General features: G+C 42.1%; 2 protein-coding genes across 3 annotated transcripts; one reads left to right on the plus strand and one right to left on the minus strand.

The window, feature by feature from the left end:
* The first annotated feature begins 6626 nt into the window (after positions 1–6626).
* Positions 6627–58352, plus strand: LOC131105088 (semaphorin-3F-like). 2 transcript variants are annotated; one of them, XM_058052884.2, is made up of 19 exons: positions 6627–7000; positions 8188–8351; positions 39112–39272; positions 39599–39661; positions 39930–40049; positions 41523–41612; positions 42931–43024; positions 44740–44859; positions 44947–45086; positions 46866–46980; positions 49578–49647; positions 49741–49885; positions 50079–50301; positions 52513–52601; positions 52725–52766; positions 53010–53166; positions 54153–54236; positions 54464–54597; positions 56347–58352. In XM_058052884.2, the coding sequence occupies exons 2-19, from the start codon at positions 8234–8236 to the stop codon at positions 56794–56796; spliced, it is 2415 nt and encodes an 804-aa protein (XP_057908867.2). In that variant the 5' UTR covers positions 6627–7000; positions 8188–8233; the 3' UTR covers positions 56797–58352. The 2 variants fall into 2 exon arrangements, with proteins under 2 accessions (XP_057908867.2, XP_057908957.2); XM_058052974.2 differs by lacking the exon at positions 41523–41612.
* A 3434-nt stretch (positions 58353–61786) lies between these two features.
* camkvb (CaM kinase-like vesicle-associated b) lies at positions 61787–86882 on the minus strand. The gene is made up of 11 exons (XM_058054779.2): positions 86528–86882; positions 67173–67280; positions 66485–66616; positions 65646–65720; positions 65181–65319; positions 63989–64109; positions 63842–63917; positions 63623–63759; positions 63440–63518; positions 63280–63367; positions 61787–63048 (listed from the first exon to the last, which is right to left on the minus strand). Exons 1-11 carry the CDS (start codon positions 86812–86814, stop codon positions 62737–62739), a joined length of 1554 nt encoding a protein of 517 aa, XP_057910762.2. The 5' UTR covers positions 86815–86882; the 3' UTR covers positions 61787–62736.
* Between the last annotated feature and the right edge of the window lie 27445 nt (positions 86883–114327).

Genomic DNA, 114327 nt, shown 5'->3' on the forward strand with positions numbered 1-114327 from the left:
CACTCGGCACAAAAACAACAATAGAAAACTACCTGGTACAAGCAGGGGGTGCGTTAACAAGCGGATAGTACTTAGCAGGTAACAGTCTGCCAACAGGGTGTCGAAGAAGACTAGGAGGTCGGGTGTAGCGTCCTCAAGGGAATAACCCATCACTCAAAGAAGGCCCACGTTTGCAAATACAAACAAAGAGCAGTAAGGGTCCATAAGGGTCAGTCAGTCACACAGGTAGAAGAATTGGCAAATCCGTTTAGTTTCCAACATTGGAACACCATCCAATACAGTATGTATCGGGCACACCTTTAAATATTGAAACGGTAACCATGGCATCCGTATCCTATCATCTCGTGAAGAGGAAAGAGGCGGACGTCAGCATGCAAGGAAAACACTTCAGCTTATTTCCTCACTGGCTCCACTGGCGCCGAACCTCTGTACTGGATAAGGGACGCCCATAACGGGGTGATGTCAGTTGACATGTCGTCACTCTTGGTTCCCGGGCTTGGTTCTTCATGGGAGGCGTGGGTGTGTCTGTTGGAGAGGAAGGGCGCATTCTGTCCTACAGGATACAAAAGCTGTAGTTGGTAGTGTTGTTCTGCTGTTTTGACCGATCCCCATGGAGACATCAAGATAACTTCCAACATATCAACAACTCTCAAATACTTTGTTTACACTGCAAACTGATTTTGAATTTGTCAACTCATTTTTCTAGTCTAATTGGTCAGATGTCAGAGATTTGATGACACTTTCAGACACCAATGAGTGAGTTTCTCAATCAACCAATAACCTATTAGCCTTGAGTTTGGATTGTCTGGATTGATCTTTGCCAATGAGATCAGTGCAAAGTCCATAAAGCATCTATTACCAAATGACGGACCTCGATCCGTACCCAGGACCCAGTGACGGCCCTTTACAGACCCGTGCCCAATTAAAGTGAACGATCACAGTTTGCAGTAAAATCACGTCACTTGTTACGGTTACGGGACAGCAAACGTGGTGACATCGATGAAAATGAGCCAATGAAATCGTTGGTTTACTTGCCAACAAGTGAATGGGACGACCATGGCTTGCTTAAAACTAGTAGAAGTTGAACAAGATGAACAATGAATGGACCAGAATCCAGTGCCAAAGTACCGTGTCTCATATGCACTGAAACTGTAGCGCTGGTCAAAACCGCAAACGTGACGCGACATTACCTCCCCAAACATGAATCATTTGAGGGGATTATCCACCTGATGTGAGTAAATAACTTTACTTAGAGTCCAGTATGGAAAATCTACAACACATCTATAACACATTACCTTATAGCACAGCAAGATGCAAATGAATATTCGTTATGGATTGTATGGATAAAAATCTTTCATGGGAAAGTTGTGAAGGACTGCTACTGCTGTAGATTTTTTCATCAGTTTTCTTGGCTTTTGGGTACATATGTACCAAGGCACAAATGACAAGGGGAGTACTTTTGCTTGTAGCATTCACATCCCGTGTCCACAGACAACAGAAAAGGTATTCTTCATATACCAACACAACTTGAGCAACAGCCCAAGGATTGAGTGCAAAGAGTCAAGTCAAAATATGCAGTCGCTTGATAATCTAAACACTGACCTTGTATGTATATTTGCAGATCTATATGGGCAAATCTGACCTGTAACGAGAGTTCAACAGTTTTTCCCAATGCAAACACTGAAGGTCAAATTGGGCGGAGAGCTGTGACCTCTTTGTCTCACTGAAAGGAAGGAAGTGAGCGGAAAACCAAAGGAAGTATCTTAGCCATCAGGAGTCCCATGACATCCTCAGGAAGGATCCGTGGAGCTAACAGTGACTAAGTCAACTCCATGATGGATCACCCAGGGGTGGAAATGATATAACATACTATTTGTTACTGCCACTGATCTCCATCTGAGTGAAGGTTCACTGTTGGAAAGCCACATGTTCACCTTGTGACACAATCATCTCTGTCGTCACATCATCTCTGGAAGGTCAGAGAGGAATACTCGGGATAATCGTTACTCTCGTGGATGTCTGATTCACTGGACATTCCACTCAATGGTTAAGAACGTGGGTGTGAATGGCTGATTGACATTACTTAGAAGTAAAGAAGTATTATTTGTCACTCCAAAAGATTTGTGAAATGTGTGTATTTATTATACCAGAATTTTAAAAATGAAAAATTCCGGACTCCATAAAAAAAAACACACTGGGCCTCAAATCAGAATTTAGATGCATATTTTAGTGTAATATGAATCCAAGGGGAACAAATTGATCAATAAATGATTTTCAAACACACACCCTCTGCCGTAAAATGAAGCAGTCTGTATCATTAAATATCAGGGTAAATTCCTCAGTTATTCTTCTGCGTGCTGTCAATCATTGCGACAATGAGCAGGCTGTTTTTCTCACTCCTGCCTCGGGCTGCCGTGATGCTCTATACCTCACACAACAGCGAAGCGCATCCTCGTGCATTTGCCGAAAATGGCCCCCCCTGCACTTCTGCTTATAGTAAAAATCGAATGTACATATTGCATATGTATATGAAACTGAAATTAACCATGAATTTAGGTCCATTTTCATTATTCCACTCCAAACGCTAACCTTGGCACTTTTTTCATATTGTTTATCATCTATTTGTACAAACTTAAATAACTACATTAAATTCCAGACTTCTAATAAGAGATGTAGGACATCACAATTTCTCCATCACATTAAAACTTCCCTAAAACAAATATCGCACTGCACCTGTACGTGGAAGAACCACTGATGATGCATGCTTACAGTACATGGCAATATTCCAGTGATGTAATCCAGTTTGAAACTCTTCTGTGGTTTGGAGAACAAGTCGCTGTGCAGCACCGCTCAGAAAGTTGGCGTAAAGAGGAAACATGTCGTACGCTGTGCGTGACTCGTACACGACTTGCATGGTCAAGCCTGAACAAATCTGAAAGCTCCACAGCAATTACCGGTCAAACTTTGGTGGATGGTTTATTTGTTCAAATTTTACCACTCAACTACATGATGACAGTAAAAAAAGAAAAATAGTGGAGAACAGAGGTGTATTGAGAATCTAAAATTGGGTTAGCAACTTCCTCCGGGGCTGATGCAGCGGGAATATTTATCTTTCATGGAATGTCAACACATACGTAAGGTCCAAATGAACTCACCTGCTTCTCAAAATACTCATTATATTGTATCCAGTACAGTCGTAATTTAAAGTGACACGGTGCATATACAGTATTTATACACACACACATCCGTATATAGTGTATATGTAGTATATATACACACACTGTGAGTTTGTTTACTCAGCTTGTACAAGACCAGTCCTACTACGTCCCTCATTGATTTGATGTGTGAAAAGTGGAAGGAAATCAAAGCCATTTCCTTCATTTTTCCCGTTGTGGCTTGTGGTTCCCCAAGGGGGGGGGGTGGCAGTCAGCCTGCAAAAGTGTATGAGGCACCACAAGTTGCCAAGAACAACAGAGGAAACTGTTGCTGGAAGGCACCAAACACGCTGAAAAAGTAAGCGAAGGTGGTCCGAACCCCCAGTCCAGCAGCGACTCTTCTGTTCTATTCTGTTCCTGTGATTGAGAAACACAATTTTTTTTTCTTTTCTCATTTAAATGCTGATAAGTTTGAGCACAAGCGCTGCAGAGTGTCGCCAGGAAATTGTTTCCCATTGACGAAAAGTCTTTCTCAGATAAAAGTATTTTTAATTTTGTGCTGCAATTACCGCCAGAACTTGTGTGCTCATGTTTGTGTGACAGACACAGCGAAGTTTATTACATAATTCTTGCAGGAATCAGTATTATGTTCATATAGTAGCTACGGGTACATTTACAAAACCTGGGAAAAAATATGTTTTTTTTGTATTTGTGTAGTGGTGTTTAAAGTAACTCTTACACAACAAACTGAAAAGTATTTTCAAGTCAGACTAAAGTCCGAGTCTTTGACGTCAAAGTCCACAGCAACTTTCAAGTCCTTGTCCTTGAATACTGCAAATCGATCCCACAGTCATCAAAATTGACTTGAGTCCACACTTATGATTTTTGCCACTCTGTCAGAAATCAATTTAAAGACATCAAACTTCTGGTTGCTTAGTGACGCATGGACCCTAAAAGATCCTGATGTCAACGATCAGATATGGGATGTAATTCCTTGATAACTTTCACCCAACAACAGTTCAAATAAAAATATTGGTTATATTGTTGATTAATTGAATATGTTTTTTTTATTTTACAGGAAAAAACATTAGACAGCAAAATAGCTTGGAAATGATGGATGGTTCAGAGCAACTTGAATCTTTTGGTGTTTCTTCTTTCCTGCTTATACAGTATTAAAAATGGGATTCTGTTCCATAGGATCTCCTGAGCTATGTAAGAATTGTGAATGCTGATTTAGCAGCTGTCATCTCTTCATGTCCTGCAGGCAGACCCCCTCAGAAATCACCGTTCACATCTCCGCAGGAATGCACCTTTCTCTGCGCAACATTAAAACAATTTCATTCGCCGCGTAGAAAGATGTCAGCTGCAGCGGTGAATCGAGATTTTTATCACAAGAAAGACCATTTAAGCGCAAGGAGCATTTTGGGCTAATGTACACAACTCAGCTTGGATTTCCATCAAGCAGAAAGTTCAGTCTGGCAGTCCATAGTTGGGGTCCTTTCAGGAGGTCTTGAATGGATCGGGAATGTGGGACGACACGGCTTTAGGGAAGCTGAATCCCTCGCCACTGAAGACATCTACCATTTATTCCGAGTAGAAAAGTTGTCCCGAGGCGGAAGATGTCTACTCACGGCCATTTGACTGATTCCTTTCTCAGCCGAGTCACTTGTTAAACGATTCATTATGGTGGGTCCGTTTGGAGATTGAGGACTTTGGAGCCAAGATGCTGCCTTCATAAGGAAGAAAAGATGAACAGGACCGAGTCTTTTGACCCCATTGAGCTGACGGCTCAACACCTGACAAACTTTTGCACCTCAAATGGGCTTGATGGTGAATGGGACGCTTAATAAGGAAGCAGGTTGAATAAGGTGCGGATAATGGGAATTTCAAAAGACACTGAATGGTCCGTGATTAAAAGTGGGACAATCTTATTCTAAATGAGCTTCAGGCTTCTGGTTTTGTGACTTTTAAGTATCCAATCATGGTTTGAATAAAAGAAAAAATGGTCCATTTTTATTGTTCAATTCAGTCTTTGGTCAAATGAATGACACGTCTCGCCCCCCCCTCTATTCAACAAGTACCAACTGCAGATAAGACTTTTCATTCCTGATAAGTTGGAGCAACATTCGCTTTAATTGTCAGTCAAATTGACTTGCTAGGTCACACTTAATAATCATAAAGCATAATACAATGGCTGCAACACGCTGATGACCTTTATGCTTCATCCGGTCCATGTAATTGCTACAATACACACTCGACAACTTTTCATACTTCGGTTTTCATTCCAAATCGGTTCCAGAAGGTCAGCTGATAACTGACTGGTATGAATACATTTTCCCCATAAAAACTCATGAAAGCCCAATTAATATTAGCGATGCTCCGATCGGGGTTTGATGCTGATGATTCAGATGCCAATCATCCACGAGTGAAATTGGCCAATACCAATCACAAAGATTAATTATTCATTTTTCAATTTATTTTGGCCAAGGGTGCCGCATAAGGGGGGAAAGTCGGGACGATTCTGAAGGCCCCTAACTGCCCCCCTAAAATATTCGTAAGCCCCCTAAATTATTTGATATTTTTTATTGATTTTGTTATTGATTTTTTTTTACGAAAAAAATCCCTGACAAATTTTATATAATAGGGCAAAAGCAGGTTAATAAGCAAGTCAATAAGCAGGCTAATACTAGCCTACTACTACTACTACTACTACTACTACTACGAAAGTAGTAGTAGTAGACTAGTATCATTCTTCTTCTTCTGATTATTATTACTACTACTACTACCAGTAGTAGTAGTAATAATCAGAAGAATAATAATGATGATAGTAATAATAATAGGCTAATTAATAATATAATGATGATTATTATATCATTGATCACTGTCCACTGGACAGACAGTTTTGCAGTGTAGATTGTGTGTACTTTTGTAAATTTAATGGTGGTCTAAAACAATTGAGTATCTCTACTAAATCTGTCCAAAATTGGGAAAGTTATATCCTGGTTCTTGTTCATTATTTAAAAAAATTTTTTTTTTTGAATGTCTACTACATTTATTCATATCCTGTGCATCTCCAGGGGGCTAAGATCCCCCGTCCTCAAAACCTAGTGACACCCCTGGGTCCGGTCCTTTTGGCTCTGGACTGCATTCACACTTGACCAAAGAAACCATACCAACAGATTTGAGTTTGTTTTAACCGAGCCAAAAATGACACGTGAAGGCAATCTGATATACAGTCCAATAAAATATACGCAATGATAAACCCAATGATATATTTAAATATGTAACAATATATCTGAGGTAATTATAAGTGCAACGTTGTAGTCTGCGCCCCCAGACACAAGTGAGGGGCAGAGACAAAGCCGGAGGAAAGCGTGTTTCCCGGGGCTGGCGGAGGGGCGGCTCGCCTGAGTGTTGCCCGCCCCGTGGGTGTGTTCACGACGCCTCGGCCTCGGCATCCACCTGCTCCCGCCCAAGCTCGCTCCAGTCAGGAGTGGCCAACTTTAGTGAGAGACACCCACGCCGCGTGCCCGGACCTCTTTTCCACCACGGGGACTTTGTTTCACGCTGTTTTTTTTCCCACGACATGTGGATTGTGGCCGCTCGCCTCTGGTGCTCTGTCAAGAAGAGGAACATTTCCGATTAAAATGAATGCCTCCCAGTAATAACCAAGCGGCGAAGACGCACAGGTACCGCGGACCGTTCAGAAGACGCACCGGGATTTTAATAATATTATTGATTTCAACTTGGACACGGACGTGATCGATATATTGGATTTTTTTTTCAATGACTGAACCAGACTGGCTGTGAAGTTTGGCCCATAATCGGAAAGCTTTAACAAGCAGGTAGGTGTTATTTGTTGTCATCTCATTACCGTATTTTACCGTAATGTTCTTGTGACTGCTTGGAGCTGCCTGCATTTTTTAAAAAATCTTTTATTACAAAACTAGTCCACAACAAAAAAAATACATCCAGTCAAATAAAGTAGCACTTGAATAATGTACTAAACAGAGTATTCCATTTGAGTTTGAAGTTGAATACCTCACCAGACTGTTTACTGTTCTCATGTGGAGCCAAGACTACCAGGCTGCCACATACAGATCAGCCTAGGTCTTATTTCAACATTTTTACTTTTACTGTCATTCATATTTCATCCTCATAAAAAGTTGTTGAGAAATTTTAACAACAAAAATTAAATCAACCTGTAAGTTGGAATATTATTTTTATTTGTACATCATCATGTGGCTGGTCAGATATGCAGTAAATAAATAAATCTTATATCTTTATATATCTAGAATTTGGTTCCGGTATATTTCATTTTGACTGGCAATGTTAAATTCCCTTGAATGTTTTTTCATGGTTGTGTTGCTGAGTCTCTCCTTGGTGTAATTTGCCCTCAGTGCCTTGTTTGATTTCATCTTGTGGTGTGAAGGACTTGGCTTCTGTCTCAGAATAAACAGCTGCTGGGTTTACAAATTGTCAATAAAAAGCTAAGGTTTAAACAGCTGGTTATGGTCATAAATGCCCTCGGGCCAAGCACTTTGCTAGACCTTTGTCTCTACTGACGTTTGAGAAGTGGACACTCCAAATGTAAAGAGTGTGTGGCAGAAGAAGCTTTGTATGGCCAGGTTCCCTCCGTGGGGCACAGCTTGGGGATTTTTGTGTTTTTTCCACAGTTACTAAAGATTGATTATTGTCATTGCTCTCTGGGGGCCGTCATTCATTAACCCAAGATCATTACTGGCCACTGTTTGCTATGCTAATGTCATGATGGGACTCCCAATGAAATATTTACCGAGTGAATTGTGGCATCCATTTTTTACCAAATGGACAAAATCTCCAAAAGCTTGGCTTCAGCGGCGCTCAACATCTGCGGGACGGATCTAGTTAAGTTGAGGGCAGCGTCTCCAAAACATGCTGGCATGAGTCCCCTGGGGGCCGCTGAGTTGACACGACATAAATGAATAAACAAAGGTTAAACAAAGTTCTCTTGTCCTTATATTTTCTCATTGGCTCAATTTTGTTCCAACAGATTTGTTTTGTTAAATCACTGATTGTGTGCTACTGGTTGGTCGACTATGCAGTTGGACGGTCTGTGGACGGTCCACACCCTCCTGGCTCTGTGCAGCTTTGCTCTGGGTAACCCACTGAGCAATGAACCACTTGCTGCGCCTCGCGTCTTCATCTCCTTCAAAGGTAAGATTTCATCATGTTCAATTTCACATTTGCTTTCACTGTGTTTTCATTTATTGTTTACAATTTTTACAATTTCCCTGCCATGGACTGGCCGGTCCGGAGTTTGTTTAATTGAATGGTTTGTGGTTTGGATAATTGGGGATTTTTTTGAAGCGCAGGACCATCATCATCAGGAGCAGACTCTCGTGTTTCAGACGTACACATTTTAATAATTTGTTGACCTTGCTTATAAGGGTGGAGCGCCAACTCTACTAGGTCTTGTGGAGGAGTTCAAGTACCTCAGGGTTCACGAGTGAGGCAAGGATGTAGGTCGACTGGAGGATTGCTGCGCCGTCTGCAGTGATACAGACTCTGTATCGGTTTGTTGTGGTAAAGAGGGGGTGGAGCCGAATGGCAGAGCTCTCAATTTACTGGTCGATTTACGTTCCTACTCTCACCTACAGGCATGAGCTTTGGGGAGTAACTGAAAGGACAAGATGGCGGTACAGGTGGCTTTTCTCCTTAGGGTGGTTGGTAGGGTTGGCCTTTGGTTGAATTTGAGCGATTCCGGTTCTTAATGATTCTCGATTACGATTCTTAGCCCTGTAGCTCCGTTTGATGCCATAGTGGTTGGGCTCTCTCTTTGAGATAAGGTGAGAAGCATTGTCACCTGGAGTGGAACTGCTGAGAGGAACCAGATTTGGTGGCTCAGGATGCCTCTTGGATGCTCTCCTCGGGATTTGTTCAGGGCATGTCCGACCAGTAGGAGGCCTCTGGGAAGACCCAGAACACGTTGGAGAGACTATGTCTCTCAACTGACCAGGGAATGACTTGGGATCCATCGGGAGGAGCTGGATGAAGTAGCCAGGGAGACGGGAAGACTGGATGTATGGATGGACGGATGGATGGATGGATGGACGTATGGATGGATGGACGGACGGATGGATGGATGGATGGACGGACAGATGAATGGACGGACGGATGGGCAAATTGATGGATGGATGGATGGATGGACGGACAGACGGACGGACGAATTGATGGATGGATGGACTTACACCTTAAATGGACTGTATGCAACTCGCTTCAAATGGCATTTTTTCCAACCAAAAATATAAGAACACCCCCTAGCATATGTTATCAATAATGGTTTATAAAAAGAACTTGTTACTTTCAATACCTAAAGTTAGTAGATAAACTTTGCCAAATTGCTATCATAACAAACATAGTTAGTACATAAAAACCACCAGTGTCTCAGTAGGATAGACACAAATAAATAAGGAAAAGGAAATTGACCGCAGGGCACACATTTTGAAAAGATTTACACATTTCAGCTAATTAAAAGCAGATTTTATCACCCGTTTGTTACACATTTCATATACAAAGTGGGGGGCACGTAATAACTCTTGGGCCATTCTGCGATCATTCCCTGGTGATGTGTTTCACGGTCTGTGTTTGTGTGCTTTACCGGCCATACAGATTAGGTGAGATGGATTCAGTAGGGGTCCGAGTCGGAGACCATATTATCGAGAACAAATTGCCAGGCTCAGCCAAGCACAACGACGTCCCTGAGGCTCGTCCAGTTCGGAGATCAAGCCTTTGATTAGCATCCATGGAAAAGCAGAAGCAGCGAGCTGCAGCACTCTGTTTGCTTTGCTTCCCATTCCCAATGCTCCCTGGAACAAGTTGACTTAATGAAGTGGCCCGGTGGCACGGTTCATTGTTCAACTTGCTTTGCTGCTTTAATCAAGTAGGATTTAACACATCAGTGAGCACGTCCACAGCTCAGCCTTCGCAATTTTATGTTCCAAATATCATTTCAGAGTATTTTTTTTAAACGCATGTAGTTGCATGTCTTGAACAGAAACAGGATGGTAGCGAGGCTACTGACTGGATGCTTTAGAATTGGCACATCTCCGAGGTATGAACCCCGCTAAGTTAATTCACAGTCTCGTCTTTGCTTTGGGTGGAAAACGCTGAAGTGTCTTGCCTACCTGTGTGTGTTTGGCCCTGCAGTCAATATGAATTTCACAGTCTGCTGCAACTGCCTCTCTCGGAGGAATGCACCCCCCTGCATTCAATATCATGACGCTCCAGCTCCTTTAATTGCTTTTTGAGAGGCCTGGGTTGTCCTCACATTGGCGAGCTGGCTGCACATCCCCTGATGCATCATGATAGGCGGCTTTGGCCCGAGCGCTTTGTTGGGAAGTTGCTGCAACTTGACTACAAAGAGGGTGTTTGAAAGCATCGGATAATTGGTGGTTTAATTGCCACATTCTTATTTCGGAGTATTTATCGTTATTGTAAACCTTTACTGTCTGTGTAACACTATGCAAAAGGAAAGATGTGGAAAATTGCCTTGTTCAAGAACAGGAAGTAAGTTTAGAAGCAGAACTTTGTCCAGGCTTATCACGTCTTTTGCGCCAGTAAAGCGAGGAGAAAGGGCAGCGTTAGCAAGACGCCTGCCAGTTTAGGCAAGAAAGGTGTAATCAATGTCAGATGAGAAACCTGTTTTCAATGAAGGAGGTGCAGCAGTGAAACAAATCTCCCTCCAGGTAATCATTTGACATTTTAAGATTAGTTGAGACAAGACTGCTGTCGCCTGCAAAACCCCGAGAGACAAATTCTATGTGCAACTTTGGAAAATCTGCCGGTTTGAGTTATCGCTCACTGTCTTGTTAGTCTTGATTACTAACGGTCGCTTGTAATGGTGAAGCCACCTAAGTCAGGAATGAAGTTTGGACACAAACTAAAAGCACGTCTAAAAACCTCAAGGTAGGGCTTAACAAGAAGAAACTGATGTTTGGGTTGGTCACCTGTCCAGACAAGGTCTTGTTTTTTTAATGCACATGATTAGACACATGCGATCCAGAAAATGATATGCAAATGTTACACTTAGGGGGGGAAAGGGCTAATAAAAAATGGGCTAATATATTGACAATAAAAGCACAAACACTGTGGATTTCAGAAAACAACAAATGGAATGATACAGCACTCTACAAGAAACGATGAAGTCTGTAAAATTAAATAATTAAAAAAAATAATAAAAAAATTGTTACAACAATAATGGTGAAAATGGTAATATTAATGATGATTAGAAGAATGGTGATACTAATAACAATAATAATGGTAACAATGATAAAGATTATAACAATAATGATAATGATAATCACAATAATAATATTACAATGATAATAATAACAGGGGAAAACAAGACTGTGGCATGAACATGATTATATTTTGCAAAAAGGGGTAGGCATTTATAAGCTTTTGCTTCAGCCTACTCCTTTTGGGCTTGTGATCAGATAGTTGAATACAAATGTAAATAATGTAAAGTCATATTTTGATTGATGTAAGAAATGCTCTGTAATGTTTCATATATTTGCCCAAATAAAACAAACAAAAAAAAGATACCTTTTACTATTGTCAGATACAGTTTTTCTGGAAAAGTGCTATCGGGACAGGCATAAACGCACCTTGAAAATACTTGCACTACCAACTTTTTGGGCTCCACTGTAGCTAATTTTGAGAGTGTAACCGTGTTGGTGCATTTCAGCCATCAATAGAAGCACTATACATCACTCTGCTGAAACACGGCATTAACATGTGAAAGGATGGTGTGAGAGCGCTGGACCTACGTGAGACTCCCAAGTCATGCAAGTGCTTTTGTAACTTAAACCCTTTAAGAGGTCAACCAATATGCCCAGTATTTCCTCTTGTGCTACAGGACACTGCGAGGCACTAAGCAGAACCCTCTCTGAATGGACCAGCACGCGGGGCATTCATGCTTGGCCATGTTTAACAAAGACTATAACATTATTGCTTTTGGCCCACGTGGGAGATTTGAGTTCATCCATCAGGTAGATATAAATCTAAATCCACGCTTACGGCTCTACTTCATAAACGTCTGCCCCATCTGGCCTGCTGCAGCGTTCTTTATTCCGAGTGACAGACTGACAGGCTCCTGTGCAAAATCGGATTGTTTACCTGGAAGTGTAATTGGCCCCTAAAAGCTTTCAGTTACATTACTGCCCTTTAAAGGTGGTCCTTCCTTGGGCCCCGTCCACACTCAAATGTCCCTGGGATTAGTTTTGCGTCGTGGGAGCGAATCACGGGGTGAAAATGACGTAGGCACAAATACGTGTAGATGGGTAAGCAGGTGGAACCACGAGAAAACTACAGAAGAGGAAAGAACGCCTGCACATATCTTCTTCGACGTGGAATTAATAATAATAATAATACATTTTAATTGTATAGCACTGTTCAAAATACTCAAAGACGCTTTACAGTGAAGAAAAATTGAGTAAAAAACAGAGTAAAAGATGCATTAAAATACACCATTCATACATTCATTCAGAGCTAAAAACAAGGCTAAAAGCAGTCAGGTATAAATAGTTAGACATTAAAAACGGATTTAAACAGGTGGGAAGGAATTACTTCAGAAGAATATCGACAGGCGTCCGAGTCACGCCTGTCACAATATTCAGATATTATGTTGGCTCACTTCTGGTCATGTGACGGCCATTGTTTTCATAAAGCTGACATTTTCATATTTTCAAAAAAACTGGAAGCCGTTTTCAAAAAATACCGGAAATGATAAAATATTTAGCGGGCTGCACGGTGTTCGAGTGGTTAGCGCGTAGACCTCACAGCTAGGAGACGAGGGTTCAATTCCACCTTCGGCCATCTCTGTGTGGAGTTCCCACATTCCAAAAACATGCTAGGTTAATTGGCGACTCCAAATTGTCCATAGGTATGAATGTGAGTGTGAATGGTTGTTTGCCTCTCGCCCGAAGACAGCTGGGATAGGCTCCAGCACCCCAGCGACCCTCGTGAGGATAAGCGATGAAAATGAAAATGAATGAATGAATAAAATACTTAGCAGTTTTGACCTAAAAATGCTTTCATGCCGATAGCATGATAGCTCATAGAGCATGTAGACAAAAACACTGGGTCCACATAAACTCTCTAAATATTGGCTTGGACATGTAGACTTAATCCACAATTAAAGCCGTGATGAGATTTGCGATGTCAGCACTTTGTGAGAATAGACTGCAGCTTTGGTCTCAATACAATTTGCAATTCCAGCCATTTAAATATGTATGACATACTACATATGTAAATACTGCATTATAATAACATTACAGTACTCAACCACCACCGCCCTCAGTCAAGACCAAATCCACTGGGATGGCATCAGAATGTGGGTCAACTTAGCGCACCGACGGCGGTGCAGGTGGCGGTGCTGAGGCTCCTTGTTAGTCCAAATACTACTCATCTGCACGCGCTCTCCGGTGAATGGCGGACGGCAGACTCCTATTTTTACTGCAGGGGCTTCACTTTCTAACGGGTGTGAGTGCCCCCCCCCCCCCTTAGGGTTAAATGCCTCTTGTTCTGCAGTAGTAATATTTCCATTGTATGTATTTTGGTCGTAATAACTGGAAATGAACACATGAAGACGGCTTAAAACAGGGGTCTCAAACTCAATTTACCTGGGGGCCACTGGAGCGAGGGTCTGGGCAAGGCTGGGCCGCATCAGGTTTCCCCCTCCCAAAAAAACACATTTATTAAAAACAGAAAAATATACAAACTTTTTCAGTGCTTTGGTTCCGATTTTCTACAATAAAAGCTCTGATAAAACATTCACTGTTCTCAAATATCTTCATTTTTATTTTTCTGCACAAAATGAGATGAAAAATAAACAAATCAAGAATAAAGAAAATCAATCAATCAGTAATAATAATAATAATAATAATAATAATAATAATAATAATAATAATAATAATAAAAACTTAAGAAACCACAGACAAATGATTTTTTTCAGATTAAAATGAACAAAGCATTATTAGAGCCCTGTAGACATGACAAAACACGACTATAGTCACATTTATACTCTTTTTATTTACAACATATTGCGCAACTGCAGGGTCTTGAGACACATGCTAACTCGCAAACTAGAGAGCTAGCCACCTAAACGGTAGCCTTCAAGTTATTTCCTTTAAACTTAAATAGCCAAATACTTACCACTTCCACACGGATAGGGAGGATAACTATTAACAGTTATTTAACCTTTAACATGAACATGAATCAAACGTAATAATTTTTTTTCTGGGTACATGATACCATACAGCATCCATATCAAACTAACATTAAACTGTCATATCAAGACGGGGGCCTCAAACTAGTCTCCTGCGGACCACATCTGGCCCGCGGGCCGCTTGTTTGAGACCCCTGGCTTAAAATGAAGTCGCTGTCAGCAGTTCACCGTCAGTTCATTTCTGGGCTTGTCCTTTTACTACTGCTGTGTCACTTGAACTAGTCAATGTTTAAAAGGTTATTCCCGTTGTTCACACAATACGAGCGGTCACTTTCTTCTATTCACTACAGTGAGTCGTTAGCTTGCTTTTTATGACCGCTAACCGATGTTAAGTCCATATTAACGCAGAGATCAAGTCAATGAGTCAATGAGTCGCTCCTGTGCTAAATGTGGATCTAGGTCCGCTGCAGTGTGACATAAATGCAACATGACTGTTCACTCGAGGTGGCTGTCTCTCCTCTTTGTCCTCTCGGCGGCCCTAATAGCCCCAGTACTCCGATAAAACAGTTCTTTCAGACCACATGCAAAAACTGAATAAACCCGCTCCTGTTGTGTGTTGCTGTTTGCGAGACTATGGCGTCAAAGTAACGACTTTAAAAGCATCTTTTCTGCGTCAACAGACTGGAATACAACATTTAAGCAACGTGATTAAATCCAGGTGGCAACATGGCGACGTCAGATGAATGGCAAACGTAGCCCCACTTTGCTGTGACCCAGCTGTAAAGGCCACCTCTTTACGGTTTCTGCTTGTTGGCGAGAAAATGTTGGCAAAGTAAAACAATGAGTGTATCTGTGATGTTGGGTCTGTTGTTAATCTTCCATTATTAGCCCTGTCTAACTTGTGTGTGGGTGTGGTGAGAGAGTGTCACCCCTGTGCTGTAATCCAGACCGCACTTTGAAACAATATTCAATGTATGCATGCACGTATGCGTTGAAAGAATCTAAAGTGAACATTATTATGCTGAACATTACCAGCACGGCAGTGACAATTTCCCCTGGCATTTATGTATTCAGTCATCCTGAAAGGATACGCTGGATAGTCGCTGGTCAGCTCGTCTGCTGTCTAACAGGAGTCACGGATGAGCAAGTTGTCAGGTATCTTTTAATGGTTTGTGGGTCGGGAGAAGGTAGGATGGCAGGTGAGGAATCAGAGATCAATGAGCTGCCTGTCTGTGACCACCTCCAACCCTCACCTTTGACCCTACTTGCTAGATGATTGATGGGACTGCAGTTTATCACGGGACCAACAGCAGCATTACAGTACAATTTATTTCTGGGTATCTTTCACAGTTACTGACGATTCATGCCCAATTCTGATCATAACTTAGACAAAATAGAATTTAAACTCAATAAATCATGGAAATTGTTGGTACTCTCGTGCCAAAGAAGGAAAAATCCACAAAATTGGATAAAAAATTAACAAATGGAAAATCAGACATTGATTTTGTATCGTGATTCAAAAGAACCTAAAAACAACAATTGACGCATGAAACTTGCCAGATGTGACACTTTGGACACCACTCCGCTCTGGCTATGGACACCCACACCTCGACCAGAGAGTCCTCCGGCATCTGGATTCAGTGTGAGCCCGGGTTAACCTAATATTTTGTTGCACAACCTTTTTGTATGGTCATATCACCTCGTACTTCGGTATGAGGTACATTATTTAAAACAAAAAAACAAAAAAAAACCTTAAACTGTATTATGGAAAGCAGGAAGTGAACAAATGTAACAGTTACTGATTGTAAAAGTACCAGATGGAGGGGTAGGATTTAATAAGCTTTGCTTCTTCCTACTCCTTTTGGACATGTGGAACTGGGAACTGATTATGTGATGCATTCAATTGTAATCTGATGCATGTTCAAATGAAATAAAACCATTACCATTACCATTACCATTACCATTAACATTACCATTACCATAACCTTTTGAAGCACCTACTTCCCTAATTCCCAATGAGACTCCTGCACCTTTCCACATGTAGTATGAACAAACTGCTCAACGCTCTCAGGTTGGTTGGATACCCCCTCCAGATTGTGGTTTCGCTCTTTTGATAGATGTTCGGTTCGATTAAAGTCAGTACTCATAAAAGACCACATTAGAATTGTACGATGTTTTGCCTTGAGTCGTACTTGAATGTTTTTGGATGTGTTTTGGGTGATTTGTCAGTGGACCCAGGACCTTTGGTTAAGACCGAGCGTCTGATGCCAGGCAACGTATTTCACCCCAGAATGTCTTGATAGCCTGAAGATTCATTCGTTTATTCTACACTGCACAGATGAAAGACACCTTGTGTATGATGCGGCAATGCAGCCATGCGGCTATAGTGTTCTTTTCTCTCTATACGTCATTTTTGTGTCTATAAATATCAAGCTGATATAGAGCTGGCCTGCAGAAACGCTCCATAAGCTTTGTAGCTTGTCAATGTGAATTTTATCAAATGAATATATTATAACTTGTGTCAGTTTTGAGTTATTTCAGTGACCATTGTGGGGTTTTCCTTCTGTTACAGAAAGGTACTAACAATTTCATCCACGTCTATAAATCAATATATCACATTTAACATGTTCTTTCTGTCCCTCACCCTTCACCTTACGAGGCGCACGTGGGAGACAGAAGTGTGATATTCATCAAAAAGGATGCAGCAGCCTTTTATCACGTGTCCAACTTGGATATAAAGCGTGTCGGTATCAATTCCAAACTGTTTCAGCCAACATTTATCTTCTCCTGTCTGCCTCACACATGTCGCCAATGCAACAAGCAACCTCTATCGCTTGACTTTCTTCAGCCAATGAATGAAATCATTGTATCGGGTTGTTATAGAATACAGGCACCGGCTATCTGGTTCTACTTGTTATGCCATATGGCTGCAAGGTTCAAGGAGAGAATCGGTGACCACTTGGGTGGTCCTCGGTTTGATAAAAGAGGAAGCGGTATCAGTCGATCTCTAACATCTGGCCATTGGATAAATTACACGGTTATTAAAATATAGCAGCTAACACAGTTCTGTTACATGTCCTATTTTAGGGCCAAGTGAAAGTGACAGACTGCCCACAGCGCAAACTAAACCCTTTTGGAATTCTCAGTTTACGGAAGCAGTTCAGGCTCTTTACCCTTTCACATTGGAACAGTCAAAGCACCAGTTTGGGATTCCTGGCATGACAGCACAACTCTAAAACAACAAAGGACTATTCTATTCTATTCCAAAACCCTTTTGCCACCAAATGTCCAGGAACTTTCAGTTCTTGGTCAATGCAGTTCCTGGAACTAAAAGGTTGTGCTTACGTTTGAACAGCAGCAAGGTCCACTGTGATTCTGTCTGATGGCCCTCTGAAGCATCACGCTTGATTGTGCACACTTGCTAAACACTCACAATACTCACATTTTTTATTTCTAATAAAAATAGCGTGCGATTCAGTGCGATCACACTCGCCAAACGTAGCACGATTTAGGTGTTTAATGGGCTCAGACATTAGACCGTTGGCTGAGTGCTAGTACGCTGTTGGTTATTCGGCCCCGAAAAATTACCAGCAACTTATTTTTGACCCCATGTCCCGCGGTTGAGGGTAAAATTCCTCTAGTGCAAGAAGGGGCATATTTTAGCATATGCCTTAACTGCTCCTAGTCCTGCTGCATGTGGTGGCCTCTGCGGTCATGGTTTGACCCGTACAGAGTCCTGAGTCAGGTTACGGCCTCTGTCTGTGGTCTGCCTCCGTGAAACTGAGAGGGGTTCTCCAAAAGACCGAGTTCCCAGCGTTGTCTGTCCTTCTTGTGTTTCATGGGTATGTTGTTGCATCTGTTGCTTCCACCAAAGCCTCTTCTCACCAGGCCAAAAATACAAGACACAGTCAATCACTTCACGTTAGTGTCTTTTCTTAGTGTCATTATTAAAGCATCCTTTGGCCAGCAGGACATTATTGGAGACCGGATAAATAGGTTTAGGATTTAGACTGGCTTTGTCTCTGGGCTGCTGTTTGGACTGAACAGAGTATATTCTTAGCGCTGGTGTTTCTCTTGTGGAAGATTAAAGTGTCAGGTAGAGTAATAGTCCAGACAGATTAGTCAAGTTTGTGTGTCCAACTAAACCATCGCCAACGTTTCATAAAGGGTTTATTTCAATGCCCTCTGAGACCAATTGAGTCGACTCTTTTGGATTGTTAGTTTGGAAGTAGGAGCTGGTATGCTATATATATGTTTACAACATGGTCTCCATTGATTGAACACCCGCCACTCCACCCGCCTTCCAATCGCTTCTCCCGACTTCCACACCCTCCACAGACTATGTAGCTGCCTGCATCACATTCAAAACCTGGGGCCGGCATGCCAGCCTTTGAACACATCCCAACTCCGAGTATTTAAGGCAGCGGTTCAAGAATTGTGTGCCAATCCCTGTAAGCTTTGTCTTAAATTTCAAAAAGGCTTCCTTTTTGCTACAAATGTCATGACATGTTCCTTCTTGTGTTCAAACGGTGCGACTAAAAGTTTGGCCAAAGCTGCTCTCCATGCCTGTGTTGATCTCATGATAGGGCCCTGAGATTACTTCACTAACTGAATCATAGACGGAATTGCAGAATTGGTCAATAAAAAAGGGATTTACTGTTAAATATGAAATCTCACGGAATGGAACGTTCATTCATTCATTTTCTACCGCTTTTTCCTCACAAGGGTTGCGGGGGTGCTGGAGCCTATCCCAGCTGTCTTCGGGCGAGAGGCGGGGTACACCCTGGACTGGTCGCCATCCAATCACAGGGCACATATAGACAAACAACCATTCACACTCACATTCATACCTATGGACAATTTGGACAATTGGACAATTTGGAGGAAACCGGAGTACCCGGAGAAAACCCACGCGTGCACAGGGAGAACATGCAAACTCCACACAGAGATGGAATGGAATGTGTGGGGAAGTATTTCCCGTGTGGACCACTCAATTGTGCTAAAATTTTATCCCAAACTGTAACACGCCAAAATAGTGGCCAAAAACCGGCAAAAAGTTGGAAACTGGAAACTGTTCTCTTTACGGACATGAATGGAAACTAGCCGGGAATAGCTTTGTTTAGCAGAGCATGCTAGGACGGGATGCTAAATATGAGCAGGAGGGGGATGGTGAAATTCTGTCCTTTTGTTGAAAGCCTGCCCTTTTTGGGATAAAGGTTACAAAGAATATTCCATCATTGATAACGAATTTGTAAAATCAAAAGCTGATGGAATGAAGAGAATAAACATCAGCACTTTTTCTGCAACTTTGTCAAAATCAGCCACAAAATGAGGGCGATCACAAAACTAACCCACAAAATCTTGCAGCGACTAATCATGTTTGGAAAACATGTCATATAAAAATTCCAAGGTTTGAAATGCAACACTTGGGAATGAATTTGTCCAATCATTTCATCTCCGGTCATGCCGGACTATTGAACTCTTACGAGGGGAAATGAGGCCGTTGGGAAGACACTGAAGAGCCCAAAAGAGCCCTCTGGCGGAATCGAATGCATGGACTTTGATGCCTTTGTGGCGTCGTGGTTTTGAAATGCTGATTTCGAGATTCCCCTATCCTTCCTCTGGCCTGTTTTGGAGTAGGCGTTAATTGAAATGTGTGGGGATGGACTCTTGTTCACATCCATTGAGGCTCGGCCAAAGCCAGCAGTGACCCCCTGGAAGGCAGGTTTTGTCAGTGACCCATCCTGTTTGGCCTCCCCCTGTGGCGATGCCTCCTTCTGATTGGCGACTGAGTGAAAAAGGGGAACCTCGGCTTGTTGTTGTTGTTGTTTGGCGGCGCCCACACACTCTTCCCCCTATGAAGGACCTAAAGCTGCGGGGCGTTTGTGTAGGTTTGGGTCATACTCACAGAAGTTCATTCACGTTCTGGGAGACCCGGGGGTGGACGTTAAACTGGCATCAGCCTTTTTAGTTGATGAATGTGGGGCACAGCCTCCCGCTGGTTTTCCTCCGTGAATGCTTTAGACTCCTCGGTCCAGGTCCAGAGAGCACACTGGGAAGCTGCAAAGAGAGGACAGCAGTTTCCAATGGAGGTTAAAAAAATGAGGTTCCTACAGCGAGTGGCACTGTGTCGCAAAATAAAAGCCGACGGGATTATGAGTGTTAGGGGGGGTGTTGGTGAAACCGTTTGGTAATTCCCTAATGGCGCTCGCAATCACAGCAACCTTTTGATTCTCTCATCCCTGCGCTTGTCTGAGCAAGATGCAAAAGCTCTTGAGCTCTAAGAGACTTCATTGTTTTGTAAATTTCAGTGTGAGGGGGCGTTACTGTGTGTACTAAGTCCATGTTTGACTTCCTAACTCAATTGCTTGTTTTTCGACTTAGCCATTCAATGGAAGGATAATGAATACTTTATTGCCACTTTACCATGTGGATGTCCGTGGCCATATTTAATATCCCCCCCCAGGGACATCCCGTGGCGTTTCCCAGAGTTTCCAAGTAGCCTGCTTTGCATTTCCTTTCTGAGAGAAGACAAACGGCCTCAAGTCCAAGAGGAACCGCTCTGACCGAGGGAGGTCGAGACAGAGAAGGAAGCGGAGGAAGGCAGGCTTGGATTTCACGTTTTAAGTCTAGGAAACAATCCCGAGTCTCTCTCCCCCGCTACAGTTTGGCTCAGGTTTCACCCGCTATCTCCTTACCCCCCTTGGACATACAGTAGTACTGCGGGGTGCATCTCCCAGCAAGCATTTCTGTGCATTTCCAGATTATAAACTGGCGATATATACATTCCAAGTAAGGGATTGACTTAGTTTACTAAGTAAAGTACTAATTACTACATCATTTCTTGAATGTGAATGGATGTTTGGTGATGGTCACGTTTTCGTCAGGCGAGCCCCTGGCAGCTGTGACTCCAGATGTAGTTAACCACTGAACCACTGAATGAATAATGGGTTCACTTCATTGTCAAGTGTTAAATATACAATCCATTATATTACGATTATGGTACATATTTTCTGTCATTTCCGTCTCCTTCTGCTGCCATCCGCATGTTTCTGATAACGGTCTTGGTCTCCTCACTGCTGCGTTCAGCGTCCTAATTCTCAGGTGTAGTGACTGATTGTGTTTCTCCTCCTCTTCTTGACAGCCTGTCAGACGTATCTCGGCTGTGACGAGTGTTTGCTATTTTAATACCTGCTATTAAGGCGGTCACCTCCCATTTCCCATCACAGCAAGATTTCAGCGCCCACCTCTGTCACATGCCGGACCCTGCGGTGAGCGATGGCTTTTTAATAGAGGCGACCCATCGAGGAGACAAAATAGCTGGTGGGAGCAGCCGGAGGGGAACCCGAAAGACGGGAAAAAGAGCAATCATGAATAAGATGCTGTTTTTCTGAATGTGGAAGAGGGATTGAGTAAAGGTAATTGATCGGAACTAATTAGGGGTGGAGAGATAAATGATGGTGAGGTGAGATGTGACACTCTTAATGACATACTGTGGGGACAGAATGCCCACTGGATTTAACTCTTCAGTAAGTCTGGAGAGGCGACAAGCCCACGGCAAAGCTCGGTCGTGGGTTTTGTTTGTGGATTAATCCTCAATGGCTCCTTCAAACTCATTTATGAATGATTTAACGTTGGCTTTAACTTTGAGATACTTTTTGTCCTGGCGTTTTTATATCCTTGTTAAAATATCACGCTTCTCCCAACCAAGATTTACAACCTAGCAAGAAAACTAGCAATGACACATGCAGGAGACACAGCATGATGGCGATGTCTACAGCCAATCAGGACGCAGAAAACAACGGTGGTGCAGACAGATGACAGAAGGAAGAGCCTGAGCACTGTAAATTATTTTAATTATTATTTTATTAATAATAATTATTATTAATTATAATTATTAATTATTATTTTAATTAAGAACACCGAGGTCTCACTGTATTTGGCTTCATTTGGCCATTTTTATGCTTGAAAATGTTTTTAATTTGGCCAACAAACATGGAAAATGTGCTTATATATAAATATATATATTTATATATAGATAGTCTGGGCTTCCCTTCTAAGACTGCTGCCCCCGCGACCCGGACCCGGATAAGCGGAGGAAAATGGATGGATGGATGGATATTTATTTAAATATATATGTAATATCTATATATTTAAATATATATGTAATATATACTATATATTAAATATAAGCAAATTTTCCATTATATATTTAAATATATTTATTTAACTATATTTAAATATATATATTATATATGTAATATACAATGGAAAATTGGCTTATATTTAAATAAATATATTTAAATATAAATTATATATGTAATATATATTATATATGTAATATATATATATTTAAATCTAAGCACATTTTCCACGTTTGTTGGCCAAACATTTTCAAGCATAAAAATGTTTGAAAAAAATATATATATATTTCATGACCAATAACAGGCCGCATTCAACCCCGAAACAGCAAGGATTTATTAATGTCGTGTTGAAAAACCTACGACACGTTTCACAAGAGTGAAAAGTAGTAAGACATGACAAGGAAACCGGACCTGGTCCTGTACTGACTTGGACTTGAACAGGGGGAATATTCAAAATCAGTAGGATTCTTGGCCAATTCTACCAAAACGTGCCTGAGAAAGTAGATGCATGTTTTTATGATTGATATCACTAGTGTGGAATTGAAGGCCCGCCACATCGTTTTAAGTCTGGAAATAATACCTAATACGAATTATCACAATTAATCTTGTAAGAATGAAACAAGGATATTGTAATTATCTTCCTCCAATCAATAATTCCTCAGGTTTGGTGAAAACAGGCCAAAATTCCAGATACATTTGAACATTTCCTGCAGCGGGAAAAGAGTCTGTTGTTGAAACATAGCAAGAAGATGATCCAAGATTCAAGTTGTGACATGTTCTGAAATAACAGCAGGCAGCGGTATTAGTGATGGATGCAGCGACAAGCCTTGGCACTCCCGGGGCTAACCCCTGCCTCCTCATTGCTCCATTTTAACATGGCCGCTATCTGGCAATGGTCCCGTGGGGTATTGGGAAAAGTCACTTTCATCAGAGGAGAAGTCTGAAGCAGATATGAATAACTCTCATGGCGGCGTCCGCTCATCATGGTTTACCCTTAAAGACCTTTCCTCTTTAATTTACCTTCCTGTCCCATTGAAAGGCTGCTAATATGCTAGTATGCATGTATTCAATCAGGACTGTGTTATAGTTCATTTTTAAGTAATATTGCAAGCAAACATTTATTCTTTTGGCTTTGCAATATCTAACACGACGCTTTTTACTGGTAATTATATCATTGAATCTCCTACTGATCTCTGGTGAATTTAGCAGTCTCTATTGAGTCCACCAAATTTGTTTTTCATGTGTAAATGACACCGGAACCATTACATTCATGCATGTGATTGTTTCACTGTTATTTAAAGACGAGGCTGTTTTCCTTGGAGGATAAGCGTGCGTACTTCCAGACTGTGCTGATCGCTTCCTGGCAAGAGAGACAAGCAATATATCTCCGCTGATTACACCACATTCTCAAGATAAACTTGCTCGTTCGCCACCATCTTTGTTTTGACTTGTCGTAATCGCTGTCAATTAAAATGTTTTTAGAGGAACGCCATGTTGCTGCTGGAAAGGGAGCGTGTATGGAGTCGCACGCATGAGATATGTACGTTTGCATTTAAATCAGATGGTAAGATCCCATCAACACAGAGACTTCCCGATCAAGATTGAAGTGCAGAAATCAAAGCTAAGAGGAAGCTAATGTGGGAATGTTTGCTGCTACTTTGGAACCGGTGTCCAGCTTGTAAAAGAAATGGCGTTCAGGCCATCGAACAAAAGCCAACGATAACACAAAGTGGAGCTGCGTTTTGTTCTGTTTGGCAAAGCGTCATTTTCTCATATGAAAATAAAGAAACTAGCCGTTTCCCATGTGGAAATCCCATCTTGTCACTAGTACCCAAAGCAGGAAGCAGTTATCATAAGGATGTGTACTTTTTCTAAATTGCGTGGTCTCAGAGTCCACCGACCCAAAAGAAACTTCCAAGCCTGCAGCTCATTACCCCCCCCCCCCCTGCTGGAATCGCTCGCGCAGCGGTCACAGAGTCGGATATCCTGCCTGTCAGTCAAACATCAGGGCTGACAGGTCTGTCTCACTGTTTTGAATTTAAAGCCAAGCGGGGAGACTGACTGGTCATTAAAATCTCAGCCGAGGGGGGCCGAGGTTTGATTTTGTCATACCTCGGTATATTTCCACGACTGTCAAGCTGTCTCGGCCTGCCGCCTCGTGTGGTTGTCACCTCGGGCTCGACCGACTTGAGAAGACACTTTTCCTCTTGCTTAATGAGGAAGAACTGGTCATGGCGGGAGAGAAAGTTTTTATTTCTTTTTCCACTAAATGCCTCGGTTACTGGTTTCTAGATTTGTGCTGTCCCATTTGTAAGACTAAAGTATATACTTGAACCGGTAACGGCAGCAAAAGGCAATACTAGGTAAGAACTTTTAGTTTGCATTACTGCAGAGTACAGAAGCTGGAGTTCAACTCTCCCTCACTTCCTCCCTGCTGTGCTATACCAGCCTTAAAAGTTATAAATGACCGTGAAATAGGAGCCGTTCATTTGTTTTATGTCAGGGGGTCTCATTGAAAGCTTCAAATGCTGGGGTCAAAGTAAGGCTATCATGCACGGAGAAGAGTTATGGAAGTGCGAGTTTTTGTTATCGGGATGATAAAAGGAAGCCCGGGAGGTGTTGTCCGTCACAGCAGAAAAGATTCTTAACAAGACGTTGACTTGTCAAGTGAAGAGGACAAGCGTTAGGAATGATACTCAAATACGCTATCCAGGAATGATGATGATGACCGAAGCTTCTCACCCAGCGTTGTTTAAAGCCGGAGAAAGCTAAAACTGACACCAGTTACACAAGAGGTACTACATGCAGCAAGATTTGGGAATCTTAGTCTACTAAATACGACTGATCTGTAAGCCAGTTGTGCTGATACATACTGTATTTTCTGGACTATAAGTCGCACAAAACCAAAAATGTATAATTAGGTAAAAAAAAAAAACATACATAAGTCACACTGGAGTATAAGTCGCATTTTTTGTGGTTAATTTATTTTAAACTACTTCACCAAAACAGACATTACGTCATCTTGGAAGGCAAGTTCTAACATTAATAAAAGAATATAGAACAGGCTGAATCGGTGTAAGATATGCTAACACGATGGTTATTTGTTTTGGAGTATAAGTGGCAGGAACAGCCAACCGATGAAAAAAGTGCGAATTATAGTCCGGAAAATACGGTATTTACTGTACAGGTTAAGCCATGAATTATGAAGCCAGTGTCTGCTTTTCCTTTAACGCCATTTTTCCGGTTCGTCCCAAGCAAGTAGAGTAGCGAGTAGCTTCAATGTTCAATACGTTAAAGCATAATTTGACGTGAATGTGCCTTCAATTTTTTACGACAACACCGGATGTTCAAAAAGCAGAAGGATTAGATTTTTCCCTCCCAGTATTTTGGTATTTTGACAACTGCATTAATTGTTACCAGACCAGACTGTGATATGTGAATTTCCGCAAACTAGTATTCATTATTAAAAAAAAAGTAATATTTTGGTGGTATGGCTGTACCCTGTGTGCCTGGATACATACATGCATGACGATGCTACATTACACGTAAATATGCGTACTCTTACGTTGTAGGGATGGTTGCATATCGAGTAGCCGTTTAGCAAATCAAAGAAGGCGACTGTTGGTTAATAAAGGTTGGTCATTAACGTGAAATCACACAATTACTCTACACACTTATTGGTGCTTAACAATGACAACTGGTACTGCACGGTGGCTAGGCTTGGAGTTGAAAGTCAAATCCCTGCCGGTATTCTCCTGCATGGCCGGTTTCAAGGCTCCGTACGTTGCTTTAATCCCCACTCAGCTGTTACTCTGACTACATTTTGTCTGATATTGATCAAACCTGAAAGAGGAGCCCTTAAGTGAACGTGTGAAGCCTCCTGGTAATCGATGATTGACGGCTGATATTTCAACGTGCTATTCAAGGTTACTGTGATTACTTCTGTGGGAAGCAGAGCAGCGGGGCTACATGTTGACAAATGATGAAGGAGAATGGTCGTATCTCCTTTGGAGAGCAATACTAAACTCACAGGACAAAATTTGCCAGAAGTATTCCTGCATCCTGCTAACATCGTCAGTGATGAAAACATTCCCAGGACTGCAAAAATGCTGTCAGAATGATTAAAGGACTCTCTGAATGTGTTTTTCTTTGCCATCTGATTCTTAGTCGTAAAGAAGGCATATCATGCTGCCGTTGGACTTTCTCCAAAGCAACTGTTGGAGTTGCGTTTCACCCTAAAAGTTACTACACATCCCCGCTAAAACACTTGTACTCACATTTACCCGATATATTTTGACAAGCATGTTTCCCGTTTAACTTGCTGAAATACGAACTGGTTGTCGAAACGAAGCCCTGACAGACTGGCAGCCAAAGTCAAATTCATCATGTCGCCCTCTTAGTCGGAATTGCACGTGTGGATTGATCATTACATAACTGGCAACAACATCGGGATCATAAATCCCGATATCGTACAGCGATTCTGTTTGGCTGGGAATTGGAGAAGCCTCTCCGGATTTAGAAAGCACACCGTCAAAGTTGGAGAGAAGTGAAGTGCTCGCGGTGAGGTGTGAAGAAACAGATGGAGAGGTGTATTTCTTCATTTAAAGGGCTGCGGTTTTGGTCGTCATTGCCAGAGCAAACGCCTCCATATTCTCCTACCTTTGAGCAAGTAAGGAACTTGAGTACCGTCAAGTCAATTGCTGATATTCCTTCTGCTTCTTCCACCTGGTGACATCAATGTCAGACGATAAATGGGGTGCCTTAGCATAGCACCCTGTCAACCTAAATGCCTTAAAGCCATAAACAAATACCCAAATAGTAATTAATTCCGTGTTTTACGTCCATCATCTCACATCATCACACAAAAAAGTTTGTTTCTACCTTTTTCCATTCTTTAGTAATCATCAGTAGAACATTGGTAAGTTTCAGGAAAATATCAGTTCCCAACTAAAAAAAGCTTTTTGTGAAAACACAAATATGTTTGCTTTTGTGACAGCTGAAATATATAAACTGATAACACAACAGGTGTTTGAGTGGTTAGCACGCAGGCCACACAGCTAGGAGACCCGAGTTCAATTCCACCTGTATGGAGTTTGCATGTTCCGGGTACTCCACTTTCCTCCTCCGTTCAAAAAACATGTTAGCTTCACTGGCGACTCCAAATTGTCCATAGGTATGAATGTGAGTGTGAATGGTTGTTTGTCTATATGTGCCCTGGGATTGGCTGGCCACCAGTCCAGGATGGACCCCGCCTCTCGCCTGAAAACAGCTGGGATAGGCTCCAGCACACCCCCGTGACTGTAATGCCACCGCCTCCCATGTCGAAGCCATAACGTGTCACGCTTGATATTCATAAGCGGCTTATGTGTGCCGCCGTTTGTGAAGGTTTGCTGTGCGTATTGTCCGTACCAGACGGCGTGAAGAAGGGATGAGGCCAGAGGATGTCCTGGACGCGTGCGCACGTAAACGCTCCCACATGCCATCCGTCCTACTCGCCGCCTCGGCCTTATCCGTGCTCTGTCCAGCTCCTGCAGGTATCAGACTGATTCTATCAGCCTGTTAGCCGCACAGAGATTACCAGTGACAAACTGGGATGACTAAATCGGCTTGGCAAACTCGCTGACCTGGCAACTCCACCCCCTCCGCCCTGCCCCCTTGTATCTACTATCTCCCTCGTGTTACCATAAATGGCCGTCTTGAAACTGTCTTGAAACTGTCGACTTATTGTATTTAGCATCTTCAGGCATCGCTGTTTATATTGCAATTTAAGTTCTGTTTTGGTGTTATTATATCAATTAAAGTAGAACCAGTAAGATCTATTAAACGCCTCTGGTCAGGTGCGGACAACCCCTCCCACTAGATTGATTAGTCACATCTCTCAAGCTATTATCTCATCCTGCCTCAGAAAGAGGATAAGAGTTTAGAGCGGTAGAAGGCCTTTAAAAAGCACCTCGATATCGGACAGTAGGTTTGCACCATCGCATGAAGGAGTCGTCGTGTTTTCCTTTGTCCGACAGCTCTGTATACATAAGGGGTTAATGCCGCGACCCTGCATTCCCGTTCATGGCTGCATGTGTGGGTGATGCTGCTGGTTTTGGACCTCCATGGCCGATGGCCGTAGCGTGGCCGTAGCAGCCGGAAACGCGGAGCTGTTTGTCAAAGGCTAATCATATTTATCTCAGATGAGCGCACTTGGAAGGGAGAAAGAAAGCCACGAGGCAAAATGGAGTGACTGTGCTGACATACACATTGAAATATGGGATTTGTCTTTTAATCCCACTTCCTGTACACAAGCTCTGGGAATCCCAGGCACATCCGAACTCAACTCTGCCGCTGTTCAAAGTTGGAGTCAACAAAAGGCTTTCTACAAACGTTTGCAGACTCACTTTGTTTTTCTTTGGAATGGCGTGACTCGCCCTTTTTATTCCGATCAGCAGATAAGACGTAATACTATGTGACGACAGTATACACTGTGTGTACTTAACAGCTGAGGGCTATTAAGTAATTAATTGGCTCCGGACCGTAATCAAGTAGGATTCAATATTAATAAATGGAATACTTATGTGGTTAGAACATAAAAAACCTGTCAATGACCTTCGAAAAACCTTTAACATTATTAGAGCCCTGCAAACATGGAATAGCACCCCTACTGTCATCCGTACCCTCTTATTACCTCATATAGTAGACATTTCAGATCGATAGATAAGCGGGGGTTCCTTCCTGTTGTTACTTGCAGCGACATTAGTCTGTCGTATACCCTCACTCTGACGTTTGTTTAGCTAGCTTGTCTACACTGCATTGCACAAGCCTTATGTGTAACCCTCGGTAAGTGTGTGGCAATCTACTGAGCTAACTAGTTAGCCTCCACTTTAATTATTCCAAACTTAACAAGGGGTTTGAAACTGAGTGTGGAAGAAAGCCAAAATGTACCACTTCCACACAAAATGGGAGGATAACTTTTTTTTCCACCATCGGATTCTGTAAAGTAAGGAAGGCAATGTCTTATTAATATAATAATACTTACGCCTACTGAGCAGAATACTACATATGATTTGTCTTTCTATATTTTTGGATTCATGATAGGCCATAAAACAACAACACAGATCACGATCATCTAATAAATGGTCTTTTTTCAAACCAAACAGCCGTTGTTCTCTGGACGGATTAGCGCCGAGGTGGGCTCGCCGGCTGAGGGGAGCAGCAGGAGCTCGTGGGAGGAAGAAACCTGGAGCAAAGCCACAATGGCTTCTGTCCTGGTTCCCTGTCATTCCCAGGAAGGGGCTGGAACAACTGGACTCCCACACTGCGACCCCACACTGCTTCAACAAATAAGGCATTCATGGCTACAGGGCATGACAGCGGGTGTCGCATCCATAGGTTGCCGTTTCCTGTGTCTGTCGACTTGTAAATCTTCCACTGACTTGTCAGGATGCACCTGAGGCACAGATTGTCTCATTAAGGAATTTTGTGGTCCTCCAAAGTCTTCTCAGTGGAGGACGCAGTCAAGAAGGGAAGGATTGGGTAACTCGTTCCAAGTCGTTCAACAGACTTTCTTTCAGGTTTTCTTTTCACAACATTAATTATATCGTTCTTAAATGGAAAGAAAACATTGTCCTGATGAGAGTTTATTTGTATCCTCGTATGTTTAAACACAGATATGGAATGTGGATTAATAGTTTTTAGTATTCAGTTCCCATAGTGACTGATTCCACCAGGTATTATCTATCCAACATTCCACATTGACGGAGAGGGTGTTTCATGGTCAATACATTCGTCTCGTATGTGTCTCTGTTGCCGAGACACCAAGCAGGGATGTGGAGTACGGATTCCTGGAGAATGTCCAGCATGAGGGGATTATTCCTTGACATGAGGCTGAGACATGCCAGGTAGAGGACGATAAGAAGGCCCGAAGGTAATGTTGCCGTTTCGGACACAGCTTTATGTTTAGACTTGGTGGCTCCTGACTCGCAAGGACCCCCCCCCCTGCAGTCTTTGTGGTCAACTAAGAACTTTGTTTAGAGTCTGCATTAAAATGACCATTCAATCTGCCATAGTTTTGGCCGTACTAGTATGCAGTACTCGTGAGTCATTGGTTCCTAGGGTGCTACTTCATGCCCTCGATGCACGTGGACCCCCGCTGAGCTGGAACAATGGGCTGGGAATTGTTAGAAGAATGGCCGAGATGCTACAACACGTTCAGTGAGACATTCAGAATTTGTCAATGGCTCTTTCTATCAACGGTATCAAACACGTGCTCATTGCAATTCTGGACAGGCTATCCAGTAATGCCACTTTACCCCCGGCAATCCCTGTTTCCTGATTCCCCTCAGGGTGAGGAGAGATAACCCTGACCCTGAGCTAATCCCAGATTAAACCAGTACATAAAGCATTGCCACTGTTTCCCAGTGACCTGTGACTTGTGACTTGCTCATGTCTCCTGGCTCCGGCTTCGGTAACCGTGCTCCGCATTCAGGACAGCGCACGCCGGGGAATTGTACTACTTAAATTAATCAAGCCAAGCGTGCAGATTATTACAGCCGGAGTCAAGCAATCATTTGTTGGAAGAATCCCTCGCAACTCAGAACTCGGGACTGCAGGAATTGACGTGTGGAACGGGACCAGGGCACACGTCGATGCTGAGCTGGAGACGGCTAATAAGAAACCGTCAGTTAAAACACGGTTATGTTTGTGCAGATGTGCGCCATTAAAGGAAAACTCTCTCGGGAGGATCTCCTTCCCAGCAAGTTATGCACATTTTACATCAACCTCAGCTGGATCTCAGTTGGAGAGTACCTGTTTGACACAAACAGGCCTGTTCGGAATGACCTGATTTTGGTTCTGGCAGGGGATACCGAGACAGCCAAACCTGACTTTTCTTAGCTGACGCATGAGCGTTGTAATGAGGGACTGATAGTTATTAAATATTACGTTCCAGCCGTGTGTATCGATATGTGCTTATATTATTCTTCGCCTTCTGACAGAACCGCAAACAAAGCAACAATTTCTGAAAGATGACTGGCAAGTGTGGTTTGCAGATAGATGGTGCAGTCAAAACATCCACTAAACAAGTATATTTTGTTAGATAGTTATGTGGAAATATTCAATTTGTCAAAAAAGACTAATAATCAGACAAAAAAACATATAATTGGACCTTAAAATGGGAGCTGTCCAACACTGATTTGTGTGAATTCAATGATATAAAATAGCATTTCAGCTCCATTATACGCTGCTGCTTTTACAATTGACATGAAAATTGAGACAAATGTCCCCACTCCCACTCCCACCAATGCTCCCTCACCCTGTTTTGCCTGCCCGTCAGCAGTGTGGGCTTGGCAGGTGACAGAAGAGAGGCTTAGGCGACTGCAGCCAGAAGCGCCGTGATGAGGCCGTTTCTTCGCATGAGAGCTCATCAGAGCTGACAGCGAATACAAATTGGAGCCATTAGCAAAGGAGGGACAGGAGATAGGCCAGGGATGGGGCTTACAGTGGACCTTAATTATAGAGTGGGAGAGCACCCCGGGTCGGCAGGGGACCACGGAGGGGGTGATGCAGTAACGATGTGCCAGTGGTGGTAAACAATCAAGTGTCCCATCTCTAAAGGACACAGAGCTTAGCAGTGCGACTGCTGGGCCCTGCAGGGTCACTTGTGGTGGTTCAGAGGCTCGGTGGTTCGGAGTTGGTGATATCATACAGCTTACCCATTATGAAGGGTCGCACGTGACTATCTATTTTGACATTATAGTAGAGGAGGTGTGCGTGACCCTTGCGTGTGTTGCAAGTTTAAAAGTACATTGTGTACATGGCACCGTATCAGGCCGCCCCCTTCCGCTCTGGCGGCAGCCGGATGGACAACAGCGTCCCCAAACTGTCTGAGACTCTTTCAGAACTTTATTCAGACCTGAATGCATCAACAGCAGTGAGATCCCAAGACCATATATGTATCACCAACTCACAAGGCATGTCTCTAGTAGTGATAGGGTGCCTGATATCAGCATAAAAATGCGATATCGGTTGATATTGGTATGTGATTTTTTTTCCCAATCTCAATATTTAAAAATGCTGTGTACAACACATGTGTTCATTCCACTGCATGATATATGTCATGTTACACATATCGGTATCGGTATCGGTATCGGTATCGGCTGATATCGGTATTGGAAATTGAGTTTTCAGTTCATTTGGAGCTGATAAAGCATACAAATACATAAAAGTGTGTCCTGTCATTTATCTTTTGGTTCATAAAAAAACCTTATTTCACACTCAGTTGCACATGGTGATTAATCATGATTAATTAGTTTACAAACTATGATTGTTCTTCGTCTTATGGAGGAAGTTCTTTCAGTGCGGGTGCAAACTTCATATTGCCGGGCAGGTATCGGTCAGCCAACTGACTATGATTAACTATGATTAATTCGATTGCAATTTTTAATCGTTTGACAGCCCTGGTATGAACACTCCAAACCAAGCGCACCCAGCGGATGCCGAAGAGCTTAAGCCGCGAACACATCATAAAGATATTTCCATGCTCTACGTGCTCATATCTCTCGGCAGCTCTTGTAAACGTGGGGAATCTAACGTGACCCGGTGGCTGAGCTTCTATTATCCTCCGTCCCACAGAGGAGCTAAGCTGCAGAAAGCAGCTGTTGTGCTCACATGGCGTTCCTTTTCATTGAGCAGCGAGCCTTAAACACAGAAATCACGCAGCTTTGAAGGTTGGACCGAGCACCAAGATAAAGCATGCTGGGAGGACGCCACTGAGCAAGGCACGGTGCTGTGACACCACAATGTAGCCTTGGACGTTGTGGCAGAAAGCAGCACAGGTGACTTTCAGTGGCGACACATTTATCCGAAGTGTTTTCCAATCTTCCTGACGGCGTTGTTGACTGATTGCCACTATATTAGGGATTTCCTTATCCTGCTGATAGAGGGAATCACTGTGGGAAAGTTTAGCTGGGAAGATAAAGGGAAACCACAACTCTTTCAGATAAAAGCAGCTGGACATTAGCGTTTACTTTTTGGAATATTTCATTTTACCCAAGTATTCTATTGGACATGATATACAGTGTGTTTATGATAACCAACATTATGCTTAATAATTTAATAGTTTCTCACCATCTTTATCAAAGGGCTGGAACTTGCAACTTTCTTTGGCCCCATGGAGGGTTATTTAGCAGTCACGCTTAATAAACAATGCATGGACAGTGAGTCAGCAACGTGTTTGGACACATAAGTCATTTACATGCATGTTTATGCAATTAGTATTTTTTTGTGGATGTCAACGTAGTGATTGACACTTGATGGTCGCAGCTTTCCAAAGGATACACGACTGAAGTTGTTTCTGTGGAATTCCATAATTGCCCTCCCCCGGAAAAGGGCTTTTGGGGACAATAGGATGGTTATAGCATCATTTTTTTTTTCAAAGTATTGGTCCAAGATTCCTGACATAGGTTTCCTTTGATGTGTGGGAGCGCGACACCTTCCCACCCCTTTTAAACACCCTCATTATCGCTCCTGCCCCTCTGCTGTGTGATCTAACACCCCACTAAATGTTGGAAACTGCTTCAGGGCAAAGTTTAGTCCGACACGTATGTGATGTGCTGGGGGTTCGTCGGGTATTCTGTCACTTTATTACCAAAGCACTGTTGCATTCAAAGACAGGGATTCGCTTGGGGTGGTTGAAGGTCTTTTGACAGGACAACAATATGGTAGTCTGGTTTCTTTGTATTTTTTTTTCACTGAACAATCCCATTCACATAGAAATGTAGAAATAAGTAAAAATAAATCACTTAGTTGGTGATAGTTTTGTCAAGGAACATTAAACACTTACACAGCAACTACTCCACTCGGCTGCTATCTGAAATCGTTTTCTCAATGCCCTTTGTTGGGGTATGGTGGATTTAGGATCTGACAGGAGATCAATTGAGATGGAATCAACAGTGCTTCTGCCGGTTGCGGCCAAATCGTGCTCTCCATTTTGCCTCATTTGCTTCCAGACCTGATAAATCAGCCGCTTCAAGGCAGTCCGTTCCACAAAATAAGCAGAAGTGGTAACGATCTTCATCCAGCAGGTATTTTATGTACTTTGTGATGCCCTTGAGCATTTTGACTAAAATCTGAACACAGTTTGTTTTCAGATGCAACAAGTAATCATTTCCATATCTCGATGTGATTCGCGAGTAGGAGGGTAAGATGATACCGCGTCTACAGTTTTGAGGTCCCGTGTACATTTTTCACAAAGTGGACTCCACAGAACCGTGACTTGAGCAGGTGATGGCTCCACAGTTGGCTCCACATCACTCATCACCCCCCCCCCCTCCATTTTTTAGGTATCTCTCATTGTGTGCCTCACTATCAGCCTTCCAGGAGAAAAAGGCCCAGCTCTGTTTCTTGCGGTGGGGTGTACTTTTATTTTTGTGTTTGAAACCTGAGCAGTGTGCACCAGATTACCCATATCACCCACCGTCTTGGAGTGAATGTGAGCTGCATGCCCGCCACACCCTCCATACCTATGTGCCCCACTCTGTGTGATGGTAGGCTGGAACACAGAGGAACACTGTCCCCGGCCTCTAAATCTGCCAAACATCTCTTGATGTCAAAATGTGGATGGCAGTTAAGTTTGCACTTCCTAGTCGGAGTTTTTATTCAAGGAAACCCACTTTTTTTGGAATGTTGCCCTTTAATCTTTCTGAGACATGAACACGTCTTTCTTTTTTCTGTGTTCTAAAGATATAAAAACAGCTAAAAGTGACAGTTCATTAATGCATGTAATGGGATCACTAAAAGATTGCTGTTAAAACAAACAATAAGGTTTTATGGTAACATCCATGATCCGGTGTAATACAATATTTACTGTATTTTGGTCATTTTGTAATATATAAAACATAGAAACGAACACTACACCTAGGCGAGGCGTCACTACGCCAGTAAAGTAGTTTTTTGGCGTGAACGCTTACAATAATGTCGCCCCAGCTTGGTTAATATGCAGGTCACATTACGTAAATGGAGGCTTTTTCGAAGGATTCATAGGCCTAATAGGTGCGTCCAATTACTTGCATTCTTAGCCGACTCTTTTTAGCCGTTTTTAGAACATACAGAAAAGAGAAAGACGTGTGTTCTCACTTAAGGATCATGGATCTTGGACAGAAACATTCACGGTGTCTATGTGGGCCAGATCTCGGTCCGCAGACATGCAAGGCTTTCACCCTGGTGGTTAGACCTCTGCTTCTCTTGTCGTTATTGGTCCTCAGTCCACTTTTCATCAAAGCACAATGCTCTCCAGCCTAAAGCTAAGGCTGACCTTTAAACTAAGAAAATGTCAAGTCGCTGGAATAATATCACTTTTTTGTTGCTTTGAAGTAAGCGCGGTAAAAAGCATGCTACACCAGTAGCTGGTTGAATGTACATACGAGGAGCGCCATCAGTCTCGTAGCCATTGATGTTTTGCTTATGGTGTACTAGTGTATGCCCAGACTGAACACTCAACACGTGTCCTGTTGTCGTGTAAATAAGCGTCTACATGACTCACTTTGTTTGTTGAAATGGACCCATGAAACGGAGAGTACGACGCGGCTGCGCTCACAGTCCATTTTTAAAGACCGATGTCAACTGATGCCCTCTGGTATTAGCAGTTAAACTCGGCACGGCCAAGTACTGCCTTCCGTCGGTTAAAAACACGCGTCGGTCTTTGCGAAAGAAAAATGAATGATGTCAGTGTTTATTTTCATACACAAGGGGGGAGTGACATCTAATCACAAGTGGTCACTAGAGGCGCATGTTTAGACCTACTCGGATGCCAGACGTGAGCTAACGTGTCCACTTGTAATCGGATCACCCGAGATGCACATTAATGTCAGGTCTGAAGGTCTGACAGTGCCAAAGACTTGACTTAAGCTCTGAGTCATTCCGTGTAATGAAAGAGCAAAGTTTCCCTGCAGGCCAAGTTTTCCTCAACAACAGCATCACCTCATGCCGTAGGTGTTGCCTGTTGCAATGGACTGTACATTACAAATATACAGTGCATATACAGTATATACAGTAATATACAGTATTGCAACAGCTGGGCAAACGGTCTTATTTTTGCTGTAGACTGAAAACATTTGGGTTTGATGCCAAAAGATGAGTACGAGCCCAAGGAGCAATATTTAAGAGTTTATTCTCAGGTATTTACACCTGGATGCACAACTCAGAAATACAGTAAAGTCTCATTATATCGATATCGGTTAAAACGAATTACTACTTATTACGATACTATTTTCATTTCCCGGCAAATTTCTAGTCTTTTATGATATAATTAGCTCCGTTAGTACGATACACGGTTATTATGATAATCCGGTTACTAGGATGCCCTTTTCATCTCCCGCCAGCCAATTTGGTCTGCTTATATCGATACAAAAGCAGCTTAAATCAATCTTTGCTTAAGGATTTCAATACCAAAAAAGAAGTCAACTTTATTTTTCACACTTCCACCACCAGAGTGCAGCACACACAGCGGGAAACACCCGTCCCTCACGCCTACCCCTCCGGGTGGCAACACCTTCCCTATCGATAGTTCCGGGGTGAATTATGTCCCGGTAACCGGTAATCACTACAGCGTAAGTTTATTTTTATTTACTGTAGTACACAATTTATTGTAGTAGAAAAGCATGCTAGATACGCAATCCATGAACTCAAGGAGAAAATTACATGCCATATCAAAGATCCGCCCACTTTTAATGCAGTTCGGCGCAGGATCGGATATATGGATAGTCCGGTTATATCGGTATTTTTTCCGACTCCCGAGAATATCGATATAACGAGACTTTACTGTACTGTGTATATATATATATATGTTATATTTGAGCCCAAACATGCTTCAAGTTATCAAAAGTTATCAAGTTTTCTTCCATTGCTTTTTAAACAATAAATAGCACTGCATGTCTACAATCACTTCCATATTGGGTAGGACAGCTTTTGCCTGTGTAGACTCCGTTTAGAGGTGAAAACAACATAAAAAAATGCAAAACTGCAATTGTGTATTTGAGAGAAAATGGTAGAAAGTCAATCAGAATCATTGCACAAATATTGGTCATGGCCAGCACAGCCATTTAGAAAGTCCCGGAATAAACCACAGGTGTACGAAGTAACATCAGCAGCAGCATTGTGACACCTGTAAAGACCCTATTATTAGTATATTTATGAAAACATGCTCTCAAAATTATATTGACAATATTTGCAATTATTATCCAGCCACATATCTTATTGTGACAGGCCTGATGTTAATTGTGTGGCTCTCAATTCGGGGAGTCAAGTACTATTAACACCCCCCAACGGACACATGGTCCGCTCCAGCTCCTCTCTGACAACAAACACACTGAGGATTTGCTGAAAACCCGATGATGCAGACAGGACTTGGACCGTCTCTTGGAATGCATGTGTGTGTGCGATGTGTGTCCGCCTGTTGTGTTATTGCCATACGCACGCATAAACCACACAAACCGAGCAGATCGCCGGAGTGTATGGGGACCCGTCCTTCAACTTAGGTCTCCAACACAAATAATCACAGGTTCCAACCACATGTTGAAGCCCCGCCGCACGATGCTTTGACAGATGTCCATCACTTGACTCACATGTAAACATTCCTCTGGTGGACGCAGTTATTCAATTAATCTTCATAAATATCGCAAATGCAATGTTTGTAGTGTTTGCTTATTGATGGAACTTTATTCAATTTACTTCTGGCTGGAAAAAGCATCACATCATCTTCCATAGTGGCTCGCTTCTCTGGAGATGGTGTTTATTTTAGGATCCGATGGCGGGCATGTTGTTAGCTTGCAAGAATTCATGTAGATCCCGGCTTTGCTTTGACACCTTACATTGACTGGAATTTATACTTCTTTTGGAACATCTCTGTTTGATAATAATCAAAGACAGTCAACAATATTTGTCTGTTAATCCTCTGGTTTCCTTCCATCACATTTAGGGTTGCTAAATCAACAAAAGCTAATTCTGGCTAACCTCAAAGTGCAGCTAAGTATGCGTCTGTGGTTTGTTCCTGCAAACAGAATCAGGGCTTTCCTGCCGTTTGACTGGAACGTTAGTGTTTGTCCAACAGTAAGCGAATGCCTCACCCCTACGGATTGTGTGTTTGGCGTGTTTGTCTATGGTGTGGCGTGGGGCTTGGCTCACTTAGTAGTCGCCTCCCTGCTCTGCTTGTACGCGGTTGCTGAACCCAGAAGACCGTATCAAACAAACACTCCAACACATGACTGTAGGACGATTGGGTTACCCTCAACATGAGAGGACATGTTGACTGCATAGCGAAACCGAAGTCCCACACCGATCTGACCTTCACAGAATAGAATAGTTATAACAGTTAAAACAGGTATGGCCGATACCTGGTCGATACCCGTTATAAGGTCCATCTAAAGTCAAGAACGACCACCCTCTGGGGTGGTATTAAGCCTTCAGCACCGCATGACAGATGCTCAGTAGCTTGTCTCTCTAATGTGCGGAGTTAAGTTACATCAATGGAAACCCATCAGATAACGGCAAACCAATATCTCTGAGATGTTTGAAGAATGTCTCGTTGTAAAAGTGTGTATTTCTCATTTCTGCCTCCGTCCAGAGTTGAGATCTACTGGTACCGCTCATCACTTTGCCTACCTCCTCAACACCTCCGATTACCGGATCCTGCGCATGGACGAGGACTATGACCGCATGTACATCGGTAGCAAAGACCACATTCTGTCCCTGGACCTCCATGACATCAACAAGGATCCTCATATCGTAAGAACTGTTTTTCCACTCGTATTAGCCGTTGTAGCGATGAAGCAAGTGCCTGCACCTCGACTCTTAGAGCTGCACCTCTGGGTAAAATGTTCTGGTCCATTGCACCAGCAGCAGCCGTTTGGGTTCGCTCAAATGCAGTTTTTGTTGGCAGTCATGTTTCCTGTTGCACAGTCAGTCATTAAAACACTGTTTCTGGGTTCGGACAATTCCTGCAGGGCAAATATTAGCCTTGGTAGACGTCCACTGCAAATTTAGAGCAAAACTCCCATAAATGCGAATGACGTGTAACGGGTTGCAAACATGACATGTTTTCCTGCTCGCAGATCCACTGGCCAGTGTCTGAACGAAGAAGGATGGAATGCCTCGTAAGTGGGAAAGACGCCAACGTAAGTAAGCCGCTGGATAGCAGAGCTATGGCCCCGGCACGGTCATTAGATTTACATGATTTCCATCAGTTTGACAGCCTCAACATAAATATGGGTTTAGTTTAGTGCATGCGGGCTAACTCGATATCATTTCTATTTCACTGGTTATGATATGAAAAACCTTCTCACATTTGGGGTTTGAGGACATTGTAAAAATAATAATACCTTTGTATCCATCATGTGTTTATTTTACCGTTTTCCCAATTTGACACAATTCCAAATCTTGCAGGAGGAGTGTGCCAACTTCATCCGTCTGATTGAGCCATGGAACAGGACTCAGCTATACGTTTGTGGGACAGGCGCTTACAATCCAGTCTGCACCTTCGTCAACCGTGGACGCAAATCTCAGGTAATTTGCTTTCAATTTTAGTGAGCTGCCAAACCGAAAAAAATGTCTCTTGTTCTTTTCCTCTCACCTAAAACTGCGCTCCAGGCACCTCATGCGAGGGTCTTTAATGATTTTCCAACATTATTACCCTGTTTGTGGTGGGCTGCCCGCCAGCAGGATTGACAGTTTTACTCACACTCAGCTGTTGTCCCTAATGACTTGTTAAAGCCACTCTGTTTAGCCTCAGCCTTTAATGGGACCACTTGAATTTCCTACGCCAAGCCAGGAATCATAACCGCCATACTCAGACTCGGCTCACTCCGCTTTAAGTTTTACACTCGGTTCCTAATGAACATGTTCAGACTTGGTACAAAGGGAAGATTATTGAGTTTCCCTTGAGAATAGATTGCCAACTCTGGCTTATATCTCGTATGGGTTCCTTGTTGCATCCAGTTCCTCGATGAGCTTTATGTCTTATATCTGTTCAGTCACCTACTGTATGCATCCAGAATAGCCACCAGCCTCCACTAGGTGAGAACCAGTATCAACCAGTAAGAGGGGGCTCTCGTTACGAATGTTCCAGATTTTGGTCATTAATAAGAAGGCTGTTATTTTTAAATTGTTTGGACATTCGGGCCAATTTTAACCATACTGGGAATTTCAATTTGACACAATGAAAACATTTTTTCTGAAATGCTAACAAATGTCTCTGCAGATGTTCTCCGACAATGGTATTTTTATGGTATTATTATGGTATTTTTATGGTAATGGTTTTATTTCATTTGAACATGCATCAGATTACAATTGAATGCATCACATAATCAGTTCCCAGTTCCACATGTCCAAAAGGAGTAGGAAGAAGCAAAGCTTATTAAATCCTACCCCTCCATCTGGTACTTTTACAACCAGTAACTGTTACATTTGTTCACTTCCTGCTTTCAGTTTAAGGTTTTATTTTATTTTAAATTTTTTTGTTTATGGTATTTTTATGGTATTTTTACTGTATTTTTATGGTATTTTGGGTTTTGTAAAGTCTTTGAGCCTGTTTTTCCTTGTGGACTGGTTCTCTGGTCTTTCACAGAACCTGAACCAGAACACCAGAAGGGTGGACTCAAGTCACGTGACTTCAACCTGAGTCAGATTCAAGTCACAATTTTGGTGGCTCAATTTGACAACATGATCAAAGACTCGGAACTCGACTTGGACTTTGATATCAGTGACTCGGATTCTAGTGTTAAGTCTTGAATTAGTCTTGTCACACTGGTCTTATTTGATTTAAAAAGAAATGCATCAATTGTGTTGGTCAAATCTAATAGATTGCATTGTTCAAATGGAGACACCAAACGGTGCTTATCTTTGTAGGACTCAAAGATTTAAAGCCTATGACTTTGGACTTGACTGTACCTGGCATCTAAAGACTTAACTACCGTTATCATTTCCGTTAAATAATAAATGGGTCACGTAACCCCCAAACTTTGCTGTGTCCTGTTTTAGACGTCCATGTACCTACAGATGGCCCAGGCCAGAGGACGGGCTAGCCGCGCCGCTGAGCCCAGCGCGGTGCATGAGACTCTTGGACTAAAGGTGCGATGTGGGCCATGTCTGCACCGCAGGCCGGCGTACCGCCCGGGGTCACACGCTGCATGCACCATTTCCTTACGTCTGAGCGTTCCCAAATCTTTGTGTTTGCCATCACTTGTTCTTGTTTGCAACCCCTGGGAATGCTGTGTTGTTGGTCGCCCGTTTTTTCCTTGAATGTCTCATTTTCCTCGACGCTAACCTCACTGTTTCAACATGCTTCCTCATCCACACCCAACAGGACACGAATGGCCGCCATGTTTGGCTGCATGTCGTAGGCGCATGGGAATGATTACATCCAATCATCGGAAAGGTGTCGCACCCATCAGTTACTTCATCAGGAATGTGTTGAAGGTTCTCCTGAAGAAGCAGCAGGGCTTGTCAGCATCTCAACCCCCCCCCCACAGCAGACTGTGTTAGTCCAGAGCAAACAGCGGCCATCTGTAGGCGTCTCATTGTGCAGCAACGGAAATAAAAGCAGCACCGACATGAAGATATGGCCTGTTTGACATCTAAAAGTGCTTATCTCAGTAATATTTGACGTAATGGCGTGAGGGAATAATATACGGCTACCTTTCTCAAGAGGACGTACAATAGAACAAAGGTGTTAGAAATATGTAGGGTACATTTTGGACCTTTTTAATGTCAACTTCATGTTGATGATCTGGACAGAGCTGCCAGCACCTTCTTGTGTGCAGTCGTGATTTTAATCCCATTTGAGGCGGGATACAGAAGGGGGGGGGTGAATATGATAAGTGAGTTTGGCAGGCCACAGTCTTTGGTGCTGATAGACCATGACAGACATCTCTGTTGCTACAGGGAGGTGGAAGTTGAAGTTTGACATGATTTTCTAGTCGACAGGCAGGGCGGGGCCCCTATGACATGCCATCACACGCCATTGATTCCATTTTTCCTGCTCATAAATTCCCAGCAATAACTTATCCGGGATGCGGTGCGGTGGGCATCCGCCTGACTTCGTAGATTTGTTTTCACTGTTCTGGATTACCGTGTCAGGACTAGACCTGAACACTCGGAAGTTGGAAGATCTCTGGCCCGGCACTTTATCAAGAGAAGAAGCACACTAGACATTATTCTAGTACTCCATGGTAGTATTAGGATGGATTTGAAATTCCCCCTTTCACATTCCCTGCACGCTCTTTTTGTACGAACTAACACTCATTATTCTAATACCCCATCCCTCATCAGACCTGAAGGGTCCCCCAGGACTCCCAGGGAGCCTCATTTTCCATCCACAAGGGAATCGCTGTGACAAGATGAAGAGGCCTGAATGCGTTTCCAACTCGATCTGATTTTCCAATTGCAGGAGGACATTTTTCACTTGGAGCCCGGCAAAGTGGAGTCTGGGAAAGGAAAGTGCTCCTACGACCCGAAGCTCAACAGCGTTTCGGCTTTGATTAGTGAGTATCTCGAGTCACCGTGATGATGTCAGTGTTGGAGGGTGGGGCTTTCCTCGCGACATCTCGTTGGCTATATAACTATAAATGATGTAATGGTAATGGTAATGGTAATGGTAATGGTAATGGTAATGGTTTAATTTCATTTGAACATGCATCAGATTACAATTGAGTGCATCCCATAATCAGTTCCCAGTTCCACATGTCCAAAAGGAGTAGGAAGAAGCTTATTAAATCCTACCCCTCCATCTGGTACTTTTACAATCAGTAACTGTTACATTTGTTCACTTCCTGCTTTCCATAATACAGTTTAAGGTTTTTTTGTTTTGTTTTTTTTTTTAAATAATGTACGAGGTGATATGACTATACAATGACATAATGGGTACCATAGTAACTGTCAATGTCACTTTATTATTCTATTAATACAACAATAACCCTAACCCTCGAGAATGGATACCCCTTTACATATAATTTGATGTAGTTATTTACAGTTTTTTAAAGTGTTTTTTTTAAGTGTTTCCCTTTCAGCACGCTTGCTTATTAACACGTGTGGAAATACTGTAAGAATGTCACTTTTGTACAATCGGCTTCTTTATTTTATAATGTAAGATTAATGTCCTTATCATTTGTACAATGACATTGAATCAGTACGTTTTAATAATAATAATTTTTTTAATCATATCGAATCGTCGCTGACGCTTGAATCATCACATTGTAAAATAAATACACAATGTCCGTTCATGAAAGTGGTCCAAGGTCACATCCAGACCTCATCGTCGCCACAGGTGACATGGAGTCTTCTCTGTGGGAAGTAAATAGCTGGCACCGTTTCCCAACATAACTGCCAGCTGACCTGCGTGGAACAAATGTTGTCACCCAAGATGGATTTACTGTCCATTTTCAGCAGTTGGCATCATACAAGGGGCACCGTGTTCAAGCTGTGGCGCCGAATTTACCATAGCCCGATCTACTCTACACTACATTAGACATGAGATCACCCATGAACGTTTTAATGACGGATCTTAAAAAGTCATCATGCTGCAAAGAACCAGGATATTGAACATAAAGGATGAGGCGACAGAGGTCTTTGTTTCCCCCCACGCCGCCTCCTGCAGTCACACCTGCTCTCTAATGGGGGGGGGGGCTACACGGCAGCTGGCGGACAATCACCTTGCCTTCCTGCGGTCTAACGAGGCTGCCACGTACTCTTGTGCATTGGCACACACGTACGTGCGTATATTTTTATGACTTTATAATGTGTCAATGCTTGCTGGGGAGGTTTTACAGACCCTTTCTGCAAGAGCTGTGAAGCGAATGCCATATTTTCTTAATCATTTTTGGGAGGTGTGCAAAAAGACCCTTTCTTACTAATGAGGAGCAAAACACACATGTATAAAAAGGTAAAAAAAAATATGAATAGAAATGAAAGAAACTAAGAATTATACATGACCAAATACTGCAAATGTGTACTTTGCTATTAAGTAATATAGTCCTACTAACTACTAATTAACTAAAATGCTTCCAAAATCTAGTTCAATACATATATTTGAAATAATATTTTTTATTCCCAATAGGCTAAATGTCAAAGTACAAGAGCACACAAGAATACTAGTATACGGTGGAAAACGATGACTTTGTCACGTTGGCGTGCAATAAAGAGACCAAATGTATCTCATTCAGGAAATATTTAATTTCACTAAACTGAATTTCTTCCTCAGATGGCGAACTTTACGCTGGAGTCTATGTTGACTTCATGGGAACGGATTCAGCCATTTTCCGGACTTTGGGGACCAAGACCGCCATGCGAACCGATCAGTACAACTCCAGATGGCTGAATGGTAAACCAGTAGTCTTTAAAGAAGAAATGTCTCCAGTTTATACGTATATGATTATAAATATGCTGCTAACCCCCCCCCTTCCCGCAGATCCCACTTTCATCCACGTACACCTCATCCCCGACAGCGCAGAGAGAAATGATGACAAACTCTACTTCTTCTTCCGGGAGAAGTCGTCAGAGATGGGCCAGACTCCCGTGACCCAGTCCCGGATTGGCCGCATCTGCCTGGTGTGTACACATTACGGCGTGTGTTTGTTTCGGGGTGTAAACATCACGAAAGGACCGGCAGCGTCCATATGAAGACAGGTTGGAGTCTCCGGAGGCGAGTGTCCCGCAGTGTCGAAATGTTTACATGCTGGACTCGTATTTGGCCCACACCGATGTGCTGGAATCCACGCGTCTTTAACCTTCCTGTCTACAATGGCTTCCTCTGTGCGTCAGACCGCCCTTTGGCCTCTCACCTCTTGACCTCATGACCTTTTCTGCCTGGTAGTCCAAATGCACTTTTAGTGTAAGGAGCAATGTTACCAGCATCATCCTTAGCCAATAGACTTCCACGGCCACCAAAGCGACCAGGATAGTCCGAAATCTAAAATGGTCTTCTTCCAACGTTTGTGGATATCCAATTAGAATCAGCTAAGACGATACGTGAGGAAATGTGGCCGACATGAGGCGGTCATTTCAGCTGCTGTATTTATTTGAAGGGGGTCAGACGCTGACCCGGCACACAAACACTCACCCCCCTCGCCGTGGGTTTTGTCATGGTCTCAGGAGACCTGCTTCTGTCATTCGGACTTCAACACACATCTGAACACAAAACTAGGAAAATACACACAACATTTCTTAATCCATACAAGTATGATATAATTTTAGTTTCACATGACTTACATGCACATAATCAACCAGAGTGGAAGTGTATTAGAAAATATTACGTAACATATGATGTGTATTTTATTCCATTTGTGTCCTAACTGCATCATAAGCGCAATTCAATTAATTAATGTGGCCACTAGGTGTCACCAAATAAACCAACCACCACCCCTTAAAGCAGGGGTGGGCAAACTTTTTGACTGGCGGGCCGCATTGATATGACAAAATTTACGGGGGGGGGGGGGGCAGACTGTGTATTTTACACGTAACAGTCCACCTGGTATTATTGTATCTGTAAAATTGTCATGCAATCTGCTATTATTATTTATTATTTTATATTTATATTTAAATATTTTAAAAATAATAAAATATTATAATAATTACAATAAAAATAAAATAAAAATTATTATATTATTATTATGTAAAATATGCAAATATAACAATAATTTTATATATAATTAATATAATTAACATTAATATAATAATTATAATAATCATAATAGTTCTAATAATAATTATAATAATCTAATAATAATAATAATTATTATTATTATTATGTGCTTGTGTCCCTTTTTTCAGGAGCACTTTGTAAACAACAGACCATGTCAAAAAACGAAATTGATAAAACCATCAAAAGGTTGGCTCAGGCCATGATGCCAGGTTGTATGTTGAGTTTAAATGAAATACTTTGGAAAGATTGGGCGGGCCGTATTCAAACACTTGGCGGGCCGGATGTGGCCCCCGGGCCGTAGTTTGCCCACCCCTGCCTTAAAGGCTTAAGACTTCAAGGCAGCCCATGCTAAATGATATTCTGTATATACTGTTGATACATACGTACGTAAGTCCCACCGGATTCAAACTATGACAGAATATGGTAGAGCGGCTTTGCCCACAGGAAGCGGTTCTGCAATGGCTGCCATTTACTGTACATCATCACGTCAAAGTTTATTGTTTTTAAGGATGCCCGCTGTCTAAATCCGCCCAGTCTTAGCTCCTTCCTCCACCCCAGATGGAAAACTATAAATATGACAATGCTTATGTATGTGTTTATCATACGCCGCCCGCCACCCTCCCTGATGCAAACCAGCATGTTCACTTCTGTGTGGGAGAAATCATCAAATGTTTCTGTTGTGGTAGAACGATGATGGAGGTCACTGCTGCCTGGTCAACAAGTGGAGCACCTTCTTGAAGGCCAGGCTCATCTGCTCGGTGCCGGGGGCCGACGGGATGGAGACGCATTTTGATGAGCTTCGTGAGTATGAAATTGACACTATAAAGCGGCATTGTCTTTATGTTGTGGTGGCGGCAGACCATTACGCCCCCCCAGTCTCCAGTGTGGTTTTAGTTCACATTGAAATAATCCTTAAAATTACGTACTTATGCCAAATTCTGGCAAAGGTGAGCTTAGCCAACCAGAACGGTCTGTTATCATCTATACCAGGGGTCAGCAACCTGCGGCTCCAGAGCCGCATGTGGCTCTTCAGCCTCTTTATTGTGGCTCCCTTTGCGATGCTTGAATATTTTTAACACCCGAGTGGGGAAAATGGACGTCTTTTGTAATGAGTTTTAAAAAATCCAACTTTGTCTGAGACCATGAATGCATCCTGAGTGAGTTCTGACTGCTATCCAGTTCAGTACATGAAGAAAAACAAGTAATACTTACCTACAAATCTAAAAAATAAATTCGAGATAATTTAAAAACAGCGGCATGGGAACTTGTTTTTACGTTTACAGTAGTTTACACATACATTTATGTAAGTTTATCTCCAATACTAGCAAGAGTACTCCAACTCGTCTTTTCTTATCTGAACTACTTTGATACCCCCAAATTCCCTCCAATGTTGTTTTAAACATACTATATGTTTTGCGGCTCCAGGCTATTTTTCTTCAGTGGGCATTGGGTAAAATGGCTCTTTTCATAGTAAAGGTTGCCGACCCCTGATCTATACTGTATGTTGGTAGAAGTATTGGACCGAATAGAAAAAAAACAAATGACAAGATTTATGAAAGACATATTCGGTCAGGATCCCCCCAAACGTGTCCTGCTTGGAGACGCTTATGAATGCCGGACCCACACGTTGGCCTTCTTCTCATTTTATGGCCCATCCAGGATACAGTAACGCAATCCAAGACCCCCTCCCCCTGCATGTCACTTCCTTCCAAGATGTTGGAAGTCCTTCCTTCCATCGGATGGAATGTGTGTGACTGACAATGGTAGCCTCTGTGGTGACTCGGGACTGACTCGGGACTGACTCGGGACTGATGCACAGGATGGCTGATGCTCTCCAACTCGGGGAGCCTGATTACAGCTACGAGTCTTTTATCACCATGACGCATTTCTTGCTTTCATCTGGTCCCAGCTGCAGTCCCGTACGCACCGCTTGCTTTTTTACAGGTGACAATTATTGAAAGGCCTTTGAACAACCGCAAAGGTGACACACCTGAGAAATCTGTGACACATCGGTCCATGTGTGCCGTCTTGTGCGGTTCGGAGAAATCTACTCATTTGTAAACGGGACTCGAATTTTAGTGTCACTGCTGACACGCGGGCGAATCATGAGCATTCGGTTTTGGTGCCATCTAAATCATTTTGATGTACGTCTACAGAGAAGGTATATACAGTCATCTAAATCATTCTGATGTAGGTCTATGGAGAAGGTATATACAGTAATCTAAATCATTGTGATGTACGTCTACGGAGAAGGTATATACAGTAATCTAAATCATTGTGATGTAGGTCTACAGAGAAGGTATATACAGTAATCTAAATCATTCTGATGTAGGTCTATGGAGAAGGTATATACAGTAATCTAAATCATTCTGATGTAGGTCTATGGAGAAGGTATATACAGTAAACTAAATCATTGTGATGTAAATCTATGGAGAAGGTATATACATCTAAATCATTGTTATGTAGGTCTATGGAGAAGGTATATACATCTAAATCATTGTTATGTAGGTCTATGGAGAAGGTATATACAGTAATCTAAATAATTGTAATGTAGATCTATGGAGAAGGTATATACAGTAATGTAAATTATTCTGATGTAGGTCTATGGAGAAGGTATATACAGTAATCTAAATCATTGTGATGTAGGTCTACAGAGAAGGTATATACAGTAATCTAAATCATTGTGATGTAAATCTATGGAGAAGGTATATACATCTAAATCATTGTTATGTAGGTCTATGGAGAAGGTATATACAGTAATCTAAATCATTGTAATGTAGATCTATGGAGAAGGTATATACAGTAATCTAAATCATTCTAATGTAGGTCTATGGAGAAGGTATATACAGTAATCTAAATCATTGTGATGTAGGTCTACAGAGAAGGTATTTACAGTAATCTAAATCATTGTTATGTAGGTCTATGGAGAAGGTATATACAGTAATCTAAATCATTTTGATGTACGTCTACAGAGAAGGTATATACAGTAATCTAAATCATTGTGATGTAGGTCTACAGAGAAGGTATATACAGTAATCTAAATCATTGTGATGAAGGTCTATGAAGAAGGTATATACAGTAATCTAAATCATTTTGATGTCATTTTACAATAAAAGACACCATTGTAGCTTAAACTCCTGTTAAAATGTCACATGACCGCCCTGACCTTTATATCGCTCCTTAAGCTACTTGTGGGATTTGTTATATTTTCCCCGCGTAAAGACACAATCCCACTTTCTCTAAATCCAATAATCAGTAGCATGTTTCTTCAACAAAGTTCAAAGTTCAGCTTCCAAGCGGAGAAAGTTGCCTCCATAGAAGCTGGTGTGATTATTGTAGATCAGGAACTCGATGCTGCACTTTGCTTCTCGTGTTAAAACGATTCTTTTGTCTTTCAGGGGATGTTTACATTCAGCCAACGCAGGACACCAAAAATCCTGTCATCTATGGAGTTTTTTCTGTTTCTGGGTTAGTACTTTTGTACACAATACATCAAATGAATTTAATAATCCATATTGTTGCTGACGTCCCTGATTATTACCAAGCCTGTTCCTGTCTTAGGTCGGTATTCAAAGGCTCGGCAGTGTGCGTCTACTCCATGGCCGACATCCGCATGGTCTTCAACGGACCCTTTGCACACAAAGAAGGTCCCAATTACCAGTGGGTGGCCTACACTGGAAAGATCCCGTACCCCCGACCAGGCACGGTAAGTCCACCTTTAGAAGGTCTAACCTTACGAGGACCCCGCACGTGAATCCCACCGCAATCTGGCATAACATTGACTTTTCTCTGAGCTAAACCACAAATAGAAACCATGTCGGTAAAATACAGCGTCAGCGGCTCTAAACTGGACTTTCTGTATGTTTTTCTTCACGTTGCTGATTGTGTTCCGTCTGCAGTGCCCTGGAGGTACGTTCACCCCCAACATGAAGTCCACTAAGGACTACCCGGATGAAGTGATCAACTTCATGAGGAATCACCCCGCCATGCACAATCCGGTGTACCCAGTCCACAAGCGCCCCCTAGTGGTCCGGACCAACGTGGACTATGAGTTCACCACCATCGCCGTGGACCAGGTGACGGCGGCAGATGGCAACTATGAGGTGCTTTTCTTAGGAACGGGTGAGTCTCGTTATTCTCTGACCGTTGTTCAGATTGTGAGGAGAGAATGGAAAATTTATACCATAAACTATACCATTGCTTTAATGTTGTTTGATGCTTTTCTATTACATATTTACTGTATTGATATTTGGAATTTTATATAACGTTCTTATTTTCAGCACTCCTCTCCCATCAAAGAGCTTTTGCTCTTTGTTCAGGCTGCGTTTGTAAATAAGAATTTGTTCTTAAATTGCTTGCCTGGGTAAATAAAAGTAAAATAAAATAAAAATAATAAAAATAAAAGTTTTAGCGAGTGAAGTCGAGTCGCTGAAAGAAATCCCAAGTCAGTGGCGGGCTCGTCTCTCGTCTCTCCTGCGGTCATTTGTCAAGATAAAAGCATTCTTTCTTTTGTGCTGGGGTGGAAATGCAACCTATCAAAGCGTCATTCTAGTCACATGTGGTAAACACCAGGGTATTTTTACCTGGAGGGCGGTGGTAGATTTAACAGCAGGGGGCAGGAGGGGGAGAAGAGGGGGTACGAAGGACAGAGGTGGAAACATACATCTATCACCTTCATCTTGCACACTTGAAGCTTTAGTAAGACGGCCGAGTGACAGCAGTAAGCCGACCCCACATGATGCATGCATGACGTCTCTGATCTCGTGTCTTTGTTCATGTGTTCATTACGGGGACGAGACTAATGGCTTCCTGTGGAGGAATGTGCTTGCATTCAGACACAAGCATTCAGCCCGACACTAAAGACTCCATGCTGAAGTCATAATAACGCATCTCACAGGAATGCCAACACAAATGTGGCAACCCGCTGAAGGATACAGAAAGTTGGTTTTAGTGGAAGTGGAACAGAGTCTCACCTCCCTAAGCAAAGTGGGCACCGTACAGCAGATCATTTACCTGAATGGTAATGGTAATGGTAATGGTAATGGTAATGGTTTTATTACATTTGAACATGCATCAGATTACAATTGAATGCATCCCATAATCAGTTCCCAGTTCCACATGTCCAAAAGGAGTAGGAAGAAGCAAAGCTTATTAAATCCTACCCCTCCATCTGGTACTTTTACAATCAGTAACTGTTACATTTGTTCACTTCCTGCTTTCCTAATATCGTTAGATTAAAAAAAAATAATTTTTACAATCAGTAACTGTTACATTTGTTCACTTCCTGCTTTCCTAATATCATTAGATTAAAAAAATAATAATTTTTACAATCAGTAACTGTTACATTTGTTCACTTCCTGCTTTCCTAATATAATTTAAGTTTGTTTTTTTTATTTAATTTTCTACAATCAGTAACTGTTACATTTGTTCACTTCCTGCTTTCCTAATATCATTAGATTAAAAAAAATAATAATTTTTACAATCAGTAACTGTTACATTTGTTCACTTCCTGCTTTCCTAATATAATTTAAGTTTGTTTTTTTTTAATTTAATTTTCTACAATCAGTAACTGTTACATTTGTTCACTTCCTGCTTTCCATAATACAGTTTAAGGGTTTTTTTGTTTTTTTTTGAATAATGCACCTCGAAGTAGAGAAGTATCAACTTTCAAATCACTCCAGTTATTTGCATTTCCATTCTAAATTACTTATCACTTTAACATCACTTGTACATTTCACATTTCCAAGTCATCTAATTTCCTTGCGACTAATCACGCGTGTTTTGGCACACATCTCCATTAATTGTATGTGTTTGTTCTGACAACCCTTTTAAAGCATTCTCCAACATGCTTACTTTGTGACATATGTCATCGAAAATGTTCACATTTGTGCTCAAACATCTGTAAATCCCACAGATTAGTGGAACAATTCTCAAGAATATGATGATGTATCCTGGTAACTTCCTGTAACACACTTAAGATACAAGATTACACCATTTTTATGACTATTGAAATACCCCGCACTTCCACTGGGTGGCGATGTAACCAAGAGTTCAAGTAGCGGTTATGTCTTTGATGTTTTTACAACAAACTTTCTCTATAACGAATCAAATCAGCGGTTAATTCCACAAGATAACCACTCAATTAAATCTATGTTGACGCGATATTTTGGAGTGTGCCATACGATGAAGGTCAGGAGAACAGTGAATCGATCCAAGGATTATTAGCCTCGCCTGCTGGAGGCTGCCCTGAGAACGAAACTGGGAACCGGGGGCTGCCGACAGGGGCGGTTGCACAACGTCAGGTGTGTGACTGACAGGTGTGTGTGTCCGCAGACAAAGGGACGGTTCAGAAGGTTATCGTTCTGCCCAGGGATGACCTCCAGACTGAGGAGCTGGTCCTGGAGGAGGTCGAGGTGTTCAAGGTGAATTCATCTCATTCAGTACACAAGATATGGAAATAATAATATAGCAAACATCATTATAATTTATTATTTGCATATTCTGATGAGTTCGGGTGACTTTATTGAAAATATTTTATATTTAAGGTTCCAACTCCAATTACGACAATGAAGATCTCATCCAAAAGGGTAAGCATGAATGATGCTTGGTTGAAGTTCATGTTGTACTGTAATATTACTGTAAAAACTGGCAGGTGGCACTTTAGCCTGTTTTCTTCAGAGTATATGATTTAATACCAAAATACAGGGTTCTCATTCATCAAAACGCCTGAATTTAATGTGGCATTTTTGAAGTTTTAAAGGTGTTTTTAAATGCTTCTTCAAATCTTCTTTCGGTCTAATTCCAAGTGGTGTCAACGTTTCCCTCAACAGCAACAGCTGTACGTGTCATCCGCGGTCGGGCTGACCCAGCTGGCTCTTCATCGCTGTGACGTGTACGGCGAGGCGTGTGCCGACTGCTGTTTGGCCAGAGACCCTTACTGCGCCTGGGACGGGAAGTCGTGCTCCCGTTACTCTGCTTCCCAGAAGAGGTGAGCACCATCAGGGGTTGCGGCGTAGCACCAAAACTAACCGAGTGACTTGGTCGTTTGATTATCAGCATGGCAGCGTGAAGCACAGACTCATCGTTTTTGGCGTGTATTCATAACAAACTAAACACTTATGAGCTATGCACATTTTTTAGCCTCCAAAGTAAAATAAAATAAAAAACTGACTCATTTTTCACTTAGTGATGAAGATGAAATGCAATGGTTCTAGACCCGACTGTGACAAGTACATTTCCAAAAGCAGGAATCCTTACTATTCCTTAATATTTTCACATAAAATAATAAAATAAAATCTGTTTACTACTTTCTAAATGCAGTTTTTAGCATTATTAGAGCCTTCTAGACGTGGGATAACACCCCTATAGTCAATGTTACACTGATATTACCCAATGTAGAGGACATAATAAGAGTAAATAAGCCATCTGAGACAAAAATAAGACGTTGCTATAAATGTGTTCCCCAGGGTAGCTGAGTGAGGGGCGGACAGGAAATGGTGATGTAGTTCAAAGTAGTTTTATCTTAGTATGGAACAGTAGCCTGTGTTTTTATCGGGAATTTTTTATTTGGGGTTATTGTGCCTGTTGTGAGATCTTTCAAACCTGCAATAAAAGCCTGTTGTTCCAGCTATCACTATATGTTATATGCTATATGTGTCTCCAGGAACATTACTGGCACCTAGTGGCTGTCGTTGGAAACAGACTATTACATACAATGGGACTTCTACATATATATGTATCTTATTTCATTTAGCCATTTTTATGCTGGCTAAATTTGCTTTAATATGCATATTATTATCCTAATATGCCGTATTCAACCACAACACAGCATGATTTATTCATTCATATATTTTTGAAAAACTATGACAGAAATGACATAGCATAGCATAGCATCACACTGTATGACTTTGAATGGCTTTGAATGGCTTCCAGCTGCTTTATGCCTTTCTTTTGTCTCCTTATCCGCCCCTACTGGTCTGACCCCTTTAGACGTAGCCGGAGGCAGGACGTCAAGTACGGGAACCCCATTCGCCAGTGTCGAGGCTTCAACTCCAACGGTGAGGCGCCCGTTCCTTAGACTCTGAGAGTTGTGTTTATTGATCAGGCCACGAGTGTGAAAGTAACGACACGTCTCCCCGGTACTTAAAAAAGACGAGTAATGGTAGTATTCTGCCAGTTTTATGGTAATCTGTGGAAGCCGAGCGCTTTGATTTTGGGTGATCGGAGCTCATGGTAATGAGGTGTTTTGTTGCCATGGTAACCCCTCTCTCCTCCTGCCCTACAGCTAATAAGAATACTCTAGAGATGGTACAGTACGGGGTGGAGGGAAGCAGCACCTTCTTGGAGTGTCAGGCCCGCTCCCCCCATGCCGTCGTCAAATGGCATCTCCAGCGAGACAACAGCGACCGCAGGAAGGAGGTGAGATGCCACACAATGATTTTTTTGTCCTATGTCCTATGTCCTATGTCCTTTGTCCTTTGTCCTATCATGCATACAGAGACAAATACAGGCGTTGGTAGTACTTTACAGTAGGGTACACATAATTACAGTAGTTGGTGAGGAACAAAACTACCTAACCCTAACCATTACTCATCAGTCCCTCATTACTTCCTCAGTAACTACTCTAAATGTATGTACCTTGGTTCCTCATTACTTCCTCAGTAACTACTCAAAATGTATGTGTCTTTGTTCCTCATTCACTACTCTACTCAGTAGCTCCCCCTTAGTTCCTCAGTAACTACTCTAAATGTATGTACATTGGTTTCTCATTACTTCCTCAGTAACTACTCTAAATGTATATAGTACCTTGGTTCCTCATTAGTTTCTCAGTAACTACTCTAAATGTATGTGCCTTAGTTCCTCATTCACTACTCAGTAGTTCCTTGTTACTTCCTCAGTAACTACTCTACTCAGTAGCTCCCCCTTAGTTCCTCAGTAACTACTCTAAATGTATGTACATTGGTTTCTCATTACTTCCTCAGTAACTACTCTAAATGTATATACCTTGGTTCCTCATTAGTTTCTCAGTAACTACTCTAAATGTATGTGCCTTAGTTCCTCATTCACTACTCAGTAGTTCCTTGTTACTTCCTCAGTAACTACTCTACTCAGTAGCTCCCCCTTAGTTCCTCAGTAACTACTCTAAATGTATGTACATTGGTTCCTCATTACTTCCTCAGTAACTACTCTATACCTTGGTTCCTCATTAGTTTCTCAGTAACTACTCTAAATGTATGTGCCTTAGTTCCTCATTCACTACTCAGTAGTTCCTTGTTACTTCCTCAGTAACTACTCTAAATGTATGTACCTTGGTTCCTCATTTACTACTCTACTCAGTAGTTCTTCGTTAGTTCTTCAGTAACTACTCTAAATGTATGCATCTGCCTCAGTTCATCAGTAACTACTCTAAATGTATGTACCTTGGTTCCTCATTTACTACTCTACTCAGTAGTTCTTCGTTAGTTCTTCAGTAACTACTCTAAATGTATGCATCTGCCTCAGTTCATCAGTAACTACTCTAAATGTATGTACCTTGGTTCCTCATTTACTACTCTACTCAGTAGTTCTTCATTAGTTCTTCAGTAACTACTCTAAATGTATGCATCTGCCTCAGTTCATCAGTAACTACTCTAAATGTATGTACCTTGGTTCGTCATTCACTACTCTACTCAGTAGTTCTTCGTTAGTTCTTCAGTAACTACTCTAAATGTATGCATCTGCCTCAGTTCATCAGTAACTACTCTATTCATTAGTTCCTCAGCAACTACTCTATATGTATGCATTTGCTTCAGTTCCTGAGTAACTACTCTACTCATTAGTTCCTCCGTAACTACACTAAATGTATGTGCCTTAGTAACAACTCTAAATGTACACTATGTGCCTCAATTCCTCATTCACTACTTTACTCATTAGTCAAGCAGTTCTTCATTAGTGTCTCGGTAACAACTCTAAATGTGTGTACCTCTGTTCATTAGTAACTACTCTACTCAGTAGTTCCTCATTAGTTCCTCAGTAACGACTCTAAATGTTTGTTCTTCAGTTCCTCAGTAACCACTATACTCATCAGTTCATTATTTCTTGGTTAGTTCCTCAGTAACTACTCTAAACTACAGTAGCTTTGTTTTTCGCGGCCCTTACAATGAATGCTTCGTGTTTCTCCGTCTCCAGATGCGTTCTGACGGGCGGATCTTGAAGACAGAGCAAGGTCTCCTCCTGCGGTCTCTGCAGCCCTTTGACTCCGGAATGTACCAATGCAGCGCCACAGAAAAGAACTTCAAGCACACCCTGGTCAAGCTGCAGTTGGTGGTTCTGTCGAGCCGCGCCGTCAATAACGTGATAGTGGAGGGCGGGGCGGGGTCGCTGCCATCCTCGCTCCACTCCAGCACCCAGTGGACCCCCAGCGCGGGCCAGTACAAGGACCTGCTGACCATCCTGAGCCAACCCGAGATGAGCCTCATCAATCAGTATTGCCAGGACTACTGGCAGTTCGGAGACCCCATGCTGGGCCCCCTCAAGGTCAAAGACCTGAAGGAGCTCAAGGAGCAGAAGAAGCCCCGCAACCGTCGGCATCACGGTGAGGCGGAGGAGGAAGATGAGCGGGAGGATGCAGAGACATGAGGAGCCCAAATGTGTCCAAAACACCCTCGACCGCCCCCCCTCCCCAAACCCCTCCACCCCACCCTGTGAAAACTGGGAGAGACTCATTGAGAGAAACGAGGAAAAAAAAAGCACACGCAAACCGGGAAAAAATACAAAAAGCAAACGGAGAAAATGCGGCTTCGGACCACCCCCCCCCCCCCCACACACACACATGCATTGTTCCAAACAGTAAGATATATGCTACTCAGTATTTATTGTAGGTTGTACATAGTATCATTCTGTGTATTTCTTTGTACTTAAAGAAAACCAGGCTCTTCGTGTATAGGTAACTTTGGGGCAATTATTGTTGTTGTTGGTGTTAATTTTATTGTTGCTGTTACTGTCATTGCATCACAACATGGCGGGCAGGTAAATGTTGGGTAACCCAATCGCTTTCTCGTTTTTGTGTACCAGGACAAGAACAGATGACAATAGATATAATATGAAAGGGCGGGGCTTTACCAAATACAAACATAATATGAACTGAGGCGGTGGTGCAATAAAGGGTCAAGTTTTTGTACAAAGGGCATTTTTTTTTTTTTAAAGGGCCGGCAGCCGGGGCCAAATGCAACAAGCACAATTGTGGACTTCTGTGAATAAAAATAGTTTAAGTTGGCGCGAGGGGCCTGGATGTGTTTGTTTCTGTCCTCTGACATCCATGTTGGGGGGGAAAAAAGGCCCATTTACTGTATCCACAACTGAGCATCGTAACAATGTTGTGACACTAACCAAATATTGGGAAGCTGGCTTTCTTTGTGTGCATGAAAATGTATTTGTACTGTAATCCTGATAAGATGTGTGGTCTGTTTTTGTTTCCGTTCACCATCCTACGGGATGTAGAATAGGACATGACAAGCGATGCTACCACAGTACACTTGGTAGAGCAGTACATGTAAACGTGCAGCAGAAGCATATGGTGCAGCTTTTACTTGACGTGAAAGATTGTGCGTATGATTTCAAATGTACCTGCGGATCATGAGTTTATTTGTACTCTCTGTGTAAATGAATATTAATATAAAAAAAATATATGGTACGCTTGTGCCTCTATTGACTACAGTCTTAAAAGTTATTTTGCAGTATATGCAAAGTAGGTTTCACTCAATAAATTAAACGCCCCGAACACTCCGAGAAGATCCGAACACCTCTGGGATGATGCATCCCGACTGTCGATGTAAGATGTCTGTCAAATTTCGACATATACAGCAAAAAATACAAAGAAAGTTTGTACAACATGTATTTTTATTGTGGATTTACTTTTCCGGTGTCTGTAGTTTTTTGCCTTTTCCTTTTAGCGTCATCAAGTTGAAAGAAAAAAGACAAAATGCAATGAGGTGATGTTATTGTGATGACCTAAATGTGTAAATGACTCGTATCCTCTCGTTCCATTGTGTTTGCTGACTAATAAATTAAAGCTCTATATTTTTTAAGAATGGAATGCTTCCCCCTCATTGTGATTAACTCGATACTGAATGTTTTCCATGTTCTGCCCAGAACTCTCTGGAATAAAGTTGTACCTGTTGAAGAAATATGGATGCATATTTGTGTAAAATACACACTGCATTTTTAGATCAACAATGGCCGTTAATTAGACTAAATCAACACAGAAAGTAGACCCACCCCACAATTTGAAAGGCTACTACCTGTAAAGAAGTATTTACATGATCATCAATACTAGAACATTTACATGCAGCTTAATCACTACTGCAACTACTAATAACTTCCAGACGGGGGCGGACTTACCATTAGGCAAAAACATGGCAATTGTCCCAGGATTTCCAGGAGCCCCCAAACGTCTCATAAAAACGGATTATTGTAATTAGTTCAGTTTAGAGTAATTATTATTATACTTAAAACTACATAAATATGCGTAATCTATCATGATCGCTTTGAGTGCTACCCTATCCGTTCTCGTGCAATGGACTAGCCCATGTTACTGCGCATGTGCAGGTTGATTCCCGCTTCAGGTCGTACTTTATGTTTCACAACAATACTGAAAAAAGTAACTTTTAGGCGCACTCGATTATATCACTCTTTTTTTTTACTTTCAATCTTACACTGAAGTTATTTTTGTTTAGAGCAGCAAATATTTCACATTAGAAAAATCACCACCAAACAAAAAATGACATAGTATGAATGACAACCTGTGGACACACAATTGAATCAGGTAATATCTGCCATCTAGTGGTAGAGCATGTAATTACACTACCTGTCGCTATTTCGTGTCAAATATTGGGGCGGGGCCTCTGGCTGTCAGTGAGGGTGTGAGAAGCAGGAAAGAAGTCGATATTAGTGTAGACATGACAATAACGATGTCCAATCCGGAAGGCCAATTGAAGAAAAGGGTCAATTCCACCAGCTGGTTGATTGACAGGTTGGGCCACGTGGCTGGAATGCGGCTCTCAGGATCTCAGGTTGGCGTGTGACGTCATTGCATGCATGCATACATACATAAATACATACATACATACATACATACATACATACATACATACATGTAAATGTTCCCTTTTTATACCAGAGTATAAATATATATATATATATATACTAACTGCATTCATTCTTTCTGTGTAACTATTTTCTTGACATTAGTATTAGTATTTTTTAATATCAAGGTTATGAAATCAGTAGCATCATTATTAAGCATCATCTGCTATTCAGCAGTAACATCCTACTACAGTATTATAGGTAACAATGTAACATGTAACATGTAACATGTAACAATGTCTTTGCTGCTGGAGTGTAGACTGATTGTACGTCCAAACCTGATCTTGGAAGGCACATTTGTTGATAAAACAAATCGTGTACTCGATCTCATAATAGTTTCAAGGAATAAGTTATTGTCACAAGATTACGGACATTTTTTTTACACACTCCATGACTGTAATAGCTGCAAGACCGTAGTTGACCAGCAGATGGCAGCCTACATTAAGAATTGCACCTTATTGCAATTAGGATCTACTATGGGTAACTCACGTTTTTCATTTGATCTATAATTACAAAATACACAAAATACATGCTCTTCACTACATATATCACCAAAATCATCATTCTTCTGAGCTGATATTTCATACTTATTCATTGAAAACTTCAAAACCCACAATTCTGTTCACGAATACTTATGTTATATAGTAGTACTATTGGTACTATCATAATAATTATTATTATTATAGCACAGTAATAGTATTTTTCTGGACAGTGTACTCCCTATGGTGGCTATTGTCCTATCTGTGTATTGTAATAACAGATTTAATTGACTTTTAATAGAGAAAATAGCAGTAAATAAGCCAATAAATAAGTAAATAAAATATTTGCTCCAGTGGTGTCACAGTAAATGTGTTCCCTGGGGCACCTTAGTGTGGGCAGGAAGTGTCGAAGGTCACGGTCTTAACGGTAACCCATGTTGTTGTTCAACATCTATCCAGTTATCACGGTGGGGTCTGGAAGCGATTACCTGTGATAATCGAGGGAGTTACTGTATCACTAAACCGTTGGGATGTAAGACTTACGTCCGCCATTTTCAAACCCTGACACTCTTTGTTGGCATTATCACTCGACAAGAAAGGAATAAACAGATGAATGAAATTTTATTACCACCAAAGTCATCAACTGAGTCAAGGAGAACATTACAGAGGCCACAAATGCAAGAACGGAGCCAGCAGTGACCACTGGTCCGGGAAAACGTTACATCTACAAACACATTGGTGGGTGTGTGGCACGTGACCAGACATGGAATACTACAGTGAGGAGGATGTCGGGGTGAAGGCATTGCTTTAAACTGTGCAACAATATGAACATAAAACCACCGATTCACATAAATATTCTAAATATTCGCAATAACCTCTAAATGCAGACACTTCCAGAACGAACACTACCTGCAGAATTGGTCTGGGAATTAACTGGAGCACAAAGAAAGAGTGAACATGTTTAAATACAAATCTCTGCAATAAATAACTTTATGTAAAATACATTTTCTTCATGGTTTGTTTTCATTTAGCTGCCTCATCTCATAAAACCACCACCAACAATAATAACACGTTTCTTTTCCACCTCCCATCCTGTTCAGTGTTGGCAGCGCAGGGTCAAGTGGGGACTCACAGGCATGACAACACACCGTGGACGTGTGCACATAAATACATTTTGGCAGGGCCTTCCAACTGACGAGACCGTGGACGATTGAAAGGACGCCAAGAATCACAGTTTCTGCAGCCTGTTAAATATTGCTCAATTTCCTTTAGAACGCCTTCTGTGGCGCTCAAGGAGGGGTACTTGATTTGAGCATCTCACCAAGTGAATACGTACCACTAAAACATATTAAAAGGAGCTGTCAAAGTAGAGAACACGCATCCAAAAAGATAATGTTGGGAGGAATCGTACCTCAGTAAAGCAAAATGATGCACGTCTTCCCATGAAACCCGCATGAGGTCGAGTAATGCACGTTCAAAATCAGCACTAAATATTAAGACATGTGGCACACAAACGGACGGCAGTAAAACAACTGGTAATCATGAAGTCTACTGGGGTGTTTCTCCAAAAGAAAAGCTACTAATTAATTGTGATGCATAGAACTGCCATGTGATGAAAAATTATTTTTTTACAGGACAAACAAGCGGGCCACAAAGTACGAGAGCGCATCAAGAGTAGCAGTGGTTCTCAACTGGCTTTGCTGTGGAACCCACATCATCCCTCAGTCATCATCCCTGTAAGTACCTCCAGGTTACCCAGCATGCCTTGTGGTTTTGCATGTAGTCATGCACTCACGTAGTCACCTTTAGACTTGCATTACCCAATATAGTCGACATAATAAGAGAAAATAAATATAAAAATAGAAATCATAAATGTTGCTATAAATGTGTTGCTATGAGTGGCGGGCGGACAGGAAGTGACTGGGGTTGAGTTTTAGCTTAGCGTGGCTTACAGCAGCAGCAGCAGTAGTCGTGTTTATTAGGGATTATTATAAAAGTCTGTTTTTCTACATGTTTGGAAGTGTTTTAATAGCGGACTTTGTAGGCGTGTCCCATTATGTGCATCCTTAGCTGACTCTTTTTGGATGTTTTACATCTTTAGGAGGATTTTCCCAAAAAGTGCAGTTTTCCTTTAAAACAATAAATAGACGACTCCCCTCTTTTATCCTTTTCAGAATAAAAGACTTGCGACCCACCAGTTGAGAACCACTGATGTATAGACTTGTGTCAAGTGTAAAAAGAACAAAGTAGTAGTAGTAGCAGTAGTAGTAGTAGTAGTAGTAGTAGTGCGTCTTTATCACCCAAGTGGTTGTGTGAATGCAAATGAAGAGCAGGAAGTGAGAACGCATGCTCTTTAGCTACTTCTACAAAGTTCTCGTATGTACAGAATCTTTACACCAACTACTACGAGGTTCTTTCCTGAGCGGGAAGTAAGCGAAGGACCGGAGCTTTTTCATTCTTGTGTGCTTATCGTGTATGAGGTGGCCCGACAACCCCCCCCCCTGCCCCCCGGTGCCGGCACATTATAGAGAGCACCGTGGAAATGTCAGGCGAGCTTCCCTTGTACAGCAGGGAGGTACGTACGTGAAGTGAACATTTTCAAGTCTAAACTTTTCTTGTGATTTTAAGAACGTAAACTGCCGGAGAGAACTTTCCCAAGTCGGCTCATTAAAAAGGAATCAGTGTTTTTTTCCCTGCTTGGTTTATCTCATAAAGACGCATCACGAAAAGGCTTTAACTGTAAACCACGGCTTGGTGATGGATTAGGATGTTTTATATCGCCTGACCTATAATACATGTGGTCAACTAGGAAAAGGAGTGGATTTCAAAAGGAACGTTAGCATAGCCTCCATGAGATGATCCTAATGCTGCAAGAGAGAGAGAAGCAGAGTCGGTGTCACCATGCTAGCAGCTAATGTACAGTGTGCAGGACTCGGCGGGTCGGAGCAAGGTGGACCTAGCCCTGCTCATCTCCGGCCTCGGCGCCTGCATGGAGCGTTGCCACAGTATCTCCATTGCACCGTGATGTGGGTTCCGCTTCCTGGTTCCGCTGTTGTGGTTCCGCGGCGCCGGCTGCCTCCTCGGTCGAAGCCTCTGGAACTGTTTTATGGATCTCTGGGGCCACTTCCTGTGGTGTGGCGGTGGCAGGTGAAGGTGCGGAAGGGTCAGCGGCATCTTGGGGCGCAGCAGGGTCCACCGTGGCGGCCTTTGTGCTACTGTGCTCCGTCGCTCTCAGCCTCTTCATGATGGTGGTGACCCGCACAGCTTTCTGTGGAAGGAGGTAGAAATGTAATGTACAGTACCTTTACAAGGTCCAATGTCACCCATTGATGTTTCTCAGGGACTTTACTAACTTAAAGAGTCTAGTCTACAGCTAGTCTAAGGTCTAAGGTCACTGGTTAATGTAAACCTAGCAAAGTTAAAAACCATTACTAAAATCGGTAAAATATGGTGGTGGTAGTGTGACGGTCTGGAGCTGTTTTGCTTCTTCAGGCCTTACCTTCCATTTGGCTCGAGCAAAGTTCTTCTCTATTTGTGCGCATACGTTTTCCTTGATGTTTTTATCCGAAGCCGCGCCACCAGAGATCCTGTGTCATAAACAACACGCGTGTCATTAAACACGTCATTCTATGACCATGAATGTGAGTCATGTGGTCTACCATTCATGGTTGATGGCCTCCTGGGCTGTCAGTCTCTGGTCCTGATCCACTTCCATCAGACGTGCAACCAAACTCTTAGCTGTCACAGGGAATGACACATCAAAAACCAAAAAACAAAAATATTTTGCTTTTATAGAAAAATAGAGTTTTGAATTGCCCACATGATTTTTCTTCACGGCTCACCTGAATCAGAGATTTCATCCCAGTATGGGGAGTCAAACTCATAATCTCCTGCAAGGATCTTCCGGAATAGGTTCTTGTCGTGATTTTCATAATCATCTTCATCACTCTCATCATAGAAGGGAGGGTTCCCCGACAGCCTGGAGTTGCAAAAAGAAAAAAAAAGTGTAATAGCCATATTTTAGAGTTATTTTAGTTAAAGTCCTGAATGTGGGAACTCACAATATGTACATGATGACGCCCGTCGCCCAGCAGTCCACAGGCCGACCGTAGCGCTGCCTGCCAACCACCTCTGGAGCTGCACACAAACACCCAACCCAAATGAGGTCCAAATCTCTGGGAATGTTAAACAAAAGTTGAATATCTCACCCAGGTACTCCGGCGTCCCGCAGGGATCTTTGATTAATCCATTCTCCAGTTTGGCAAGGTGGAAGTCACTGATGACTATTTTAGAGTGCTTCAGGCGGTTGTAGTACACCAAGTTCTCCAGCTGGGGCACATGGAATTAGATGGATATAGTATAATAAGTATAATAAGTCATTAAGACATAAATAAGACAACACCACACAGCCCCCCCAGTAACATTCCAATGCTGCCATCACAGTACTTCCAACAGTACTTTCCTATTATTGGCTTTTTGTTGAAAATATTTGACATACACCTCCACGCTCTCTGAGCACTTATCAAATGCACTTCTGCCACCTGGTGGCCGTTTTTATGGCTTTAAATTGCTGGGAAGTGAAATGCATTAGTGGAGAGTCACCTCTTTTCCCTCTCGCTCAAAAAAAAAACCTTGAAAAACATATAAATACGTTGTTGGGAACGGGCGTTTGGGTTTATAAACATTTTTGCTAGTTGATAATTGTGCTATTAATTATCGACTTTCATCTTGAAAGAAAATATCACTGTGTCATGTCACATTTGAGCCACTAGAGGGTACTAAAGTGTAGTGTACCACTATGAGACATGACAGCATGTGCTTTCCAGCCTTTTTTACAAAAACGGTACAGCAAAGCACTCTGGGAAGACGGTACCTTGACTCAATAGTACTCCCAGTGACACTATATTATTAATATTATTAATTATCTCTGCTTGAATACAACACTACGCCTGTGCTTGAACACCACTTCCTGTGTATTACAAGCTGGACCACAGCTCGATAAATCGATACATCCATTATCGAAACAGGCCGACGTGTAACTGACTCATATATCAAGGAAATGAATTGGAGGCGGTCTGGTACGGAGCCAGGCTACACGGCGGTCGAGTGGTTAGCACGCAGCTTGGAGACCCGAGTTTGATTCCACCCTCAGGCATCTCTGTGTGGAGTTTGCATGTTCTCCCCGCGCATCCGGTTTCCTCCCACATTCCAAAAACATGCTAGGTTAATTGGCTACTCCAAATGGGAATGGTTGTTTGTCTATATGTGCTCTGTGATTGGCTGGCTGGGATAGGCTCCAGCGGTAGAAAATGGATGAATGAATGGTCCAGAGCCAATTCACCGATTGAGTATAAGTTGAGTTTAACCTGAGCGATTCCCCACGATCATGTCGCATATTACCTTGAGGTTTCTGTGAACAATGTGTAGGGAGTGGAGGTAGGCCACGGCCTCCAAAACCTGGCGCACCACATTGCTGGTGTCCCGCTCGGAGTAATAACCTTGATCCAGGATCCAGTCGAACACTTCTCTGCCTGTTGCGCTGCGGGAGAACAGGAAGTCCAATTTAATGTGGGACATTTGTGCAGGTATGAAATCAACTTTGAAAGAAAACTGGGTCATCCTCACGTACTTTAAGTACTATCTACTAAGAGAGGAAAGTAATTTAAGATGGTGACCATAAATCACATATTTTGTGTGACTCTAGGGTTGTCTCATTCTCCTCCCGCTTTGTCATTTATATTTAAGCAAATACCAAATGTTCATATCTGCGAGGTCTAGGGCTGCTCCTCATGGGCACGGTGTGTGCTCATCTGAGTGACAAAAATAACGCAGAGATCCTTTTGTCCTTGCTTTTTATCCACTCACAGCTCCAGGAAGAGAAAGTACTCCTTTTTAGTCTCAAAGACATCCACCAGTTGGAGAATATTGGGATGCTTCACCCTGAGGAAAACAACAGCGATCGATTAAAATGCGAAAAACCAAAACCACCAAACATTCTGCAGGAAAAGTTACTTACAGAACGCTTACACACTAATATACACGCAAAACAATAGCAATTTACATATGTTTAACCCGCAAGGCATGCTGGGAACAGCCCGGGAAAGTCCAAACAATGTAAAGTGAAAGCAAAATGATTAGCAATGAGGGGGTGTTGCGATCCGCAGCATTAAAAGGGGGAGCTGTCAGGAGCCTAATTGTGGTTTCCTCCACTGATTAACAATATTACATTAATTAAGACTTAAACGGGCGCCTCTTCTCCTCACTAATGGCATTTGCCAGCAATTATTCATAGCCTTTGACAATAACAAGCAGTTTATTTCTTCATCACTGATGATTAAAACATAAACAAGCGTAACAAGCGTCGCTCAGCCTTGAATTGAGCAAAGGCTAGCAAGGGATGGAGGCAGGAATTCAGTAGCGTTAAAGCGTTAAAGTTCTGGGAAGTATTATGGGATTATCATGACTATACGATCACACTAACAGATCAGTAGCAGTCATAATACTCTATGAATTATTCTGTGTAATTGTGATTTGGGCTGGTTGCCAGTCTCATGGTGCAACGCTTTGCTTGTGTTTGTGCCATCTATTCAGCGACGTTACTTCTTTATTTGATGTTAGTAACGTCGGATTTAATGTAGCGTTAAATAGAAGACGATAAATTGCACGACTGGAAAACAATGTTCAGCTTAAATAAAGAAACTCACATTTTCAAAATGAGGATTTCATTTTTTGCAGCTTTGCGGACCTTCCTCCCGTCCTTTTTCAGGAACTTTTTGCACGTGTACATTCTCATCGTACTTTTGTCCTTGGCTCTGAATATCTCACAGAACTCCTCCCTGGACACACAAACATTCCCAACTCACAGGAAAGGACATCAACATCGAGCATGACAGAACCTACAAAACTTGGCTTATCTTGTGAGGCTCATCGGGCATTTGACACCTCGCCACAATTTGGCTAAATCACTATTAACAGAATGAACGTTTCATGTTTGTATGGTGCAGTCATCGAAAGGCTCACATTGAGGAAAATGTAAAGCAATTCCCAACGGATATTACTACAGATGATAATGGCGCCTTTGTTGGTCAGTGTGGAGTGAAAGTAGGCGTATGTTTATTCTTAAACACACTAAAAGTCATTTCTGTACGCTTAAAGCCAGCAATGTAAAGTTTGCCATTGAAATGACAGCACGTATTGCAGCATCATCTGTCAGCAACAAGCAAAAAGTTTTCCAAAAGCTCCATTTTTAAGAACAAAAACCAGAGTATTTGTGTGTAGGAGGCAAAAAAGCATAGACAAATAGACAAATATGCGTAAAAAGAATCCATATTCCATATTCAAATATACAACTGGTAAACATTGTGAAAGATCACAGCAGGTGGTAGTACTCACGATTTAACGATTTGACCCATGTCATACTTGTCCGCTACGTCCGAAGGACTGTGGTAATCCTTCTTTTCCCCGATTGTTAAACAGCCAAATGGCATGGCCGCTCTTGACCTGTGGTCAGACAGAAAAAGTCGCAACATGACATAAGTTTCCATAATTTTGAACATTACAGCATCACAAAGGTTTTCCTGATATTGTGTCACAATCTTCCTAGAGGCCATTCCTTGGAATGACGGCGTCAACGACAAATATTCCTTTGGAAAAGCAGACTTTACTGATGTTGTTTTTTTGTTGAACTAGAGTTGATTGATTTCATTGAATTAATTGGTAACCAATTAATCCTAAAAAAAATCTACAAAAATAATCATCCGTTTAATCGGTTATTAAAATAATAGTTTTTGGCTTCCCAATGACTTATTTTGCAGAAAACGAATCTTCAGAATAAAACCTGTAAGTCCGCTTCCATGTAAAAGTGTTACTTGCCAAAATGATTGTGCAGCAACATTCCCAAAGAAGATGAAATTTATGTTTCCTGATATCACACCACATCCATCCAAGCTGGCAGCCCGGATGATAGATGCTCACATGAAAATGAGCCAAGGCCGAGAGGAATGACAAATAAAAAGTGAAAGAAGGGCAATCTGTTCGCTGTAGCTCAGCAGAATCACTTGTAATGTCGTTTAGAGGAACAAGGCTGAGCTCCGAGACGTGTGAGAAAAATGTGTTCTCCTTGTCGTCTTAGTTCTGTACTTGGTGTGAGAGGGTGACCTTTGCTGGCTCCGCATCGCTTTTTTCTCACGTTCACATCCCATAATATAAATGCTTTGGCTCAGCAAAGCTCAACAGGAGCAAAAGAGCGTTTTCAGGGGTGGTGATTTAATTGGAGGTAATGCACTGGACGGAGGACGCAAGGAGATAGTCAAGTAAAATCATTCAGTGGGACAATACATAAAATACACGTACTATTCAACAAGTGTAAAAAAACAATGTAATAATGATGCAATGGAGCATTCACAGCAAATACAGTTGTCTTTCACAACTTTTACACAGCTTCACTGGATCATTTTTCAAGTTAATAAAACTTGCTGTTCCGTGCTTAACTTCAGCCTACATTTGTATAAAAAGATTGTTGGCTGTATTTATGTGTGCTACTCTGGGCAGCCTGCATCCATAAGAGGAGGAAAAAGCAGCATAGTGGGAATGTGTGTCCAAGATATACGGGACTATAAAACCTCTTAAGCCTGTATTCCATTTATTTCCCTATTTGCGCTGACCGGCGCCGGCACCATTTAAGCGCTATCACCCCTTGTTCTGACTGTTATTCATTCAACGGACGCACCATCAATAGATGGCGGTGCTTTATTACTCAGTTTGTCAACAGCGGTCCCCGGCGGGGCAGGGGAACGTTTCAAATTTACGAGCGTTAAGATGGATTGTAATAGAGCTCTTTAGGCTTCCCTCAGCCAAGACAGCTCCATCCAGGCAAGCACAAGCGCAAGTGAAGGTGTTTGTGTCTGGGTGGAGTCCGACTGCATCCGGACGGGATCGGTCAATACACTTAAACGATTCGGGAGATTGTCCCGCTGCCATGAAAGGGTAATGAGCTACACCAGCAGAAAATACACAATGACTGTTCAATAACATTACTAGTACATGAATGATGGTCAGATAATACCGCGATAAAATTCATCAGCATCAGCGCCCTTTGGAACTCATTCATTCAAAGTTCAGTTTTTAAATCCATCCTTTTCTCCCGCCCCCACCCCCCACCCCCCTCTATCTGGCTCAGCAACTCACTGAAGTGCTGACTGGAAGCCATTGCTGATTTACTGAAGTGAAGTTAAACAGTGCTGAGTCTCAGCGTTTACCAACTATAATTTACACGAACCCTCACCTACAGGCAAGATGAAAGGACTTTCGTTTCATCTGCGCGTCCAAAGGCAACACAAATACAACATTTTACCAGCAAAAGGTCAGGGTAAATGTTGCGCCAAAGCAATGCTGACATTTTGTCCGAGTTTGTTTTTTTCACCGGTGTTGTATTTGGGTTGACTTTTTGGCATTAGACGCAATATTACGGATCAGTAAACTTCAGCGGCACCAGAAATGGCAAATCCAGGCATCCGTTTTCAATACCGCTTATCCGTTTAAGAGGTGGGTCCACCCCGAGCTGGACTGTGAACGGGGCCTTGAGAGTCGCATGAATGTCAGCTTAGTGACGCACGGTTTGGTTCATCGTGTAAAACTGCAGACTATAAAACTGCTTTGCTTTTGTGTTCGTTGTTTCATTTATTTTTGTCTGGTCATTAGCCAATAAATAAAATACTGTAGACTTTGGTATGACCCAGGAGAAGAAAAGATTTAAAGAGGAAGCAGGAGGTGGGAAAATCCAGTCACAAAACAAAAAAGGAGAAAACCCTCCCATGCACAAAATAAAGGTCCCCAAACAAAAGGGCGGTGAGGTGAAGCTACTTCCTTAGCCAGCACAAAGCAGCTCTAAGACCCTGGATCTTGACAGACATCCAATACCATCCATCCATTTTCTATGCAGTTTGTCCTCACTCGGGCCGCGGTGGTATGCTGGAGCCTATCCCAGCTGACTTCAGGTGAGCGACGCTCTAAACCCTGAACTGGTCGCCAGTGAAATCCAATCCAATGGAGGTCAAAACACTGACTACCGCTAGTAAAGACTCCTGACTCCCGGACGTCACTGTATTTGTTTACAGACTAGACATCTGATTGGGGGGAACACTTCCTGTCCCTCACTGTGTGGTAAATCGGGACGCCTCTCTACCGATCCAAGGGTCCGTACCAAAAACCCAGTTACAAATATACAGTATACCCGTTACGCTCTGACCACACGTCACTGCCCTAACAAGGTCATTGGACATATACAGTAGGACAGTAGTACAATAGTACAGTACTATAGTAGTACAATACGTAGCAACAACATCTTAGTACTGCACCTCCTAACTATATACTTCCGTTAACAGCACTACTGTTTTAAATTGCCGTCTCACACCATAGTTTGAGGAAACTTCTTTCTATCTGTGATTAATTGTGATTAATTGTGAGTTAACTGCTGGCTGGTGTGATTAATTTCGATTAAATGATTTAATCAACAGCCCTAATGTTTATATTTGACTTCAGGGGGAAATGTCGAGACTTCTTCATATTTTCACTGCTCTAATTAGAGATGAGAAACGTAGAACTGAGGAGCGTAACGACTGGAAAGTAAAAAAAAACTATATGGAAAGCGAAATAACAAGCAGACATCTTGAATGGCCGTATAGATGGTGCGGTTCACACACAGCCATATACAACCGAATGAATTATTAACCAGTCTCCTTGTCTACAGTGTGTTCCACTATGCCCGCTATTCTTGTTGTACTTGTATCATGGACCATGGTGTCCCGAAGCGTTTGCTTTACAGCGCACTGGGAGCTCAGACATGTCAGCTCTGGCAGCACGGTAATAATTATCAGCCTTCTCCTTTCACCCATCCTCTAATCCCACGTCAGCACAATGCATGGCTTATCTCTGGAAGATTCACACAGCAAATCTCTCAAGAATCGATTACATCTCTCATTTGTTTGCCAGACAGCGTGAAGGATTGGAGCCTGAGGAATAATGCTATTTCATTTCAGGATTGTATCCAAGGCCGTGGATTTTGTCTGCTGCCTTACATTTTAAGGTTTTATTTGAAAAAAGAAATCCTCTCTTCCCTCCGTCAATCAGCTCAAGTATCTCAAGGCAAATGGCACCTTAGAGCTTTTTCAAAAGGTCACATTATTGGAACAAGTCCCTGAAACACAAACTTAGAGCCGTGAGTCCAGTTTTTACCTGCTGACCACCTCGACGTTATTGTTTGGCTTCAGCGGAGCCGAGCAAAGCACTGTTGTCTTGAGGAAGAATAACCATTGAAATCATATTTATGTTATAGCAAAGCCGGCCAACTGCTCCTTGGAGCCCATGAGCAATAAAACCAGGCTAGAAAAACATGAATTTATATTTTTTATTTCTTCCTAGATGTGACTTCAAACCTGGAAAAAAGCTGATCATATTGCTGTGTTTTCATTTGCCGTAAACCAGCATGTCAATTTGACCAAGAAGTGGTAGAACTATTCTATTCTATTGTAGTCTATTCTATTCTATTGTAAAATGGTAGGACTGGTGTATAGTACCTGCCGAAACATTCATTCATTTAGTTCCTGGTGACTTGGGTGACACAGCAAACACCCGACCTGAGAAGAGTTACCCCGACTTTTCCCCCTCCCATTCACACCAATGGACACATTGAAATCTAAAACCTGTACGTTTTTGGACTGTGGGAGCAAATGTGAGTACAATACCGACCGAGCCGAAACATATTTTCTTGAATTTCTGTCTCGATTGCACAAATGCATCATGAATATGAAATTCTCCGGTTTTGTTCCATCAATTATTAAAATGAACGAAGAAGCTGACGCTGCTAGTGAGGCTTACTTTGGTTTGCCAAGGGGAAGGTTGCATTTCCTGCATTTAAAATTCAACACATTCAGGAATATGGTTTATATACAGTAACATTGCTTCCTTTGACCCCTGAAGATCAACGGATTCATTATCTTTTCAAATATACTGTAGAACCTCAACCAGGAAGCTTACTTAGTGCTTTCATTAATGATGGCACGGAACAGAAACTCAGCACTAAAAGTAGATTGTGTTGTATCGTTGTTTGATAAGAAGAATTAAAATAAGTCTGGTGGATACGCACATTAGAAACGACATCAACGATCACTAACATACGCTAACTGCAATCCGTGACATGCTAAGCACCGTGATGCCTTCTGCCCAAAGTCACCTGAACGGAATAACCGCTGGAACAAAAGAACTAAGGAATGACTTCCCTTCAGGTTTCTTAGTTAATACGATATATACCATATGCATATTCACTGAGGAGAGCATGTGAGCTTGGTTTGACAAAAAATGCCACCGACAATCCATCCTGGGGGGGTGAGGGGGGGGTATGTATGAGCATGTAAACATGCTTGTATGCCTCCAAGCACGTCCAACCTAATGCACTGTATGTCCTCTCCTATTTGCAAAGGATACATTTACTACTTCTAATTTTAACCCAACACAGATCCTTCCTGTCAAAACGCCGTACCTACATATCATTTTTAGTTGGACGCAGGGCGGTGTTGGCGTCCTAATTGGAGACACATTCTCAGCCATATGTAACCAGGGATTATATCAGATTCAGAAACTGAGGTGTGTAGTTCTGGAAGCATTCTTACAATATACATCCGTTAAGGTACAGTACTAACACAGCAAACAGAATATACAGTATATACTGTACAGTTGTCCCTCACCACTTTGCACTTTGAAAATCACTCACTCGAAAATTAATCCATAAATGATTGCTGTTTTGTGGTTGGCTATGTCCTATTATTAATGAAAGTGAAGTGTGTGTCCAATTACATCTGACGTAAAAGTAACGCCACATTTCAGAAAAAGAACATTATACCAACAGTCAAATATGGTGGTGGTAGTGTGACGGTCTGCGGCTGTTTTGCTGCATCAGGACCTGAAAAACTTGTGATGAATGGAAGCATGGATTCCGCTGTGTTCCTTAAGCTGTATCCAACTTGGTTTGTGCAGCAGGACAATGATCCAAAACACACCTGCAGGTCCATCTTTGAGGGGCTAAGGAAAACCAAATGAAGACTTTGAAGTGGCCTAGTCAAGTCCTGACTGGAATCCTAATGCGATGCTGTGCTTCCCCCACAGCGCTGGAAGAGACTCATAGCAAGATATCGCAAACGTCTGATTACAGTTGTTGCTGCTCAGGATGGCCCAACCACTTATTAGCTTTAGCTTTTTTTTCTCCCTGAATAATAAAAGGTTCCCTTTAGAAATAGCATTTTGTGTGCAGTTGTGTTGTCATTGGCTAATATTGAAATGTTATGATCGGAAACATTGAAGTGCGTCCAATAGAATATGAACCATTTGAATGCATATTAGAGTTTGGGCTCAACAACCACATAGAGAATATGATTTTTCCCTGCCGTGTCCATAAAGACACACACAAGTTATGCACCGATCCAATTACTAGCCAGCTCCTCCATGCTGCTTGTGTGGACAAAAATGTACATTGCTCACATAAAATCAACACTACAGAGAATATAACCCCCTAATAGCTGCTGTAAATAAATATGGCATGTTTTAAACGTCAGGCTCACAGTAATTGAAAGCGTGCCCGGAATGCTGACTTTGCGAATCACGAGGCGTACATTTAAACATTGATGAAGCCGAGAGGCTCATGGAAATTGACATCATTTAGAAACCATCAACAATACTTCATGCCGCTCTCTTGTGATGAGGTGACCTTGGGCTACAGTGGACCCGACCTAGCCTGAATCCCATTTTTACCCCTTAGCCTTCGCACTCACCACTTACCCTTTACCCCTTGGTTGAAGGAGAACTGGGACGCCGCTTGATTCTCATGAATGTGCAAAGCCTAGGGGTAAGAGTAAAGGGATTCAGCCTAAATCTAGCATTCTAGTACCAACTTGCATCACATGTCATTCTAACATACATCGAATAATTTTGCTGTTTGACTCATAATTTGACTGTGTTTAATAACATCTCCTTTAATGGAGTCATCACCAGTAGGAGTCTGGTCCGTACTCCATCTGTGCACCATCATCCTCTGTGACTGATATGCCCTGACAGTGGTAAGATGCATAATCACATTAAATTATATATCAAGCATGTTATTTGGCGTCCATTATTTGGTTTTGAGTCCTCATCTGCAGCGACATCCATCTCGGACTTTGATCTAAAGCTGCCATTGCCACCAGGAACGCCACGCTCATATCTACACAGATGGACTTATGCGCATTTCTTTAAGTTCAATTCGGAACATCACATGCTTTCACGCGGTTCCTGACAGCGTAGCCCGAAGGTAAAATGCCAACCTTAGCATGTTAACACAGTCAAAGTATTCCTCATTTATTTGCTGGTGTTTTGCAAGCGCAATGCCAAGGTTCACAATTAGTACACTAATTGCCACTTAAAATGGACTCCAGCTCTGTTTATGCAGATACATAATACCGCTAACCTAATAAGCTGTGTAGTGTCAAGGTTAGGGGTGTTTTGTGACTGAATATAATGCATAATATGCATATGCTACGGGCCACTGAAATAGCAACACATGTATGCGTAATGTTTGTTTGACTGGGATCATTGACACGGAGGGTCACTAAAGGCCTCATCTTATTGTGACAAGGATGTCATATTTAAATGTTGGCCCGAGATTTACATCACAAAGACACCCGGAATCTGTAAGCGACTTCCTTATTTTGCATTAGTGCATACCCAATTTACAGTATATCAACATAGTACGGCGAGCCAGAGCTATCTTTAACTTATATAAATACACTTACACAACTGATGAATACAACAATTAAGTGTTGGTGTATGGGTAAGGTTAACAAAAGTCTTCTTTAGTTTTCCTTCTTTCCACTCAACGTACCGTACAGTAGAGTCGCACAATTGGTTCCAGAAATCCCTCAGCTGTCCCCCCATGGGATGGACCTCCTCCTCATAACAACCTGTTTCTCCAGATGTCCTTGGTGATTCAAGGGTGAATCATTTACCATCTCCACAGACCTCCAGAACCGACACCTGTGCTGTGATATCCTTGCAGTCAGCGGATGTTCAATGCTAGCTGAGCCAGCGGTGTAACCAATGACACACAAGCTAGGGATGTGTTAGAAACACTTTAGCAAGCAAATAATAAATTATGAATTTAATCTGGCCCGGCAAATGAACACATCTCTAACTGACATTTACGCCCACATATATGGTGGATTGGGGGTTTTGGACCCCAGCTGGACCTTGTTGTGTATATTGTTTGTCTATGCTGAGTGTCTTTCCAGGATGTGGTAGAAACAATCAAACATGGAAAGCAACATAATATACTTAATGACCTACACATTGTTGAAAAGCTAGTAAGTGTAGATGTCTGCAATTCAAATCATAAACCAAATGTGTATGCATGTTCATTGCAATTCCCTTTTATTGTGAATGAACAGCATGAAGAGGCTTCCTGGCTCCTGGGCCAGGAAGCCACGCTGCTGCTTCTTCCAAGTGTGTTACAAGGTTCTTAGAAGGGAAAGGAGTTGACAGGTTGCTGTACTGCACACTTGCTGTCCGTGGTCTTGGTTGGTGTGAAATCCAAGGGAAGTTTTGGAAAATCGAACCGAAATCAAGTTTTTTTTGGACTTGAAGTGCTCATGACCCCAAAATGACAGTACTCACTTCATCAATATTTTGGTCATACTGCTGTCATGGAATTTGACACGCCACCCTCAGCTAAATTAACTAAAATACAAATATAAGTTAATATAGGTGTTAGTGATATTACTGTAATATTTGGAGAGACACACAAGCACCAGACCTGGTCGCTAGTATTGCAGGTATGAATTTTCTCGCTAATAAAAACAGGCTACTGAAACCCACGCCAAACTGAAACTGAACTCCAGACCCCTAACCCCTTACTTCCTGTCTGTCCCTCACTCATATTATGTCTGTTCTATTGGTTATTACGAGTGTAAAGGTGACCATAGGGGTGTTATTTCATGTTGAGGGCTCTAATAATGTTAGGAAGGTTCTAACTACTACTGTAATTCTTCTTTTATTTGTCAGAAGACATATTAGAAGTTTGTATTCTGTGCTTTCCAGCCTTACTAACTATTCTCTCTCTGGGAGAAAATCCAGCAGAATTAAAGATAATCTCACTTGACAGAATGTTCATGAAAATTAGGATAGATTCTTGGTGAGAGAGTTTTACAAATTGCAGCAGAGTGTAGCAGCTGTGTTTCTGTCGGCTTTTGTGCAGGTCAACAGATGTTGCCGACCTCACTGATGGCTTTTTAAGCAACCGAGTCACAAAACAGCAGACCTAAAAGCTTGCATGTGATATAAATGGCAGATAATAGCCTTGTCTCCATGGTAACGTCGGTGAATTAGCAGGAAGGGACCTGCAGGAGACAACGTATTCCTCAAGGATAAAGAACCTTGCCTGCCGTCGTCTTCCTCTCCTCAGCACATGTGTCGTGCCCTATTGTGAGCAGTGACTCCAAAAGGGGTGGTGAGCCGTCCTGCATATGGTCCTGACGGTCCATGTGGGATCACAGCACTGACTAACACTCGACATACTGGCCACATTTCCTGTTAGACACACACAATGCAGGAAGCTAGATCGCTGCAGGACAGGACCTTCTTCAGACGCAAGAGGATTAGGCTCCATCTGTAAAGACCTGGAGGGTCAACTATCCGTTCTCAGGCCCTCGTCTCCAGGCTCTTCCAAAGAGATGTTAAGGTGGACGTCATCGTCTTTGGAAATTTTGGTTTTAAGTTTTATCTGCCATATTTATCTGACCTGTATGGAAGCCCGTTTCCGCCAGTGAAAAAAAATTTAAGTTAAATTGAAAGTCGATGAGATAAAAAGTCAAAATTACAAGATAGAAAGCCGAAATTATGAGATAAAAAGTCAAAATTACAAGATAAAAAGTCAAAATTTTGAGATAAGAAAGTCGAAATTATGGGATATCAACTGCACCATCTTTTTCCCAGTCGTCTTCGTCACTTGGCAAAATGGCTAAATAGTTATGAACAGCCACATTTTTATTATTAATATTTATTATTTCAACGCCTCAAAATTCTTTCCAATGTACGTGCTTAGTACAAAGTATTTCATCACTTGTAAAGCCACACATAAAGTACTCCTCAATGTACTCACAATCCATGTCTGAACAGGAGAGAAGAGCTGCTGCTGTGACTCTTCTACAAAGCTATATCATAATTTACACTTTCTTAACTCATTATTATAACTTTCTATCTCATAATTTTGACTTTCCTATCTTAAAAGTTTGACTTTTTATCTCATAATTTTGACTTTTTCTCTCATTATTTTGACTTTTTATCTCATAATTTAGACTTTTTATCTCGTTATTTTGACTTTTTATCTCATTATTATGACTTTCTATCTCATTATTATAACTTTTTATCTTGTAATTTCAACTTTTTATCTCTATCTCTATTTACACTTTCTTAATTATGACTTTCTATCTCATAATTTTGACTTTCCTATCTTAAAAGTTTGACTTTTTATCTCGTAATTTCGACTTTTGCTCTCATTATTTTGACTTTTTATCTCATAATTTTGACTATTTGTCCCATGATTTCGACTATTTATCTCATTATTTCGATGTACCATTGGGATAATTTTTTTTCAGTGGCGGAAACAAGCTTCCATGGACCCGAGAGGCAGCGGGGACTTTCAGTATGAGTGCGACCGGGCCAACATGCATGTTTCCTATTCGGCATGCCTTTAGACCTTTGGCTGGTTTCAGTTTCAGCGTACATTAGACCGGCTCGCTCCTCCCTGCGGGCCCTCTTGTGTCGTACACCATCAAGGCTGTGATTGGTGGGCTTTTAGAACGTGACTTTCTGTGTGTATCTGACCCGTTCAAAGAGCATACAGCCCAAATTGAAATGTTGGAAAACCCAAACCCACAGCGCACCCTCTCATTAGGGATGTCACTTATTCACGCAACCTTGCACCAAATGCATCATCACAACGACTCCAAACGACAAAGTTTGGGAAGTGATTCCATTGCATTCTATTCTTTCCTCCATGTAAAACTCTGTTTCCACTCACTGTATGCAAAACGTTGTGTTCTAATTACATCCCCGTGACGGCGTTGACATGAAATGAAACTGTGCGGGCACAAAGGAGCCAATTTTAACCGACTGACTCATAAAGGCAAACAAGTGGCTACGGCACAATGTGTGCTGGCAAATTTGGAGCCACAACACTAAAAGCCCATGGGGTTGGTCCTCTGATGCGCGTTTGGCCTTTCTCATATACGCTAATGGGGCTGGAGGAGCAGACTCGGCGTACTACAAAATCTTCTTTCCACCGCAAAGCTGGACTCCAGCTTCTTTTCCTCCCACGCAAAAGAGCAAATGTAATCTCAGAGGCCTTTTCTCCAGTCAGTAGTAGCAGTCTGTATCTAAATATACATTCCTGGTGTCAGCAGCGATACAGTTAATCTGTTTTGTTGTAATCTGGTGCGTGGTGGCGCTCAATGAGGAGAGCACATAACACGCTGAGCAAACAAGCAGGGAGGAGTGGCGTCAAGCCAGCGACACGGGAACATGTGACAGGAGGTCAGCGTGGTGGGAGGTGACGAGATGAATGACTGTGGTGTGAATTATTGGCGCTAATGGAGCATCCTCCTCCGCCAAACTCTTTCCTCGGCTTTGCTCATCTCATGGCCTGGTTTACCTTTGCACAAACCTCCCGTGCTATGCTATGCTATGCTATGCTATGCTATGCTATGCTATGCTATGCTATGCTTGGATGCTTGACATGGTGGGTCCTAAATCCACGCTAGTTCTGCTTTAATGCTATTAATGCAAAACATTGACTATTTAGAATGGCTTCCTCTTCACACTTCACAGGCTAATCTGACCGTTCTATGCGCCTGTTGTTGGTTGCCGTGGTTACACGTCCTTCAGTATGGCATAGCAGTACTGTACTGTTCCTGCTCAATGCAGAGAAACGCAGGGGGTGGGGTGGGGGTGGGGGGTTCATAATCTATGCTGCAGAAATGTAGGCCACATTTTATTCAATCATTTCTCATTTTCTGCACGTGTGTTTTTATATGTCTAGTACTTCATTCATATTTGGAAAAAATAGATGGCAATCAAGAAAAGAATAAAATACAGTAGAGAGTAGATGCTTACTATGAATATCACCCTAAATTAGTACAAGGTCCGTTTTCATTTTACCACTTTGTACTTCAAATTCCACAGCTTCACTCTATCGTGGATTTCTAAATCCTTGGTTGACTACGACATATTTAGCTAATTGTATGTATTTCTGGCCTAACTCAAACATTTTCAAGCATAATAATTTTCAAGCTAAATAAACTGAAATACAAATGTAGTTGAGAAGATACACGTTTTTAGGAGGTGGTATTCTACACTGGTCACGAGGTATCAGTAATGTTACATTGATGAGACACTGCAGGAAGTACGCTAGTCAGTGTGAATTTTCGATGAAAGTCAAATGTAGTTATTGGGACATACCAAGTTGGCGGTATGCATGGCGGATGAAGAACACAGCATCCCAAGACAAACAGTTGCTACCCACAGTAACATTTGGTGGTGGTTCCATCATGCTTCAAGTTGAAGGTGGCATGGATTCCAGACAGTATCAGCAAATTGTTGCCAAGAGTCTTCAAGAATCAGTGACAAAGTTGAAGTTGGGCCTGGGCTGGATACTTCCAACAAGACAATGACCCTAAACCCTGCTCCAGTTCGATGAAGGCATTCAATGCAGAGGAAGTCCGAACGTTGGCCATCTCAGCCCCCAGACCTAAATAGTATTCCAAATCTGTGGTGGGATTTAAAGCAAAACCATCAAATCTGACTCAAGTGGAGATGTTTTGGAAAGAGCAATGGTCCAAAATACCTTCAACCAGAATCCAGACCCTCACTGGAAGCTATAGGAAGCTTTTATTTCTGTAAAAGGAGGATCCACTAAATATTGATGGCGTTTTTTGGTTGGGGTGACCAAATGTTCTTAAAATAACAGTTCTGTAAATCCTATAAACTTGATTTCACTTCTCATCTATCACTGTGTTGGTCTGCTGTATGGTACATTTACCTGGAACGGATGATCCCAACAAGCAGTCATTTAGAAAAGAACATCTTGAAAATGATCAGGGGTGCCCAAATTTTTTTTCTAGAGGTCTCTAATATAACATTTTATAACATTTTATATTCATGCTGCACATAACTACAGTTTCACTCTATTTTTTAGATGATACAGAAGAAATGCAACCCACTGTAGATCTATGGAATATGATGGAATATAATAGGATACAAGCCACAAAAACTGAAGATTAACACCACAGTCTTCGTCAGGTCTAAGCCTTTAATTATTACTACTTTCCACGATGAAGAACACCCTGAGGAAACAGCCGGGGTCACGGTGGTAATAACACCGATGACCGCCCATCACCTCTGCTGCACAGTGGGTGAAGATCAAGACTACTGTAACCTCCACGTGCATTTGCATTAGCAGCACACCCGCAGATGAACAGGCCTACAGTCTCCGCGTGAATCAATGTCGAGGTGAAATATTAATCCATTCCATTTAGAATTCCACTTCAAACATTCTATTTGTGGATGATAGGCAGGATTGCCCTTTGAAGTTCCATGATGCTGTGAGTAACCCTTCCACTATACATGAGACTTGAGGGCAGACCGGATCCCCTCCATTGGATCGCCAGACATTTACAATGAATGATGCTGCAGCCGATTGACGTCGACTTCATGAATCAGTCTCACTGTCTTAAGTGATGAGCAGCAGCCTCCTGTAGTAACGAGGCAGCGGCTGTGTCATCAACGCAAACAACCGGTCTATTCTTCCCTTCCAACGGTATAGCATGGGGATGGTGTGTAGGATTGTGTAGCGGTCGTCTTCATTTCTCAACGGACATCCTGACATCCTAGCTCACCTCCCCGAGATCCTCTACAAAAATAAGAGTAAAAAAGGTACCTCATCGTAATCCTATGTAATGTATTAAACAAAGAAAAGCTCCATATCAAATTCCCAAACACCGGTTTGTTTCCCAATGAAAGGATGAGATCACATGGTTTGATGTGGGTGAGTGACTTTTCCTTTAAACTTTAATCCAAAATGAAGGAACAACAAATTTCTCCCCGCACACAACACAAGGGATTTGGCTGATTAGCATGCCTGGAAGCAACAAAAACATATTTTAAGTAGCTGCTGTCTGTCTGCTTTCTTGTCTGCCCATTATCTTCATTGGTCTGGGATGTTTTAGCAGCGAGACGGCTTGTTAACGTAGCACGTCTTTTTATATGAACACTGGTCCCGGGATAAAACACATCGATTAATTGGTTCAAATCGGTTAATTGGTTCGACATTAATGAACTGAATATTTAGCAAAACTTTTATAATACGCCTTTTACTATTATTAGAGCTCATAGACATGAAATAGCACCCCTATAGTCATACTATTCTTTATTACACCACATTACGCAACACGAATGCGCGGGGACATAAGACACGGCCTCCGCTCATAGCATATAGCAAATCACAAGCTAACTATTATTATTTGTTCTAATCTTAAAGGGGACCTTTATGCGCATTTTCCTGCCCTTTGTATTGAGTTGTGGTCTCCTATAGAGGCGCGACACACAATAACCCGCACAAAAGATTTTGCAGAATCTGCAAAAATATATTCCACCCACCCACGGCCCGCCTCCGGGCACGCCCACTCTGCTGTGATTGGTCACACGCACCAAGGCGCTTCCTAACTATGAACCATATAAGGAAGTCCGCCCCTCTGTGAGGTCATAAAGGAACGGTTTCATTTTGAGCTCACTTCCAAATGTGCAAACCTCAAAGAGCTCTGACCCACATGGACTTGTGAAACAAACCCTTCCATCTGCCGTGTCACCATCTCCTCTGTCATCTGTTTGGAGGTTTGATTTCTCTGGCTGAGATTTGGCACGGCTGCAAGTGAGCAAGACGACACTTACTCCCCAAATCCCTTCCGAAGAAGATGGTCACTTATACAAAGAAGGCATTTTCACTTGGCCATTTCTGATCTTGACAAGTATACAATGAAAATGTCTTTGAAAACAGATAAATTAAAAAAAAAACATTTATCAATATTTAAAGCTGAGATCGTATCAGTGATGTTTTGTGTCAAGGCCAAAATGATTAATAAATAAGTATATATGTATAAATATGCATGTGTGGGGGTGTGAAATGCCCATAATGCGATGACATTGTTGGAGTCGTGTGCATGCAGCTTATTGTCCGATTTGCAATGGTTCAAACCCTCAGATGGCGGCGCAGTAGCGGTAATCACTGTCTCCCTGGTGTCCGCAGGTTCCGTGAAACTGTTTTCTTCTTCGTATGCTAACACGTCTTAGGGTCTGCATCTTGCAGTCACATTTCAAAACAGTTAGTTTGTCTTTCACGGTAGTTTATAGCTCGCATCCGTCGAGGGATCAGAGAAATGACACCTGCGGTGGAGCCTCCGAATATGAAGCCTCGTTGTGCCCATAAGGAAGATACTTGCATCCCGTCTTATGTGCAGTGCAACCCGCACTGCTGTATGAATGGGAATGAATGTATATCTACCCCAGGGCAGCTGTGACTACAGATGTAGTTTACCATTACTAGTGTGTGACGTTCTAGTGATGAATAATGGGTTTCACTGGAAAACGTTTTGGGTGTCTTGAAAGGCACTACATAAATCCAATACATTAGTAGTATTATTACACTGGAACCTTGGTTAGCGTCTTTTACCGTCAGACTCTAGCTTAAACGTACTGTAACCAAATATTTGCCATAAGAAATAATGGAAATCCAATTCATCCCTTTCAGGAAAGGCAAACGGGCGGCCAGACAGATCCAAAGTGCTAACATGCTAACAGAGGAGTGTATTTTTTTTGTTAAAGTCTGAAAAAGACGTTGAAGCTAAGTTTCCCCTGGTGTCACAGAACCGGGGAAGTTTAATGCGACCAAACTCATCCACCATTAGAAGCAGCATCTCACAGGACAAGAAGAAGTCATTAGCTATAACAGAAAAGATTCGTTCAGACGGATTTAAATGCTTCATTGAGCATCTTGAACCCGACTATATTATTTTATTGTGGGTAAATCTAACATCATCTCCGAACAATAGAGCTCACTGGTATATAAGCCGTGCCCAGTGAGGGTAATTGGCCAGGTTAAACAATAGTCCACCGGAAAAGTCATTGATCTCTGTCCTCATCCTCCTCCTGGGAACTCAAAGCACTAAAGTCGTCTTCTTCACTCTCAGAACCGAACAGCTCCACGATTCCCAAGCTCACCAGGTGGTGATCAAAGTTTTTACAACAAAGTATAAAAGTACAAAATCCTCTTAATGACCAATGTGTATGAACATAAAAAAAACTCTCAAGCCGTAAACATCACGTCACGCCACTGCTTGAATACAGGCATGCCCTTATTCCAACTGGGCAACAATATCATAAAACGCCACACATGCAAGTAAGAACAGGCGTGCCATTTCCTGTGTACTGGTGTGTGCGTTATTATATTCTCTTCAGAATATTCCATAAAAAAAAGGTCAATAGAAGTTCTGCATCCATAACCACAATTTGAAAGACAAGAGCATATTATTTTTGATTAAAACACAGTAGCGTGTCTCAAATGACCTGTTCGGGCCTCCACATGACATCTCTGCCGCAGCACTAATTGCCTGTTTGCCGCTATAGTGCTGCAGTGTGTGTTCCGACGCGAGCATTAAGCACAGAACTCGCTGTGTGACAACAGTTTTGCAGCATGGGTCTTGCACAGGACTCTCTGAGGTCCCATAGTAATTTTAATCAGCACAAAAATAAAAACCCATTCTGCATGGAGAGTAAATATCGACATAATGTCCTTGGGACTTGGGACTAAGGTGAGCGGACCACCTGTAAAGGCCCAAACAAGCCCGTAGCGCCTGCTGAGAGTGTGACTGTTTACTCGGGAAGTCATATAAAGGAGGCGAATGGCTCGTCTTTCACTGAAGCATCATTTTGAGCAGCATTTCACAAGTCTGCAATCCTCCCAATTTCCCAATGACTCTGCCACGGCGCACAGAATCAAGAGCACTCGAAGCCGCTCTCCCCGGGGATCCAATTCTACACAAATTGCGAGCGTATTCAGGAATCTGCTGCTCTTTCCAGCAGCAGCAGCAGCTGCTGCCATGACCCGCCCTGGGTCCAGTGCAGGGACGGACCTCTTATGAAGCCCAGCGAATCATTACATATGGCTCAGTGGTGCCCCGGTGTGAATCTCTCACTTGAAAGTCTCTTATGACACATGGGTGAATGACTTTAACCTCTCGTGCAAATGCTGCCGTTGTACACACTTGGCTGAAATCGCTCAGATGCTTCCACCGAAGAAGGAAGAATCACTCACGTATTTGGAAACTGATGACCGTGATAACGATGAAAAGGTTTCAAACGTTTAAAACAAACAACTGACAACTACATCAACACACTACACGACAGCATCGTTTGTCGATGGTCAACTTAATTGGTTCCTGACCAGACAAAGTAGGATTCTTCATTTATAAAACGAATATTTTCATACCGGGAGCCTAAAAAAAACATTCACAACATTCTAAATATGGTTTTTAACATCATTAGAGCGCTCTAGACATCAAATAACACCCCTATAGTCACCTTCACACATGTATTACCCAACGTAGAAAACACACAAATGAGAGCATGGAAGAGAGGAAGTGAGGTTGGGGGTTCAGAGTTGAGTTTAAGCTTAGATTGGATTACAGCTGTAACATTAGCTCGTGTTATTATTGTGTTGGTGGTGAGATAATTCAAACCTGCAATAAAAGCCTGCTGTTCCGGCGATCAAAAGTGATGTTTGTGTGTGAAAACATTACTGACACCTAGTGACCAGTGTAGAATACTACAGAGCATCGCGTCTCAGAATGCCTTATACAGGTATTGTAGTTCATTTCGCCATTTTCTCGCTGCCCACCTATGCGATGTGACCGCTTTGTGAAGTGAGACAGATTTTGGTTCGAAAGCAATGTAAACCCAACAGGTTCCATCCAAATGTGGTGTTTGGATATAATATTTAGCGTTAGAGCCGCATATTTTCCACATATTCTTGATCATAAATTCAGTTAGCATGGATTTATTAGCCACTTCACGCTACAGAATAATCGTCACATTAGTCGTCTACTGTGTCACAATAGCAAATTAACTTCAGATTGCAAAGTAGTAACAGCTCCTGTTCTGACGTATGTAGATCGTTTCAGTCCATGGAGTCATGGGTTCGAACATAGATGGCTCAGATTAACATGAAGCGAACCCCTACAGTTGGTGGTTGGATCCGTAACATATCAGAAAATAGACAAAAATTCCCAAGACTGTTTTCCATAGCCAACGCTGATATGTGTGAATATCTTGTTTTGGCTAAGGTGCAGCATATGTGTGTTTTTAGTCCAAAATAAATCCTGGCCTAACTTAATATTTGGGTACTGCAATCAAGCCCTGCACCTGTCAACAGGTACGCAACCTGCTCTAACTGTTCGATTCTCTTCTTTCCATGGATGTTCAGTAGGATTTAGTGTAAATCAGGGCTCATTAGAAGCCACTTTAGAGTCGTCCCTTACTGTGTTTGGGGTCGTCATCCTGGTGGAGGACCCCTGACCAAGCTTTCTGACGTTGGGAAACACATGTCACTCCAGAATTCCTGAATAATCTTGAGATTGAATTATACCCTGCACCCAAAGCAAAGCAGACTTAAAACGTTTCCTTCGTGTTTCATAGCAGCTGTGCTTTTACCAGCCATTTTCTCAACAAAAACTTGGCGGCGGCCATGGTTCCAGTCAACTGAACGGACCGTAGGAATGTTTCAACGGCCCCGAGCTAATATCCTTCTGTGGCTGGGAACATGAACGAGTTCAGACAGATTAGTGTCAGTGTGGCAAAGGCAGCCATAGTAAAAAGTCTCATCTAGTGCACGGTCACAGTAGCACAACTTCATCCTCGTCAACTCGCATCCTTCGTGCACAAAGCACAAACGTCACAATTCAAGGTGTGGAGTTTGCATGTTTTTCCATACTTGTCCCCCTCCCTTCCTCAGGTTCTTCCTACATGCCAAAAACACGCCTAATTAGAGGCTCTAAATTGTCCCAATATCAACTGTATCAACAACAGGGGATTTTATCATATATCTTTTATTTACATGATGAAGAGTATTTTTACTGCAATAATTATTATAATTGTTTATGTATGAAACAATTGCTATTGTTGAAAGCCTTTGTACAGTGTTTTATTTTTTTATAACAATAATGATCACAAAAAAGGAAAAAAAAATCACATACTGATCTTGACAAAGTATTGTTATTAGTACATTGTACTAATTACTGATATTATAACAAGTAGACACCAAAATGTAGAGTATCACTCACGCCTAATAGGGCATAAAAATGTCTCCTAAATGTGTGTGATGGTTAAACATGACAAAAGTTACGAAACCACTGAATTGCAGCATCAGCACCAAGTATACTCCGGAGTACTTGGAGTAATAATTCCCAAAAAGACAAGACGGATGTCTTCACTTCATTCACAATTCCAAACCATAAATGCTACCAGTTTTTACCAAACTTGTGTTCAAATAAGATCTTATCTCATTTCAAATCACTTCGACTCTTTTAGTTGGAAACACGGAAGGCAAATGATTAAAACCAACTCACCTGGACCCCGAGTTCCGTCTCCGAACGATTCCTGGTAAAGGTAGACTATGTGGTCCTCCGGGTCCACCTGGTCGACGCTCAATACGGGTAAAGTTGCTGGGAATGGAAGTTGTTCTCAAGCAGGTTTTGCGCCCTAGCTGCAGCCCGGAGTAGTGTGCGGTGCACCATCTGCCGTGACACTGAGCGTCGAGCTCCGTGGACGGGGAGGAGGGTGGGGGTGTCCTCGCCCAGCGAACACAACAACACGCAGACACACGCTGGCTCCATTTCACCTCGTCGTTCTTCATTGACGCCTCTATTGAGCGGTTAGCGGAGTTTCCGGTGATATAGTATAGATATTTAATGTTATATGCTACTAATATTTACTGTACGTACACTTTTTAATAGTGTGTGGACACTTTACATTCATTCCGATCCCATCGGCGTCACGTGACGTACACCCATACTCAGTGCACGTGAAGGGTACAATACAATTGGCGCTTACAATACACGTAGGCAATACAGCACGTGGCAATAATCTACACCAGTGGTGGGCAAACTACGGCCCGGGGCCCACATCCAGCTCGCCAAGTCCAAGTTCCAAAGTATTTCATTGAAACTTAACATACAAAAAAGGGACGCTAGCACATATAGCAGGTTGCATGACACTTTTACAGATATAAGTTTAAAGATAAAAAGACACGCAGTACAGCACTTTTAACTGCGTATCATTTTAAACGTCCCTCTGCTATCACCCCAATAATTTGGACCACGTGATGCGTTTTAGGTGAAAAAAAAAATTCTAAACTTGTAATACTAATTAAAGTCATAATATTAAGAGAATTTTTATTTTACAGGAAAAAAGTGGTCATTTACAAACATTTATGAGACTACAGTCATAATATCCTGAGCAAAAACATGTCATTTTTAGAAGCATAAATTTGAAATATTAAAGAGGAAAGTTGTTGTTTTCTAATGATGAGAAACAAAACAAAGAATGAATTTGCACATTTTGGAAAATTGGGTTGGGAGAAAATATAAAACATTACAAATATGATGAGAATAAAGAAGAAAATGTACATGTTGAAATATTTGAATAAAACAACAAGAGAAATGTAAAAACGAGAAAAAGAAGGTTGCGTTTAGAAGAATAAGTTCATATGAATATTCCCATTTATCTAATCATCATCATATTTTCAGGGTTCAATCGATCCAACCGGACCATTCAGGTTGACTTTAAAAGAAGGCTAGGGCTGTCCTATCTAGTCTGACTGGTGTGTGTCCCACCTAGGATTTAATGAACTGATGAAGCCTACTCGGCCCTCGATGGAAAGGTTGGACACCCCTGCAATAGAGTCGATAAAACGCTACAAATGTGGCCTTTAAATGTGCTTAACATGTTAGTGAGCATGAATAGAAAGGAAATACCCGAACGTAACATACATCTTGTAAAACTGACTTTTTTTTTTTTGCTGGGACTGGAGGTGAACAAGGCCCGATGACCCTGGCGTATCCGAGCGTCAGCAGAAAAGCCCCCCTGCCATATTGGTCACTTATGGGGTCGGACTGGGATTCTGAGCGGTTCGAATCAGGCTTGTCAGGTTTATGAGAAATGGTGCAAACCCGAAAGACTCAAAGGAGCAAGCTTAATTTTGTTATATGACAGCTTATACCTGGGGTGTCCAAATTTGCAGCCCGTGGCACATTGTGGGAATAAAAATAAACAATATGAAAAATGGGGAAAATGTAAAGAAATAAACTGACATGTTGACTAATAATTTATGGCCTGTTTTTATAAAATCAAATATATCTAAAAATGTCAGTCGGACCCCGTTTCATTTGGTTTTTCAGTATGTGGCCTTTGGTGGAATAAGTTTGGACACCCCTGTCTGCCTTATACAGTGACAATGGAGACTATTCTTGTTTTATTTTTTTTTCAAACGTGCCAAAAATGAGACTTCCCAAATCAAATAAGCAATTATATTAATTTGACAATGAGAGGATGAGCGAATACTGTAGTCTTATGAAGGAAATCTTGATGATGGACGTACATTTCCAGTGTTGGGTTTTATCTCAGGGTACCATTACCGGAACAAAAGAAAACTGTGATTTTTCTCATATTTAAAAAAGTTGAATGCCCACCAAGCATTGGAAAACATTGGAGGTGTGAAACAATGCAAAGTCATTCAGCAAGACCTAAAAAGTGGGTGTCGCTTCACAGCATGTCTGATAGGTTTAGCACTAAGAGTGAGTCACTTTATTTCCTGTCATGATTATATGGCTGGTGTAACCCAGCCAAGTTCTCTTTTCCGCAGAAAGTAGACTAAGCTGTAATTTGTCAGTCCTGGTACAAAAGTGACAGCTGGTAATCTGTCACAGGGGTGTTGTGCTCTTTAGGGAGACTCACGGGTTCCGGTCACAAAGTAGACTTCCTTCCTGCGAGAGGTGTATCTAATGTGTGTTTTATCCCGGCAGTTGAGCACAGAAAGTACCATTTAGGTCACGGTGGTTCTAAGCTAATTATCGGAGACATCCTGTCGCCCCGCCGCCGCCGCCACCGCCGCCGCCGCTCTCCTCCGATGTTTCTGTAGCGAGCCTTGTACTTCCAGTCACAGAGAGACCTGCTGTTTTCTCTGCAAGTGCCTGATATCGCAACAGCAACCGTGGCCTTGTAGCATCACCGCACTCAAGCTGGAGTTGCTATAGCAACCGGTGATCGGAAGCATTATTCCTCTGTTTGTGAGCATATTGAAGCGATGATGAGGGAAAAAATGACTTTATAATCAGTCATCGGCAAGACGGCGGCATCTGCACCACAATGCCAGGCTTTCTAAACGCTAGTAGAGCAATAAATGTCAACCTGTTATTGTTCCTCATTAGGGAAATGTGCAAGAACACGAAACGTGATGTAATAACTATAATATATGCCTCACTGTGGCTAACCATCCATGACTGATGTTTCCTCTGGCACAAAATGTGCACCATGGCAGCATCTCCCCAAACAAGCTCTCCAACAGGATGTAAAATCACAAAGGGCACAGCGTGATCTGATATCACCCCTTCATAGGGGCCGCATGCTGGCACTTCAGACCCTCCTTGAAAAGGTCACAGCCGAAGGCGTCAAGCAACACTTTGACAGTCGCTTTGTCTTGTGTAATACATGCGTGTGTTACTTATGGCCAAAATACTATGGAAACCTGCTTGGTCGGTCCAAAGCCTCAATCTGTTGCGTGGTACGAGTCCACTTCCATTGCGTTCTCATTTGAAAACAATCATTCAATAAAAGGTATTGCATATATTTGCATATATTGCATATATATTTATATTCAATACTGAGATTTTGACATTAATTTTAAGAAAAGTACAACAAAAAATATGACTTGACAAACAAATCTGATATAACCGAGTCACAAAACTATGCATTTATATTTTAAACTGTTTATTGTCCCACAAATTGATGATAAATTATCAATACTTTTTGCATGTTTTGACAGGAAGGTGAATTGTTGCCAAGCGACGGACGAGGGTGTCCAAGCTCTGCCTACTTGCTCCGTTGCTGGGTTGCATTGTGGAGGGGTTTATGCAGCTTTCCGACCGGCATTTCACAGTGATCGTATGTACAATTGCAGTGAAGCAGTACTTGCTCGCACCATGGATACCTTACCTTGGTTGGGACCTTTTAGTGATTAGAGTACCTCACAAAAACAGTGGCCGGTCTACAGCCAGTCTACGTTTTTTTTGCACATAGACCCCCTTTATCACTGGTTGTGACCTCGGCTCTACACACCTTGGACAACCTTTGGTTCTATGACAATCATGTAAGCACTGGTTTTCCCTGTTTTTGTAGAACTTTGGAGATATATTTTTGCAGGAAAATTGGATTGAACTCCAAACTTCAGAACTTTTAAGGTATTCGACTTTGGCGGTTCCGCTGTGTATTTGCTGGTCTTGAGTTCGTCTTTTCTGTCTTACAGACTCTTTGTGCTCGTTCAAAATAGGGCACATCCCGAGGGGGTAGTAGAGACTGCAACTTCATTGCTTCTTCTCAGATGCCTAGGAACTTTCTGATCAGTGTTCCCTCAATTGTTCAGTTCGCCATCTGTGTAACCGTAAGTGGGAAAACAAATCAACTTTACGATGACATGATGTCCTTGTGTTGTTATTATTTTGGGGCGGAGGAACGCATTACTTTGTGATAATTCCTTGACAAGACTGTTTCATGGGGGGTGCAAAATCTCTCTGAGGGATGGATGATGTGACGTCATCTCAACATTTTTACAGTTCTTGGATCCATGAAATTAGCCTTTAGCAGCGATTTGTGTAGCATCCTACGTCATGGCCAAGATTTGAACTGGGATCCAGATGAGATTTCTAAAATCAGCTTTTACCGCGTTATAGCGCCATTCGGAAAGGATGTTTTTCATGACGCCTTGAGGGTATAGGTTACTTTAGGTAACTGACTTTCTGACCCCGTCTCATGAGACTTAGCATCCACTATCGGTCCAACTTTCTATGAAACTAAAGAGACCTAGATCTTGTGGGCTTTTGCCACATCCTTTAATCCTTTGCATGAATTAGACATGCTAAATCTTAAAACCTCAGCAGGAAAATGATTCTAATGTGTTTCTCCAAGTAAATTTGTGCTAGAAAGCAGATATTCGTGGAGTTATCAGGAGTGGGCCTGAGCTGGTTTTCATTGGCGACAAGCAGCCAAGTGGAAGGGCCGTCCAACATTCAAACGTCTTCATGTCTGTTTATTTATGGCAGCTATTGTGTATCGATACTTGCCAAGACAATCTGTGCTATTTCCGTCTCCCCAGAAATAACCCAGTAAGCTCATTTTTGTCAAAGGCTTTCAGACCTTAATCTGGATTATAATCATGGTGATAAAGCCCACACAAAATTAGCCCTAAAACTTCTCCTGTATGATGAAAAAAAAAATCTTAATATTTTTCCAACACATTTTGAATTTTGAATTTATTACAAATAGTTTGTAATGTCAACAAATAGTCCCAATGTACATATGTCCTCATGCATCCATCTGCGGTCCACTCATGGAGCGCCAGCTGTTTCACAGCCCTGAGCTACCAACTGAGGACAGGTTAGCGTGGGCAGGCTCTATGGGCATGCACCGTCCACTGGCTCCATGCGGAGTCTGTTTTCCCCGAGTGAGGTTGGTGAACACACAACAAAGCCAACATGGCGCCAACGGAAAGTGTCACCTCAAACCATGTTGCCAAATTAGATTATGCAGCTGTGCCTAACAACGTGTTTGTTTTGTATCCGCCTTGTTATTTTTAGCAGGAGGCGGACCCCCTTTAGTCAGCGAGCCACAATTTCTGCAGCACTGAAGCGTAATAATTGTGGTAGCATTGGCCAAGAAATCCACCGTCTCTACTGATGACTGAGCAGGACCAATGGTGACCAGGTCCTCCTGGTTTTATTGGCGCTCTACCAAGTTGGTTCTTTACTGACTCTAAAAAGGTGTGGGCAAACCGTGGAGTCCGTCCCACAAATAGTCAGAGATGATCTCTTTCCACAGATTATTTGGTAATCCCTCCAAAATGGAGGCCTGTCCTTTGTGGTTGGTGTCTTCTGTGGGAGCAGCTCCTCTCGCAATTGGAAGGGTTAGGGTTGGGGTGAGAGGGTAAGGGTTATGGGTTATGGGTTATGGGTTATGGGTTATGGGTTATGGGTTAAGGGTTAGTGTTTGGGTTAGGGTTAGGGTTAGGGTTAGGGTTAGGGTTAAGGTAAGGGGTTAGGGTTAGGGTTAAGGTAAGAGGCTAGGGTTAGGTTGGGTTTAGGGTTAGAGGGTAAGGTTTATTGTTATGCGTTATGGGTTATGGGTTATGGGTTATGGGTTATGGGTTATGGGTTATGGGTTAAGGGTTAGTGTTCGGGTTAGGGTTAAGGTAAGAGGCTAGGGTTTGGTTGGGTTTAGGGTTAGAGGGTAAGGTTTATTGTTATGGGTTATGGGTTATGGGTTATGGGTTATGGGTTATGGGTTATGGGTTAAGGATTAGTGTTCGGGTCAGGGTTAAGGTTAAGGTAAGAGGCTAGGATTTGGTTGGGTTTAGGGTTTGAGGGTAAGTTTGGGGTAAAGTTAGGGTAGGGTTAGAGGGTTGTGATTAGGGTTAGGGTTAAGATAAGAGGTTAGGGTTTGGTTGGGTTTAGGGTTAGAGGGTAAGTGTTGGGGTTAAGTTAGGGTAGGGTTAGAGGGTTGGGATTAGGGTTAAGATAAGAGGTTAGGGTTAGGGTAGGTTGGGGTTATGGTTAGAGGGTAAGGGTTAATGTAAGAAGCTAGGGTTTGGTTGGTTTTAGGATTAGAGGGTTCGGGTTAAGGTAAGAGGTTGGGATTAGAGGGTAAAATTAGAGGGTAAAAATGAAAAATCATATTTACAACTATAATGAATGCATGTATTTCATGTGAATTAAGGGATTTACTGTAGAGATATAGTGGATTACACAAATTATGCATAATGACTATACATATAGTATGTCTAGTAAAGAGTGGATTATAGTAAAAGTGGTTGAATTATTTTTATGCTTATAAAACTAGTGACAATTAAATGTTGCTTGAAAGATTGCCTGTATTGTGAATGAAGGTTTATTTCAACCTTATTTGTATTTTTATATTTTGTAGAAGGAAAGGTCTGAAGAATTTAGACCTGAAATATGATTTAAATTTAACGCTATAATTAATATTGGCAGGCAATAACTACGACAGCCAACTATGAACGCATTCAGGTGTATTATTACGATTGTTGCCCTGCAAAATGTGCTGAGTCCCCAGCAGCCCGTCGCGCACGGCTCTTCGGGTCCATCTGTCAGACTGACATCCCACCAACGGATCGGACGCATAGCGACATTGTTATTATCCTGTTGTGCAGGAGGACGCGAGATGGCACCGTGCCAAATGCAGACATAGTCGACATGTGTTTACTTGGGTTGTGTTACACTCAACAACACACCTAAAAAAATTCCATGAAAATACAATCCATCAACCTGGATCAAATTGGATGAGAGCTGAGTAAAAAGCATCATTCCAGTCGGCAGCGTCTGGACAGGATGCGTTCCCGTGAAAGGTTCTGTCTTGTAATGAGAAATTGGTGCTCATTGCTGTCATTGGCATCCATCTGGGGTGGGGGGGGGGCACAGCAAAGAGCTGGTCACCCACGTGGTAGGGGCTGCTTGTCACCGCCATGCTGCTCGTACGCCGCCCCAGGCGGAGGGACACATGTGTCAAAGGTATGATCATTTTATCCATCAGCTGTTCCATGACGCATCAGCTTCTCATCAGCTTCTCATCAGCTTCTCATCTCCCAGGTTGAGCTCTCGGCAAAGTTGCCCCCAACTTGATCAGACGCTGACAGCTGCCGAGCCACTGGCGTTATGTCTGTCGCACCCCATTTGGATCTTACTGCTCGGGGAATATGGAGATAAAGGTGGACTCCGAGGGGGGGCCATGTGGCGCTATAAGCCTCTCAGTGAGGGGGTGTTTATGGGCCTTTTGCACCTTGGAAATATTTATCATGCCTTCAATCGTAGTGCTCAGCTTTACTTTCGGACGCTCGTTTATACTCCAGTTCAGAAATGGGACAGCAGCCATTTGTAGGCCGTAAATACACCTTACATTTGCTCCTCGGGAACTTCCGTTCCCTAACGAGGAGAGGTTATGTCAGAGCAGGACGCCATATGTCAAGTGGAGCATTCATACACACATACAGTACAGTCACATGACGGTCACGTTTGCTAGTTTCATAATGCAATCAGATAAGGTACTTTTAGTGACGGGTGTTACTCTTTGGGTAACCTTATTTAACCACAAATAGGTATTAGAAATACTTATCAATATGAAGCAATGGAATTCATCGGCATTGCAAACACCCACAGTTGGTCTATTCATCGGAAAAGGAGTAGGAAATATTTAATCCTACCAGGGCTTTTTTGCTGATAATCAATATTGTCCAATTTTTGATTATCCCAATATCAACCGATACCAATGTGTAACATCACACGTATTTTTCCTGGGTGAAATTGTTGTAAAAGTCCATTAAAGATACTTAATTCACACCATTCTACATGTTGTCACAATGTTTCTTTTGCTTACATTTTGTGTTTACATTTGCATGTTTACATGCGCAAACGATGCACAACGATGAGCCAATTCAAGAAACAATACAAGCAGTTGATGTTTGCTAAATCCAAGGATGAAGAGTCTTGAACCAGTCATGATGTGCTATATATATCACTATATTGACACTTACTATTAATTACTATGTCATTGTATCATATCACCTTGTACTTCGGTACGAGGTGCATTATTTAAAAAAAAACGAAAAAAAACTTAAACTGTATTATGGAAAGCAGGAAGTGAACAAATACTACTTGTACTACTTGTTACTGATTGTAAAAGTACCAGATGGAGGAGTAGGATTTAATAAGCTTTGCTTCTTCCTACTCCTTTTGACTCCTAATCCCAGTGGAATGGTCTCGGCGAAAGGTGCTAGTTGTGCTCATACCGTACTGTATGTGAGTTGATGGTTAGATGAAGTGTGTTGCCCCACCGTGAACTACTTTTGAATCATAGCTGCTTTGTACAACACAGGTGCTTCACTGATGGTTTCTATGACAACAGTATTTGATTAGCGCTATAAACGTGATCAAAAGTGTGGGGAAAAGCAGCCTCCCAGTCAGCTATAAGAGGTGAGAGCGGTGAGAGCAGTGAGAGCACGCTCCTCTGTGCAATTTGAACAGCGATGCTGCACAATGACGGAGGTTTATTCAGGTGGAGGCCAATCAAATCCTTGCATGCGGATTATGGCTGCATTCATCTCCAGACACTGACGTTAATGTGTCGCAATAAACGACTCAATAAAAGATTCAAATGGAGTTTACTTCAGTGAAAAAATAGTTCCAACAAAAACGGAAAATCAGGGCTGTAAATTGCCAATAATACAACCATTTTTTTCTCTTATTTCCACAATATTTTGACTTTATTCTCATAACATTAACATAAACTTTTTCTGTAACTTACAACTTTATTCGTTGAGGGTTTTTTTTCTTTATATTGCGAGCTGAAATAAATAATGCCTTTTTCTCTAAAATTTCAACTTTATGCTACTTAAATTATGCTATTTTTTCTTCTTAATCTTACGACATTATGACTTTTTCTTGTTAGATAACAACTTCTTCCTCATTATAGTAAACTTAAGGCTGTTTTTTTCCATTTTTGCTGTCATTGTTTTTTTTTTTTTTTAGTTTTCTTGGCAAATTATATTTTTAATGTGCCAATAAAAAAACAGCCATGAGCCACAAATGGCCCCCAGACTGCACTTTGGACACCCCCGGTGTTTGTATAGCTCACTGGCAGCCCTAACGAGGACAAGCAGTACAGAAAAGGGATGGATTGATCAAGTGACCAACTGAATTTACAACAGTTTGCCAAGCGACAGCCTCAAAACCTTCAGGATTTTGAGTGTTTCTGCAAGGAGGAGTGGACCAAAATCTCTCTAAAGATGTGCACAACCTGCCAAAGACGCTCAACAGGTCATTTACCCCCTCGCCATTCAAGTGTTCCACGCAACACTGGGATAACGGAAGGACGGAGATGAGAGTCAAAGTACAAAAAGTGTGTTGGCAGGCTTTTCCCAACATGATTATTCATTGAAAAACGAAAGGCACCCATTGCAGATAAACTAACATAAGCTTAGTGATGCGATGGTACCATGGTAACGTGGTGAACAGGATCCAGCACGATGACAGGCTGTTGATGAGGCGACGAAGGCGGCCTGGTTGTGTAATCCTTTCAGCCTTGACACTCAGGTGGAGCGCTATGCGTCTTTGTACCTGCTGAGGCATGACGGACTTTATGATTCATGTTGGGATGCGTAATGTGGTAGAAATGGCATTTAGTCATAACTCATTTCACTGGAATGGCTTGGATGGATGGATGTTGATGGATGGTGGGATGGATGGATGGATGTTGGATGGATGGTTGGATGGATGGATGGATGTTGGATGGATGGATGAAAGGTATGAATGGTTGGATGGATGGATGGACGGATGGTTGGATGATTGGATGGATGGCGTGATGGATGGATGGATGTTGGATGAATGGTTGGATTGATGGATGGATGGATGGTTGGTTGGATGGATGGATGGATGGATGGTTGGATGGATGGGAGGATGGATGGATGGTTGGATGGATAGATGGATGGTTGGATTGATAGATTGTTGGATGGATGGATGGATGGTTGGATGATTGATGTTGGATGGATGGATGGATGGATGGATGAATGGATGGATGGCGTGATGTTGGATGGATGTATGGTTGGATGGTTGATGGTTGGATGGATGGATGGTTGAATGGATGGATGGATGGATGGCGTGATGATGGATGGATGGATGGATGGATGGATGGGAGGATGGATGGACGGTTGGATGGATAGATGGATGGTTGGATTGATGGATTGTTGGATGGATGGATGATTGTTGGATGATTGATGTTGGATGGATGGATGGATGGATGAATGGATAGATGGCATGATGTTGGATGGATGGATGGATGTATGGTTGGATGGTTGATGGTTGGATGGATGGATGGTTGAATGGATGGATGGCGTGATGATGGATGGATGGATGGATGGATGGGAGGATGGATGGATGGTTGGATGGATAGATGGATGGTTTGGATTGATGGATGGTTGGATGGATGGATGGTTGGATGGTTGGATGTTTGATGGTTGGATGGATGGATGAATGGATTGATGGATGGCGTGATGTTGGATGGATGGATGGATGGATGGTTGGATGGTTGATGGTTGAATGGATGGATGGCGTGATGATGGATGGATGGTTGGATGGATGGATGGATGGATGGTTGGATGGATGGGGAACATCTAGATCTCATTATTCCTTATAGGCGTTTCGTATCAGTTAGTCAGACCTTCTAGAACCAATCAAGGATGCTCGACAAGGTTGCGCTAAAAGTGCTATAAGAAGTCAACACACCGTGTGTGTGTCGCATCAGGGAGGGAGTTGGTTAATTTTTCAGAAGGAAATTATTGAGGAGGGGGTCTGACGTCACAGTTGCTGAGAGAAAAGATTTTCTTCCTTCTGTGCCGCCTATGTTGTGACTGCCTGCAGCCCCCCCCCCCCCCCCCCCCACAGTAAATCATTGAAACACTTTGACTTGTTTCAAACTTCCTCAATTAATGTGGAAAAAAGTGACCTTTTTGTGTACTTCCTGGTTGGCTCATGAATACTACAGCGATGGGCTGCCGGTATCAACACCCGCTGGGGGCCGCTGGCCGTCACTGTTGGGGAAGACTTGACATGATCAGCAGTTTTGGATGAACTTGCATCAGCCGAGTGAAGAACCAGAAGGCAGGCTGTGTTTGCCTGTCAAGCCATCGGTGACGAGCGAACGTCGGGTGCACGTTGTTAAGAAAGAGTGATCTTCTTCCGAAGGAAAGCCAAAAATTCCCACATGCGGAGTGAGATTACTGCTGACATCTCGTCTCCAACCTCCCACCGTGCCTGATGAGTGCGTCTAAAACGCCATTCAGATGATAAACTTATGCGTGATTGTCAAGGATCCGGTCTTATACTGGATGTTCTAGGAGGAGCTGACCTTGTCTTGACTCCTTCTTCATACTCCAGCCCAACGTGCCGTCATGTGTGATCAGCGCATGCTGATAATGGATAAAAAAAAACAGGCGGAATCCAATTTTACAAACATTCCCTTGAGGAAAAACCCTCGTCGCTTGACTGGCGAGTATGGCTGCTACAGATCTACGCATGGTAGACAAGAACGCCGCAGCCATGCCTTATTATGTCCCTGTAGATATGAAGGAAATAGAATTTTGAAGCGAACAAGCATCTTTCATTTTGCTGTCATCCATCTCCCAATGCCTGCTGGGATGGGTTCCATCCACCGACGCATATCTACCAGATGCAATGCAAATGTGCTTCCATCAATGGACATCTATTGGTCTCCTCTTCCGAAATCACATGGAATGTCAGCATGGAGAAGGAAGCGTACATCCCAGGGTCTCCGAGGACAAATGGACCACTGCCTATAAGCTTACACGCCCATATTATAATACATGCAAATGTATACACTATAAATATACAGTATGAATACACCGTAGTATAATAATATACAGTAATTTGAGGCAGAAAGGCATATACCGTATACTGCACAGTAAATATACATACTGTATATAGTACATAAATGTTTCAGTAGCATCCAGTCTATGATGGAGGATACGGTGTCCATAGTGACAGCAGTACAGCCATCGCTGCTTTATTGTGGTTAATTGGTTCCGGACCCCAACGTGAGGAATGAATTTATATGAAGTAGTAATTCCTTTCATATCAATGGAATATTTTCATAATTACAGCACAGAAAAAATAGTTTCCGACCTTATAAATATAGGTTTTATCATTTGTAGAGCTCTCCAGACATGATATAACAACCCTATACACTCGTATCCAACATGGTAAACATTCATTCATTCATTTTCTACCGCTTTTTCCTCATGAGGGTCGCGGGGGTGCTGGAGCGAGAGGCGGGGTACACCTGGACTGGTGGCCAGCCAATCACAGGACACATATAGACAAACAACCATTCACACTCACATTCATATCTATGGACAATTTGGAGTGGCCAATTTTGGAATGTGGGAGGAAACCGGAGTACCCGGAGAAAACCCACGCATGCACGGGGAGAACATGCAAACTCCACACAGAGATGGCCGAGGGTGGAATTGAACCCTGGTCCTCCTAGCTGTGAGGTCTGCGCGCTAACCACTCGCCCAGCGTGCCGCCCCATGGTAAACAAAACAAGCGTAAATAAGCCATTTCCAACACTTGTGTCCCAGTGTGTTGCTATAAATGTGTTCCTTGGGGGGCCGAGTGGCGGGCAGACAGGAAGTGACATTGTGAGTAACTGTCAACAGTAGCGTTAAAAAACAACGGCTTTTCAATTCGAACAAGTTGAACAGAAGAGTACAAATACAAGAAATCTAAGTAATAAATTCAATAATATGAAATAAAATCAAATCACAGAAAAACAGAAAAACCAGCAGCAATACAGAAATATGCAAAAAAAATGCTAATGTAATGTTGATGTCTGCTTTTTGTGAACGCACTGAAAGTAATGTGCTACTTCAAAGTATGGCAAATTACAGTAAGTATTACTTTATCATCAATTTACTTGTTCAGGCGACTGTAGGGGTGTTATTTCATGTCTGAAAGTCTCTAACAATGTCAGAACTGTGTTTAAAAGTTCAGAAACAGGTCTTCCATGCTCTAACTACAAACGTTCTATTTCACAAGATATTAGAGCAGTATGGGGGGGGTGGGGGGGTCATACATCATCCTGTAGATGTCTTTAATGTCTTTCTATTGTTCTAGCATTCTCTTCAGCAATTTCTCCCACATATCAAACATGCAAGAGAGCATAACAATTTTCCAATACTCAGCACTGCTGTGTTGCTATTATGACCCACTTGTCTCTGGCTTTGAGCCCACCGGACACAAACGCTGTTGATCCCTGGGGCCGTCCAGCTGCAACGGCGGGTGCTGCTAGAAGACGGGCTACCTCTCCCCGAACATGAGTTTTGTTACTGCACAGATCACATTATGTTATTCTTTTTCTCTGACTGTTTATCCCAAAAGCACATTGAAAAACAAGTGTGGTGTGAATATGTCCCAGGGACGCTGCCAGGAATTCTAGGCACCAGGAAAAAACTACACTATGGACACCCCTGGGCAGCTGTGGTCGCCACATCTCCAGGACCTAACTGGCCTATTAAAAATATTTGTATACTATTTTACTTGAAGCTGAATTTAATTAGATGCATATTTTGGACTACAAAAACATGGGGACATTATTTTACTGCAAAATAACAGAAAGCTGGGATTGAACCAATGGAGCAGCTGTACCATTACACTACCAGAATGGAATGGGGGGGGGAGTACGTGGAGAAAACCCACACATGCATGGGGAGAACATGCAAACATGGATGCAAACACTCCACACAGAATTGGCCGAGCCGGGAATCGAACTTAGGTCTTCTGACTATGTGGCCATCATGCTATTATTTATTTATTCTTATTCATTCATTCATTCATTTTCTACTGCTTTTCCTCACGAGAGTCGCGGGGGGTGTCTTCGGGCGAGAGGCGGGGTCCACCCTGGACTGGTGGCCAGCCAATCACAGGGCACGTATAGACAAACAACCATTCACACTCACATTCATACCTATGGACAATTTGGAATGTTTTTGGAATGTGGCAGGAAACCGGAGTACCCGGAGAAAAGCCACGCATGCACGGGGAGAACATGCAAACTCCACACAGAAATGGCCTAGGGTGGAATCGAACTTGGGTCTTCTGACTGTGTGGCCATCGTGCGATTATTTCTTCATTCTTATTTATTTTTATATTATAATTGTTATGATTTAAATGTGTTAATACATTTTTAATGACTTTATTCCTATCAAATCCTCCCAACTTGAAGCTTTTAGAAGGTTTGCACAAACAGCTCCGGAATTAAATTAAGCATAAAAAGATGTCGTTTAAATAGCTCGTACTATTGGGTAAATTATTTTTTGTGAAACAGTGCCAGACTCGTGGGCTGCAGAAGATTTGAGCTGCTGCAGTAAAATTCCAACCCCCCCCAAAAAACACCATTTGTCAGTGAAGGGAGCGCAATATATTCATAAAACCATGAATATTGATGGACCCAGTTGAAGCGTAATTAAACAACCGTAATTTCATTGTTGTTTAACCTTTGTACTTATTAAAGTATCTTTCCAGCACATTAAGCGTCTTTTTAAACCCGATGACTCCGGTCCTGTCGCCTTCGCCCTGCAGGAGCAATGACTGCGACCTGACAAGGCGAACAAATAAACAAATGTCAGCCACAGGAGTTATTTCCTACGGCAAGCGTCCCGCTGTGCATCCTCAGAGGACGTCTGTGTGCCGAGACCCGAGGGCGCAACCGCAAGCACACAAACTCCAACAGTGGCTATTTTTGACGGCGCTACCTGTTGGGAGCTCCGACGTTGGCAGCCCAAAGATCATTGCATATGATTGTCTCGGAAAGGAAGTCAGAATCTTCTCTATGAGTGGAATAAAAACAAACAAAACAGGAGGAGCAAGAAAAATCAACAATGAGCGGAGATGAAATATATGGCAATGGCGAGCCGCCGTGTGAAAAGCCCCCACACAGCGTCTGCTTCACCAGCCGCTGGTAGGTGGTGGATGTGGTCGACGTGAGCTCGTGGGTAGATGGTAAGTTCTTCTCAGGAAGATGAGAGGCTCTCCATTGACTGGGAAGATGCACCGCGTTCACCCGGCCAAAAGTCTCTGGAGAACATCTGCTGTAATAAAACGTCTTGTGTCTTACAACAGACTCAGACTTTGGGGCTGGTTGCCATAGTTATTGCAAAAAAAAAAAACTGGAATTATTCATAACGTCAGAAAGTAAGTCTCCTGTTCAGAGGTTGTGCGCAGACGAGGAGCACAGAATTGGAATCCTGCTTAGCGAGAACACAAAGACAAAAATAAAAATATACGGAATAAATACACCTTCATTTCCGCTATTGGATGCTGTCCATTTTTATTTGCAGGAAAAACAAACATGGCCTGCAACTGTAATATTTTGGCAACGTTTGCAACTGCATTCCTAATCCAAAATTCACAAGAAGACAATCCCAATTTATGATTATTTATTTCAGATTTCTTTGAGAACATTTTGTACGACGTTTGAACTGAATCAACAATGGTGTAATCTGGCACCAAATCCTCTTATCAAACAGTGTGCACAGCTCCATGTGTTCACAATGACTGATTTGTTATGTTTTAGGTGGGCTGCACCCAGATAATTATATTAATTCTATTTCTATTAATGCATTTTAGTTACATGTGGATTGTTTGATTGAAGTTACAATCATTTTATTGTCTAGGACTGTGAAATTTGGACAAAGTGACTTGATTCCTCCGCTAATTACAGTATCTGAATGATAAGCGGTGATCTCCCCCAGGAAATACTAATACTAATCTTAATAATCTTAATAAACTTCTGCTATGATTGGGTGGAGCCTACATGGAAGGACAAGAAGGTTCAATAACATCTCACAAAGAACACAGAGAGCTTACAGCAATCTGCGTATTTAAGCGATTCCTTCGGTATGAACGACTCCTCTGGAATTTTTATTATGAAAAGTCGAAAAAATTCACATAACTATTCTTAAGAGGGTGACAAATTCAGACCAATACGACCGCCGATACAATAATCCAGGAGTGAAATCGATACCAATACCGATCCAAGCTAAAAAGCACGTTTTTCTTGTGATAGCTACTTTTACAAAATGAAAATGGCCAAGAGCTGCCTGTTTTTCGAACATTTATTTGCATCCCTGTTCTGGATGTTACAGCGGGGGCGGAGCTGATCGGCGTTTTAAAACAAGTATTGGCCGATGTCCATACTGTCTTTTTTCACTGATATCGCCCGATACCGAAATGTGGTCGATTGATTATAAATTTGACTCACTCGCAATCCCTCTGATGATATACTTCCTCTATGTGCCGGGAACTCATTTTTGGGAACAAATCTACCAAAAACTGCATAGTCGGGATGGTACGTCCGGATGGTGGGACGGCTTTAGATGGGACATAACATAACAAGGAACATTCGGAGGAGCCTTCCAAACTTGAGCCATGCCCAGGTAATTAGGTGGAAAGGACGTGATTATTAATGGTAATCAATAGAAGCGCCAGCAAACGCAACACGGAAGCGGCTGACGTCAGTCAGGTCAAAAGTGCATCAAGTTGGGGGGGGGGCAGGTGGGCGGCTTGTGGAAGTGTTGATAGGCAGACCTGTGAAGCGGAGGTGGCCGTGGTGCCGCTAATGGTCTTTAAGGGAGGGGGGAGGGGGCCGGTGTGAGGGCCCTTCATGGCACTTCTGTCGGTGTCGTGATCAATCGGGTTTGTTGGTGCAAACGCACGGACCGCCACTCGGCTAAAAATGGCTGCTATTTGACTGCGACACATCAGCGATAATACCTGTAGGTAGCTACGCCACATGCTAACAACCGATGCTAAATATTTTGGAATTCCGACTTCAGATAGGCGCTTGATTGATTAGCGGGATTATGGCGATTGATTCGTCACATTTCACAGCACTTTGATGAAGAAATAAGAGCAATATTTTTACCTAATGAGAAGACCGCTAATTAAAAATGGCCTCCTGTCATGATGGTTTATAGTCGTCAATCAGTTTGATTTCAGTCCCACATGCTAATGAACGACTAGCTCTTCTTCAATACGCTCGTGCTTTGTTTCCACAGCATCCTGGTTTCTCCATGAGCCGTGTTGCTGTCGGCCATGGTTGTCAAGTTACGCAACCTAATTGAGCCTTGAAATAGTCTGCTTGAGAGGAGACGGTTGTTTGGGTATTGATTCTGCTGTGGCTTAGCGCTGCACGTTGCTGCATTAGTTACTGTACGTGGTCACCACGACATGTACTTCTTTGGCAAAGATTTCAATACATATTCATGTTTTTGTGCAGTAATGGGCCACAAATCATACCTTTTTGGCATCAGCAGATTAGTAGTATATATAAGTATAATAATGCTTTGGGTTCAATTTATTGCTGTCACAAGGCGGGACATGCATGATATTGGCTGCAATGTGCAATGAAAAAATATGACATATGACATCAAATATGACTGGACAAACAAACCGAGACACAGAACAATGCAGGTGATTTTTATAAGGTTTATTGTCCCGTAAATTCACGCTCAAAGATATTATTGTTAAAATGTTTTGAGACCAAGTAAACCACTATAATTAAAATTAAAATTAAAATTAAAATTAAAATTAAAATTAAAATTAAAATTAAAATTAAAATTGAAATTGAAATTGAAATTGAAATTGAAATTGAAATTGAAATTGAAATTGAAATTGAAATTAAAATTAAAATTAAAATTAAAATTAAAATTAAAATTAAAATTAAAATTAAAATTAAAAAATGAAAATGAGAATGAGAATGAGAATGAGAATGAGAATGAGAATGAGAATGAAAATAAAATAAAATAAAATAAAATAAAATAAAATAAAATAAAATAAAATAAAATAAAATAAAATAAAATAAAATAAAATAAAATAAAATAAAATAAAATAAAATAAAATAAAATAAAATAATCACAGGGCACATATAGACAAACAACCATTCACACTCACATTCATAAAATAAAAATAAAAATCTACTTGTTTTTGTCTGTTTATGTTAGGGCTGTTCAGCGGTACTTTAATAGTAAATAAATATCTTTAAAAGACAAATCTTTGTGTTTTTACATGACGCCTTTCCCCGCATATGTTTTTTTTTGTTTATTTTGAGTCGACTACGAGCCTTGCTCCAGGAATGTTTTGCCAAGCTCTGCCTTCTGGGCAATGTTGGTCCAAGGTTGGGTTGCACTGTGGAAGCTTTTTTCCAGCGTTCAGACCTGCTTGGCACCGCGTTACGGAGATGGAGCTCACTCCCGCTGCCCTGCTCAGCAGACCCTTGGCCAGGCGGAGGTCTCTTCTCTGCTGGGTGTAGTTTTACTGATTCCAATCTTCAGCTTCATTCCTCGACAATAAGGCACGTGAAGGATGTACCGCCATTAAGTCCTCGGGGGAGCAAGGAGGCTCAAGCGGACACAAACTCTGATAAGTCGCCTTTCATAAACCGCACATGAGTGGATTCAAATCTCAGAACCGGCTCAGCTAATGTGGTTTCTTCCAGTCAAGGCCAATATGTCAATAAAGCTGTGAGAGGACGACCAATTTATTTGTCACTCTCCAAGAAGGTCGGCGAGCTGAACTCCAAGAAGATTCAAGCGTGCTCCATACACTTTAATTAAAGACTTATATTGGACAAGAGTTAGCAATTAGAGTGGGTGCTCAGCTCCTGCGTGTCCCCAGGGAGGAGCTCGGAGAAACTCCCACTCAGCCATCAATGTTTAAACTTCCCTGACCCGCTTGAATTATTCAGTGAATCACTCGTCCAGTGCAGGTAAGTACCTCCCTCCTGGTCTGGTCCTCGGGCCAAAGCCTACGTGACTTGCTGTATGTGGGGCACCAGCAGCACCAGCAGCAGCTGTCTTTGGCACGATGGGACCGGAAGCCTACACTGAAATATACGGAACTCTTATTGGAGCCTCAGCTCATTAAAGCCGCCTTCTTTTTAGTGACCTCGAGTGGGCCGTGTTTATCCTCACAGTGCGACGACTTCATTTAAAAAAAAAAACCTGTGCTTCATGCGTGGCCCGTGGACCGATTGTGGCTCCCAAATAAAACCAAAGCTTCCCATCGGTGGCTTGCTAGGAGTAAAACTTCAAAAGAAGCCTGACTTTGATGTAGAGTTGCTGGATTAACCAAAATACAGTAGAAACTGTATTAATTTTATTAATAAAGATAAGCATATTTAAGCCAAAATGGCCGAAATGAAGCCTTTTCCGGCATGGAAATTGCTAAATAAACAAGAATACAAATGAGGCGTTATTGTAGTCCAGTATCAGTGATCTGGGAAGTCCTGTGTGTGACGTGTTTAGAAAGTTTGGCTATTCTCCGGTAATGCCTACCATTTGTACGCTAAGCATCTTCTACCCTGAAAAAGGTTGGCCTATTATTTGTATTTCTATTTGATTTAGTGCTCCTTTTTCTGAGAATAACTCGGCCTGGCTTTCACTTTCTTTATATCGATTCTAATCTATTATTTACAAGAATTCCACCTCTGGAATACGCAGAACACTGGAATAGTGTCCGGGTTTGCTTTGTGAAAAGTTATTAATTCAACTGGAAGCGACGGCAGCAGGCTACGAGGAAAGCCTGGGTTATCTATGTTGAACCAAAGCCTGGCATTATTGCTGGCGTCCTACACATTCTCATTGTGAAAACACCTGTTACCGTGGCAACAAGCACACCACAATGACTGCAGGCTCGGAGACAAACAAACTGCACTGTAGCGTGGAGGCTGGGAGCTTGTGATAAATTTATATAATCAAGGACATTTACTGTACACTCACTGTCGTCTGGCAGCAGCCGTAGAAAGAAATATTGGATATTTTATACTTTTTATGGATGTTCCCCAACACCAGGGCTTGGATGCTGTGTTGGGTCGTACCTAAAGTCCTGGTTCCTTAGCTTATCTCATCCTAGGGATCAGACTTCCCTCTCTGCGGCTCCTCCAGGCGGATGCCGATCTCCCCAGGAGGGCATCCATGCCCCAACCGCCTTTTAAGGTTCCTTTCAATGCAGAACGGCAGCGGTTCAACTCCGAGTTTCTCCTGGATGACAGTGCTTGTCATCGTATCCCTTAGTTTTATTTTCTTCTCTTATTCCCAAGGGAGGGCCTACATGGCGCTTTGGATCGCTACCTGAAGATCATAACCATCGATGAGTGCAGGAATGTCGAAGCTCCGTCTTCACAACAGACTGATTCCGTCAGACAAAATACGGAACCATTCAGTTGTTCAATTAGCGGTTGGCGACGCTCCACTTCTGACTTTAAAGACGAATACACCCCAGGTCTGGAGCCCCTTGTCGCGAGAAAGTTCCCTTGATTTGCTTTTGTCTGACAGCTGGTTCAATACCAGACGGTGTGATTGTGAGTTAGTAGAAGTGTAGGTAGGTGTAGGTCCACAAGATCCTTGACGTTTCAGTGCTTCATTAGAGACCATCACATGGCTTTCACCTGTCTGCCATGAAGGTGTGTGTCCTTGTGTGTGTTTGCGTGTGTACATGTGTTGCGGTAACAAGGCACCCAAATCCGGGCCGGAACTGTTGGAGATGCTGGACATGATGACAGCCGACCTTCTAAACGACACCATGCCAGATTTAAGTCCACTTTGCCAACTGGGCTTGGATTATCAGGAAGTTGGGGACATGACTTGTGGTATTCCCAACTGGAGACGACTTTTGAAGGAGAACACGACCTTCAGTGATGATTATTATCTTGACAATGCTCGTAGAATTCTTAAAATCATTGAAGTATTTCATGATTGGTGTCTAAAAAAACGGCATTACTAATCCGGTTTTCCATAGCAAGTAATCGGATTACATTACGAAGACCCGGACAACCTTCACCAAACACACTCGTGTGTCTTCACGGACGTCGGAACTCTGAACCTCAACACATAACGCGTGCTTGATAAAGGTAGACATCCAGATCGTTTTTGTTGGTTTGTGGGAGACGAGAGACGTGGATGTAAACGAGAACGTCAGGTGGTGGGCGGGGCTGTGCAGGGACGCATTTGATTGGTTGAACAGTTGATGTGCAGGGATGTTGCCACAATCGGACAAAATCATGATGCCGCACAGAATGAACAGAATTTGCGATCCTCAAGGGTCTGTCTTATGCCCTCATGAATTTGACTCCCCAGTATCCATTTGCATTTCATATGTTGATCAAATTATGGGATGTAGGAGGCTTGTCATGTGTTTATTTTCCGCCTGTCACCGCTGCAACGTTTTCCCGACACCTGTTGATTTATTTGAAATGCAAAAATCAACTACGATACATCCCCTCCATAAATCAAGTAAATAAACAAATACAATCCTATCAGCGGCAAAGTGTAATTAATTTGTTTGTGACACATATAAGCTGTCACGCTCTAGTGCATTCCACAATTCCAGGCTGTATCTCGGTAATCATGAGCTTCCAGCTGGAGGACGTGGAATGATTTGCCGTCCGAGCCTCAGCCCTCGGAGACGAGGATAAATTGCTTTTATGACAGCGACAATAAGTAAAATGACTCTGCCATAAAGCTGTCATATAATACCATCATGTGTTGGGGACGCGTAATCGGCTTTGTCGATGGGAGATTTTCCATCTTCCCGTGGTTCGCTGGCACGATGCATTTTGTTGACCAATGAGTATTTTAAGTATGATCTATTTAATTATGCCTGAGAACCCGCATTAGTGATGTTTACAATTTTTTTTGATGTTTTTAAGTTTTGAAAAGTAACATCATAACAATAATATATGAATATATCACCTTGTACTTTGGTACGAGGTACATTATTAAAAAAAAAACAAAAAAAAACTTAAACTGTATTATGGAAAGCAGGAAGTGAACAAATGTAACAGTTAGTGATTGTAAAAATAAGCTTTGCTTCTTCCTACTCCTTTTGGACATGTGAAATTGGGAACTGATTATGGGATGCACTCAATTGGAATCTGATGCATGTTCAAATGAAATAAACCATTACATTACCATTACCATCACCATTACCATTACCATCACCATCACCATCACCATCACCATCACCATCACCATCACCATCACCATCACCATCACCATCACCATCACCATCACCATCACCATCACCATCACCATCACCATTATCATTATGTAAACAAAATCCCAGGCAGGCATGAAATGACTAAACTGACCTCATCGCTTCTGAGCATGCAAATATGAAAGCAATAAGAATATTAGTGGCCTCATGTGAACCATTTTTTAAATGTTCATCGCCATGCTCTTGGTGGCGCCGTGGCTGTGCGTCATCGCCTTCCAGTGGGGCCACTTGGCGAAGTGGACACGTCACTCGGTGCGACTGTGTTCGCCTCAGTTCATTTTACAAATCCCCCCCCGGCTCAGTGACATGCCTAAAAGGGAAATATGTATTTGTGTGTCATGCCCTGGGCTGGAGGTATCCCAGAATAAATAGTATTTCCCTTCCTGGCTGCGGGGATAAAAGATGCACTGAAAGGCAGCAGCATCCATCGTTCATCTCATCTCAGCATGACTCCGATATGGAACCATTATAGATATGGAACCATTATAGATATGGAATCTACACTAAATCCTGTGGGCCAGTGTGACAGATTTCACTAGAGACTCCACTAGAAAGTGGAGTCGGTAGTTTTAAGTGCTTAATTGCAAGCGTGTCTTAGAAGAGTCGATGATTCGAGTCAAAGGAGTCGGATTGGATTGTCGATCTGGTGTTGGAATCAAAAGAAAATGTTGTGATGGAGATTGTACCATTCAAGTATTCGTTTTTGTTCATATTTCGGTGGCATAGTGGTTGGTATGTGGAACACCTAGGTACCAATCTCCGTTGTATCGGGTCTGGTTTCTTGACAAAACCTTTGGGATTGGATTGGATTGAACTTCATCACGACCTTCGACTCCTCGCTGAGATCTCAGGAATACCGAAGTACACACACCCCAGCCGTGCGGTCATGCTCGTAAGCGGCGTTGAGAATGTAAACAAAGTCGAGAATGACGATTTCTAAAAATTGAGGACCATTCTCCCATCGGAGGAGAGGAATTGAACCTTTTACCGACACTTCTTCATGCAACCATGCACTGAAATGGATCAAATGCTGCCCAATGAAACCCAAAATTGACCCAGTCAGCAGCTAATGCACATTTCTTGAATGATATTATTAGTGAATGAAATACAAATCATCTTTTTCTGTTATGGGTATTCATATATTAAATTTAGTCCTTAAAAATGCTTTTCATCTATTTGATGGATCGCTCCAATCTGGTATTAAAAACGAAAATCCCCTTACCTTTAGTGAATAAAATGGATGAGTTATGACTTCCAGAAGCCATAATAACAGACTTTTGGATTACAATGTCATCACTTTATGAGCTTCATGAGTTTATTTATGTGTCATCCTTAAAGTGGAAAGGGCCAAAACAATATTAGACAAAATGTCATAAAATCACATTTGGCTATGAAAGACACGATAATTTGATGGTTCTTTGTGCAGTTGTGTCCTCCTTTCTACCAATCACAGGATCAACAAAGTGTATAATCCACTTTTGTGTACTACACACGTGTGTACTGCAAATATAAGTCCGTCCATCTTGTTATTTCTGCAGCGAGGCTTCATGCATCACAGCGGAATTAGTGTCGCCGTGTAAGGAAATGGGTGTCCAACACGTGTACGCTGCTACGAGTATATTTGCAAGCCAGCGTCCCGCTTTGCAGTCACTATGCTGAAATATAGGCCACACACGGAATCGTGCACGAGCTCGCCAGCAGCGGTAGCAAGAGAAGTAAATGTGCTGAACCGTGATTCAGAATGACACATCAGCATTACTTTGTGGCTTGGAATATTTAAGGTCTATTTGAATTTATGATGCTCCCCTCGTATAACCTTAATGGGCCGCACGTAATTAAACAAAGAGCCATGTTCACGTACAAGCATAAAATCATACCATTGGCTGTCAAGCCTGGATTTAAGACCAATTATGCTAATTTAGGTGATTTGATTTTGGATCTTCCTTTGACGGACAGGATGATGATGATGCATTTCGGTGATGTTGTTTTTTTTCCACGTGAAACAACTTCATCTTTTGGGACCGATCTTGTGCAGTAGCTGGACATGCAAGAATTTCACTCATAAGAACCGGAACCAGCGGCCGTGAGCATCTTTGAGATGCGACAAACAGGAAGAAGAATTAGCAATACATCAGTACTGGATCTCCTGTTGGTTTTGTAAGTTTACTCACCTGACTAGTTCTCCTTCAGAAGTTCATTGGCAAACTTTAAACGGGCCTGCGTACCGGTCTTCTTGAGGCATGTGGATATGGTCCCATCTCCCCTGAGACCATGAACCAGTCCCTTCCATGTCATCCTGGGCTGCTCTTCTTCAGCAAACTTATGATGGACCTGTTGCTTCATCCAACAACATTTATTGGGATCAATTAATTTATTATTGTGACGCCTTTTTTAATAACTAACTGTTAATGGTAATGGTAATGGTAATGGTAATGGTAATGGTAATGGTAATGGTAATGGTAATGGTAATGGTAATGGTAATGGTTTTATTTCATTTGAACATGCATCAGATTCCAATTGAGTGCATCCCATAATCAGTTCCCAGTTCCACATGTCCAAAAGGAGTAGGAAGAAGCAAAGCTTATTAAATCCTACCCCTCCATCTGGTACTTTTACAATCACTAACTGTTACATTTGTTCACTTCCTGCTTTCATAATATAGTATAATTTAATTTTTTCATTTTTTCATTTTTTCATTTTTTCATTTTTTCATTTGTTCATTTTTTCATTTTTTCATTTTTTCATTTTTTCATTACCATAGTAACTGTCAATATAGTGATATAGCACTATATTGCACATTATTAAAAAAAAAACCTAAACTGTATTATGGAAAGCAGGAAGTGAACAAATGTAACAGTTAGTGATTGTAAAAGTACCAGATGGAGGGGTAGGATTTAATAAGCTTTGCTTCTTCCTACTCCTTTTGGAACTGTGGAACTGGGAACTGATTATGGGATGCACTCAATTATAATCTGATGTTCAAATGAAATTAAACCATTACCATTACCATTACCATTACCATTACCATTACCATTACTGTTACCATTACCGTTACCGTTACCGTTACCGTTACCGTTACCGTTACCGTTACCATTACCATTACCATTACCATTACCATTACCATTACCATTACCATTACCATTACATCATGACTGGTTGAAGACTCTTCATCCTTGTATTTAGCAAACATCAACTGCTTGTATTGTTTCTTGAATCGGCTCATCATTGTGCATTGTTCGATTTCCTTACTCAATCCATTCCATAGTTTGATTCCACAGGTAATAACATCTACCAAAATTCTCTCTGGGGAAGTCACCACCGAAGGCCCAGGTACCAACACCCCATAATATTGTCAGAAATGTTCCTCACCGCCTGAAGACCCTGACTATCAAATCAGATTAGACTTTCCAGACAGAAATGGAAATGATGTGAAGGACTCGTTAGCAGAACATCGGGACGAGAGGTCCTGTGGTGAACACCTTACGTAATGGTCACATCGCGCAGCCACTCTACAGATGGTCCGGGAGAGGTGGGCAGTAACAACAGCACATCTATTTCCACACGGCAGCAGTGAGAGCTCTTATCCTCTCAGCGAGCCCACACTGACAGGAAGCTGAGCTACTTGACGAGCGGCAAGACCACAAACTGTACCGTGGTTAAAAATGGATGCTGATGTGAGCGAGGACACGCGTGAAAACGTCCCGGAACATCTACGGGTTAAAAGTCAGATAGTTGGCACCTGCTACGGCACTCATTGATGAGTTATTGATCACGATGAGCGAGCTCGGCGTGCTGAGAGAGCGGCCCGTCCCCGGAGAGATATCCAAGATTGATGGCGTCCTCGTGATGCGCAAATCATATGCATGTCATCTCGGTAGAAATGAGACACACGGTGCACGCGGTGATGAATGAGAGAAGGGATGCTGTATAGGAAAGCATGAATAAGAAATGTCCGCATTATTAATATGATCCATGTGTCAGCACTGAGCGGTGGGCAGCTCTAATTTGCATGTTTCAAACGCGGTGAGTTGATGGTTGTTTGTGTCTGCCATCCTCCCACTGTTGCGTACACAATATGCTGACTCAGAAAAGCATTATATGCCGTATAATAGCAGACAGAATTAGAATAAAAGACACCAGCGTGTACTTTGTCTGGAAGTTCGGGAACAAATACTTCAGATTAGTGTGGGAGGCTGGGAAAAAACAGCGCTTTTGGATTGTAATCCCTGAAGGTCCTGTTTTGTAAATGTTAATGCTGCTGTAATATTCTAGCTCTAATTTTAATTTTTAATTTTTTTTAATTTTTAATTTTTTTAATTTTTAATTTTTAATTTTTAATTTTTAATTTTTAATTTTTAATTTTTAATTTTTAATTTTTAATTTTTAATTTTTAATTTTTAATTTTTAATTTTTAATTTTTAATTTTTAATTTTTTTAAAACCTAAACAGTATTATGGAAAGCAGGAAGTGAACAAATGTAACAGTTACTGATTGTAAAAGTACCAGATGGAGGGGTAGGATTTAATAAGCTTTGCTTCTTCCTACTCCTTTTGGACATGTGGAACTGGGAACTGATTATGGGATGCACTCAATTGGAATCTGATGCATGTTCAAATGAAATAAAACCATTACCATTACCATTACCATTACCATTACCATTACCATTACCATTACCATTACCATTACCATTACCATTACATCATGACTGGTTGAAGACTCTTCCAGTCTGGTTGAAGACTGGTTGAAGGCCACAATGCTCTCCGAGCTCCCAACAACGCACTTAAATCCTGGAACGGCTTTACATTCACCGGGTGGCCAGGAACTCCAAACGCAATTAACGACAGCCGCCTCGTTACTTTTACTACAGGCCGTGCCGTCCCTGTACAATCAGAAGTCGGAGACCTGGAGGTCTTTGGTGAATGTTATGATTATTATTATCTTCATGGATATCATTTGAAGCGCAGCCAAGGTGTGGAGAATGTTTGGTGACACGTGGACGTCTTGTCTATACGCCATGGAGTTGGTCCTGATGGCGTCATCAAGCGGTTGCCTGCAGCCCTCAGGCGAACGGCTGCTTCGAGTCAACTTTATTTTTCATACTTCCACCACCAGAGCGCAGCACACACACCGATTCCCGCACTTCCTGGTTCACAGGTCATGCTCAACCCGCCCACTTTTAATGCAGTTGGTCGCAGGATCGGATATATGGATAGTCCGGTTATATCGATAGAGAATATCGATATAATGAGACTTTACTGTAGTATGATTTCCACAAAACCCTGGCTACATTATTATTTTATGCTAATTCCAGTATTTGATTCGATGATTTTTATTTTTTACATTAGCAATTAAATCATCCGATTTCCAGAAGCTCATTAACCAGATCAATAAAGCTATTACCAGGCGGCGCAATCTCCAAATGAACAGCTTAGCCCATGCATCATAGGCGCTCTGATTAACTG

The sequence above is a fragment of the Doryrhamphus excisus genome, linkage group LG11 (assembly GCF_037039965.1).
Source record: "Doryrhamphus excisus strain RoL-2023G ecotype Guam linkage group LG11, RoL_Dexc_Guam_v1.1, whole genome shotgun sequence".
Lineage (NCBI taxonomy): Eukaryota > Metazoa > Chordata > Actinopteri > Syngnathiformes > Syngnathidae > Doryrhamphus > Doryrhamphus excisus.

Bases quoted from the DNA above. Each gene is read 5' to 3' on its own strand.
- LOC131105088 (XM_058052884.2), top strand. From the start codon at position 8,234: ATGCAGTTGGACGGTCTGTGGACGGTCCACACCCTCCTGGCTCTGTGC. The intron at 49,886-50,078 runs GTAAGTCCACCT...TTCCGTCTGCAG, and splicing joins CGTACCCCCGACCAGGCACG to TGCCCTGGAGGTACGTTCAC. The intron at 52,602-52,724 runs GTGAATTCATCT...TTTATATTTAAG, and splicing joins AGGAGGTCGAGGTGTTCAAG to GTTCCAACTCCAATTACGAC.
- camkvb (XM_058054779.2), bottom strand. From the start codon at position 86,814: ATGAAGAACGACGAGGTGAAATGGAGCCAGCGTGTGTCTGCGTGTTGT. The intron at 65,721-66,484 runs GTGAGTTTCTTT...TGTTTTCCTCAG, and splicing joins GAAATCCTCATTTTGAAAAT to GGTGAAGCATCCCAATATTC. The intron at 65,320-65,645 runs GTGAGTGGATAA...GTTCTCCCGCAG, and splicing joins TACTTTCTCTTCCTGGAGCT to CGCAACAGGCAGAGAAGTGT.